Source organism: Somniosus microcephalus, chromosome 4 (genome assembly GCF_052327205.1).
Source record: "Somniosus microcephalus isolate GS21.2 chromosome 4, FLI_Smic_1.0, whole genome shotgun sequence".
NCBI classification, from domain to species: domain Eukaryota; kingdom Metazoa; phylum Chordata; class Chondrichthyes; order Squaliformes; family Somniosidae; genus Somniosus; species Somniosus microcephalus.
In genome coordinates this window covers 322,676,791-322,820,969 of record NC_140990.1, presented here as the reverse complement: position 1 = coordinate 322,820,969, position 144,179 = coordinate 322,676,791, and the positions used below count along the sequence as shown (strand labels likewise).

The 144,179-nt window shown below is 46.4% G+C and overlaps 1 protein-coding gene across 3 annotated transcripts; it reads left to right on the top strand.

The window, feature by feature from the left end:
- Window positions 1-23,773: 23,773 nt before the first annotated feature.
- slc49a4 (solute carrier family 49 member 4) lies at window positions 23,774-120,793 on the top strand. 3 transcript variants are annotated; one of them, XM_085986842.1, is made up of 9 exons: window positions 23,774-24,076; window positions 47,003-47,096; window positions 54,234-54,502; window positions 63,514-63,643; window positions 67,066-67,174; window positions 68,190-68,257; window positions 93,295-93,422; window positions 94,448-94,630; window positions 117,993-120,793. In XM_085986842.1, exons 1-9 carry the CDS (start codon window positions 23,812-23,814, stop codon window positions 118,106-118,108), a joined length of 1,362 nt encoding a protein of 453 aa, XP_085842968.1. In that variant the 5' UTR covers window positions 23,774-23,811; the 3' UTR covers window positions 118,109-120,793. The 3 variants fall into 3 exon arrangements, with proteins under 3 accessions (XP_085842968.1, XP_085842967.1, XP_085842969.1); XM_085986841.1 differs by lacking the exon at window positions 117,993-120,793 and adding an exon at window positions 104,283-104,978; XM_085986843.1 differs by lacking the exon at window positions 117,993-120,793 and adding an exon at window positions 96,759-96,907.
- The last annotated feature ends 23,386 nt before the right edge of the window (window positions 120,794-144,179 follow it).

Here is a 144,179-nt window from a genome sequence, read left to right as displayed (position 1 = left end):
GTGTTGATTAAACCATGTTAAGGAGTTAACCTGTGTCTGTCTCCATCTATGGTCACCTCAAGATACCACAGTCCGCCTCGCTAACTTGGCGTGGTTCTGAGCCGTCGGGAAGCCCACACTTCAGGGCTAAAAATAGGGATTAGGCCAAAAACTGCCTGTTAGCTACCTGTTAACAGGCAGTTAATTGGCACTAATCCCCTTCCCGCCTCGGGGAGGCGGCTCCCAGCACAGGTTGGATACCCGCCTCCTGGGACATCGGCACGGAGGCGAGTTGGGGGCAGGATGGGTTCCTGCCCCCCAATTCTGCAATTTTCCCACCACTCCCGCCTCCAAACCCGCCTCCACGGGGCTTGGAAATTCGAGCCCCTTGTGTTTAGGACTCATCAAACCTTTCAACTTTGCAGAAATCACCTGGCTGTTGGTTCGGAGGATCCAACAGCCAGTCTGTGAAATCTACAATGAGGATGTCGGGACTCCGGATCCACAGCGGCTGAAAGCTGTAGGCAGAAACAAAGGTAAGTGAACATTTTATGACACTTAACACTCACCTTACATACTTACCACTCCACACTTGCACCCATCACTCACCTCTACATCACACTTTCAGACCCCTCCGACCCCCGCAGACCTCCTTCTCGTCTCCTACACCCTGGCGGGGTTCTCTGAGGTCGGGAAGCCTGCACTTCGGAGCTAAAAATAGGGATAATCCTTTTTTCTGCCTGTTAACTACCTGTTTAATCCCTTTCCCGCCTCAAGGAGACAGGACCCGGGGTAGGACGGCTTCCCGCCTCCTGGCAAGAGGGCACGGAGGCGGGTTGGGGGTGGATTTGCCAGCCGCCCCCAAATTCTGCAACTTTACCGGCAGTCCCGCCTCCTCGGGGCTGACAAAATCCAGCCCTAAAGGTCTAAATCACACTGAAGGGGCTATAGTCCCTTAAAAAAAGCACACACACACTCACAGAGCTGGAGCGAAACAAAGAGGCTGAGAAAATTATTTTGAAAGCCTAAGCACTGCAATTTTCACCTGGAAGCTTCTTAAGGATCACACTGTTTAAACCCTTCATTTTCCACCAGCTCTATGGTTGTGCTGGTTTTGGCAAGACTTAACCTCCTCAGTGTGACTGGGACAACAACAACAACTTGTATTTTGTATAGCGCCTTTAACGTAGTAAAACGTCCCAAGGCGCTTCACAGGAGCGTTATCAAACAATACTTGACACCGAGCCGTATAATGAGATACTAGGGCAGGCTTGGTCAAAGTGATAGGTTTTAAGGAGCATCTTAAAGGAGGAAAGAGAGGTAGAGAGGTTTAGGAAACAAATCCAGAGCTTAGGGCCTTCGCAGCTGAAGGCACGGCCACCAATGGTTGAGCAATTACACAAGAAAAAGCAGCAGGAGTGGGCCATTTGGCCCCTTGAGTCTGCTCCGCAATTCAATAAGATCATGGCTGATCTTCTACCTCAACTCCACTTTCCTGCACTATCCCCATATCCCTTGATTCCCTTAATATCTAAAACTCTATCGATCTCTGCCTTGAATATACTCAATGACTGAGCCTCCACAGCCCTCTGAGGTAGAGAATTCCAAAGATTCACCACCCTCTGTGTGAAGAAATTTCTCCTCATCTCAGTCCGAAATGGTCAACCCCTTATTCTGAGACTGCGACCCCTGGTTCTAGATATTAAATCCGTGAATCTTAAGGTATGGTGTTCTTCAATAAATAGACGGAGACTGCAGATCAACAATCAACAGGTGTTTACTGGATGAGGGTAGTCTAAAAACTAACAGTACAGATGCCTGCTCAGGGCTTATATACAGGTGTGGTCACTGCCGGTACTACAGTATACAGGAGCTGTAAAAGTAGTTCTCTCTTAAAGGTACATACACTACAATTCCTCCCCTTTTAGATTAACAGTACCATAACATTCAAATAACAGTTAACACTTTTAACATGCACATTAACTGAAATAGTCCATTTATAGATTCAGTCTTTGGGGCGGCTTCCTGATCCTTTCTGGATAGCGCCTTTCCTGAGTGTCTTGTTCTTGGTGCGGAGGCGATTCTGGGCCCCTGTCGTCGGTTAGTTCATCAGTTTCCGATGCTACTGTTTCTGGGGTAGATGTCGGGTTCATCACCAGGTACGCGAGACATGGGGTTGACTCGTTCCTGTGACGCTAGGATCTGGTCGACATGGCGTCTTACAATGTTCTCTCCGACATCCACTGTGTATATTAGTGGCCCCTGCCGTGTGCATATCGTTCCGGGTTGCCATTTCTCTGTTCGGTAGTCGCGGGCCAAGGCTGGTTGTCCTACATTGAAGCTCCTTGTCGCCTTCTCATTGATGTGCTGGAATTGCTTATTCTCAACATTTCTTCGCACATTTGGTCTGAGCAAATTCAGACGAGATCTCAACCTTCGGTTAAAGAACATCATGGCCGGGGTCTGGTTGGTAACTGCATGTGTCGCATTTCTGTAGGCTAACAGGAAATTGTCCACCTTATGCTGCAGTGGAATGTCGTCACCGCACATGGCCCTTACTGCCTTTTTAAAGGTTTGTACGAACCTCTCAGCCAATCCATTTGTGGCTGGATGATACGGGGCGGATGTATAATGCCTTACCCCATTCCTTCTCATAAATTTCCGAAACTCTTCGGACACAAACTGTGGTCCGTTATCAGAGCAAATCTGCTCTGGCAAGCCGTTCCTGCAAATATGGTCCGTAGGACTGCAATCGTTTTCTCCGTAGTGGTGGAGGACATTTTGATCACCTCAGGCCATTTCGAGTGCGCATCCACTGCTATTAAGAACATTTAGTCCATGAATGGACCAGCAAAATCAATATGCACCCGTTGCCATGGAGAGGAGGGCCACTCCCATGGGTGTAGAGGGGCATGTGGTAGTGCATTTTGGACCTTCTGGCATCCTGAGCAACTCTTTGTTAGGTCCTCAATTTGTTGATCGATTCCCGGCCACCACACATAAGCCCTAGCAAGGCTTTTCATTTTCACCCCTCCCAGATGGCCTTCGTGAAGCTCATTGAGCACCCTCTCCCTTAACTTGGGTGGAATTACCACTCGGGATCCACACATCACTGTCCCCTGGCATACTGACAGCTGTTCTCTTCTGGATGAGAATGCTGGCAACAGTGAGTCGCCATGTGTTGGCCATCCCTTCACCATCAAATCATATACCCGAGACAGTGTCGGATCATTTCGGGTCTCCTTCTCTATATCCGCGTTAGTTACTGGCAAGCGTTCAATTATCGACAAATAAAATATTTTGACAGGTTCCACTGCTGGTGCTTCCTCCGCAGTAGTCAGTGGCAGGCGTGATAGCCCATCAGTGTTCCCATGCTGTTTCGTGCCCTTATACTCTATTTCATAGTGGTTCGCCCCTAGAAAAAGGGACCATCTTTGTAGCCGTTGCGCAGTCATCACCGGAACGCCCTTCTTTGGATTAAAGATGGAGACAAGTGGTTGGTGGTCAGTCAGCAAGGTGAACTTCTGCCCGTGCAGATAGTGGTTGAACTTTTTTACTCCCCATACTAGGCTGAGGGCCTCCCTGTCAATCTGGGCATAGTTGCGCTCGGCTGAGGTTAGTGACCAAGACGCAAAGGCTACTGGCATCTCCAACCCATCTGGGAATTTGAGCGACAGCACCGCTCCAATACCATAGGGTAATGCATTACACGCGAACCGAATTGGTCAAAATCAAATCAAATCAAATCAACTTTTATTGTCATTGTTAGTGCACAAGTGCAGTACAACGAAATGTAGGCTTGCGGCTCCCGAGAGTGTACATTTAGATTAAGACATTTAAACATTCAACATACATTTGGCTTGTAATACATTAACATAAACATAACCATAATAAAGTGCATTGGCAGATGTGCAGGCTTTAGAGTTTATCTGTGGAGTTCAGTAGGATGACAGCCCTGGGAAAGAAGCTGTAGTGCTGGGTTGAAATGGGCCAACACCTCTTTTGATGTGATCAATTCTTTGCACTTCTGAAAAGCTCATTTACATTCGTCATTCCACTTCCATGGTACCCCCGTTTGCAGTAGGGTGTTCAGTGGGTGTAATACTGTAGACAAATTTGGTAAGAACTTATGGTAGTAGTTCACCAGCCCGAGGAACGACCTCAGTTGTGACACATTTTCCGGTGCTGGAGCCTTGACTACTGCCTCAATCTTTTCAGGGGACTTATGTAACCCCTCTTCATCAATAACGTGGCCACAATACGAGATCTGCTTCTGGAAAAACTCGCATTTGTGGCGATTAGCTCGTAGCCCATATTCCTTCAATCTAGTGAGCACCTGCTCCAGGTTGGCGAGGTGATCACTGTCATTTTCGCCCGTGACCAGGATGTCGTCCAAATAACACTGGGTCCCTGGAATCCCTTGCAGGACTTGATCCATTGCCCTTTGCCAAATAGCCGGAGCCGATGCTACCCAGAACACCAGCCGGTTGTATTGGTAGAGACCTTTGTGAGTGTTGATCGTGAGGTATTGTTTTGAGGCTTCTTCTACCTCCATTTGCAGGTACGCCTGGACTAGATCAATCTTAGTGAAGTGTTTTCCTCCAGATAGCGAGGCGAAAATATCTTCAATCCGTGGAAGCGGATATTGTACCGTGTGAAGGACTGGGTTCACTGTCACCTTAAAGTCCCCACAGATGCGAACCTTCTTTGGTTCCCCAGGCGTATTACTCAACGACCTCTTCATTACAGGAACGATGGGTGTAGTCCACTCGCTCCAGTCCACTTTGGACAGTACTCCTGAACATTCCAAACCTTCCAGCTCTGCTTCGACGGCTGGGCGGATCGCATAAGGCACCGGTCTGGCCTTACAAAACTTTGGGCTTGCATTTTCCTCTATTTTAATCATCGCTGTTATGCCTTTTAGTGTTCCGAGTCCCTCCTGGAACACTTCTTTTGCGTCAGTTAGCATTTTTGACAGTCGTCCAGGTGTGACGTCGTCATCCTTTTTGGCCTCTACCGTCAGTGCCTGTATGGAATGCCAATCTAAATGTATCTTCCGGATCCATTCACGTCCTAGTAGTGGTGGTCCTCCATCTGGCAATACATATAGGTCCATTTTTGGTATTTCCTGGCCGTTGTATATCACGTTCACCCTTATTTTTCCTTTGGGGTAGACTTTTTGCCCCGTGTACGTCTTCAAGACAATCTCTGTAGCTCTCAAGGGTATATGTGAGAATAGCCGCTTGTAGTCCCTTCAGTTTATGACTGTTAAGGCTGATCCTGTGTCCAATTCCATTTTCACTTGGACTCCGTCTATCTTGAGCGTGACCCAGATAGTCTGGTGATCCTCCATTTTGATTACATTATGTAGTTTCAGACAACCCAGCTCCTTGCTTCCGGAGTCTGTATCACTTTTCTGTTCGTCTGAACTACTCTCCGTCACCTTATGTACCTTTTTGTACTTCTCCTGTGGAGATTTCTTGCTGCTGGTTTTCTTCCCCGACCTGTAGACTCTTGCTATGTGTCCTGCTTTTCCACATTGTCTGCACACTTGGTCCTTGAACCAACAATCCTTCTGGTCGTGTGTTGTTCTGCTGCAACGATAACACTTCCCTGCTCCATATGACATTTCATTGGTGCCATGTTCTTGCGGTCTCCATTGTATCTCTGCAGCGCCCCGTGCGGCTGCTTCGTGTGATACTGCCATGCTGAAAGCCTTGTCCAGCGTAAGATCCTTTTCTGATAGAAGCCGTTTCTGGGTTCCTTCACTTTGAAGCCCACACACAAACTTGTCCCTTAACGTATCTGCTAGTCCCATTCCAAACTGGCAGTGTTTCGATAGCTTGCGCAGTTCCGTTAAATACACAGCATTACTTTCGTCTTTATGCTGGTTCCTTTTGTGAAACTTAAATCTTTCTGCTATCAGCAGTGGTGTGGGGTTTAAGTGGTCCTGTAGGATTTCCACTATGCTTTCAAAATCCTTATCCACTGGCTTCTCTGGGGTTATTAGGTTTCGCAGTAAGCCATACGTTTTTGCACCCATGGAATTCAACAAAACCAGTGCTTTCCTGGCATCTGGCACTTCATTCGCCTTGCAGTACACCTCAATGCGTTCCACATATGTCGCCCAATCTTCGACTTCATTGTCGAACGCTGTGACACTGCCACTCTTCGGCATCCCTGGGTGTGGTTAGACTGGCTAAAATGGCGTCTCGCGCACTCTCCCTTCTTCTCCGCTGGCTCAAAATGGCGTCTCCCGCGCTTCCCTTTCTTCCCACGTTCGCCCTTCTTCTCCGCTGCGGCTTCAAAAATGGTGTCTCCCGCGCTCTCCCTTCTTCTCCGCGGTTCAAATGGCATCTCCCGCACTTCCCTTCTTCCCCCGCGGACGCTGCTCAGCCCTTGAGCCCTGGCTGCGCTCTGCGCGTTCTCCTGTGCGCCTCTCTCGTTGCCGCCGCCCGGTCCTGAACCCCGGCTGTGCTTTACCCTCTCTCTCTTTTTGTTTTCCATCGACGCCGCTCGGTCTTCAACCCCCGGCTGCGCCCTGTGCACTTTACCCTCTCTCTTACCCCGTCGACGCTGCTCGGCCTTTTCTGTGCCGTCGGTCAGCTCCAGCCGCCACTGTCCGGGAAGGGTCTGCGCTGTACCTGTTGCCAGCCTGTTGCTGGATCATCGTGGCTGGAGAACCAAGCCGAGCTCTCAACAGCCTCCCCTGCGATGTTCACTCTCTGCCGGATGACTGGGCGGTTGCTCGTGGTCGACGCCCGTGCTTCTGGCCTCAACTTTCTTCCACTGTCCTCCAGGAGCGAATCCTTGAGAGGAAATGCAGAGTTGCAGGTAGGTTCGAATCGACCTCGTCGCCACTATTAAATCCGTGAATCTTAAGGTATGGTGTTCTTCAATAAATAGATGGAGACTGCAGATCAACAATCAACAGGTGTTTACTGGATGAGGGTAGTCTAAAAACTAACAGTACAGATGCCTGCTCAGGGTTTATATACAGGTGTGGTCACTGCCGGTACTACAGTATACAGGAGCTGTAAAAGTAGTTCTCTCTTAAAGGTACATACACTACACTAGACTCCCTAGCCAGGGGAAACATCCTCCCTGCATCTACCCTGTCAAGTCTTGTAAGAATGTTGTATATTTCAATGAGATCACCTCTCATTCTTCTAAACTCTAGAGAATATAGGCCTAGTCTACTCAATCGGGGGTTCTCAAGAGGCCAGAATTGGAGGAGCGCAGATTTCTCGGAGGGTTGTAGGGCTGGAGGAGATTACAGAGGTGGGGCAGGGCGAGGTCATGAAGGGAATTTCAAAACAAGGATGTTAGTCTCCTTCTTGCCACACTTTTGAGGTTGTTAACATGTTTTCTGCAGTTTGTCAAATTTTAGATACTTCTATTGAGTTCTTTTCAACATCGTAGTCCATGCTTCAGTTTGCATCTCTTGCTTATGTGACAGCAACTGAGTCATGCAGAAAGTATCCTTATATTTTATGAACAATTTGACTAACTTCACTCATGAAGTCACCTTTGTCTCCTCCGCTGCCAGCAATGAGCATATGATCAGATGTGCGATGTGAAACTCCGTCACACTGCTGTGCCCATGGGTTATCAGGTCAGTCTTACTGCTTAAAGCAGAATTTGTATTGAACAGCTCCCATCAAGTCAGCTACGATCAGCTTGAGTCATATGAATTTTGGCTCATGATTTATGTTCCCCTTAGAGCACAGAAAGTCAAGGGGAGAGTTGATAGAGGTGTTCAAAATCCTGAAGGGTTTCAATAGTGTAAATAAAGAAAACCTGTTTCCAGCGGCAGAAGGGTCAGTAACCAGAGGACACAGATTTAAGGTGATTGGCAAACGAACCAGAGGCGACATGAGGAAATATTTTTTTGACGCAGCGAGTTGTTGTGATCTGGAATGCACTGCCTGAAAGGATGGTGGAAGCAGATTCAATAGTAACTTTCATAGAAGAATTGGATAACTACTTGAAGGGAAAATATTTACAGGGCTATGGGAAAGAGCAGGGGGTAGTAGGACTAGTTGGATAGCTCTACCAAGGAGCTGGCACAGGCACGCTGGGCCGAATGGCCCCCTTCTGTGCTGCACCATTCTATGATTCTATGAATTATGTATACGAGTCAATCTCTCGTCAAGGATACAGTAGGCATTTGTGAGAGACGTGGTTAGAAACAGTGAAGTGAGTGAATACTACTTTTGTTTGATTGATTCAGGAAATTTGAGCCATTCAAAATAAGTGGTTAGTCATTTTAAGCCGCAGTGGAGTCATTTTTTAAAAATTATCCGAGAAGTGGAACAGATTTATTTGTGGTACGGACACATTTGATGTGTGGTGCGATTTATTATTATGTACTGTTGCATGCCAAGAAGCAAACTTATATATTTATGTAGCGTGCTTTACATAAGAAAACACCATTGTGTGGCGGTACCACCGGTTGTCCCTTACATATAGATATATATACATAATTCCCTTTAACTTACCTAACTGTATGTACTTAACTTACTTATGTATGTATAACTTACCTGTTGGGGCCGTTGCCCCTTTAACTTACCTGTTGGGCCGTTGCCCCTTTAAGAGGCGACCTAACGCGCTGACGTCACGCATCACGTGACGCATGCGCGCCGGCCGCCGGCCCGACTAGGTCTTCCAAGACGGCCACCGGCACAGCCCGGCCTACCGCGACTTCGGCCGCATCGGCCTGCCGACGGGAGCGACGCGATCTTCCGCCCCCGTGGCAAGCACCGGCACAGCTCGGCCTCAACGGCCAGCCTCCGTACCGGGAGACGCGCTGACGCAACGATGCGGTCACGTGATGCCCCAAGCGCGGGCAAACGCGACGACACACATCACGTGACGCCCTAAGCGCGGGAAACGCGACCGAGCGTGATGACGTCGTCACGCTCCCCACAGGACTGCGAACTCAGTCTTCGTGGAGTCCCCGCTGGGACAAGACCTATACCACGGTGCTCCTACAGTCAGCCATCTTACCTGCCAACTTACCTGATGTAATTAGTCTGCTCCTGTAAATAAACAACTTGTTAATAGTTCGTCGAAGTCAAACTCTCTTATTTTAGTGGCGATCTACATGAACCGCTACATTGGTGACCCCGACGTGATTTGAACACGCAGCCTTCTGATTGAAGCCACGTGATGCGTGACGTTAGCGCGTTAGGTCGCCTCTTAAAGGGGCAACGGCCCAACAGGTAAGTTAAAGGGGCAACGGCCCCAACAGGTAAGTTATACATACATAAGTAAGTTAAGTACATACAGTTAGGTAAGTTAAAGGGAATTATGTATATATATCTTTTTGTAAGGGACAACCGGTGGTACCGCCACAATTGGACATTAAAACCATAGACAGCATAGGCTCAACAGGAAGGTGCAAGGGATGAGAAACTAAAGTTATGAGGAGACATTCAGCACTTTACACACTGTCCAAGCTATTCGACCATGGGAGGCAGTGCAGACAAGATCAGGGCTACACACTGTACTTAGAGGCCGTCCTTTCTCTTGCAGGCCAAGGTTGCGCACAACCGGCGCAACCGAACTGACACCGGCGGAGGCCGTCCTGACCTCAAAGAGCTCTCCGACCCCGACCAGCGTGTGGAGCGCATTATGGGAGGCCGGCTGATTGGCCCCATCGCCAGTGGAGATGCCGACCCTGTTCTGGGCACCAATGGTAAGGGCATCATCTTTTGGACCTCTCTCGTTCCACTTGCGCATCAGATCAGCATCCTTTGCCACTGTCCGACCAATGCGGTGAATGGCACCACTCATGCCTCCCTCGCTGCTGCCCTGTCCTCACTCTAAAGCTACTCTTGTGCCTTCCTGCTTTCAGATGGTGAATCGCCAGGTGAGGAGGCGGGCCCTCAAGCTGCCACTGTCAGCCCTTCGGAAGACGAGGAGGAGGAAGAGGAAGCCGGCCCATCAGTGCCACCCTCAGCCGCGCCAGCCCATGGCGATGTAGGGGACACGTCTTCCCTGGAGGGGAGCCGGGGGGAAGGGTCGGAGGAGAGTGAAGCTCCGGGGCCCAGCGGCCTGCAGCAACGCGGGAGGGGTGGGGAAGCTCGGCGGACTTCTCCTCAGAGGGTGAGTGCGGCCTCCAGTCCTGCGACGGTGAGCGCAGAGGAGGTGTGCCTCCTAGAGGAAATGGCCGTCCAGGCTGAGCGCAGGCACACTGAGCTCATGGCTGCAGTGGCAAGGATGCCTGACTCCATAGTGTCACTGGCAAGCAGTGTGCAGGAATTCGGGGCAGCACAGGCCAGGAGTCTGCAACAATTCAGTGCAGCACAGGCCAGGAGTCTGGAACTATTCAGTGCAGCACAGGCCAGGAGTCTGCAGGACATCGCGGCAGCACAGGCCAGGAGTCTGCAGGACTTCGCGGCAGCACAGTCGGCTTCTAGCCAAGTGCTCAGTCGTGCCGTCCATTCACTGGCTGGTGTCATGCGGACACAGACCAGGGCCACACGGGCACTAACTGCTGCCACCCTCGCTGGATCAGCCAGGCATCGCCAGGGCACTCGCCGCGCAGCAGCAGCCCAGCAGGCTGTCCTTCAGCTGTTTGCTGCGCATGCTGCAGTGCTGGCCCGTGTGAGTGCCAATGTGTCAGGCGACCAGCGAGCACCTGCGATCTGCCAGGTTGCCACCATTCCTGCAGCCGACACTGCCACTCCGCCATTGCAGCTGCCACGAGCTGCTGGACAGACTGCTGCCGCCCAGCCAGAGTTGGAGCAGTCAGCAGCCGGCCACTCCAAGGCCAGAGCTGGTGCAGGCCGACCCCCAAGGGCATCTGCCGTCTCGCCATCTGCCCCTCAGCAGCCTTCCCCCAGCCTTGCTGCAGCCACTGGGCTCCCATTGAGGAGGAGCAGCAGGGCGGGCAGGGGCCAGGCAAGGATGCGCAAGGCATCGCCCTCGCAGGGCAAAAATTAGAGGCATGCACAAATGCCTGGTGCTTGTTGTAAGGCCGACACTGGTGCAGTTGTTTTTGTGTAAGGCCGAGACTGGTGTCTTTATTTCTTTATGTAAGGCCGAGACTGGTGTCTTTATTTCTTTATGTAAGGCCGAGACTGGTGTCTTTCTTTCTTTTTGTAAGGCCGAGACTGGTAGTTTTGTGTTTTTGGAGGGGGCTTCTCCACATGAGCATGTAATGTGGGAAGGGCAGAGGTTTTCAATAAATTATTGTTGTTAAATTGCAGTGTGCATGTTTTTTTGATTAAGTCCTGGTTGCCCTGCTCGGCTGAGGGCTTGTGGAGCGGCTACATTCATCTGCTGACATTGGCACAAGCCAGTCCCTGAGAGGGGGCCTAGAACCGACGTTCAATAAGCCGGCGACGGGCGGCCCTTGCACTTTGTGCCTCCCTCCTGTGCTGGTCCTCCTCCTCCTCCTCCTCCTCCTCAGGTGGTCCTCCAGTCTGTGGTGGCAGTGGCTGAGTCCTGCGGATAGCCAGGTTGTGCAGCATGCAGCAAACGACCACGAAATGGGAGACTCGCTCCGGCGAATACTGTAGGGCTCCACCGGAACGATCCAGACAGCAGAACCGTTGCTTCAGGACGCCGATTGTTTGTTCGATGATGTTCCTGGTCGCTTGATGGCTCTCGTTGTATCTCTCTTCAGCAGGGGTGCTGGGCGCACGGAGCGGGGTCATCAGCCAGGTACACAAAGGATAGCCTTTGTCCCCGATAAGCCATCCGCGTGGGTGAGGCTGGGCCTGGAACATGTCTGCCACAGAAGTCTGTCGCAGGATGAAGGCATCGTGGCTGCTGCCTGGAAAGCGGGCATTGACAGCTAGGATGAGCTGCCTGTGGTCACACACCAGCTGGACGTTCAGCGAATGGTAGCCCCTCCGGTTGCGGTAATCCTCGGCATTCTCCAGAGGTGCCCGCAAAGCCACATGCGTGCAGTCAATGGCGCCCTGCACCATGGGGAAGCCCGCGAATGCTGCAAAGCCCATTGCACGCTGTTGCTGCTTGGCAAGGGCCATGGAGAAGGAGATGAACTGACGTCTCCTTTTGAAAAGGGCATTGGTCACCTGGCGGATGCAGCAATGCACGGCGAACTGGGAGATGTTGGCAATGTCCCCAGTAGCGGATTGGAAGGAGCCGGTGGCATAGAAGTTGAGAGCCACCGTCGCCTTCACTGCCACCGACAGAGATGTCCTGCTCCTCAGCTGTGGCTGCAGATCACCGCCAAGCAGCTGGCAGATCTCTGTGACCACGTCCCTTCTGAATCGCAGCCTCCGAACACACTGCTCCTCAGACATGTTGAGATAGGAGAACTGCTGGCGGTATACCCTGGGTGGGTAAGGCCTCCTTTGCCGACGCCTGTTGCCCCCTCTCCGTCTAGCCAGGGCTGCCGCTCTCTCACGGCGTCTGTGAGCCCTTTGGATGTAATTGAGAAAGCCTGCGTTGACACCCATTGCAGCCCCCATAATATGCTGGCAAACAATGAGATGTCAATGAAGGCAAAGACTAGTGGAAATCTGTGGCCTGAAGCCAGAAGTACCTGTCCGAGTGTTGGGTCAAAGCAGAAAGCTATCTACCTTGGTCTCTCTCCAAAGATCCGTTTCGCAAGAGGGAGTGCTGCGAAATGGCAGCCTTTTATATTGCAGGAAGAGTGCCCTTTAATTTGCACCCCCCGCGCCCCGCATCGGCTGAGCACCGTTCCACTTAACAGTCGCTAGGGCCGCCAGGCGCACAATGGGGCGTTGCCACTGAAGTTCCGGTTGGGGGCGCACAAAGGGCGTTGCACGAGGAAATGACGTCATGATCTGCGCGCGCAGCTGAGCGCGCGCAAAGACTTTGCGCCGCCGCTAAATCTCTAGTGAAGTTGGGGCGAGGCGCAGTACTCGCTGCGCCCGGGCGCTACCCGCCTAGCGCCCGACATCTACTCTTCCTAAGGCGCTAACGGCTGGCGCAACCAACTGAATTTCTAGGCCATTGAGTCCATAAATGGACCAGCAAAATCAATGTGTACCCGTTGCCATGGAGATGAGGGCCACTCCCATGGATGTAGCGGGGCCTGTGGTGGAGCGTTTTGGACCTTCTGGCATCCTGTGCATCTCTTGGTCATATCCTCGATTTCTTTATCGATTCCTGGCCACCACACAAACGCCCTGGCTAGGCTCTTCATTTTTACCCCTCCCAGATGACCCTCGTGAAGCTCATTGAGTACTCTATCTCTCAACTTGGGTGGAATTACCACTCGGGATCCACACATCAAGGTTCCCCGGCACACTGACAGCTGTTCCCTCCTTGGCGAGAATGCTGGCAACAGTGAGTCGCCATATGCTGGCCATCCCTTCACCGTCAAATCATAGACCCGAGAGAGTGTCGGGTCATTTCGGGTTTCCTTCTCAATACTTGCGTTTGTAACAGGCAAACATTCGACTATGGTCGCATGGAATATCTCCACCGGGTCCACTGCAGGTGCTTCTTCCACCATAGGCAACGGTAGGCGCGACAGCCCATCAGCGTTTCCATGTTGTTTCGTACCTTTGTACTCTATGTCATACTGATGTGCTCCTCGAAAAAGTGACCATCTTTGCAGCCGTTGCGCCGTCATCACCGGAACGCCCTTCTTTGGGTTAAAAATTGAGACCAGGGGTTGATGATCAGTCAGTAGGGTGAATTTCTGCCCGTGCAGATAGTGATTGAACTTCTTCACCCCCCACACCAGGCTGAGGGCCTCCCTGTCAATCTGGGCGTAGTTACGCTCAGCTGAGGTTAGCGAGCGCGATGCAAAGGCTATTGGCCTCTCTGAACCGTCACGGAATTTGTGTGACAGCACCGCTCCAATGCCGTAAGGTGACGCATCACATGCCAACCGAATCGGTAGTGTTGGGTTGTAGTGGGCCAATACTTCTTTTGAAGTGATTTGGCATTTACATTCCTGAAAGGCACGCTTACACTCATCACTCCATTTCCATGTTACACTAGTTTGAAGGAGGGCGTTCAGTGGGTGCAGAATTGTAGATAAATTCGGCAAGAACTTATGGTAGTAGTTCACCAACCCGAGGAACGACCTCAGTTGCGACACATTTTCTGGTGCTGGAGCCTTGACTACAGCCTCAATCTTGTCCGGCGACTTATGCAACCCTTCCTCATCAATCATGTGGCCATAATATGAGACTTGTCTCCTGAAGAACTCGCATTTGGGACGGTAGGCTCGTAGACCATATTCCTGCAATCTCGTGAGCACCTGTTCCAGGTTGGCAAGGTGTTCATTGTCATTTTCGCCCGTAACCAGGATGTCGTCCAAATAACACTGGGTCCCTGGGATCCCTTGCAGGACTTGTTCCATTGCCCTCTGCCACATAGCCGGGGCCGATGCTACCCCAAATACCAGTCGATTGTACTGGTAAAGGCCTTTGTGAGTGTTTATTGTGAGGTATTTCCTAGATGCTTCTTCCACCTCCATTTGTAGATACGCTTGAGCCAGGTCAATCTTTGTAAAACGTTTCTCTCCAGATAGTGAGGCGAAAATATCTTCTATCCGCGGAAGCGGATACTGTACTGTGTGCAGGACTGGGTTCACAGTCACCTTGAAGTCCCCACAGATGCGAACCTTCCTTGGCTCCCCAGGCGTGCTGCTCAATGCTTTCTTCATTGCAGGAACGATGGGTGTGGCCCACTCGCTCCAGTCCACCTTAGACAGCACCCCCGAATGCTCCAGACTCTCCAGTTCAGCTTCCACAGCTGGGCGTATCGCGTATGGCACCGGTCTGGCCTTGAAAAATTTTGGGGTTGCGTTATCCTCAATCTTTATGGTTGCCTTTACTCCTTTTAGAGTCCCAAGTCCTTGTTGGAACACCTCTTCCGCGTCAGATAGAATTTGTGACAGACGACCAGGTGCGATGTCGTCATCTTTTTTGTCAGTCACAGTTAGTGCCAGAATGGAATGCCAATCCAATTGTAGTCTTCGAATCCATTCACGTCCCAATAATGGTGGTCCTCCATCTCGTAGTATATACATGTATAGTTTCTGTGTTTCCTTTCCGTTATATTCAACGGGCACCCTTATTTTTCCTCTGGGGTAGACCTTTTGCCCCGTGTATGTCTTCAATACAATGGACGTGTCCTTTAAGGGTATGTGTGAGAATAGCCGCTCATAGTCTCGTCGATTCATGACAGTTAGGGCTGATCCTGTGTCCAATTCCATCTTCACTGGGGACCCTGCTATCATGAGGGTGACCCAAATGGTTCGGTGATCTTCTTTTGCGATCATGTTGTGTAACTTTAAACAACTTAGTAGCCTGCTCCCGGAGTCCTTATCACTCTCCTGATCTTCTGAACTACTATCTGTCAGTTTCTTTACTTTCCTGTACTGTTCCTTAGTAGTTCTTGTCATGTTGGTCTTCTTTCCCGACCTGCAGACTCTTGCTAGATGTCCCATTTTCCCGCATTGCCTGCATATTTTGTCTTTAAACCAGCAGTCCTTCTGCTCATGGGTTGTTCTGCCGCAGCGATAGCACTTTTCGGCTCCATACGCCATTTCGTTAGCGCTGTATTCTTGTGGTTTCTGTTGTATTTCCACAGCTCCCCGTGCTGCTGCTTCGTAGGATACTGCCACGCTGAAAGCCTGTTCTAGCGTCAGGTCCTTTTTTGAAAGTAGTCGTTTCTGGGTTCCTTCACTCTGGAGCCCGCAGACAAACTTATCCCGTAAGGTGTCTGCCAGCCCTGCTCCGAACTGGCAGTGCTTCGATAACTTGCGTAGTTCCGTAAGATAGTCAGCATTGCTCTCATCTTTCACAGAATCACAGAAACCCCACAGTGCAGATAGAGGCCATTTCGGCCCATCGAGCCTGCACCGACACATATCCCACCCGATCCCCGTAACCCCTACACCAACACATGTCCCACCCTATCCCTGTAACCCCACGTATTTAATCCCCCTAACACTAAGGGTCAATTTATCATAGCCAATCAACCTAACCCGCACATCTTTGGACTGTGGGAGGAAACCGGAGCACCCGGAGAAAACCCACGCAAACACGGGGAGAATGTGCAAACTCCACACAGACAGTCGCCCGAGGCCGGATTCGAACCCGGGTCTCTGGCACTGTGAGGCAACAGTGCTAACCACTATGCCACCGTGCTGCCCTTTGTGCTGGTTTCTTTTATGGAACTTGAATCTTTCTGCTATCAGCAGTGGTGTAGGGCTTAGATGTTCCTGTAAGATATGAACAATCTCCTCAAAACTTTTCTCCATTGGTTTAGCTGGGGTAATTAAATTCCGCAACAGGCCGTACGTACTCGCACCCATCAGATTTAATAATACCGACGCCCTCTTTCCATCAGCCACCTCATTTGCCTTGCAGTACACTTCAATTCTTTCCACATACGTGGTCCAGTCTTCTACCTCGTTGTCGAAAGCAGTGATACTGCCACTTTTGGCATCTTGGCCGATTTAAAATGGCGCCTCCCGCACTTTTGCTTCTTCCCCAGTGGAATAAAATGGCGCCTCCCGTGCTTTTGCTTCTTCCCCTTACTGCCACGCTGCTCCTAGCGTTCTACGGGGTAATGGCGGCGACCCGCAGCTTCGGCGCGTCTCGCTTTCCTTCCCCCCCGTTTAGTTTCTCTCCGCTGTCCTGTTCTCGAGCACCGACCGCGCCCTGTGCGCTCCACCCTCTCTCTCTTGTTTTCTTTTCCCGACGACGCTGCGCAGCCCGATTTGTAGAGCTGCTCGATCGAGCTTGAGCCCGCCGCAGTCCGGAAGGGTCAGCGCGCTACCTGCTACCAGCACGATTCGCTGGAACCACAGTCTCTCCCGCAATTCTCCAAACACCAATGGATTCTTTGGGCGGTTGCCCTCGGTCGACGCCCGTTGCTCAGACTACGACCTTCCAGGACCTTCCTTTCAGGCGAGATCCCCGTGAGATGATGCCACACTGCAGGTGAGTTTGAACTTACTCGTCGCCACTGTAAAGTCCGCGCCTCAATAATACACGGACTTCGGGAGAACAGGTTAACAGGTACTTTACTGAACAAGAGGCAGCTTGAAACTGAAACTACAGAAGCCTGCTAGGGCCTTTTATACAGGGGTGGTCACTGCCGGTACTGCAGTCTAAGACCAGTTATTCCCGTAAAGGGACATACACAACAGGACCAGCCACATAAATACTGTGGCAACAAGAACAGGTCAGAGGATGGGTATTCTGCGGAGAGTGTCTCACCTCCTGATTCCCCAAAGCCTTTCCACCATCCCACTTGCCAACAACACTCAAGAAGCTCGACGCCATCCTGCTTGATTGGCACCCCATTCACTACCTTAAATAGTCACTCCCTCCACCACCGCCGCACCATGGCTGCAGTGTGTACCATCTACAAGGTGCACTGCAGCAACTCGCCAAAGCTTCTTCGACAGCATCTCCCAAACCCGCGACCTCTTCCACCTAGAAGGACAAGGGCAGCAGGGAACACCATCCCCTCCAAGTCACACACCATTCTGACTTGGAAATATATCGCCATTCCTTCATCGTCGCTGCGTCAAAATCCTGGAACCCCCTCCCTAACAGCACTGTGGGAGTACCTTCACCACACGGACTGCAGCGGTTCAAGAAGATGGCTCACCACCACCTTCTCAAGGGCAATTAGGGATGGGCAATATAGGCTGGCCTTGCCAGCGTCTCCCACATCCCAGGAAAGAATTAAAAAAATTCAGAGGAAGTTACAGGACTATGGGGAGAAAACCATTCAACCTATCTTGATAATTCCATCCCCAGACAGATCCTAACACCAGCCCATCATAGTGTCCAACTGTTTCCTGATTGCAGGGTTTTTTAACTGCCCATACTTCTATCTGGAAGTTTATTCCACGTCCTGAGCACTCCTTGTGTAAAGAAGAAAGTTTCTGTTCAACGCAGCCGAGGTGAGAGAATGGTGAGAAAGGGGGCAAAGGTGTCTGCCGTGGCTCAGTGGGTCGCAGTCTCACCTTTGAGTCAGAAGGTTGTGGGTTCAAGTCCCACTTCAGACTTGAGCACAGTGCACTACTGAGGAAGCACGGCACTGTCGGAGGCGCCGTCTTTCGGATGAGACGTTAAACCGAGGCCCCGTCTGCTCTCTCAGGTGGACGTAAAAGATCCTGTGGCACTTTTCAAAGAAGGGCGGGGAGTTCTGCCCGGTGTCCTCAGCCAATATTTGTCCCTCAATCAACATCACTAAAAAAAAACAGATTATCTGGTCTTTATCACATTGACGCAAGTCACCCCAGCCACAACCTCTTCGCCCTGCTCCCGTCCGGTAAGATATACCGAAGCATACGGTCTCGTACCAACAGGTTTCGAAACAGCTTCTACCCCCAGGCCATAAGACTCATGAACGATTAATTTATTATTATTTATTGCTGTTGTTTTATTTATTATTACTGTCTTTCTATTAGTATTTCTATTAGTATTTTATCATTGTTATGTCATATTTATTCCAATGTTGGGAGGACTCATAAAAATCAACATTTCATTGTGCAGTACACACGTCTGCTGCATATATGACAAATAAAATTGAATTGAATTGAATTGAATTGAACCTTACCACCCTTTCAGGCAGTGTATTTCAGATCATAATCACTCGCTGCATAAAAAAGTTTTTCCTCATGTCACCTTTGGTTCTTTTGCCAATCACCTTAAATCTGTGTCCTCTGGTTCTCGAATCTTCTGCCAATGCGAACAGTTTCTCTCGATCTACTCTGTCCAGACCCCTCATGATTTTGAACACCTCCATCTCAACCTTCTCTGCTCTAAGGAGAACAACCCCATCCTCTCCAAACTATCCACATAACTGAAGTCTCTCATCCCTGGAATAATTCTTGTAAATCTTTTCTGCACCCTCTCTAAGGCCTTCACATCCTTCCTAAAGTGCGGTGCCCAGAATTGGGCACAATACCCCAGTTGAGGCCGAACCAGTGTTTTATAAAGGTTCATCATAACTTCTTGGCTTTTGTACTCAATGCCTCTATTTCTGAAGCCCAGGATCCCGTATGCTTTTTTAACCGCTTTCTCAACTTGCCCTGCCACCTTCAACAATTTGTGCCCACATACCCCCAGGTCTCTCTGTTCATGCACCCCCTTTAGTTTATATTGTCTCTCCTCGGTCTTCCTGCCAAAATGTATCAGTTCGCACTTTTCTGCATTAAATTTCATCTGCCACGTGTCTGCCCATTCCACCAGACTGCCTATGTCCTCTTGAAGTCTCTCACTATCCTCCTCACTGTTCACTATACTTCCAAGTTTTGTGTCATCGGCAAATTTTGAATTTAAGAACATAAGAACATAAGAAATAGGAGCAGGAGTAGGCCAATCGGCCCCTCGAGCCTGCTCCGCCATTTAATAAGATCATGGCTGATCTGATCCTAACCGCCAATCTACTATCACAGAACCATCTCCTGAATCTAACAGAATTAGACACACGAAATAGGAGCAGGATCAGGCTACACGGCCCCTGGGCCCGCCCCGCTACCCACAGGGCCATGTCCGATCCGAACCTAGACTCATGTCCAAATTCCTGCCCGCTCCCCGTAACCCTTAATTCCCTTTACTTCTAGGAAACTGTCTATTTCTGTTTTAAATTTATTTAATGATGTAGCTTCTACAGCTTTTTGGGGCAGCATATTCCATGGACCTACCACCCTCTGAGTGAAGTAGTTCCTCCTCATCTCAGTTTTGAAAGAGCAGCCCCTTATTCTAAGACTATGCCCCCTAGTTCTAGTTTCACCCATCATCGGGAACATCCTCCCCGCATCCACCCGATCCAACCCCTTCACAATCTTATATGTTTCAATAAGATCGCCTCTCATTCCTCTGAACTCCAATGAGTAGAGTCCCAATCTACTCAACCTCTCCTCATATGTCCATCCCCTCATCCCCGGGATTAACCGAGTGAACCTTCTTTGTACAGACTCGAGAGCAAGTATGTCTTTTCTTAAGTATGGACACCAAAACTGTATGCAGTATTCCAGGTGCGGTCTCACCAATACCTTGTACAACTGAAGCAATACCTCCCTATTTTTATATTCTATCCCCCTAGCAATGAAAGCCAACATTCCATTGGCCTTCTTAATCACTTGCTGCACCTGCATACTAACCTTTTGAGTTTAGTGCACCAGGACCCCCAGATCCCTTTGTACTTCAGTACTTTCCAATTTCTTGCCATTAAGATAATAGCTTGCTCTACGATTTTTCCTGCCAAAGTGCATAACCTCACACTTTCCAGTATTGTATTATGCCCTGTACACCTAAGTCTAAGTCATTAATATATATCAAGAAAAGCAGTAGTCCTCGTACCGACCCCTGAGGAACCCCACTATGTACCTTCCTCCAGTCCGATAAACAACCATTCACCACTACTCTCTGTTTCGTGTAATTTAGCCAATTTTGTATCCATGCTGTCACTGTCCCTTTTATTCCATGGGCTTCAATTTTGCTGGCAAGCCTATTATGTGGCGCTTTATCAAACGCCTTTTGGAAGTGTGACTGACAAAGGTAAACTAACCCTCCTTGACTTGTCTGCAGCCTTTGACCACTCCGTCCTCCTCCAATGCCTCTCCACCATCGTCCGGCTGGGTGGGACTGCACTCACCTGGTTCCATTCTAATCTATCTAATCGTAGCCAGAGCATCACCTACAATGGCACCTCTTCCCACTTCCATATCATTACCTCTGGTGTCCCCCAAGGATCTATCCTTGGCCCCCTCCTATTTCTCATCTACATGCTGCCCCTTGGCGACATCATCCGAAAACACAGCGTCAGTTTCCACATGTATGCTGACGACACCCAGCTCTACCTCACTACCTCTTCTCTCGACCCCTCCAGGGTCTCTAAATTGTCAGACTGCTTGTCCGACTTACAGTCCTGGATGAGCAGAAATTTTCTCCAATTAAATATTGAGAAGACCATTGTTTTCGCTCCCCACCACAACTGAACCACACTGTTCGCAGCCTTGGTGTTATATTTGACCCTGAAATGAGCTTCCGATCACATATCCGTGGCATAACTTAGAACGCCTATTTCCACCTCCGTAATATCGCCGGTCTCCGCCCTTGCCGTTTGAAGGTCGAGAGCTGGAGTGACAGTTTGAAAGTCGAGAGCTGGAGTGACAGTTTGAAGGAGCGAGAGCTGGAGTGACAGTTTGAAGGAGCGAGAGCTGGAGAGACAGTTTGAAGGAGCGAGAGCTGGAGAGACAGTTTGAAGGTCGAGAGCTGGAGAGACAGTTTGAAGGAGCGAGAGCTGGAGAGACAGTTTGAAGGTCGAGAGCTGGAGTGACAGTTTGAAGGTCGAGAGCTGGAGAGACAGTTTGAAGGTCGAGAGCTGGAGAGACAGTTTGAAGGTCGAGAGCTGGAGAGACAGTTTGAAGGTCGAGAGCTGGAGAGACAGTTTGAAGGTCGAGAGCTGGAGAGACAGTTTGAAGGTCGAGAGCTGGAGAGACAGTTTGAAGGTCGAGAGCTGGAGAGACAGTTTGAAGGTCGAGAGCTGGAGAGACAGTTTGAAGGATGAGAGCTGGAGAGACAGTTTGAAGGTCGAGAGCTGGAGAGACAGTTTGAAGTTCGAGAGCTGGAGCGGACAGTTTGAAGGTCGAGAGCTGGAGAGACAGTTTGAAGGTCGAGAGCTGGAGAGACAGTTTGAAGGTCGAGAGCTGGAGAGACAGTTTGCAGGTCGAGAGCTGGAGAGACAGTTTGAAGGTCGAGAGCTGGAGAGACAGTTTGAAGGTCGAGAGCTGGAGAGACAGTTTGAAGGTCGAGAGCTGGAGAGACAGTTTGAAGGTCGAGAGCTGGAGAGACAGTTTGAAAGTCGAGAGCAGGAGAGACAGTTTGAAGGTCGAGAGCTGGAGAGACAGTTTGAAGGTCGAGAGCTGGAGAGACAGTTTGAAGGTTGAGAGCTGGATTGACAGTTTGAAGGTCGAGAGCTGGAGAGACAGTTTGAAAGTCGAGAGCAGGAGAGACAGTTTGAAGGTCGAGAGCAGAAGTGACAGTTTGAAGGTCGAGAGCTGGAGAGACAGTTTGAAGGTCGAGAGCTGGATTGACAGTTTGAAGGTCGAGAGCTGGAGAGACAGTTTGAAAGTCGAGAGCTGGAGAGACAGTTTGAAGGTCGAGAGCAGAAGTGACAGTTTGAAGGTCGAGAGCTGGAGAGACAGTTTGAAGGATGAGAGCTGGAGAGGCAGTTTGAAGGTCGAGAGCTGGAGAGACAGTTTGAAGGTCGAGAGCTGGAGAGACAGTTTGAAGGTCGAGAGCTGGAGAGACAGTTTGAAGGTCGAGAGCTGGAGTGACAGTTTGAAGGATGAGAGCTGGAGCGGAACCCGGTTACCAGGACGCCAAGTTGGACAGCCAGGGGTAATGTGCAGGCCAGGTGTGTGGAAGAAACCGAGGGGAAACATTGAGAAAAACTGAGAGGAAACATCGAGAAAGACAGAGGAAACATCGAGAGAGAGAGAGGGGAAACATCGAGAGAGACCAAGATGGAAACATCGAGAAAGACTGAGGGGGCACTTTATTTATTTAATTTTATTATTTTATTAATTAATTAATAAAATTTATTTAATTATAAGTTGTGAGTTCCTCACGATGCTCTCCCAGTGCGGCCACCCTGTAACCAGAGATTATTCTAGAAGCCTGGGTAGAAATATCAATGTAATTACTGTAGAAATTACTTTTTTTTACATTATTGCTTGTTCATTTTATGTGCTGTCTTTTTATGTCTTTTATTTATTTTATGTCTGCTTTATTTATATTTAAAGTATGTATGCGTGTATATGTCGGTCTGTGATTTTTTGTGATGGCGCCGATGAAGATGGCTGCCGTCCTTGCGAGCTCCGTGCGTACCAGGCAGCTAAGTGTTCTTGCTGCTTGGTGCTCTCAGCTCGTCAAGAAAAAAACATTTCACTGACTAGATTACACTTCTTGTACTTAGTTATGTGACCAATAAAATTGTAATTGTAATTGCCTCAGCTCATCCGCTGCTGAAACCCTCATCCATGCCTTTGTTAGCTCTAGACTTGACTATTCCAACGCACTCCTGGCTGGCCTCCCACATTCCACCCTACGTAAACTTGAGGTCATCCAAAACTCGGCTGCCAGTCTCCTAACTCGCATCAAGTCCCGTTCACCCATCACCCCTGTGCTCGCTGACCTACATTGGCTCCTGGTTAAGCAACGCCTCGATTTCAAAATTCTCATCCTTGTTTTCAAATCTCTCCATGGCCTCGCCCCTCCCTATCTCTGTAATCTCTTTCAGCCCCACAACCCCCCCCCCCCCGAGATCTCTGCGCTCCTCTAATTCTGCCCTCTTGAGCACCCCTGATTATAATCGCTCGACCTTTGGTGGCCGTGCCTTCTGTTGCCTGGGCCCTAAGCTCTGGAATTCCCTGCCTAAACCTCTCCACCTCGCTACCTCTCTTTCCTCCTTTAAGACGCTCCTTAAAATCTACCTCTTTGACCAAGCTTTTGGTCACCTGCCCTAATTTCTCCATATGCGGCTCGGTGTCAATTTTTTTTGTCTTATAACACTCTTATGAAGCGCCTTGGGACGTTTTACTGCGTTAAAGGCGCTATATAAATATAGCTTGTTGGTGGAGAAGGTGGTTAACCAGCGCGCGTGCGTATCATTCAGGCGGAACGGGGCGGGGGCCGGAGAGTGCGCGCGAGTAACGCAGGCACGTCGGAGTGTGCGCGAGTGACGCAGACACGTCGGAGGGTGTGCGCGAGTGACGCAGGTACGTCGGCGTAGTTGGAGTCTCCAAGAGGCGGCGCATGCTCACACCTTATTTTCATTTGTGTGAGCGGCGAACCGGGGTAACGATCCGGCTGATCCGGCCTTGGGGTGGGGGAGATGTGGGGCGCCGCCGAGGAGGAGGAGCAGCCGTTGCTGGGCCCGGTGGCGGGCGGCCGTCTGTACCGGCGCCGCTGGCTGATCCTGGCCGTCTTCTCGCTGCTGGGCTTCGTACAGGGCCTGCTGTGGAACTCCTGGGGCCCCATCCAGAACTCGGCCAGGCAGGCCCTGGGCTTCAGCACGCTCGACATCACGCTGCTGGTGCTGTGGGGCCCCATCGGCTTCCTGCCCTGCTTCTTCTTCATGTGGCTGATGGACAAGAAAGGTGAGAGAGGGGGAGGGGAGGGAAAAGTGAGAGGTGATGGAGGAGGAGGCGGTGATGGAGGTGATGGTGGAGGAGGGGAGGTGATGGAGGAGGAGGAGGAGGAGGAGGAGGAGAGGTGATGGAGGAGGGGGTGGTGATGGAGGTGATGGTGGAGGAGGGGAGGTGATGGAGGAGGAGGCGGGAGAGAGGGAGAGGTGACTGTAGGGAGGTGACTGGAGGGAGGGGGTGAAGGAGTGCTGGCTGGAGGGAGAGGAGGGGGGTGGGCGGGGCGAGGGAGAGGGGGGTGGGCGGGGAGAGGCGGGTGGAGGGAGGGGGCGAGGGAGAGGTGGGTGGAGGGAATTGGGGGAATTCTCTCCGGTGTCCTAACCAATATTTATCCCTCAACTAGCATCGCTGAAAACATTATCTGGTCATTTATCCCATTGCTGTTTGTGGGAGCTTGCTGTGCACAAATCAACGGTTGCGTTTCCTACGTTACAGCAGTGACTGCACCCAAAAGTACCTCATTGGCTGTAAAGCTCTTTGGGAGGCCCTGAGGTGATGGAGGGCACTTTATAAATGCAAGGTCTTTTTTTATGAAGAGTTGTGGGGCAGTTGCAGGGATCGTAACTTGAAGTTTAATTCTGAAAATCAACCAAAAAGTCTTAAACCAATGCCCCTCAACATAAACTGACTGAAATAATGGGTTTTGATTTTAATAAGACAAGTAGGCTAAGGAAATTTAATAAAAATATATGTTTCTGTATAATACTCTGGATTGCAGGTGGGAACTCGAGATACTGCTCCTGCTGTTTTCAAACTAAAAGGTTTTATACAAGATGTTAATAATTGTGTTTTGATGTTGAGTTGGGGAAGAACGAAAGACTTGCATTTATATAGCGCCTTTCACGACCACCGGACGTCTCGAGACGCTTTACAGCCAATGAAGTACTTTTGGAGTGTGGTCACTTGTAATGTGGGATACGCAGCGGCCAATTTGTGCACAGCAAGCTCCCACAAACAACAATGACCAGATAATCTTTTTTTGTTATGTTGATTGAGGTATAAATATTGGGCCAGGACACCGGGGATAACTCCCCTGCTCTTCTTTGAAATCGTGCCCGTGGGATCTTTTACGTCCTGTGAGAGCAGACGGGGCCTCGGTTTAACGTCTCATCTGAAAGACAGCACCTCCGGCAGTGCAGCGCTCCCTCAGCACTGCACTTGGGAGTGTCAGAACCTTCTGACTCCGAGGCGAGTGTGCTATCCACTGAGCCACAGCTGACACACTGGAGAGAGAGAAAGAGAAAATCTGCAATTGTCATGCAGAAAGATGGGAGTGAGAGTGTTGAAAAGCAAGTTGTAGGCATTACCTGATCAAGTTTCGTGTCAAGTGGGAAGAGTTGTGAGATTTCTCGTGGCTGTCGTGCAGCTGATGTGTTTCAGTCAGTGCGAATTCTATATTTAGAATGAGTTTAACAGGTTTGCTAACACTTTCATAAAGATAAATATCTTCCACCCAACATAAACTTGAGCTGATCCAGAACTCGGCTACCTGTATCCTAACTCGCACCAAGTCCCGTTCACACATCCTTCCTGCACTTGATGACCTACAGCGCCTCGATTTTAAAATTCTCATCCTTGTTTTCAAATCCCGCCATGGCCTCGCCCCTCCCTATCTCTGTAACCTCCTCCAGCCCCACAACCCTCCGAGATCTCTGCGCTCCTCCAATTCTGGCCTCTTGCGCATCCCTGATTTTTATCACTCCACCATTTGCGGCCTTCAGCTGCCAAGGCCCTAAGCTCTGGAATTCCCTCCCTAAAACTCTCCGTCCCTTTACCTCTCTCCTCCTTTAAGACCCTCCTTAAAACCTACCTCTTTGACCAAGCTTTTCGTCATTTGTCTTAATATCTCTTTGTGGCTCGGTGTCAGATTTTGTTTGATAACACTCCTGTGAAGTGTCTTGGGATGTTTTAATTCATTAAGGGTGCTATATAAATACAACTTGTTGTTGTTGCTCCTTTTAAATACAGTAGAAAGTAGTGGTTCAGGCTCCTTGTCCCTTCTAATTAAAATGGATGCCAATCCTACCTTGCTGGTGGTTGGACTTTACACATGACTGATGGAGCAATCTGTACAAACAATGATCAGGAGCTCTTAATAATCGATTATATTTTGCTTCACCTACTACTGGATCTATGCAGTCATTGAGAACTGGTTTGTGGGAGGGGTGAGTGCTGTGTTGAATGGTTGATGGGAGATTCTGCCTGCTTAAATTATGTTAATAGAGACTCTGTCTCCTTTGATCTGGAGGTGAGCCATTTTAGAGTGGGATGTTGTTGACCAGCCTGCTATAAGTATATTGTAACACTTATAGCAGGCTGGTGTATGGTGGGGGTTGGTGTGTGGGAATAATTATTTGGTTGCAAAATGGCTTTCGTTGTTCAGTGATCTGTTCTGTACCTTGCTTTGACGACGCTTGCGTCTGCGCTCACTCGGAGGTCGAACTCCAAACCATTGTCAACACCTTCACCAAAGCGTACGAGAGCATGGGCCTTACACTAAACATCCATAAGACAAAGGTCCTCTACCAACTTGCCCCCGCCACACCGTACTGCCCCCCGATTATCAAAATCCACGACAAGGCCTTGGACAACGTGGACCACTTTCCACACCTCGGGAGCCTACTATCAACAAGGGCAGACGTCGACGACAAAGTCCAACACCGCCTTCAGTGTGCCAGTGCAGCCTTCGATCGCCTGAGGAAGAGAGTGTTTGAAGACCAGGACCTCAAACCCAGCACTAAGCTCATGGTCTACAGAGCAGCAGTGATACCCGTCCTGCTGTATGCCTCAGAGACATGGACCATGTACAGCAGGCACCTCAAAGCACCGGAGAGGTACCACCAACGCTGCCTCCGCAAAATCCTGCAAATCCATTGGCAGGATAGGCGCACCAACATCAGCGTTCTCGCTCAGGACAACATCCCCAGCATTGAAGCTTTGACCACGCTCAATCAGCTTCGATGGACAGGTCACATTGTCCGCATGCCCAATATGAGACTCCCAAAACAAGCGCTCTACTTGGAGCTCCGGCACGGCAAGAGAGCCCCAGGTGGGCAGAGGAAACGCTCCAAGGACACCTTCAAAGCCTCCTTGGAAAAAGTGTAACATTCCCACCGACACCTGGGAATCCCTGGCCCAAGACCGCACAAAGTGGAGGAGAAGCATCCGGGAAGGCACCGAACACCTCGAGTCTCTTCGCCGGGAGCAAGTAGAAGCCAAGCACAGGCAGCGGAAGGAGCACACATCAATCCAAGCACCCCACCCACCCGCCCCTTCAACCACCGTCTGCCCCACCTGTGACAGAGTCTGTAGGTCCCGCATTGGACTCATCAGTCACCTGCAAACTCATTTTTAATGTGGAAGCAAGTCATCCTCGGTTCCGAGGGACTGCCTAAGAAGAAGACGACCTTGCTTTTGAGTGTCAGCCGTGGCTCTGAGTTGCACAAAATAACAGCACCAGACATTTTATAACACTAACCTTCTGAGTCAGAAGCTTGTGGGTTCAAGTCCCACTCCTGAAATTTGAGCACAAAAATCTAGGCTGACTGTTGGAGGTGTCGTCTTTCAGATGAGACCTTAAACGGAGGCCCTGTCTGCCCCCTCTGGACATAAAACATCCCATGGCGCTATTTCAAAGAAGAGCAGGGGCGTTCTCCCCGGTGTCCTGGCCAATATTGATCCCTCAATCAATATCACTAAAACCAGATTATCTGACCATTATCACTTTGCTGTTTGAGGGAGCTTGCTGTGTCTCCTACATTACAACAGTGACTACACTTCAAAAAGTACTTCATTGACTGTAAAGCGCTTTGGGATGCCCGATGATCGTGAAAAGCGCTATATAAATGCAACTCTTCTATCAGTTTGTTTGTTTCCTGGGAATTGATCTAATTTAACAACAATTTACATTTATGTAGCGCCTTTTAACATAGTGAAACATCCCAAGGCGCTTCTCAAGGGGTACACAACTGGAATAAGGGTGATAAAGTTCTGACGAAGGGTCATCGACCTGAAACGTTAACTCTGTTTCTCTCTCCACGGATGCTGCCTGACCTGCTGAGTGTTTCCAGCATTTTCTGTTGTTATTTCTGATTTCCAGCATCTGCAGTTTTTTGCTATCGTGATAAAATGTAGTTGCTTGAATGGGGGTTTCTGTGGAAAGTGGAATTTAATATCTGATTGGTGCTATAGTTTATCAAATGAACCTCTTTGAACAAATCTATATAACATGGAACATAGCTGTGAATCCTGGCTTTGTACAGAATTTTAAGTGAACTCTCACCCACACCCCTTAAAAAAACTGTTTGTTATATTGGGTGTAAATTACTGCGCTAGGTCGGGCGAGCTTCATTTCTGAGTAGTATAAGTAACCTGTTTACTTACCCAGAAATATGTAAATGTGAGGCAACTTAAAAATAAAATGCATTGTGGGGGGTGAGACAAGAACTAGGATATAAATAAAGGTTATATTCATAAAGATTGCTGCACAGCGGTTCATTGGAAACTATGTGACTCAGTAGAACGTGTGTTCAGAAACCCCAAGGGCATCACTTGTTTGTAGTCACACGTTGGCATTTTAGGAAGCTTGCTTTCAGCTGACAGGTTGCTAAGTCTGTGGTTGTGCTGTGCTGTGGGTCTGAGCTGCTGAGCAGTTTGAAGCTGGTAAGACCCGTGTTATACTGCAGGATGTTCTTGTGAGTTGCGCTTCCGCCATCACCCGCTCAGCAACAACTTGCATTTATATAGCGCCTTTAACATAGTAAAGCGTCCCAAGGAGCTTCACAGGAGCGATTATCAAGCACAATTTGACACCAAATCACATACAGGAAACTCTCGATTTACCGGCACCTAAATAACCGGAAATCTCCGTTAACCGGCAAAATTCAGGAGTAGGTTGAGGTAAGTTTTACTTCATATTAGTGGCCGTTCCTGGATCTGTGGCCGTGTAACTGGGGTTCCTGCACTTGTTGCTAAGCAACAGGGACGCTTGGTCTGTGGCCGGGCTTCTTGCACCTGTTGCTAAGCAACAGGGAAGCCTGGATTTGTTGCTGTGCACGGAGCTCTCGTACCTTTTAAACTATACCTCTCTGTAATCCGGACTTTTTTATAAACCGGCACCACGCCAGTCCCGTCGGTGCCGGATAATAAAGAGTTTCCTGTAATTAGCATGTGCAGACCCCTTCTTGCCGGCGGGTAAGTTTGAAATCTTTTGAGAAGGTAGATGGGAGCATTTGTGCATTCAAAACAAACAGAAAAACAAAAACTTCTGTGTAAGTTTATAAAGTGACTAGGAGGTCCAATGGAGTTTTCAAGCCCGAGAACACAAACTTGCATTTATTTATATGGTGCCTTAAAATGGCTCCTCTCAAACATCTCAAAGTAGTTTACACACAAATGATTTGGAAGCACAGCTACTGTTACAATAGCAGCACACAGCAGCTGGGAGCCATCATTCACACAAGGTCTCCAAACAATAATGAGATGAATGATCTTTTAACTTCAAAAATATATTTACTGAAGGGATGTTGGCCAAGGTACGTGCCTCCCCATCTCTGTAACTTTCTCCAGCCCTCTGAGCTCCGATCTCTGCGCTCTTGTAATTCTGACCTCTTGCGCATCCCCAATTTGCATTGCTCCACCATTGGCCATGCTTTCAGCTACCTAGGCCCTAACATAGAAACATAGGAGTCCTGGAGTAGGCCATTCGGCCCCTCGAGCCTGCTCCGCCATTCAATGAGATCATGGCTGATCATCCAAATTCGGCACCCTGTCCCTGCTTTCTCCCCATATCCCTTGATCCCTAAGCTCTGGAATTCCTTCTCTAAACCTCTCCAACTCTCTAGTCTCTACCTCGCCGTCCTCCTTTTAAGATGCACCTTAAAACCTCCTCCTTTGACCAAGCTTTAAGTCACCTGCCCTAATATCTCCTCATGTGGCTCGGTGTCAAATTTTGTTTGCTAATCGCTCCAGTGAAGCGCCTTGGAACGTTTTACTATGTTGAAGGCGCTATATAAATGCAAGTTGTTGTTGAATAGTGCCATGAGATCTCTTGTATCCACCTGAACAGAAAGCTGAGTCTTCGGTGTAACCTCTTGGCTGAAGGGCTGCACTTCCAACGAGGCAACACTCGCTCAGCACTATACTAGACTATCTGCCTGGATGATGTACTCAACTCCTGGAGTGGAGCTTGAATGCACAACCTTCGGACTCCAAAGTAGGAGTCTGACCCACTGAATCAAGCTGAGACTTGGAAACCAGTTGAAGGAAGCGGGGTGGGGGGGAAGGGAGGGGAGGGTCTCTCTTGCCGCAACCAGTTCTCTGCAGCTGCTGGTCTCGGACCAGTAGTGCAACATAACAGCACTTTCTGGAGCTTGGCAACTATATCCATGCCCACACCATCACAAAAGTGACACAATTAACAGTGAAAATCTTAAGCAGAATAAACTCTTGAGCTTGGAAATGATTCTAGTGCTCACAAACTCTTATCAAATTCCTATCTCCGCTATTTTAATGGAGTAATTATCCTGTTTATTTTAAGTGGTTTGCCGTCTCTATTAAAATAAGAGAGGTTAATTTGATTTAAAAAAAACACCTTAGGTGTTCTTGCAGTAACTGCTCAGTGATTTCGAGGCTTCTGTCTTAAACCGAGGTCTCGTCTGCTCTCCTTAACATCTCATCCGAAAGATGACATCCCCAACAGTGCAGCACTCCCTCAGCACTGCACTGGAGTGTCAGCCTAGATTTTTGTGCTCAAGTCTCTGGAGTGGGACTTGAACCCACAACCTTCTGACTCGGAGGCGAGAGCGCTATCAACTGAACCACAGCTGACACAGCATATTCGGTTTTAATTCAACCACCAGACCACACACAAGAACTGGTTTGACTAATATCTTGTGTCCCATTTTAAAGTAATGCTAAATCTTAAAAGAAAATGTCTTCCCAATGAATGTTGTAACTTGAGCATGATGAATCTTCATCATGCTTGTTGAAAATAATTAGATGCCATTGATAAGGTGACTTTTAACTAACTAATAATATATGTGGGCAGTCACTTTGAGGTTTTGCATCAATGCCACTTCCTGACTCTCGAACAGGATGTGTACAATTTGTATACTTCAAATTTGTGTGTTGGCTTTTAAAAATAAAGAACTTTTTTTAACCAGACATTTTACCGTCTAGCTTTCACCTATCTCCTCCCACCCCCACCATATTCTTGGCCTCCTCTCTGAAATTTCAGATGCCACTCTGGAATGGCTGCCAGGAATTGCATGAGAGCACTTTGAGATGGCTCCCACTCTGCCCAACAAGGCAAATTTGGTCCATTGGGAGCTGGCTATATTTCCTGATAACTGACCATTCCCCAGGGCATACAAACATCAATAGATGGATAAGGTCTATGAAGGCCAGCAGCAACTTTACAGCTTTGGACCTGCACGAGCAGTTGTGAGCCCCTGCAGCCTGCCAATAGCCAATGAACTGAGGCTGCCTCTGTTGTGCGGCCCAAAAGCCTTCACAAACTCCACCGTATCCAAAAGTCTTACTTGCCCATCATCTTTTGCTGACCTCCATTGGATCCTAGTCACAATGCGTTGAATTTAGAATCCTTACCATCATCCCTCCAGTCCTTTATTCCAGTCCATGCGCTTCAGCCCTCCAACTCTGGTTTATGTACACCCCCTTCCCCTATCTGCGTAATGATCGGTAGCAGAACCTTCTTGTGTTTGGGCCCTAATCTTTGGAGCTGCTTCTCTGCTAGCTCTCTCTTTACACCCCTGTCCTGCTGCCCTGACTCAAAGCCTTCTCAAAACCATACTTTCGGTTATCTCTCCTAACTCTTCCATCACTGCTCAGTGCCAATTTTGTGTAAAGTGCCGTGGGACATTTTCTACATTAGAGGTGTAGTATAAATGCCAGTTCTTTGATGCAGCCTTGTGTGATGACAGTTTGTTACCCAGTTAATGGCTGTAATCAGTGGAAAAGTGAGTATGCTATTGCACATGATACATAAAGAAGTGGTTTTGAACCTGCACATTTTTATAAGCAATTTGCGACGTTTCAAATATCCGCAGTTGTTGCTGAAGCTTCCGAGGCCTTTGTGTCACGGTGTGCTGTATGCACGTTAATTTGGGGGTCCCATTACAGAAAGCCCATTAAAGCCATAGAGCGGGCAGACTCGCCACTCACCAGGATGATAAAGTATAATTATGAGGGGTGACTTGACATGCTGGGGCTATATTCACTAGAGCAAAAACTAAGAAGAGATTTAATGACGGTATTTTAAATTCTGAAGGGTTTTGATAGTAGAGTAGGAAATACAAAGGTTTTTTGATGGGATGGATAGGAATTTCCTACGGTTGAGAAGTGGTTTATTATTGGCCATCAATTTAAAATAAAGCACCTCTTTAACCTTCAAAGTACCACTTCCCCACTGCACTGGTATAATTTATTTTTCATGTTTCTTACACCAGTAATTCTTATGGCCTCTAACTTGTCTAATTTATACTCTGGATCAGCACCAATTTAGTGCTGTGGACCAGCAACAGCTGGTGCGACACGAGCGTATTTCATAAAGGTCCCGTGCACCTCCCAGGTTGTGTAACTTCATTGTACAATGTAGGGGCTTGGAACTGGGACTGGAATTTTTTTTTAACCATGACCGTATGAATGGCTTGATGGATTATTGAATGGGTTCCAGGGCCAGCGGGATACTTTCCCCCAAGTGCTGGAACCTTTCATGAGTTTTTACAGGTACCAGTGTACGCATAAGGTGCGACAGTGCACCTTTGTGCTGACCCTTCTGTTAAGCCACCTGATACCATACCTCTTCAGATTGTAATACAGAAGAGACAATGTCCTATACTTGAGTTGGGTAATTAAATAGACGGGGGAGGGGGGGAGCAAAAGCATGAAAGGGGTGTGTCTAATCACATATCCGGAACCTGTAAAGCATCCAGCTTAATTCAGGATTCTCACTGAATGGGTTGCTGATATGCAGCAATTGCCTTCAGCATGCGAGGCACATGAGGAACACCCACAATGGATACTAGTTGAGTCACCATCAGTGTCACGTGTGTCTCTTGAGTTGTCTTCCCGTGAAATTTTCAACTTCTGCAAATAACCAGTTAGCACTTTGAGGAGGATTTTATTATTTTTTTTAAAAAGGGCTTGAACAATTAGACAGTTCAGAGTAGAAGTCCAAGAAGTAGAAGCATGATACGGTTTTGAGCTGTATAGACCAAAAATGATGCAGATTTGATCACTGCTCTGTGCTGCCTCGGGGGGGGGGGGAGGAGGAGGAGGAGGGCGGCAAGAGTGGCTGGCGGTGGCAGTGAGGTTTTTATTTTTGGCCTCAGTAACACCAGCATTGGGGAAATTTGTCACGTTTGCCCTTTCTCACTGCTAAGCCATTTAGGACAGAAATGAGGAGGACTTTCTTCACCCAGAGAGTGGTGAACCTGTGGAATTCTCTACCACAGAAGGCAGTTGAGGCCAATTCATTAAATATATTCAAGAAGGAGTTGGATATATTTCTTAAGGCTAAAGGGATCAAGGGATATGGGGAGAAAGCAGGGACAGGGTACTGAATTTGGATGATCAGCCATGATCGCATTGAATGGCGGAGCAGGCTCGAGGGGCCGAATGGCCTACTCCTCCTATCTTCTGTGTTTCTATGTTTATCCAATGACCTCTGCTAGAAGTGCACATTCAATGCTACATCTGACTGTCTGGTTCAAACCCAAGGTTAGTGTAACGACTGGCATCGAAGGAAGAAAGAATATGCATTTAGAAAGCACCGTTTCACATCCTCAGGATGTCCCAGGGTGCTTTACAACCAGTCTTCTTGAACCGCTGCAGTCCTTGTGGTGATGGTGCTGCCACAATGCTAAGTAGGGAATTCTAGGATATTGACCCAGCGATGATGAAGGAATGCCAGTATATGTCCAAGTTTGATGGGGAACTTGGAGGTGATGGTGTTCCCATGATATTGCTGCTCATGGCTTAGTTTTGAAGTACTGTTGTTATGTGGCAGCCATTTGCTCATCAGAAGGTCCTAGGAAGTTTCAGGAAGGAGTGTTGTCCACAACACCAGGAAAATTCACGGATCCTCTTCAAGTAGTCTCTTGGGGAATTTTAATTCCATTTATGATCATGCAATAACACTTCAAAAATTCAACATTGTGCAGGACAAAGCAGCACCCTGCTTCCGGACTTGCTTTCCACCCCCTTTACCACTGGCGCTCTGTGGCTGCAGTATGCACTATCTGTGGAATGCACTGCAGCAACTCGGCTGTACTTCCACGTCCCGTGACCTGCACTGCTGAGATGGGCAAGAGCAGCAACGTCATGGGGATACCAAGGTGTACACCATGCTGACTTAGACATGTATCCCCATTCTTCCGTTATCACTTAGGTAGGGGATTCAAGGATTTTGTCTAACAACAACGTCGGAGGATCATCGCCACTGGGACCGCAGCGGTTCAAGAATGCCCATCACCTTCTCGGGGCAACTAAGGATGGGCAGTAAATCTGCCTTACCAATGTCGTCCATATCGTGAGAACATCATTTTTTAAACCAACACTTGAAAAGCAGCAGGCCCTTGGTTTTGCATCTCGTGAAAGACAGTAGATCTGATGATGTCGCAGTGCCTCCATACTGCACTTGCCGTGTTGGCCTAGATTAAGTGCTCAAGTTCTGGAGTGTGGCTTGCACCCACAACCTGACTTGGATGAGGGTGCTATAACTGAGGCAAGTTGCCACATGACTGTCTATGATATCACTTGAATCGCCATTGTTCTATCAACGGAAATCAGGTTCTGCCAGTAAAATTAGCGACCTTGTAAGGAAAGAAAGACCACTAGATGTCCCAAAGCCCTTTACAGCTAATAAGTACTTTTTGAAGTGTAGTCACTGTTGTAAGGTAGGAAATGCGGCAGCCAATTTGCACACAGCAAGCTCCCACAAGCAGTAATGTGATAAAGACACATTGTGATAAGATCTCGTGGTTGTTTGTGGGACCTTGCTGTGTGTAACTTGGCTGCCACATTTACCGACATACAGGAAACTTTGGTTTATCCGGAGGTGAACTGTCCGGAATGCTCGAGCCACCGGCTAAAATCAGGAGTCGTTTCGTTAGGTTTTTTTTCTTTTCGTTGCTTTTTTTTCACCAGTCAGGCTCTGCAAGGTCTCGCTGAAGCTGTTGCTAAGCTACAGAGACGCTTGCAAGGTACGGCCGACTGTTTAGAAGCACGGGGTTTGTTGCCAGATACGGAGCTCAAAATCTCCGTATGTTTCAACATTAGCGCTGGTTTGTCCGGCAGTTTTGATGGGACGGCAATAGCTCGGTCCTGTCGGTGCCGGATAGCACAAAGTTTCCTGTACCAGTGACTACACTTCATAAATACTTAATTGCCCATGAAACACTTTGGGACGTCCAAATCAGGTGGAAATTAAAGATCCCATAGGGGGCTAGTCAGCATCTGTAAAAAGAAAAGCTAGAGTGTCTAATCCTTTATTAGGTGCTTCAGGTGTGTACCCTTCTTTAGGATAAAAATTGATGAGGAGGAAGCACTTAAAAGTTTGGCAGTCTTCAAAATAGAAAAGTCACCAGATGGGGTGCAGCCTCGGATACTGAGGGAAGTAAGGGTGGAATTTGCAGAGGCTCTGGCCACAATCTTCCAATTCCCCTTAGATATGGGGGTGGTGCCAGAGGACTGGACGATTGCAAATAATACACCCCTGTTTGAAAAAGGGGAGAGATATAAACCCGGCAACTACAGGCTAGTCAGCCTAACGTCACGGTGGGGAAACTTTTAGGGACGAAAATGCGGAACAAAATTCATTGGCATTTGGATAAGTATGGACTAATAAATGAAAGTCGGCAGGGATTTGCTAAAGGTAAATCGTGTTTGACTAACTTGATCGAGTTCTTTGATGAAGTACCGGAGAGGATTGATGATGGTAGTGTGGTTAATGTTGTGTATATGAATTTTCAAAAGTGTTTGACAAAGTACCACATAATAGACTTGTTAGCCAAATTGAAGCCCATGGGATTGAAGATAGTGGCAGTGTGGATACAAAGTTGGCTAAGGGACAGAAAGCAGAGAGAAATGGGATCCAGGGTTTTATAAGTAGAGGCATAGGATATAAAAGCCAGGAAGTTATGCTAAACCTATATAAAACACGAGTTCGGCCCCAACTGGAGTATTGTGTCCAATTAAGGGCACCACACTTTAGGAAGGACGTGAATGCTTTGGAGAGGGTACAGAAGAGATTCCCTAGAATGTTTCCAGGGATGAGGGATTACAGTTAGGGGGATAGACTAGAGAAGCTGGGGTTGTTCTCCTTCGAGCAGTGAAGGCTGAGGAGATTTGATAGAGGTGTTTAAAACCATGAAGGATTTAGACAGAGTAAATAAGGAGAAACTGCAGGGATATGGGGAAAGAGCAGGGAGTGTGGAACGAACTGGATTTCTCTGTGAAAGAGCCGGCGCAGACTCAATGGGCCGAATGGCCTCCCTCTGTGCTGTACTATTCTATGATCCTATGACCAGATAATCTGTTTTAGTGATGTTGATTGAGGGATCAATATTGGCCAGGACAGCGGGGATAACCCCCCCTGCTCTTCTACAAAATAGTGCCACGGGAGCTTTTACGTCCACCTGAGAGCAGACAAGGCCTCTGAAAGACGGCACCTCTGACAGCGCAGCGCTCCCTCAGTACTGCACTGGGAGTGTCCGCCTAGATTTTTGTGCTCGAGTCTCTGGGACGTGAACCCATGACCTTCTGACTCTGAGGCGAGGGTGCTACCAACTGAGCCATGGCTCTCAGTGGAGTTTATACCAGTTCCATTTGTGGTTCTGTGGTTCTTAACAGGCTGCCTGACTAGTGTAGATTCCGATGCCAGCTGCAGATCTTTTATTACTGGGCCACAGTAGTAGCTGTGGGTTTTTATAGACCTCCAATACCAGTGTGTGCATCCTGCCTGTCCAGCTAATAATCTTGTAGTTTCCTAAGGGGTAGAAGTTTTGTGTCCCTTTAATTAATATCATTTCACATTCTTAATTTACTGGGATGAAAAAAAATTAATCTGCTGGAATCATAATACATCTGCTAGGAAAGGGACAGTGATGTAGTACTTTGGAGTTGCATAACTAAATGTGTTGAAGGGTGTAATCCAACCTGGATGGTAAAAATATCTCTCTGATACCAAGGTTTTAAATAAAACAAATGCTGGCATTGCACAGCAGGCTGACAAGCATCGGAACGAGCAAGTTAGATTGGCATTTCATATGTGAGCCTTTATCAAAACTGGCTGCTGAAATGCTAAACCGATCTTTCCTCTTCAGTATTGTCATTAGCTGCTTTAAAATGTTCTTTGAATTTTGATTCCCTACTGCCACCTTTCAGCATTTATGCTGTTCAATCCATTCTCCGTCGCTGAACATCAGATTCAAAGACCCAGTAATAAGTGTGTATTCCTGGCCGCTGGCCTGAGAATGTGGCCAGTGAAGTTTGACTGTGCAAGACCTGTACATCAGAGGCCAGTGACAGCGTGAAAGCAGCTAACGACTGCACTACTTTAATTGGCCGCTCAATATTCGGAGGAGAAGAAGGCGACAACTTTCATTTATGTAGCGCCTTTCACGACTACCAGACGTCCCAATGCGCTTTACAGCCAATGAAGTACTTTCTAAGTGTAGTCACTGTTGTAATGTAGGAAATGCGGCAGCCAGTTCGCGCACAGCAAGCTCCCACAAACTGCAATGTGATAATGACCAGATAATCTCTTTTAGTGATGTTCCCTGAGGGATTAAATATTGGCCAGGACACGGGGGATAACTTCCCTGCTCTTCTTCGAAATAGTGCCATGGGATCTTTTACATCCACCTGAGAGAGCAGACGGGGCCTCGGTGTAACGTCTCATCCGAAAGACGGCACCTCCGACAGTGCAGCGCTCCCTCAGCACTGTACTGGAGTGTCAGCCTAGATTTTTGTGCTCAAGTCTCTGGAGTGGGACTTGAACCCACAATGTTCTGACTCAGAAGGTTAGCGTTATAAAATGTCTGGTGCTGTTATTTTGCTCTGCTCAAAACTGGAATTTTGCTGGGTGGAGGTGGAGTTGAGGGTAGGCTCATAGCAAGAATTGGCAGAAGCAGGTGCTGCACCATTGGTATCGGAGCCTTCAGCCATCTTGCTCTAAGTGGGGTAGAACAACAGTGTGTCTTGTGTCTACAATTGGATTGGATGTTGGCTGAGGGATAACTATCGGCCAGGCCACCGGGGAGAACTCTCCTGTTCTCAAAATATTGCCTTCGGATCTTTTGCGTGTACCCGAGAGGGCAGACGGGGCCTCGGTTTAACGTCTCATTCGAAAGTCGGCTGTTCACAATTTACATTAACGATTTAGACTTTGGAATCAAAAATACAATTTCTAAATTTGCGGATGATACCAAATTGGGGGGGATAGTCAATACTGAGGAGGGCTGCAACAAATTACAGGAGGACATTAATAAACTTGCAAAATGGGCAAATAATTGGCAAATGAAGTTCAACACAGACAAACTGTGTAATGAGACAGGGTTAATTAGCAATCTCATTGTAAAGGATCCTCTGGGGCAGAGTGATCATAATATGATACAATTTCACCTATCTTTTGAGAGTGACTTGCCTTAGTCTGAAGCTAGAGTCTTAAACTTAAATAAAGCCAATTACATAGATATGAGGGGTGAGCTGGCTTAGGTAAATTGGAAAAATAGATTAAAAGGTATGGCAGTAGATAAGCAGTGGCTAGCATTTAAAGAAATCATTCATAATTTTCAACAAAAATACATTCCATTGAGAAACAAAAACTCCATGGGAAAAGTGATCCATCCGTGGCTAACTAAAGAAGTAAGGATAGCATTAGGTTGAAAGAAGAAGCTTATAATGTTGCGAAGAATAATAGTAAGCCTGAAGATTGGGAGAGTTTCAGAAACCAGCAAAGGTTGACCAAAAAATTGATAAGGGAAAAAATAGAATAGGAGAGAAAACTAGCAAGAAATATAAAAGCAGATTGTAAGAGTTTCTACAAGTATGTAAAAAGGAAAAGAGTAGCAAAAGTAAACATTGGTTGGTCCCTTAGAGGCTGAGACAGGAGAAATTATAATGGGGAATAAGGAAATGGCAGAAACGTTATACAAATATTTTGTATCTGTCTTCACAGTAGAAGACACAAAAAGCATACCAAAAATGGTGGGGAACCAAGGGTCTAATGAGGGTGAGGAACTTAACGTAACTCATATAAGTAGAGAAAAAGTACTAGAGAAACTAATGGGACTAAAAGCCGACAAATCCCCTGGACCTGACGGCCTACATTCTAGGGTTCTAAAAGAGGTGGCTGCAGAGATAGTGGATGCATTGGTTTTGATCTTCCAAAATTCCCTAGATTCTAGAATGGTCCCAGCGGATTGGAAGGTCGCAAATGTAACACCGCTATTCAAGAAAGGAGGGAGAGAAAAAACAGGGAACTACAGGCCATTTAGCCTGACATCAGTCATCGGGAAAGTGCTGGAATCCAATGGTAAGGAAGTGGTGTCAGGGCACTTAGAAAATCATAACGTGATTAGGCAGAGTCAACATGGTTTTATGAAAGGGAAATCGTGTTGACAAATTTATTAGAGTTTTTTGAGGATGTAACTAGCAGGGTAGATAAAGGGGAACCAGTGGATGTAGTATATTTGGATTTCCAAAAGGTATTCGATAAGGTGCAACATAAAAGGTTATTACACAAGATTAGGGCTCATGGGGTTGGGGGTAATATAGTAGCATGGATAGAGGATTGGTTAACGGACAGAAAACAGAGAGTAGGGATAAACAGATCTTTTTCAGGTTGTCAGGCCGCAAGGATCAGTGTTGGGGCCTCAGCTATTTACAATCTATATCAATGACCTAGATGAAGGGACCGAGTGTAATGTATCCAAGTTTGCTGATGATACAAAGCTAGGTGGGACAGTAAGCTGTGAGGAGAACACAAAGAGTTTGCAAAGGGATATAGATAGACTGAGTGAGTGGGCAGTAAGGTGGCAGATGGAGTATAATGTTGGGAAATGTCAGGTTATTCACTGGTAGGAAGAACAGAAAAACAGAATATTTTTAAATGGTGAGAAACTTTCAAATGTTGATGTTCAGAGAGATTTGGGTGTCCTCGTGCAAGAAACACAGAAAGCTAGCACGCAGGTACAGCAAGCAATAAGGAATGCAAATGGCATGTTGGCCTTTATTGCAAGGGGGTTGGAGTGTAAGAGTAAGGAAGTCTTGCTACAATTGTCTAGGGCCTTGGTGAGACCACACCCTGGAGTACTGTGCACAGTTTTGGTCTCCTTATCGAAGGAAGGATATACTTGCCGTGGAGGCGGTGCAATGAAGGTTCACTAGGTTGATTCCTGAGATGAGAGGGCTGTCCTATGATGAGAGATTGTGTAGAATGGGCCGATACTCTCTGGAGTTTAGAAGAATGAGAGGTGATCTCATTGAAACATGCAAGATTCTGAAGGGGAGTGACAGGGTAGATGCTGAGAGGTTGTTTCCCCTGGCTGGAGTGTCTGGAACTCGGGCATAATCTCAGGATAAGGGGTCGGCCATTTAAGACTGAGATGAGGAATTTCTTCACTTGTGGGGGGGGGGGGGTGATGAATCTTTGGAATTCTGTGCCCCAGAGGGCTGTGAATGCTGAGTCTTTTGAGTATATTCAAGGCTGAGATACAGATTTTTGGAATCAAGGGGAATGGAGCGATATGGAGATCAGGCGAGAAAGTGGAGTTGAAGTCGATGATCAGCCATTATCTTATTAAATGGCGGAGCAGGCTCGAGGGGTGGTATGGCCTACTCCTACTCCTACTTCTTATGTTCTTAAATATGAGGAATTACATTTTGGTAGGAAGAATAGGGAGGTCACATCACTTTGAGGGTGCGAGTCTCGGTGGGGTAGAGGAAGAAAGGGATCTTGGAATACAAATACACAAATTACTAAAAGTTGCGCCACAGGTTCGCAAGGCCATAAAAAAGGCAAACCAAGCACTAGGGTTTATTTCTAGAGGGATAGAATTGAAATAGAGGGAAGTTCTGCTAAACATGTATCGAACCTTGGTTAGATCACACTTGGAGTGCTGCGTGCAGTCCTGGTCGCCATATTATAAAAAGGATATAGAGGCACTGGAGAGGGTGCAGAGAAGATTTACAAGGATGATACCAGAAATGTGCGGGTATACATATCGGGAAAGGATGAACAGGCTGGGTCTCTTTCTCTCTTGGAAAAGAGAAGGCTGAGGGGTGACCTAATAGAGGTCTTTAAAATTATGAAAGGTTTCAATAGAGTGGATACAGAGAGAATGTTTCCACTTGTGGGGAAGAGCAAAACTAGAGGCCATCAATATAAGATAGTCACCAAGAAATCCAATAGAAAATTCAGAAGAAACTTCTTTACCCAGAGAGTGGTGAGAATGTGGAACTCGCTACCACAGGGAGTGGTTGAAGCGAACAGTATAGATGTGTTTAAGGGGAGGCTGGACAAACATCTGAGGGAAAAGGGAATAGAGGGTTATGCTGATAGAGTTAGATGAGGAAAGACGAGAGGAGGCTTGAGTGGAGCATAAACACCGGCATGGACTGGTTGGGCCGAATGGCCTGTTTCTGTGCCGTATATCTGATGTAATCCGATGTAATGTAATCTCTGACAGTGCAGCACTCCCTCAGTATAAGAACATAAATAGAACTTTCAAAACTTAATTTTTAATGGGCATTGGTTGGTGGGTGTTTTCTGGTTTTAATTTTTAGTCATTGAACATTGGGGATAATGTTTAAAAAAAGAAAATACACACTTACATTTTAGTTGTTTTCAGTAACTGAAACCTGCCAAAAATGCCTTTGTTTCTTGAAATTGATGCAGAGTGGATATCTCTCTTGTTTGCAGTAGGTCTGCACATGCACTGAAAAGGAAACGCTTCCTTCAAATGAACATGCTCGGTCTTTTTTTTTTCCAAAGGTCTACTTCTAATTGTGAAACCATATACTGTAACTGCCTGCCCCCTTCCTGTTTTATAACACTTGGCGATACACTAAAACCATGTGGGAGAATAAATGAAAACTGACTGGTTGCGAAATACACTAAGAGCCTCCTACCAATTGCTCCAGGCCTTGTGTGGATCTTGTGTTGAATTGTGTAACAACAAAATATTCGCATGACTCTCGCTGCACTCCCACAAGCCTCGTTTCGCAATATTTTTCTTCCTCTGCCAAAATTGTTTTAAATCAACAAGTTTAGTGATTATTAATCGATATTTTTACAATGTTGATTCACTAGCATGATAGGATTAAGAGGCTGTAACTACAATGTAGTGCAATGAGAGTCATGTGAATATTTTGTTGTTACACAATTCAACACAAGATACATGCAAGGCTTAAAGCAACTGGTATAACTACAAAATAACAACAGAAAGTGCTGGAAAAACTCAGCAGGCCAGGCAACATCCGTGGAGAGAAAATAGAGTCAACGTTTCGGGTCAAACCCTTTGTCAAGACTGAAAAAGCACAGGAAATGAAATAGATTAAAAGGCCAGGCTGGGAGAGAACAAAAGAGAAGTGAAGAGACATTAAGAGGTATTCAAAACGAGACGAGATGGTGATAGGACCAGTGGAGACAAAAGACGGCTCTAGATTAGGTGTGAAATGCGCTGGCGGATTGGGAGACAGCTGCCATGTGGGAGAGAAAAAAAAGGGGGGGGGGAAAGGGCCAAAACAAAGGTGTGGATAAAAAATAAGTAAAAATGAAATAGGGGCCGAGGTTATGATCTGAAATTGTTGAACTCGATATTGAGCCCGGAAGGCTGTACAGTGCCTAATCGGAAGATGAGGTGCTGTTCCTCGAGCTTACGCTGGGCTTCTGTGGAACAATGCAAGAGCCCGAGTACGGTGAGGTCCGAGTGGGAATGGGGCGGTGAATTAAAATGACAGGCGACCGGAAGCTCGGGGGTCATCCTTACAGACTGAACAGAGGTGTTCTGCAAAGCGGTCACCCAATCTGCGTTTGGTCTCCCCAATGTAGAGGCGACCACATCGTGAGATTGGGTGACCGCTTTGCGGAACACCTCCATTCAGTCCGTAAGGATGACCCCGAGCTTCCGGTCGCCTGTCATTTTAATTTACTGCCCCATTCCCACTCGGACCTCACCGCCCTTGGCCTCTTGCATTGTTCCACGGAAACCCAGCGTAAGCTCGAGGAACAGCACCTCATCTTCTGATTAGGCACTTTACAGCCTTCCGGACTCAATATCGAGTTCAACAATTTCAGATCATAACCTCGGCCTCTATTACATTTTTACTTATTTTTTATCCCCACCTTTGTTTTGGCCCTTTTCCCCCCCCCCCCCCCCTTTTTTTTTTCTCTCCCACATGGCAGCTGTCTCCCATTCTGCCAGCGCATTTCACACCTAATCTAGAGCCGTCTTTTGTCTCCACTAGTCCTATCACCATCTCGCCTCGTTTTGAATACCTCTTAACGTCTCTTCACTTCTCTTTTGTTCTCTCCCAGCCTGGCCTCTTAATCGATTTCATTTCCTGTGCTTTTTCAGTCTTGACAAAGGGTTTGACCCGAAACGTTGACTCTCTTTTTCTCTCCACAGATGTTGCCTGGCCTGCTGAGTTTTTCCAGCATTTTCTGTTGTTATTTTGGTATAACTACAATATACATGAAAAACTATGGCTGTATTTACAGAAGCAGAGATTTGATAGAAGAGTTTGAGAGGGGACTAGTGAAATACTGGTTGGTGAATCAGTGATGAAAGGCATTAATTTAGGATTAGTTCTAGAAGTGTAGGGAGGGAAGATTTTTTTTTTTAACCATACAATGCCTTGAGAATGAAAGAAAGACTTGCATTTATATAGTGCTTTTCACAACCTCAGGATGTCCCAAAGCTCTTTACAACCAATGAAGCACTTTTGAAGTGAAGCGTAGTCACTGTTGTAATGTAGAGAAACGTGGAAGTCAGTTTGCGCAGAGCAAGCTCCCACAAGCAGCAATGAGATAAATGACCAGATAATCCGTCTATGTTTTTTGGTTGAGGGATAAGCATTGGAGAACTCTCCAGGTCTTCAAAATAGTGCCATGGGATCTTTTGCGAGAGGACAGATGAGGCCTCGGTTTAACGCCACATTCAAAAGTCGGTATCTCCAACAGTGCAGCACTCTCTCAGTCTAAAATTTCAGCTCGAGTCTCTGGAGTGGGATTTGAACCTACAGTCTTCTGCCCTTGGAGGTGAGAGTGCTACCCACTGAGAATGTGGTGGGTGTAACGGTTTGATGCAACTGAGTAGCTTGCTACCACTTTGGAGAGCAATTATGAGTCGACCACATTGGTGTGAGACTGGAGTCCCCTTTAGCCCGGGCTGGATAAGAATGGCAGTTTTCCTTCCCTAAAGGACATTAGTAAAGCATTTGGATTTTTATGGCACTAGTCAGCTTTATGGTCACTTTAACTGATACCACTTTTTAAAAAAAATTTGGAATTAAAGAAAACAGAACTCAAATTCTTAAACTGCCACGGTGGGATTTGAACTTGCGTTCTCTGGATTATTAGTCCAGTAACATAACCACTACACTATTGTACCAGTAACAATCAGCTTGAGTTCTGATTTTCTATATCCTCCTCTAATATATTGTCACTTCTGTCATCTTCTAAAGACAAATAAATTTAAAAATAGTTCACTGCCATGACTTCACCCTCCACAATTGGACACTCCTTCATCCCCAAGTGGTCCAACTCTCACTTTAACAGTTTCTTTACTTTTTACAGGTTTATAAAAACCCTTACTATTTCCTGCGAATCCTTTCCCTTTTCTTTTAGCTCTTCTAGCCTCCCTTTACACCTTCCCACTACACTTTCTGTATTCAAGATTTTCTTTACTAACTTTATCATATGCCTCCTTTTTAAGTTTTATTCGCTTATCTACAGAACTCTCTTTTATGCACTAATATAATTGCAAAATACTGCGGATGCTGGAAATCTGAAATAACAACAGAAAATGCTGGAAATACTCAGCAGGCCAGGCAGCATCCGTGGAGAGAGAAACAGAGTTAACGTTTCAGGTCTGGGACCCTTCATCAGAACTGAAAAAGCTGGAGATGTAACAGATATTAAGCAGGTGCAGAGACAGGGGGGGGGTGTTAGGAGGGGAGGAAGAAATAGAAAGAACATCCTGTACTTTTGTAAGAGGCAGGAAAGATAAAATGTTGCAAATGGGAATTGCAAAAATCATACTGCATGAAAAATGGGGGCATTGAGTTCAACAATTTCAGATAATTATCCCTGCCCCCATTTTTCATGCAGTATGATTTTTGCAATTCCCATTTGCAACATTTTGTCTTTCCTGCCTCTTACAAAAGTACAGGATGTTCTTTCTACTCCTTCCTCCCCTCCTAACCCCCCCCCCCCACCCCCTGTCTCTGCACCTGCTTAATATCTGTTACATCTCCAGCTTTTTCTAGTTCTGATGAAGGGTCCCAGGCCCGAAACGTTAACTCTGTTTCTCTCTCCACGGATGCTGCCTGGCCTGCTGAGTATTTCCAGCATTTCCTGTTGTTATTTCTCTTTTATGCACGCCCTCTTTTAAAATAGATGTACTTTGTACTCTCTCCATTTCACTTTTGAAGATTCCCCACTGCTGACCCATCGACTTGTTTGCTAACTTTTCTGCCCAGTATATTTGGGTCTGATGCCGTGTTAATTCAATGAACTTTACCTCTTCATTATCCTTTTCTGTCCTTGATTTGACCATAACTATGTTGTGATTGCTATTTCCCAATAGCATCTCTCTTGCACCAATTGCATCATACTCCGCCATTGGTAATGCTTCAGTTTTGTTTCAAATGTTTTGTGCATTCACGCGCATAGTACACGATCCTAATTTTTTTAGAATGTTGCTCTTTATTCTTGTTTGTTTTATTTATTACCCTACCCTCATTGCCTTTGAGAAGGTGGTAGTGAGCCGCCGCCTTGAACCATTGTAGTCCGTGTGGATTATAGCTTTTTGTAGTGGTTTTGATACAACTGAGCGGCTTTCTAGGCCATTTCAGAGTCAACCACATTACTGTGGGTCTGGAGTCACACATAGGCCAGACTGGGGAAGGACGGCTAGTTTCCTTCCCCTAAAGGGCATTATTGAACCAGTTGGGTTTTTACAACAATCGTGGTCGCTATCACTGATACTAGCCTATTTTTCCAGATTTATTTAATTAACTGAATTTAAATTCCCCAGCTGCCGTGGTGGGATTTGAACTCAAACCTCCAGGCCTCTGGATTATTAGTCCAGTAATATGACCACTGTTATTCTGCACTGAAAATTCTAGGATTCTTATCTGCGCCAAGTACAGAAAGCATCTAGCGATTTCGTTAACTTCTACACAAAAAAAGAAAGATGGAAAATGTTGAACTTCCGCCCTTTTTTTCTTTTATGGAGCACTTTATTTATGTCTTGACCCTTCTGTGGTTCTATGAATAGATACAGTAGATGAAAATGCTTCTCAGTGCAACATGTGTGGGAAACTGGTCCTCTGCCACTATATACTGGGGAAGGTCATTTGCAAGCTGTGGTTCATGAGCTGCACGTGGCTCTTGACTATCCCCAGGGTTTGTTCTGTTTCTCTCCCAGGCCTTGGAAGTTACAAAGTTCGTGCAGTTTCCTCCTCACGCCCAACATGGTGGGGGTGGGGGGGGGAAGAAGAATTGATTCTTTTGTCTGGAAACCCCTTCCTCCCACCTCCACTAAGCAAGTGCTCTCCATTCTGTTATTTTTTTTGTAAAGTATTGTGTAGTGGGATTCAGTTTTATTTTTCATTGTGCTTTCTTCACAGGCCTGCGACTAACCGTGGTTCTCGCTGCCTTACTGATGATGACTGGCACTTTACTCAGGTGTATCCCCATCAATGACCAAACAATCAAAAGATGGTAAGTCTTTCTCTGGGTTGGGTGAATTGGCACTGAATGAGGTAGTATTGGCTATTTGTGTACTGAGAGACAATTCGTCAGTATGGTCTATTCTGTAATTGTCTTTATGGAAAATTTGTCCAACACTGTGTGAACATAGTAATCTGATGCTTTAAAATAGTCTCCGGGGATAATTCTGCAAACCCGCATTTCTAGCCGGGAGCGCAGCTCCAAGACAGGACCATTACATTGTAGCCCTGGTTCTGTACGCACAGCTCCCCGCAGCCAGTGCAGGGGTGCCGAATTACCCCTTCTATATCCTATCCCGATAGCTTTTCCTAAGTTGCCAGCTTAATGTGAGGGAAGAGTATGGGCTTCTAGAGCACTTTTAAACCTAGAATATTCTCGAAGGCAATGCAAGGATTTTAGTGCTAAAGAGAAGTCCCTGAAAGGTTACAGTGAGAATTGTATCAAAATATTGTAGCAGATTAGCACAACTACCTCGTGAACGTTGGGAGTGCTGTAAGTCCATTCAGATGCATGCTTTGGAGGATGCCTTAATCAGAGTTCACAACATTGAAGCAACACAGGTTGAGTGCAAAACCAACGGTTGTCTGTCTTTTTTTCTTTTAAAAGTGAAATTGTGTAATGCCATATAGAAAATACATAGAATTTTATAAAGATCGCGAGTCGACAGATCAGGTTCGTTCTGGGGTTTGGAGTCTCTTGGAATAAGAATTTGCCTTTATATTCTGATGTAGCTGAAATTTGACCCTTCAACAAATCCAGTCAAACTGGCAAATGTTTAGCTGAGCGCTGAGTGTTCATATTTAAAGTGAATGGATTTTGAAACCTTACTAAAGCTCCACATAGTCAAACAAGATTGATTAAAACTTGTATATTAAAAACCAAAGTCTCTATTTGCTTTTGTGCAACCTATTGAATCAAATACCACTTGATTTTTTTTTTATATAGAGAAAACCAATAATATCCCTTTTATCTGCACCAACTTGAGTGTAGACTGAAGTTTCTGTCAATGTTTAATCTGTTGGAATATTTATATAAAGAGAGCAAATCTGTGGTATAAAACAAAACTACATTCTATTCGACAGTTGTGTTCTTGGATATGACCAAAATCATTAAAGGTTTAAGTATTCAATGAATCCGTTTAAAGGATTGTGTAATCTTAAGAACAGACGTGATTGATTTTATGACTTGTCTAATGAGCCTAGCTTCTACTCTGTTTTAAGAGTTTTTATATTTAATTGAAGTTAACTGCCTTGCACTTCCTCCTGTAAGGACCGCTAGGGAGAATCAGGAAAATGCTGACTGCAGTGCACATGAAAGCAATGTTAAACATCTAAGGAACATTAGTACTGTGCTTAACATGTTAGAGGATTACTGCAATGTAAAGGAGAATCTTAACGGGGTTAAATGAGACAGCAGTAATGGCAGTCCCCTTGAGCATAGTGAAATTTTAAAATGAAGTTGGATTGGATGGTGGTGTGAGTTGGGGGGACACAGCAGGCAGCAGATGAATATATTCCAAAAGACCTCAAATATCAGATTGTGGCCTGGGCTTCCCTCTGGCGGCAAACCGATTTTGGGTCGGAGCTGTGGACCTGACCCATTTCCTGGTTCGGACCTAATTACAGATGCAGGGCTCCTGGTGGGATCTCCACATGGAGGGAGCCCGCCACTGCAGCAGGACACCCACTGGAACACTTTAAGAAGGAGGAGGCACAATTAAAGAGGGCAGAAATACCTCAAAAGATTTTAATTACAAGATCAAAAAAAGGCTCTAAGCTGCGGTCACTATTGAAGCAGATATGGGGGCAGAAGAGATGGCCAGGAATGGGCCCTCTCCCACCATCGGGGCCATCAGTGGTTTTACTGCTGCTGCCTCAGCATTTCCCGGCATCCCTCCTCTGGTGTTACCTGGTGTCGGCAATACTGCATCAGAAAAGTACGGAAATTGTCTAGTTTCCTTAGCCCCCCCATGCTGTCAATTCAATACAGCCAGACAGTCAAGGGTTGGGCTGGGGGAATGGGAAACCTGCCACCGGTTTTGGAGCCTAGATCCAGTGGGACTCCCTGCCCCATTTTCCATCCAATGACACTGCCGTGGCAAAGGAAAATCTTTTTCGAAGGGAAGAAAAAGCTTGGATTGTTTTTGTTCAAGGCATTCCAACTCTCTTGGAAAATAATGATCTCTGCTTGCGTTTAAATAACTCTTAATATGAAGAGGGTACTGGATTAGCTCCTTGAATCCAAGACAATGTGGCTTCTATTGGGGCAAATTGAAGATAGTAAAGAGCCCTTAGTCTCCTAAGAAGCCGTTCCGGGAAGCAGCCCTCCAATGGAGTAATCCAACAAGGAACAGGCACCATCAAAGACCTACCAATATTCTTCTTCTGCTGCTATTTTCTTCAATAAAATGGGGCAGAACTTTGAATAAAAAGTACACTCCCAAACTTTGATTTTCCCTTACTTTAAAACTCACTACATCAGGACTACAAATTCCTGAGGCTAGATTCTGAACCGTGGGTCTCTTTGCATAACCTGAGTTCAAAGAGTGTCTCTCACTCTCAACAAAAAGAAATAACTTGGCGCCTCACATGGTGGAAAAAATGGAAATGAGACACTTTCTATTGATCTTTTTCCCCCGTCGTTTACTTAAAACCAAAAGAGGATTCATTGGACATCATTTCAAAGATTGGAACTAAGGCATTCCTCCATCTGTAATAACAACAGAAAATGCTGGAAATACTCAGGCCAGGCAGCATCCGTGGAGAGAGAAACCGAGTTAACGTTTCAGGTCTGGGACCCTTCATCAGAACTGGAAAAAGCTGGAGATGTAACAGATGTTAAGCAGGTGCAGAGACGGAGGGGGGGGATGTTAGGAGGGGAGGAAGAAATAGAAAGAACATCCTGTACTTTTGTAAGAGGCAGGAAAGATAAAATGTTGCAAATGGGAGTGGCAAAAATCATACTGCATGAAAAATGGGGGCAGGGATAATTATCTGAAATTGTTGAACTCGATGTTGAGTCCGGCAGACTGTAAAGTGCCCAATCGAAAGATGAGGTGCTGTTCCTCGAGCTTACGCTGAGCTTCATTGGAACAATGCAATAGCCCGAGGACAGAGAGATCAGAGTGGGAGTGAAGCGGTGAATTAAAGTGACAGGCGACCGGAAGCTCAGGGTCACCCTCCCCTTCCAGGTGAAACAGCGATTTACTTGTACTTCTTGCAATTTAATATACTGTATTCGCTGCTCACGATGCGGTCTCCTCTCCATTGGGGAGACCAAACACAGATTGGGCGACCGCTTTGCGGAACACCTCCGTTCAGTCCGTACGGGTGACCCCGAGCTTCCGGTCGCCTGTCACTTTAATTCTCCGCTTCACTCCCACTCTGATCTCTCTGTCCTCGGGCTATTGCATTGTTCCAATGAAGCTCAACGTAAGCTCGAGGAACAGCACCTCATCTTTCGATTGGGCACTTTGCAGTCTGCCGGACTCAACATTGAGTTCAACAATTTCAGATAATTATCCCTGCCCCCATTTTTCATGCAGTATAATTTTTGCCATTCCCATTTGCAACATTTTATCTTTTCTGCCTCTTACAAAAGTACAGGATGTTCTTTCTATTTCTTCCTCCCCTCCTAACCCCCCCCCCCCCCCCCCCCCCCCCCCCCCCCCGTCTCTGCACCTGCTTAATATCTGTTACATCTCCAGCTTTTTCCAGTTCTGATGAAGGGTCCCAGACCTGAAACGTTAACTCTGTTTCTCTCTCCACGGATGCTGCCTGACCTGCTGAGTATTTCCAGCATTTTCTGTTGTTATTTCAGATTTCCAGCATCCGCAGTATTTTGCAATTATATTCCTCCATCTGTAGTCCAGGATGCTGTTAGTGGCTTACCGGCTAACCTTAATGGGACTTGGAAGGAAAGACCTGTTTCTGCAGGTCAGGGTTCTTCTTGCTTCGGCTGCAGATAACCCTGCAAGGTAGGGTCTTAACTGGCCATACAGCAGAATAAGTACCAGTATTTTGTCTGCTGTAACCTCCTCTAGCCCTACAGTACTCCGAGATCTCTGCGCTCCTCCAATTCTGGCCTCTTGTGCACCCCTGATTTTAATGGCTCCACCATTGGCGGCTGTGCCTTCAGCTGCCTGAGCCCTAAACTCTGGCATTCCCTCCATAAACCACTCCGCCTCTCCTCCCTAAAACCTACCTCTTTGACCAAACCTTTGCTCACCTGTCCAAATATCTCCTTATGTGGCTCGGTGTCAAATATTGTTTGATAAGGCTCCCGTGAAGCACCTTGGAACGTTTAATAAGGCACCATATCAATGCAAGTAGTAGTTGTTGCTAAGCCGGTTGCTTTTAGCTGGTGAAACACTACGTGTACTTGGGACTCCTGAAGTTTTAGCTGTTGCCAACCTGCACCTCTGCTCTCTCAACCTAGGCAAGAGGAGCCCTACCAATGTTTTCTAAGTAGTTTCGTAAGCACCATAATGGGTTTGTGCGCGCGTGTCAAGACCTGTCCAAACAAACAAGAGCCTACGGCATTACTGTACAAGTACTTATTTTAATTAACACCTGACTGTTGTTAGAGGAAATGATTTGCAGTGGCAAGTGATCTGTTATTGCACAAATGCACTTGGATGCCAGCGTTTTCACTGCCGCAGGGACATGGGCAGTAATTACACTACACCTGGTAAGTATGGAAATTCACAGGATATTTTGCCATAACAAATCACTTGCCCTACTTGTATTGCCAAATGATATCTGGACCCATCGTACCCCTCTAATCCTACTGGCAACTTTTGGCCCATAAACTAAAATTTCAAGTCTATAAAGGAATTACACCATTCTGCAAATTTCAGTTTCTATGATGCTTATTTTATTTTTGCATGTGCACATCTTGCACACTCTTCTCAAGGAATTCTACCAAGTTATTGATTGACGAAATTCTTTTTTTTTTGTTCACATTTCTGGTAAATCCTTAGCCAACATGTATAGTGTTATGTACATCACTTTCTGTGGAGGGGCTTTGTTGTGAAATGCTGGTAACCTACTCGAATGGTACCAGGGATGAGGGACTCAGTTATGTGGCGAGAATAGAGACGCTGGGATTGTTCCCCTTGGAGCAGATGATAAGGGGAGATTTAACAGAGGTGTTCATACTTATGAGGGGTTTTGATAAAGTAAGGAGAAACTGTTTCCACTGGCAGGAGGGTCAGTAACCAGAGGACACAGATTTAAGGTAATTGGCAAAAGAACCAGAGGGGAGATGGAGAATTTTTTTTTTAATGCAGTGAGCCGTTATGATCAGAAACGCACCGCCTGAAAGGATGGTGAACATAACATAAGAAGTAAGAGCAGGAGTAGGCCATACAGCCCCTTGAGCCTGCTCTGCCATTCAATAAGATCGTGGCTGATCATCGACCTCAACTCCACATTCCCGCCCGATCTACATATCTCTTGATTCCCCTCGAGTCAAAATCTATCTATCTCAGCCTTGAATATACTCAAAGATTCAGCATGCCCAGCCCTCTGGGGCACAGCATTCCAAAGATTCACAACCCTCTGAGTGAAGAAATTCCTCCTCATCTCAGTCTCCTACCCCTTATCCTGAGACTTTGCCCCCTAGTTCCAGACACTCCAGCCAGGGTAAACAACCTCTCAGCATCTACCCTGTCAATCCCCTTCAGAATCTTAAATGTTTCAATGAGATCACCTCTCATTCTTCTAAACTCCAGAGAGTATCGGCCCATTCTACACAATCTCTCCTCATAGGACAGCCCTCTCATCCCAGGAATCAATCTAGTGAACCTTCGCTGCACCGCCTCCAAGGCAAGTATATCCTTCCTTGGATAAGGAGACCAAAACTGTGCACAGTTCTCCAGGTGTGGTCTCACCAAGGCCCTGTACAATTGTAGCAAGACTTCCTTACTCTTATACTCCAACCCCCTTGCAATAAAGGCCAACATGCCATTTGCCTTCCTTATTGCTTGCTGTACCTGCATGCTAGCTTTCTGTGTTTCTTGCACGAGGACACCCAAATCTCTCTGAACACCAACATTTGAAAGTTTCTCACCATTTAAGTGTTCTATTTTTCTATTCTTCCTACCAAAGCTGAATCAGTAATAACTTTCAGAAGTTAATTGGCTAAGTACTTGAAAAGGAAAAAAATTGCAGGGCTATGGACAAAGAGCGGGGGAATCGGACTAATTGGATAGCTCTTTCAAAGAGCAGGCACGATGAGCTGAATGGTCTCCTCCTGTGTTCTATGATTCTAATCCTTGTGATGGTAGAGCCCATTTCAGATTAAAAATTGTTCTAGCACACAAAGGTTAGAATTTTGTCCCCTTTCAGGTACACTAATATGCCTTTGGTCAATGAATTTATTGACATGTTCTAGTTGCAATAACAGGCTCCTTCCTCTTTGTAAATGGGAGCTTGAAAAGAAATGTCAGTGGTACCTGGCGTTGAATGCATTCATCAGCAATGCCTTACTGTAGTGCACTATGTTCTGTAAGTTTTTTTTTAATCACTGCTGAAGTAATCTACTGATTTGTCAACGTGTTGTCATGGGGTTTAAAGCATTATTGAGTTGCCATTTTGCTCGGGCTGACAAAGCTGCGATTGTCCTGGCCAACCAAGGACGACTGTGAAGCCTTTTGAAAATATTCTTGGCACTGTGCAAGATGAAATGTTTCCAAAAAGGCTATTTCAACTATTTGGCTTGGTACCAATGGCAAAGGTAGTTTCAACAAATGGGCTTTCGTACTTTAATGCACCGTATCTTTATTGGACAGTTCTCCTTTACTATTGCAAACATTAAGCCCCTGCATTGGATACTAAACCTGTTGGATGAATAGCTGGTCCTGACTCGACTAGACTGAAGCATCTTCTGGCTTTGGTCTGAAAGTTGTTCATTGCTTCTGAAGAGCTGCTGTTTTCGACCTTCACTTCATAGCTGGCTTTATTCACTTGTACAGTCTTTGTTTTCATTTCATATTGCCTTTCATTTTTTATTGTGTTGAAATTCTGATACTTGAAAATGATTCTGAATAAGATTTCATTGGCGTTAATACGCACAGTAAATGTTGGCATCGATTCACTGTTGTAATTTTTGTTCTGTGCTTTTAAGGTTGATCCACGCTGGACAGCTGCTCAATGGATTAGCTGGCCCTGCCGTTGTGAATGCGCCTCCATTTCTCTCGACAACCTGGTTCCCTCCAGACCAGAGAGCTACAGCCACTGCCATTGCATCGCTGTTCAACTACTTTGGTGGGGCTTTTGCGTTTTTGGTCGGCCCTTTGGTAGTTCCGGCACCCAATGGCACCACGCCTCTGCTTACTGCCTCCAGCAATGACATTGACTCTATAAAGGACCGTATTCAAGCTCTGTTATACGCAGGTGAATAACGGGAAGAATAATTTGCTCTATTTCCTTGTTCTTAATCTTTACTGATGTTTGCCTCGATACCCGGAGGTGTATGCAGCACACCAGCTAGTATTCTCTCCTTCTGAGAAGACCTAGCCTCTACTCTGTGCTTTCCCATGCGGGCCTGGTTGAGATGGTGATGGTAACGTGAGGAATTGTAGAAGCCTTCAGTCTTGCGAGAAACCACCTAATAGGGGAACCTTTGTAGAGTTGTATCTATCTATCTATATATAAAAGCGGTTGATCTGTCCTTCCGTCTGTCTGTCTGTCCGGCTATACACACTCAAGTTATGGAGCGTACCTACACGTGCGTTACATCAAAAGAAAGCTTATCATTAGGGGACTCTCATAGGCGTATTTACTTTTTGGTCACACACACATTGTTCGGACAGTATACAAAAATCCTCAAAACTCCACTCATTAGCGGTTGACTAATCCTACCTCTCATTAGTACGATAGCAAAATACTGCGGATGTTGGAAATCCGAAATAACAACAGAAAATGCTGGAAAAACTCAGCAGGTCAGGTTGAGTGACATGCTGCTTCACCAATCGTACAGTTCAGTGACCTGATGGTTCACCAATCGGTGCGTCACGGGTGGGACCTAATCCTCCAGTCTCCCTAAACTTTGCCGCCATTTTTTTCATCCCCACAGTGACAACAGCAGCCAAACAAACCCCCACATTGCGACTCCGGGAGCGGCAGGTAAGTTTACACACAGCGGGTGGGTCATCGGCAGCGGCCGGCCGTCAACCGCGCGATCCGCGGGGGAGCTCAGCTGGGGTCCGTCTCGGCCCCAGAGCCCGACCGGGCCTGAAGCGCTAGGCCCCGCACCGTCGGTATCACAACGGCACCGGGCCTGACAGAGGGGACAGACAGGGGCAGGGAGACCGCGCGCCCCAAAATTGCCCTGGCAACGCCGGGCACCCCCTGCTAGTAAGAGAACAAACCGTCTAGAAAAGTTAAATCTGGAACACTACTTCGAGTTAAACCCTGACAATAAAACGAGCGGACAGGTTTGAACTTCTTGCTGTCAGGAAGTTGTTTATGCAGAGTGATCAAAGGAACCTTAGAATCGCTTACAAAACAGCTGTTGGAGGGGGGTAGGGGTGGGCTAAGTTTTTTTTTCTTCGCTGAATGGCCCCACCTCCTCCATACATATCTTGAGTCTCTCCCTCTCCTTACCACTCTTGGTATACAACATGTGCCTCCAGGATATAACATGTAAAGAAACCGAGCATAGTTAATGAATAAACTGAAACAGAGAGTTAGCATGCAGGTGCAGCAACAAATTAGGAAGGCAAATGGTATGTTAGCCTTTATTGCAAGAGCATTGGCGTATGAGTGTAAGGAGGTCTTGCTGCAATTACATAGAGCTTTGGGAGACCACACCTGGAGTCCTGTGCACAGTTTTGGTCTACTTACCTCAGGGAGGATATGCTTGCCTTTTGAGAGGATGCAACGAAGGTTCACTAGACTGATTCCTGGGCTGAGGGGATTGTCCTAAGAGGAGAGATTGAGTAGAATTGACCAATATTTTCTGGAGTTTTGAAGAATGAGAGGTGATCTCACTGAAACGTATAAAATTCTTTTGTTAAATTCAGTTCTGACGAAAGGTCATCGACCTGAAACTTTAACTCTGTTTCTCTCTCCACAGACGCTGCCCTGGCCTGCTGGGTATTTCCAGTACTTTCTGTTTTTATTTCTGATTTCCAGCATCCGCAGTATTTTGCTTTAGTAAAATTCTTAGAGGGCTTGACAGGGTAGATGCTGAGAGGTTGTTTCCCCTGGCTGGAGAGTCCAGAACTAGTGGTCCAAGTCTCAGGATAAGGGGTCGGCCATTTAGGACTGAGATGAGGAGGAATTTCTTCACTGAGGGTGGTGAATCTTTGGCATTCTCTACCCCAGAGGGCTGTGGAGGCTCAGTCATTGAGTATATTCAAGGCTGAGATCGATAGGTTTTTGGGCACTAAGGGATATGGGGAAAGTGGAGTTGAGGCCGAAGATCCGCCATGATCTTATTGAATGACGGAGCAGGCTCGAAGGGGCCGTATGACCTACTCCTGCTCCTAATTCTTATCTTCTTAGTTAGTGAATGCTTCTATTGCTTCTTGACTGCTATCTCTTTCCACCCCTTTCTGTTAGGCATTCTAGTATTTTGGAAATGATTGCCTCGTGATGTATATCATGCAAATGCCTTAAGTGGCTTCTCCAGACACCCGGGACTTTTGGCATGCCTAGGAATCTGTCTCGGATCAGGGCTTTGGATACAAATTAATAGCCTGTCTAATCGTTCCATGCAAGCTCTGTTTTATCACGGATTGCTCGTTGACAAGTTTATACACCTAACTGACAGACAGAACACGTTACTGGATCACAGGATATACCACTTGCTGGAGAAAGCTTCAGATCCTGTTCAATGTTGTTGATGTAAATTTGTCCACAAATAATGCGCACAGTTGCTGTGTACTCTCCCAAATAATTGGAATATAACACAGAACATTAAGTTGACAACAGTGATAATCCATAAATCTCGCTCCATCCATCCAGAGTTTATGTATGATTACTGTATCATGGAATTCTGCTGTCTTGTTTTGCAGTGGTCTCTTTTACCCACCTTTCATCCATATGACCTTGATACCCTTACCGAATATTAAAAAAAGCTGTCAATCTCCATCTTGAAAATTTCAATTGGCCCAGCATCCGCAGCCTTTTGGGGGGAGAGAATTCCACATTTCCACTACCCTTTGTGTGGAAAAAGTGCTTCCTGAATGACTTAGCTCTAATTTTAAGATTGTGCCCGCTTGTCCTGGGTTCCCCCACCAGAGGAAATAGCTTCTCTGTATACTCTATGGAATTCTTTTATAATTTTAAACACCTCAATTAGATCACGCCTGTTGACAGCAGAGGCAGTTTTGAGCCAACGCCATTATCCATTTACAGTATTGCATGCCCCAGATTAATGCCATTAATGGAGCTAGCTAGTGCCAATAACTTGACTCAAAGGCTACGGAATAATGGCCCTTTTTGGAGAAAAGCACTTCCTCCATTATGTATTCCTGCTGCAGTTTATTTCAATCACACCTCACTCACTGTTGTGTCTTTTGTGGCCCCGTGATGGGTTTTGTCAATCCATGCCCTGTGACCAAACTTTTTCTTTTTAAACCCTGTTTTTACTAAGGTCATTATCAGAACAGCTGCTCAGTAGCAATTTTGTACAACTTAAGCAGTTGGTATATGAATGTGCTGGCTTACCGGAAAGGATCTCGTGTTCAGCTCCGCAACCACGTTTTGTTTTTCTTTTGAACTGTTTGCGTTGCACGCTGATTGCATTGTGCTCGCTCAGATGTTAGAATGCTCTTTGTGTTGTCTACTGCAAAGTCGCAGTTCTACTAAACCTGCCACATTTTTGGAGCAAGATCCAGTCGTCCTTTCGCCGTACTTTTCCACAATGCCAAAAAAATTGCACTCCCACTGAAATCTTAATGGGGAAATTAAGCAGCTGATTAACGGGCAGCTCTTAAATGTCCACTTCTGTAGAGCGAATCGCAGCTGAAATGTCATTAATTTAAATTGAGTCCTTCTAATCAGCTAACAGAATTCTTGAAACGGTGCCGTTCTCTTTTTGAATATCTATCTTGCTTAAAAAGGAAAGTGTTGGAGACAACCGGGCCAGACTTGGTTGCCAAGACTAATCGCTCACGGTTGCTGAAACAATGAATGCTGCTGAAATGACATAATTGTTGTGGCACCCTGGGTTGGCTCTTTCAGCAGATTCCTCTCCATGTGTTCTCAACCTGCCTTCGTGCCCACGTTTGATGCTTTAGCTGATCAAATTAAATTGGGGAGGTGGTGGGGAAGCTTTTACAGTTGGTTCTAACTTTTATTTTCTTGTCTTCAAAGAGAAGGGCGTGCCATCAAGAGAACTTGAGCTGTTGGCTCTCTCTCTCTAAATTGGCAATCGTCAGCCAGCACCGTTCTGTACAGTAATCTTGAACTTAGCGCTGTTGATCTTAATTTGCAATCTTTTGTGATGCAGTCTCATCCATGTTTTAAAAAAAAAAATAGAGCTCTTAATTCTGGGAGTGGGGGGAATAGTAGGTGGAGGAGGAGATGAAAGTGGTTTGTGGAGAACGAATGTATGGCAGAGTAGGTACTCGAGAAAATATTTCCACAGGTGTATCCTGGCTGTGGGTGTAATGCAGTTTACCTTCATCTCGTGGACTGCAGCGGTCCTAGAAACATAGAAGATAGGAGCAGGAGTAGGCCATTCGGCCCCTCGAGCCTGCTCCGCCATTCAATGAGATCATGGCTGATCATCCAAATTCAGTACCCTGTCCCTGCCTTCTCCCCATATCCCTTGATCCCTTTCGCCTTAAGAAATATATCCAACTCCGTCTTGAATATATTTAATGAACTGGCCTCCACCGCCCTCTGTGGCAGAGAATTCCACAGGTTCACCACTCTCTGGGTGAAGAAATTCCTCCTCATTTCAGTCCTAAATGGCTTATCCCTTATCCTTAGACTATGACCCCTGGTTCTGGACTCCCCAGCCATCAGAAACATCCTTCCAGCATCTAGTCTGTCCAGGCCTGACAGAATTTTATAGGTTTCGATGAGATCCCCTCTCAATCTTCTAAACTCCAGTGAGTATAAGCCCAATCGACACAATCTCTCCTCATACGTCATTCCTGCCACCTTCTCGTGGGTAATTAGGGATGGACAATAAATGCTGGCCTTGCCAGCGGACGCCCACATCCCATGAACCAATTAAAAAAAAAAAAAATTTAAAAAAAAAAGTGTGACTGGCAGTGCTCCCTTTGCTCCAGGTGAGCTCGCTTTTAAATTGAAAAATCCACACATTTACGGAATTTTGAATCATAATGGTTACAGCATTGAAGAAGCCCATCGCGCCCATGCCGCTTCACTGCAGGAGCACTTCAGCTAGTCCCACTCCCCTGCCCTTTCCCCGTAGCCCTGCAAATTTATTTCCTTCAGATACTTATCCAACTCCCTTTTGAAAGCCGTGATTGAATTTGCCTTCACCACCCTTTCAGGCAGTACATTTCCAGATCTTAGCCACTCGCTGCGTAAAAAAAGTTTTTTCTTGCATCGCCTTTGGTTCTTTTGCCAATCACCTTGAATCTGTGTCCTCTGGTTCTCGACCCTTCTACCAATGGGAACAGTTTCTCTCTATCTACTCTGTCCAGACCCCTCATGATTTTGAACATCTCTATCAAATCTCCTCTCAACCTTCTCTGCTCCAAGGAGAACAACCCCAGCTTCTCCAGTCTATCCACGTAACTGAAGACCCTCATTCCTGGAATCATTCTCGTAACTCTTTTCTGCACCCTCTCTAAGGCCTTCACATCCTTCCTAAAGCGTGGTGCCCAGAATTGGACACAATACTCCAGTTGGGGCCGAAATAGTGTTTTATAAAGGTTCATCATAATTTCCACACTTGTACTCTATACCTCTATTTATGAAGCCCAGGATCCCGTAAGTCGTTTTAACTGCTTTCTCAACCTGCCCTGCCACCTTCAACCATTTGTGCACACATACCCCCAGGTGTCTCTGTTCGTGCATCCCTTTCAAAATTGTACCATTTAGTTTATACGTCCTCTCATTATTTTTACCAAAATGTATCACTTCACACTTTTCTACTTTAAATTTCACCACTCTCCTCACTGTTCACTATACTTCCAAGTTGTGTGCCATCTGCAAATTTTCAAATTGTGCCCTGTACACCCACGTCCAAGTCATTAATAAATATCAAGAAAAGCAGTGGTCCTAGAACCGACCCCTGGGGAACACCACTGTATACAGGAAACTTTGTGATATCCGGCACCGACGGGACCGTGCTGTTGCCGTCCCATCAAAACTGCCGGACAAACCAGCGCTAATGTTAAAACATACGGAAGCTTTTGAGCTCCGTATCTAGCAACAAACCCTGTTGCTTAGCAACGGCTTCTAAACAGTCGGCCGTACCTTGCAAGCGTCTCTGTAGCTAAGCAACAGCTTCAGCGAGACCTTGCAGAGCCTGACTAGTGGGGGGAAAAAAAGCAACGAAAAGAAAAAAAACTTACTGAACCGACTCCTGAATTTTGCCGGTGGCTCGAGCATTCCGGACAGTTAACCTCTGGATAAACCAAAGTTTCCTGTACCACCTTCCAGTCCGAAAAACAACCATTCACCACTACTCCCTGTTTCCTATCACTTAGTCAATTCCGTATCCATGCTGCCACTGTCCCTCTTATTCCATGAGCTTCAACTTTGCCGAACGCCTTTTGAAAATCCATGTATAGTACGTCAACTGCATTACCCTCATCAGCCCTCTCTGTTACCTCATCAAAGAACTCAATCAAGTTAGTTAAACACGATTTGCCTTTAACAAATCGGTGCTGGCTTTCCTTAATTAATCCACACTTGTCCAAGTGACTGTGACTTGCTCCCCTAACTCTCGAATTGCTTTTCCACTCTTCTTTCTCCCCCTCCCTGTACAACTGAGCCATCCGTGGTGCTTGGCTCTGGCTATACTGCTGAGAGGAACCATCGCCCTCACCAGTACTCCGAATCGAATACTGGTTGGAGAGCGAGATGCACTTTGGACTCTTGCACTACTTGCCTGGTCCTCCTCCTTCTGTCTAGTGGTCACCTATTCCCTTTCTGCCTGCACACTCTTTATCTGTGGGGTGACCACCTCCTGGAATGTGCTATCCACAAAGCTCTCAGCCTCACAGATGCAGTGCAGTGACGCCAGCTGCTGCTCAAGCTCCAAAACCCGGAGCTCGAGCTCCTCCAGCTGACGACACTTCCTGCACATATGGTTGTCCAGGAGACGGGAAGCGTCTTGGAGTCCCCACATGGCACAGGCTGTGCATTCCACGGGACTAAGCTGCCCTGCCATGCCTTTACTTAATAGACTATTAACTAGAAACACTTACCAGCTACTCACCAATCAGCTCCTTCCCAGGTGGTGACGTCACTTTAGCTGTTTTGTAGTTGTTGTTTTCGCTGGAGGTACTCCACCTCCTCGCTGCTCCAGTCTGCGCTCTCTGGGCCTCCCGCTCGATTTATACTCCGCCTCCAATCAATCACCTACCTGCTCCTGTGACGTCACTCCTTGTTTTTTGTTTTTTAAGTCTCCTCTCGGTTCCCTTAATGCCGCCACTCCCACTCAGCTCCATGCTGTGTTCTGGGCCTTCTCCTCTCCGCTCCCTTAATGCCGCCACTCCCATTCAGCTCCGTGCTGCGTTCTGGCCTTCTCTCCGCCCCCTTAATGCCACCACTCCCACTCTGCTCCGTGCTGTGTTCTGGGCCTTCTCTCCGCTCCCTTAATGCCACCACTCCCACTCGGCTCCGTGCTGTGTTCTGGGCCTTCTCCTCTCCGCTCCCTTAATGCCACCACTCCCACTCGGCTCCGTGCTGTGTTCTGGGCCTTCTCCTCTCCGCTCCCTTAATGCCACCACTCCCACTCCGCTCCGTGCTGTGTTCTGGGCCTTCTCTCCGCTCCCTTAATGCCACCACTCCCACTCCGCTCCGTGCTGTGTTCTGGGCCTTCTCCTCTCCGCTCCCTTAATGCCACCACTCCCACTCAGCTCCGTGCTGTGTTCTGGGCCTTCTCTCCGCTCCCTTAATGCCACCACTCCCACTCCGCTCCGTGCTGTGTTCTGGGCCTTCTCCTCTCCGCTCCCTTAATGCCACCACTCCCACTCAGCTCCGTGCTGTGTTCTGGCCTTCTCTCCGCTCCCTTAATGCCACCACTCCCACTCGGCTCCGTGCTGTATTCTGGGCCTTCTCTCCGCTCCCTTAATGCCACCACTCCCACTCGGCTCCGTGCTGTGTTCTGGGCCTTCTCCTCTCCGCTCCCTTAATGCCACCACTCCCACTCGGCTCTGTGCTGCGTTCTGGGCCTTCTCCTCTCCGCTCCCTTAATGCCACCACTCCCACTCGGCTCCGTGCTGTGTTCTGGGCCTTCTCCTCTCCGCTCCCTTAATGCCACCACTCCCACTCAGCTCCATGCTGTGTTCTGGGCCTTCTCCTCTCCGCTCCCTTAATGCCGCCACTCCCACTCAGCTCCGTGCTGTGTTCTGGGCCTTCTCCTCTCCGCTCCCTTAATGCCACCACTCCCACTCAGCTCTGTGCTGTGTTCTGGGCCTTCTCCTCTCCGCTCCCTTAATGCCACCACTCCCACTCAGCTCTGTGCTGTGTTCTGGGCCTTCTCCTCTCCGCTCCCTTAATGCCACCACTCCCACTCAGCTCCGTGCTGTGTTCTGGGCCTTCTCTCCGCTCCCTTAATGCCACCACTCCCGCTCAGCTCCGTGCTGTGTTCTGGGCCTTCTCCTCTCCGCTCCCTTAATGCCACCACTCCCACTCGGCTCCGTGCTGTGTTCTGGGCCTTCTCCTCTCCGCTCCCTTAATGCCACCACTCCCACTCAGCTCCATGCTGTGTTCTGGGCCTTCTCCTCTCCGCTCCCTTAATGCCACCACTCCCGCTCAGCTCCGTGCTGTGTTCTGGGCCTTCTCTCCGCTCCCTTAATGCCACCACTCCCGCTCAGCTCCGTGCTGTGTTCTGGGCCTTCTCCTCTCAGCTCCCTTAATGCCACCACTCCCACTCGGGTCCACACAGCCCGTTTAAGTGGCCACGTGACCCAAAAAAAATTACAGGGAACATTGGTGAGTGGATAAACCAACCTGTTTCAAGTGTCTGGGTCACCAAGTTGTAAATATAATGCGTAGCTACATGTTTATGCTACTTCCTTGGTCTAAGTACCAAGGATGCTTTATTTTTAACAAGGAAGAAAGAGGATACTTTCGAAGGCAGAGTGATGCTGACAGTGCAACGGTGTGGCCAGCATGCCGATGCTAAGACTCTTTGTCCGAATTGGGTTTGATCACCGAGTCTTATTCATTCCACAAGAATAGATTTCTCCAATCAGTGTCAATGTATTTCACGACACTGACTTTTTTTTTTCCTCTTCCAGAATTTGGCGTGACTGCTTTGCTGTTGGCCGCTGTGATAGCCTACTTCCCATCTCAACCTCCTCTTCCGCCCAGTATAGCTGCTGCAAGCCAGAGGCTCAACTACAGGAGCAGCTTCTGCAGACTTCTTGGGTAAGTTGGTCCTGTTGGGTAATTTACATTCAGGCAGCGCTGAGAATTCTGTGTACGAGACATCGTTAGACCTTGTTAAGATCTTGATGCTGAGCAGAGCTTTTGTAGCACCAGGTGATCTGTGATTGACAAGAGCCTTGTGCTATTTTTGAAATGTAGAGTATCTTCATCCACGAACCATTACTGATGGGTGAGGAAAAGCATTACTTCAGGTACCTAGGAACATTTTATAAATATCCCTTGATGCTATCAGATTAGATCAATTCTGAACTTGCTACTGTGACTACACTGTTAATCAGTCTTGAAGATCATGTAATTAAGTATTAAAATTGAACTCCCTCTGTGCACATTGGTTACTGAATCCAGAATCAGAGTTAAAGCTGGATATATGAGTTTCTTCGTAATTCCTTTTTATCAGGGGCTTTTGTTATTAATTCTCTCTCCATTTTAACTTTGTGATTTTATCCTGTACAGCACCATATCATCGTAAAAATATTTCCAAGGTTTATTGTTTTTTCCTTTTTTTGAATGATCTTTCAAGAAGAACTCAACTTGTGACTTGAACCTCCTCAATCTTAAGGTATTAGATATGGTATTGAAAGATGGTGAATAAGAACATAAGAAATTTGGGCAGGAGTAGGCCATCAGGCCCTTTTGAGCCTGCTCTGCCATTCAACAAGATCATGGCTGATCTTCGACCTCAACGCCGCCTTCCCACGCTATCCCCATATCCCATAAGAACAATGCAGAATGCAGTTATGGCAGTCAGAAAACCATCTTCACGTTCTTGCTGGTTTTACTCCCTTTGTGTCCTTGTGAGTGTAGATCTGCTTCAGGTATCTGAATGCACTGCCTGAAAGGGTGGTGGTGGCAGATTCAATCGTGGCTTTCAAAAGGGAATTGGATAAATACCTGAAGGAAAAACATTTGCAGGGCTACGGGGAAAGGGCGGTGGAGTGGGACTAGCTGAAGTGCTCTTGCAGAGAGCCGGCACGGGCTTGACGGGCCGAATGGTCTCCTCCTGTGCTGTAACCATTCTATGATTTGGTGAAGCCAGATCTAAAACCTCTGACCAGAGTAAGGCTTGATCCAGTTATTACAGCTCTTGTCTCTATAGGCGATTGTAGGTTCAGACCACACTTGAGGACTTAAGTACATAATTTAACCTGATACTTAAGTGCAGTACTTGTTCAAGTTTTATATTTGCATGTGAATTGAAATGGAAGCACATTAAGGGAGCCTTGTAAATAATGTCTTGTTTTATGTTCATTAAAGTACCTAATTGGAAGTTAACTGACCACTAGGAAGCTAAGCATAACAGTTTCCAACTTAAAATATTTTGACTGCATTGCTGACCCTCAGATGAGGTATAATCATAGAACAGCACAGAATAGTACAGCACAGAAGGCGACCATTCGGCCCATCGAGTCTGTGCCGGCTCTTTCCAAGAGCGATCCAGTTAGTCCCACTCCCCCGCTCTTTCCCCATATCCCTGCAATTTTTTCTCCTTCAAGTATTTATTCAATTCCCTATTGAAGACTACTATTGAATCTGCATCCACCACCCGATCAGGCAGTGCATTCCAAATCCTAACCACTCGTTGCGTAAAAAGGTTTTCCCTCGAGGTGTTCTTGTTTGCCTGTTCTGACGATTTAAATTGATGTTCAGGATTCCATGGCACTATTCGGGAAAAAGCTTAGGGTGTTCTGATATTTTGGTCAACATTCCTCCTCTACCATCCCAAAAAACAAACGGATTAACTGTCCTTTCATCCATTCATCTTTTTTATTCGTTTATGGGATGTGGGCGTCGCTGGCAAGGCCAGCATTTATTGTCCATCCCTAGATGCCCCTTGAGAAGGTGGTGGTGAGCCACCTTCTTGAACCGCTGCAGTCCGTGTGGTGAAGGTACTCCCACCGTGCTGTTAGGTAGGGAGTTCCAGGATTTTGACTCAGTTTGTGGGATTATACTGAGTGCAATATGGCCAGATAACAATTGGTGCGTTTCAGAGTAATTTATTGTATGTGAAATGTTGTACAATGTTTGCAAGATACGATGAGGCGCTAAATAAATGCAAGTCTTTCTTCAAAATTTTAGTTCTTTCCGATAACTTTATTTTGTGGATGCTCCTCTGTCATCCTCTGAAGGCCATAACTGATGCTGTGAAATGGTTCCACAGATGGTGGTAGCCATCTGGTACCTTACCCAATAGGCCATTCTTTGTGTGAGCCTCGAAACAACGAATGTTGGCAAGCGTTTCTCTTCTCCCCTAATAGGAGGGGACGTTGTAGCTAAACTCATTCTGCCCATATGTATGCACTTTCTAGCTTGGCTCACTGGATAATAATCATTAGTAGGAACCTTGGCTAACTCCCTACTTGGGTGTGCCCATCTGCCGCTGTGGTTCAGCTCATGCTAATGGAGCACAGGCTGGCAATCAAACCTAGAAGCTTCCTGTGTGGTCTTTATGGCTCAGTAATATACTGTGCCGCATGTTTACCCGTTAAGCCATTGGGTCTGTGACTCACTGAACTCGTATGTACACGTTATAATAAGGGATCCGTAAAGAACATTTGTCATAGCTGCTGGGTTGTTAACAGCTTGTGACAATACTCTGATTACGTTTTGTTTAGTAAGACTTCTAAAATAAGAACACGAGAACATAAGAGATAGGAGCATGAGTAGGCTCTTTGGCCCTTCAAGCCTGCTCTTCAGTTCAATAAGATCATGGCTGATCTTTTACCTTAATTCCACCTTCCCGCACTATCCCCATATCCCTTGATTCCCTTAATATTCAAAAATCGATTTATCTATCTTGAATATACAGGTTGAACCCCGGTAATCCGGCACCCGACGGTCCGGCACCTTCAGTGGTCCAGCACGAGGAAGGTCCTGCTGTCATATTCCCTCCCTGGGATGGGTCCGGCTCGGGTCAGGATCAGCGCCTGGACCGCGCAGCATCGCCGACGGCTCGGCGGAGCGATCGAGCCCGAGCAGCCCGTGGGCGGCGGCACAGGGAGGGCAGCAGCAGGAAGAAGAGGAGCAGGTGGTGGCGGTGTTTGTGGTGACTTTCGACACCTTCAGTGGTTCGGAATTTTCAATGGTCCGGCACCGGCCTGGTCCCGAGGGTGCCGGATTACCCGGGTCCAACCTGTACTCAACGACTGAGCCTCCACAGCCCTTTTGGGGTAGAGAATTCCAAAGATTCATAACCCTTTGAATGAAGAAATTTCTCCTCCTCTCAGTCCTAAATGGCCGACCCCTTATCCTGAGACTGTGACCCCTGGTTTGTCTTGTCATAATGAAGATACAACCTCAAGCAACTTCTTACAGTATGAGATAACTGTTGTATACAAGTTGGTTCAGTGCCACAGGCATGACCTGCAAGTAATGTTTTGAATATTTTTTTCTTGCCACCGTAGCAATTTCAGGTTTCTGATGATTGCGTTTGCCTTTGCCGTACCTCTGGGAATATTAGCGGGTTGGTCAGGAGTACTGGATGTAATTCTAACACCACTCAAAGTGAGCCAGGTAAGAAATTGGGATCGATCTTGCCTCTCCTTCGATCAAAAGTTCAGACACCATTCCTTAAAACAATTCTAATATGCCAGCTCCTCTACAGCATGCAGGTATGGCTCCTTGGCGCAACGTGCCCAGGTTACCTCAAAGAATTAGCCAGATGTAATTGCCCAGGTTGTTACTTCAGGATTATCTTCATTGTTCACAGAAATCACAGAAACCCCACAGTGCAGATAGAGGCCATTTCGGCCCATTAAGCCTGCACTGACACATATCCCACCCGATCCCTGTAACCCCACGTATTTAATCCCCCTAACACTAAGGGTCAATTTATCATAGCCAATCAACCTAACCCGCACATCTTTGGACTGTGGGAGGAAACCGGAGCACCCGGAGGAAACCCACGCAAACACGGGGAGAATGTGCAAATTGGGCATCTGTCTTTAAGGTTTTTCTGATCGAGCAAGCCTTCAGTTATAAGTGATGTGAAGGATATAATAAATAGATGGATGCTTCTTTAAAGAAAATCTTTGGTGCTGTGTACTGCAGCCTTATCGAGAACACTTATTGAGCAAAGGTTCCAAGTCGGTGGTCAGTCATCCTGGTTGGATCTCCCAGTGAGATTAAGAAGTAGTGACATGCTGCACACTCTTGGAATGGTGCATGGCCCAGAGATTCAAGAACGTCAAAAATAGGTTTTCATTCTATATTTCAGGTAAATACTTGAAGGGGGAAAAAAAATTGCAGGGCTTTGGGGAAAGAGCAGAGGAGTGGGACTAGTTGGATCGCTCTACCGAAGAGCCGGCACAGTCGCGATGGGCTGAATGGCCCCCTTCTGTGCTGTATTATTCTATAATTCCTTTGCAACAGGTGCCTTTTTCAACTAGAACACCACCTGTAACTGTAAGGTCCAACATTATTGTTCTACGGCAGCCCATTATAGAGAGATCTGAATAATATCTTGTTTTGAAAGAGGCAGTAGTAAGTAAACCACTTCATTGTGTTCTTTTAACTTTTCTCTTTTTAGGTTGATGCTGGCTGGATTGGGTTTTGGTCAGTAATCGGTGGCTGTGTTGTTGGAATAGTGATTGCAAGGTCAGTCCTATTTACATTTATCTACCCAAGAGACTTATAATAACGTATCCAAACATAGATTCTCTGTCAGGTTTCACTTTCAAACCATATAGTCACCTGTTTATGTGAGCGCAATATTTTCCAGGATGCTGTCCCTTTAAGAACGTGGTGTGGGGATAAATGCACTGCGTGGCTCAGAACATGCTCTCGGCCCAAGTTTGGAAGGACAAAATGTATCATTGTATTAATGTGTTTCACAGTTCACACGAGGGAGACAATTTAATGCACCACGGTGGAAGTATCTAGTACAGGAAACTTTGTGCTATCCGGCACCGACGGGACCGAGCTGTTGCCGTCCCATCAAAACTGCTGGACAAACCAGCGCTAATGTTGAAACATACGGAGATTTTGAGCTCCTTATCTGGCAACAAACCCTGTTGCTTTTCAACAGCTTCTAAACAGTCGGCCGTACCTTGCAAGCGTCTCTGTAGCTTAGCAACAGCTTCAGCGAGACCTTGCAGAGCCTGACTGGTGGGGAAAAAAAAAGCAACGAAAAGAAAAAAAACCTAACGAAACGGCTCCTGATTTTTGCCGGTGGCTCGAGCATGCCGGACAGTTAACCTCCCGGATAAACCAAAGTTTCCTGTACTGAGATGAGCAACAGCTGTATGGGCTGGATTTTGTCAATGGGGACGCGTTGGGGGCGGGACTGCTGGTTGTCGGGTTTCATGAGCACATAAGAAATAGGAGCAGGAATAGGTTTCAGTCCCGCCCCCAACGACGTCCGGCCAACCCACGCTATTTTCCCTTGATTGACCTTGTTAAGCCCACCCTGAGGGCTTAGCCGGCCAATTAAGGGAAAGCCGGTGACAGAGGACGTCAGCGTATGAGCAGAAATCAGATGGCTGCTGCATCATTCTGTCATCTCTGCCGTTGAGATGAGGCACCTCCGGATCCCCAAGGGTTGAAGCCTGCAGGAAGAAGCAAAGATAAGTAAGCTTTTACTAGCACCTTACACTCACCTCTCCACACTTGCACCCATCACTCACCTCCACAGCGGACTTTGCGATCCCTCCCTCTCTTACCCCCCCCTCCCGGCAGACCCACTGCTCGCCTCGCTGACCCTGGTGAGGTTCGCAGCCGTCGGGAAGCCCGCACTTGCAGGGGTAAAATGGGAGTAAGCCGCTTAACTGCCTGTTAACAGGCAGTTAATTGGCTGTAATCCCCTTCCCACCTCGGAGACAGGTTCCTGCGTGAGTCGGGGACCCGCCTCCCAGAAAGATGGCACGGAGACGGGTTGGGAGCGGGTTCAGTACCCGCTCCCAGTTTCTGCCATTTTCCCGGCAGTCCCGCCTCCCCAGGGCTGGGAAAATTCCCCCCTATGTTTCTCTAGGTTTTGTGTGCTCCATCTCTTTATGGCTCTGAGGCCACCAATGCCCTTTGATCTATTGCTAATCCAACAAGGAATGGAAGGATATAATTTTTCTAAACAAAATCCTCAGATTGGACTTTCAGATGAATGGGCTGCAGGGCTATAATCTTTTATCCCTATCCAGATCAATTTCCCTTTGAGACTCGAGATCTATTTGATGCAAGATGACTATCTCTTTTACAAGATGAAATGTGAAGACATGCTTCAGCTTTGGCATGGGAAACTCCAGTTTCCAGTTATCTTTTTTCAATTTTCGTCCCCTGGTTTGGCTCAAAACAACTGTCCCATCACATATGATCAATTATGTCCATTAGGCATAATTAAAGCTTGGTGCTCCATCACCGTGTACTGTATAATGGGCAGCCTTGAGGAAGAGTTCATAGAGTGCATTAGGGACGGGTTCCTTGAACAGTATGTTACTGAACCAACCAGGGGGCAGGCAATCTTAGATCTGGTCCTGTGTAATGAGACAGGATTAATAAAAAATGTCCTAGTAAAGGATCCCCTTGGAATGAGTGACCATAACATGGTTGAATTCCAAATTCAGTTGGAGGGCGAGAGAGTTGGATCTCAAACCAGCGTACTAAGCTTAAATAAAGGAGAATATGAAGGTATGAGAGCAGAGTTGACTAAAGTGGACTGGGAAAATAGATTAAGGTGTAAGATGGTACAGGAGCAGTGGTGTACATTCAAGGAGATATTTCACAACTTTCAAGAAAAATATATTCCACTGAGGAAAAAGGGGCATAAAAGAAAAGACAGCCATCCGTGGCTAAGTAAAGTAATAAAGGATAGTATCCGACTGAAAACAAGGGCATATAAAGTAGCCAAATCTAGTGGGAGGATAGAAGATTGGGAAGCATTTAAAAGCCAGCAAAGAATAACTAAAAGATTAATTAAGAAAGGGAAGATAGATTATGAAAGTAAACTAGCAAAAAATATAAAAACAGATAGCAAGAGTTTCTACAGTTATATAAAAAGAAAAAGGGTGGCTAAAGTGAATGTTGGTCCCTTAGAGGACGAGACCGGGAAATTAGTAGTGGGGAACATGGAGATGGCAGAAACGCTGAATAAATATTTTGTATCAGCCTTTACAGTAGAGGACACTCAAAATATCCCAACACTGGACAAACAAGGGGCTATAGGGGGGGGAGGAGCTAAACACGATTAAAATCACTAAGGAGATGGCACTCGGTAAGATAATGGGACTTAAGGCGGATAAGTCCCCTGGACCTGATGGCTTACATCCTAGGGTCTTGAGAGAAGTAGCGGTAGGGATTGCGGATGCATTGGTGGTAATTTTCCCACCAAAGGTCCCAGCAGATTGGAAAACTGCTAATGTAACGCCCTTATTTAAAAAGGGAGGTAGACAAAAGGCTGGAAACTATAGACCAGCTAGCCTAACAGCTTTGGTTGGTAAAATGTTGGAGTCCATTATTAAGGAAGCAGTAACAGGACATTTGGATAAGCATAATTTAATCGGACAGAGTCCGCATGGTTTTATGAAGGGGAAGTCATGTTTGACAAATTTGCTCGAATTCTTTGAGGACGTAACAAACAGGGTGGATAAAGGGGAACCAGTGGATGTGGTGTATTTGGACTTCCAAAAGGCATTTGACAAGGTGCCACACAAAAGATTACTGCACAAGATAAAAAATCACGGGATTGGGGGTAATATACTGGCATGGGTGGAAGATTGGCTATCTAACAGAAAACAGAGAGTTGGGATAAATGGTTCATTCTCGGGTTGGCAATCAGTAACTAGTGGTGTTCCGCAGGGGTCAGTGCTGGGACCCCAATCTTTGCAATCTATATTAACGATTTGGAGGAGGGGACCAAGTGCGACGTATCCAAGTTTGCCGACGATACAAAGATGGGAGGGAAAGCAGTGAGTGAGGAGGACATAAAAAACCTGCAAAAGGACATAGACAGGCTAAGTGAGTGGGCAGAAATTTGGCAGATGGAATATAATGTTGGAAAGCGTGAGGTTATGCACTTTGGCAGAAAAAATCGAAGAGCAAGTTATTATCTAAATGGAAAGAAACTGCAAAGTGCTACAGTACAAAGGGATCTGGGGGTCCTGGTACATGAAACACAGAAGGTTAGTATGCAGGTACAGCAGGTGATCAGGAAGGCCAATGGAATCTTGGCTTTTATTGCAAGGGGGATGGAGTATAAAAGCAGGGAAGTCTTGCTTCAGTTATACAGGGTACTGGTGAGGCCACACCTGGAATACTGCGTACAGTTTTGGTTTCCATGTTTAAGAAAAGATATACTTGCTCTCGAGGCAGTTCAGAGAAGGTTCGCTCGGTTGATTCCAGAGATGAAGGGGTTGACTTATGAGGAAAGGTTGAGTAGGTTGGGCCTCTACTCATTGGAGTTCAGAAGAATGAGAGGCGATCTTATCGAAACATAAGATTGTGAGGGGGCTTGATCGGGTGGATGCGGGGAGGATGTTTCCACTGATGGGTGAGACTAGAACTAGGGGGCATAATCTTAGAATATGGGGCTGCCGTTTCAAAACTGAGATGAGGAGAAACTTCTTCACTCCGAGGGAAGTAAATCTATGGAATTTGCTACCTCAGAGAGCTGTGGAAGCTGTGACATTAAATAAATTTAAAGCGGAGATAGACAATTTCCTAGCTGATAAGGGAATTAAGGGTTATGGGGAGAAGGCAGGGAAGTGGACGTGAGTCTAGGTTTGGATCAGCCATGATCCTATTGAATGGCGGAGCAGGCTCAAGGGGCCGTATGGCCTATTCCTGCTCCTACTTCTTATGTTCAGATGCAAGCCTTTATCCTCCACACAGAGAGACTTGCATTTATACTGCGTCTCTAAAACCCCAGGACATCCCAAAGCGCTTTACAGCCAGTGAAGTACTTTTTGAAGTGTAGTAATTGGTATAATGTAGGAAAACTACCCCAGTAGTACCTTTCTATTGTTGGTGACAATTGGGAGACCAGGCCCCACTTCTTCAGTCCCTCGCTCCCTTCCACCCCTCACCCCCCAAACACCATGGCCTCGATTTTCCCGAAGGTGCGGGGAATTGTCGGGTTCCGACCCGAATCTAAATGGGTCAGCTGGCTGCACGCAATTTTCGCTCAAGTGGCCAATTTATTTCCAGCGTGTGGGCACCCTTGCTAATTGTCCATTTCCAGTCAGAGCGCCCCACAGTATGATGTCATCATTCGTGGTGCTTTTAAAGTGTCCAGCAAGCTTCTCCACCTCTGCAGGCTTCCCAACCAGTCTTGCAGAATGGCAGAGGAGCCTGCACCAGCCGCTGCCAGCGGCAGAGGCCGAGCTGCCGCCAAATTCAACGAGACGTCACTGCAGACATTGGTGGATGGGGTAAGGGCCCACAGGGAGGTCCTCTACCCTAGCTCAGGGAGGAAGAGGCCTCCCAAAGAGACCAGGGCTGCCTGGATGGAGGTGGCTGCAGAGGTCAACTCTCTGGGAGGCACCTGGATGCAGTGCAGGAAGCGCTTCCATGACCTTCACCGTACAGGAAAAGTAAGTATGAAGTTTCCATCACCCTCAACCTGATCCCCATTGCCTTTCCCCAACAGCACTCGGCTTCAGCAATCTCTTCCTCCACATCCCACTTCACAGTCACATCCATGCACCCTTACCCATTCCCTATCTCTCTATGCTCACATTCACATAACTATTCCACCATGCAGCCCTCACACTGCCTCTCACTCTGATGCTTGGAACACAACTGACAACACACAAGGAGGGCCCTTGGTCTTGCAGCCTCACACCATCTTTGTCTCCTTCTAAGTATCTATGCTATGCAATCTGTACACTCACTCCTGCACTCTTACTCAAACTCCACTTGTCTCCCTCATTGCAGGAAAAGAGAGCTCACAATAGGAGAGAGCATGCGAGGACTGGAGGAGGACCACCCTCAGTCGTCCACCTGAGCCCCTGCGAGGAAGCTGTGATGGAGATTGCTGGGGCTGACGTGCCTGTGGAAGCTGGGGCAGGAGAGACAGGAGCAAGAGTGCAAGCTGGTGACGGAATAGTTCCCCATCTCTCTCATTGACATAGCATGAGTTGCTGATGTGGCTTCAGAATCATATCATTTGGACTTATGAGCATCTGCCAAATCCAATGTGCAAGTAGCCTTGGCATCACATCTCCAACTCTTTCCTTTACTCCCCCACAGGACCATCCGGAGCCCCCGTCGCCACTGCCAAGGAGGAAGAGGCTTTGCAGCCAGACTCCTCAGAGGAAGCTCCAACCTCTGAGGGCGCAGCATCAGCAGAAGTAAGCGCACCCAGCACCAGCGCAGACACTCACACCTCGGTGGGACCTTCGGGACATAGAGTAGTGTTGTCACCTGGTGTTTCACAGCTCACAAGTGAGCATCAGCAGAGTGTGGAGACAGGGACAGCAGTGGAGAGTCCTCGTCGGAGGGCGCGGGGCTCTGCCAGCTCAGCTCAGCTGCATGTCGACCCTATGCCTCTGGGTCCATCCGCAAGAGAGGAGGTGATGGATCTCCGTGCACAGATGCAGGAGTCTCTGGCAGGTTTTGTCTCCAGGGTCGCTGCGAGTGTGGAGCGAATGGAGGAGTCCATGTTGAGCATGAGCAGAGCCTTATTGGAGTCATTGGCACATGAAAGCATCACCACGGAGAGGAGGGCTGCGGCCGAGGAGAGGAGGGCTGCGGCCATGGAGGAGCTTAGTCGCCAGGGTATCGAAAACATGGTGAGTGCTCTGAATAGAATGGCATCTCTTGAGGAGTGATGGGCATCTATTGAGCACCGAAACCAGACCTTCATGGAAGTCCCTCTGAGCAGGACTTCCAGTGCTGAGACGGGTCCCCATGGCCCCCTGATGTGCAGCAAGGTGCTCTCCAGCCACTTGCAGGCGCTGAGGGGGAGCTGACCCATGAGAGGGAGGTTGTTGGCACACCTCAAGGAAGTGGGGGCTCCTCTCCACGCGCTCACACTTCCATGCCACTTCAGAGCCCCGCCGGAGTCCACACCCCAGTGAGATAGGAGTCTCAAGCCCTGCACAGCCGCAGGAGCAGCAGACTGCTGGCAAGCCCTCACAGGCTCGCCACCCCAGAGGACGCCCGCCAAAGGTGTCGAGACAGGCGCAGCAGGAAAGTGAGCAAGGGGCCTCCACATCTGCTGAAGCCACAGGGGTACCACTACGTAGGAGCACGCGTAAGAGAAAAATAAAGCACCACTAATCACAAGGGTAGTCACTTGGGTGAAAAGTCTTGTAAATAGTTTTAATGCCATCAGTTTCCTGTATATTAAAAATCTGGTGGCAACTGCTGCAGTTATGGCGTCTGTTATTTGGCGAGTGGGGATATCATATAGAGGCCTGAGGATAACTTGCAGATGTCAGCAAGCTGGTCAAATAGGTAGGAATGCGCAGGCATGGGCCACTGTCCATGGTCAATTAAGAAGCAGTGAGGCTGCAGTGTTTGATGTACCAGGCTACGCAAATCTGCCCAGGATGAGTGCGTTCCTTGCATTCCGCCCGGCAATGTTCTCGCGCACTGGTGCCGCTGGTTGACGGGCCTCTGCAGGATGCTCATTTCCGTTCTCCTCCTCCTTGTCGTCGTCGACCTGATCTATCGAGGCATCTGAAGCACATCTTCAGCAATCCAATGGCTTGCTCGATAATGTGGCTGGAGTTGCAGTGCTCCTCAGCTTCGTTGGCTGGTCTCCTCAACGGCGTCATTACTCGAGCGCAGGGGATATCCCTTGTCCCCAAGTAGCCATCCTTGAAGTTTGTTTGGCGGACTGAATAGACTGGCGCAGTATGAAGGAGTCATGGCAGCTGCCAGGGTACTTAGCACAAACTTGCAAAATCACCACCTTGTGGTCACACACCAGCTGAACGTTAAGGGAGTGGAAGCCCTTGCGGTTGACAAAAACTCCGGGCCACGTGTGCAGTCAATGACTCCCTGCACCCTTGGAAGTCTGCCAGCTGAGCTAATCCAAGCGCTCGTGCCCTCACACTTGTGCGATCCCTGGTGAAATGGATGTGTGCGCGAGGGCAAAGAAGGCATCGGTGACCTGTTTGATGCAAGTGTGTGCGGCTGCCTGGGAGATGCTGCTGCTGATCCTTGGAAGGAGCCTGAGGCATAAAAGTTGAATGCGGTGGTGACTTTGGCCACTGGTAAGGAGTGTCGACCTGGTGCTCTGGGCTCCAGGTCTTGCTGCAGCATTGCACAGATGTCAGTCACAACCTCTCACGAAAGTCGGAGCTGCCTCTGGCACTGCTGCTCAGTCATGTTGAGGTAGCTCGCCCTGTGTCTGTAGACCCTGTTTGGGGGGTATCTCCTGTGCTGACAGCCTTCCATGCGCTGGCCCCTTCTGGCCTGTGCTGCCTCAGGTGGCTGAGCCGCAGCCTGTCGCTCCTGCTGGTGCTGCTGTTGTTGCTGGTGCTGTTGCTGGTGCTGCTCCAGCCTCCTCTGCTGTTGGAGATCCTCTAATGCCAGGAAGGGAAGGAACAAAAGGCCTCCCATGCTTCTGGCAGATGCCTCCGTTGAGGAGGCGCTGAGTTAGGGTGGTGAGAGGGGCTTCCCAGGAGCTCACACTGGAGAAGTGTTTGAGGCTCCAACCTTCCACAGCTGTGCCTAAGCCTTCAACAAGTTGCCCCAAGCCTTCAGCAACAAGGTCCTGCAGCCTACAAATGCTGTCTGATTAAATCTCTTCAGTCCTGATTGACCTGCAGCTGAAAGCAAGCAAGCCAACTTTGTTCACGCCAGGTTTCATCAGCGGTGTTCCCACCAGGCGTGTTTTACGTGGGGAAAGGCTGAAAATTCCAAGGGACCCTGAAAATAGGATTAAACATGCCAATTATTGATCATTAGGCTCCCGCCGACCATTCCCGCCTGCTGCGGGCGGGACTGATTCGGGTCGCGCTGAAACACGGGGGCGAAAGTCGGGCAGGGGGGGGGTCGCGACCCCCTATTTCTGCGATTTTTCAGCCCCCGCCTGCCTGAAACCCCACCCGACGGCTCGGGGAAAATCGGGGCCCATGTGATTACATTGACCTATGTTCACGCACGTACTAGTAAGCCTCAGACTTGCAACATAGAATCATAGAAAGTTACAGCACGGAAGGAGGCCATTTCGGCCCATCGTGTCCGCGCCGGCCAACAAAGAGCTATCCAGCCTAATCCCACTTCCCAGCTCTTGGTCCGTAGCCCTGCAGGCTAGAGCATCCCAAGTGCACATCCAGGTACTTTTTAAATGTGGTTAGGGTTCCTGCCTCGATCACCCTTTCAGGCAGTGAGTTCCAGACCTACACAACCCTCTGGGTGAAGACATTTCCCCTCAAATCCCCTCTAAACCTTCCCCCAATTACTTTAAATCTGTGCCCCCTGGTTTTTGACCCCTCTGCTAAGGGAAATAAGTCCTTTATATCCACTTTATCTATGCCCCTCATAATTTTATACAACTCAATAAGGCCTCCCCTCAGCCTCCTCTGTTCCAAGGAAAACAAACCCAGCCTATCCAGTCTTTCCTCATAGCTAAGATTCTCTACTCCCGGCAACATCCTTGTAAATCTCCTCTGTACCCTCACATCTTTCCTGTACTGTGGTGACCAGAACTGCACGCAGTACTCTAGCTGAGGCCTAACTAGTGTTTTATACAGTTGAAGCATAACCCCCCCCCCCCCCCCCCCCCCACCCCTGCTCTTATATTCTATGCCATGGCTAATAAAGGCAAGCATTCCGTATGCCTTCTTAACCACCTTTATCTACTTGGCCTGCTACCTTCAGGGATCTGTGGACATGCACGCCAAGGTCCCTTTGTTCCTCTACACTACTCAGTGTCCTACCATTTAATGTGTATTCCCTTTCCTTGTTAGCCCTCCCCAAATGCATTACCTCACACTTCTCCGGATTGAATTCCATTTGCCACTGTTCTGCCCACCTGACCAATTTATTGATATCTTCCTGCAGTCCACAGCTTCCTTCTTCAGTATCAACCACACAGCCGATTTTTAGTATCATCTGCAAACTTCTCAATCATACCCCTTATATTCAAGTCAAGATCGTTGATATATACCACAAAAAGCAGAGGACCCAGTACTGAGCCCTGCGGAACCCCACTGGAAACAGCCTTCCAGTCACAAAAACACCCATCAACCATTACCCTCTGCTTCCTGTCTCCGAGCCAGTTTTGAATCCAACTTGACACTTTGCCCTGGATCCCATGGGCTTTTAACTTCGTGACCAGTCTGCCATGTGGAACCTTATCAAAAGCCTTGCTAAAGTCCATATACACTACATCAAACACACTACAGGAAACTTTGTGTTATCTGGAGGCTAAATGTCCGGCAAGCTCGAGCCACCAGCAAAAATCAGGAGCCGTTTTGTTCGTTTTTTTTTTCTTCTCGTGGCTTTTTTTTCCCCCAACAGTCAGGCTCTGCAAAGTCTCTGTAGCTTAGCAACAGCTTCAGAGAGACACTTCCAAGGTACGGGGCCAACTGTTTAGAAGCTGTTGCTAAGCAACAGTGTTTGTTGTCAGATACGGAGATGAAAAGCTCCGTATGCTTCAACATTAACGCTGGTGTGTCCAGCAGTTTTGAGGGAACGGCAACAGCTCGGTCCCGTCGGTGCCGGATAGCACAAAGTTTCCTGTACCCTCATCTACCCTCCTTGTTACCTCCTCAAAAAATTAAATCAAGCTTGTCAGACACGACCTTCCCTCAACAAATCCGTGCTGACTATCCTTAATTAATCCGTGTCTTTCTAAATGAAGATTTATCCTGCCCTTCAGAATTCTTTCCAATAATTTTCCCAGCACCAAGGTTAGGCTGACTGGCCTGTAATTACTCGGTCTATCCTTTTCTCCCTTTTTAAACAAGAGTACCACATTAGTGTTGTGTCTGTGTTGATAGCGACACTGAAGACAGGAGTTGGGTTCATAGGTGTTTACTAAACAAAGTCTGGAGGGGAACTAACGGATATAACACAATATACAGGCTTATATAGCCCGAGTGGCCATTACCGGCATTACAGCACACATGGGGCTCTTAAAGGCACATACACTACAATTCCTCCCCTTTTTAGCTAACCAGTACATAATATTTTAAGTAATTATTAATTACATGTTATAAGAAAAATAATATACACATTGCTGCAGTTAATTAATTATAAGTCAGTCTCTCTGGAGGCTTCCTGACTCGGTCCGGATAACGCCTCAGTGGTGTAGTAGTTTCTGGTGGTGTAGTAGGTTCTTTTGGCAAGGCTGATTCGGCTTGAATGCCAGTGTCGGGTTCATCGGGTTCCAGTATCACTGGATCGGAGGTAGATATGGGTATCTCTACTTCATCGTTAGGCGTATAGAGTTGTGTAGGTTGTCCCTTTTCGGATGACTCCATGATTTGGTCAGCATGGCGCCTTATTATGCTTTCTCCGATGTCCACGGTATACATCAGCGGTCCTAGTCGTGTGCAGATAGTTCCAGGCTGCCATTTCTCGGTACGGTAGTCCTGGGCCAAAACTTGTTGACCTATCTGGAAGGTTCTAGTTGGCCTTTCATTCATGCCTTGAAATTGCCGGTTCTCCACGTCCCTTCTGATGTTGGGCTTGATCAAATCCAGCCGGCATCTTAGGCTTCTATTGAAGAACATCATGGCGGGAGTTTGGTTGGTAACCATATGTGTTGCATTCCTGTATGCGAACAAGAAGTTATCCACCTTGTGTTGAAGTTTTATGTCTTCATTACCCATGGCCTTTATGGCCTTCTTGAAGGTCTGGACAAACCTTTCAGCCAATCCATTGGTGGCGGGATGGTATGGGGCGGACGTGTAGTGCTTAACCCCATTGTTTTTTAAGAACTTCCTGAATTCTTCGGACACAAATTGCGGTCCATTTATCAGAACAGATCTGTTCCGGCAGCCCATTCCTGGCAAATATGGTCCTTAATACGGTGATGGTTTTTTCCGTGGTGGTGGAGGACATCTTTATTACCTCCGGCCACTTGGAGTGTGCATCAACCGCGATTAAGAACATTGAGTCCATAAATGGACCAGCAAAGTCGATGTGTACCCTTTGCCAGGGAGATGAGGGCCACTCCCATGGATGTAGAGGGGCTTGGGGTGGAGCGTTTTGGACCTTCTGGCATCCTAGACAGCTCTTGGTCATTTCTTCTATGTCTCCATCGATACCTGGCCACCATACAAACGCTCTGGCTAGGTTCTTCATTTTCACTCCACCCAGATGCCCCTCGTGAAGCTCCTTTAGCACTTTATCCTGGAGTTTGGGTGGAATCACCACTCTGGATCCACACAGCAAGGTTCCTCGGCATACTGACAGCTGTTCTCCTCTTTGCGAGAATGCTGGCAACAGTGGTTCGCCATGTGCTGGCCATCCCTTCACCGTTAAATCGTAGACTCGTGAGAGAGTCAGGTCATTTCTCGTTTCTTTTTCAATGGCAGAATTTGTTACTGGTAGACATTCCACTATGGTTGAGTGGAACATCTCCACTGGGTCTACTGTAGGTGCCTCTTCTACCATTGGCAACGGTAGGCGTGATAAACAGTCAGCATTCCCATGCTGTTTTGATCCTTTGTATTCTATGTTGTATTGGTGTGCCCCTAGAAAAAGGGACCACCTCTGTAGCCTTTGTGCTGTCATAATGGGAACACCCTTTTTAGGGTTGAATATGGAGATGAGGGGTTGATGGTCAGTCAACAAGGTAAATTTTTGTCCGTGTAGGTAATGGTTGAATTTCTTCACTCCCCATACCAGGCTGAGTGCTTCCCTGTCGATTTGGGCATAGTTACGCTCAGCTGAGTTCAATGAGCATAACGCAAAAGCTATCAGCCGTTCCGAGCCATCAGGGAATTTATGCGATAATACTGCTCCAATGCCATAAGGGGATGCATCGCACGCCAGTCTGATTGGCAGTGATGGGTTGTAATGAGCCAAAACTTCTTTGGACGTGATTAAGTCTTTGCATTTATGGAAGGCACGTTTACAGTCTTCGCTCCATTTCCAAATTACTCCTGTTTGTAGCAGTTCATTAAGAGGGTGTAGAAGAGTTGATAAGTTCGGTAAAAATTTATGATAATTTATTAATCCCAGGAACGACCTTAATTGTGAAACATTTTCAGGTGCTGGGGCTTTTATGACTGCTTCCATTTTTTCAGGTGACTTATGCAACCCTTCCTTATTAATTATGTGGCCACAATATGATATTTGATTTTGGAAAAATTTGCACTTGGGGCGATTTGCTCGTAGGCCCCGTTCTCTCAGCCTAGTGAGCACCTGCTCCAAATTGGCAAGGTGCTCGTTGTCATTTTCTCCTGTTACAAGGATGTCGTCTAGGTAGCATGAGTCCCCGGAATCCCTTGGAGGACTTGCTCCATAGCTCTTTGCCAGATAGCTGGAGCGGATGCTACTCCGAAAACCAGTCGATTGTACTGGTACAGACCTTTGTGTGTATTTATCGTGAGATTTTTTAGAGGCCTCTTCAACCTCCATCTGTAGATATGCCTGTGCCAAGTCAATTTTGGTGAAACGTTTCCCTCCGGATAGTGAGGCGAAAATATCTTCTATCCTCGGAAGAGGATACTGTACTGTGTGAAGGACCGGGTTTACCGTCACCTTGAAGTCTCCACAGATGCGAATTTTTCTCTGTTCTTCAGATTTATCATTATTCAAGGCTTTCTTCATGACTGGAACGATGGGTGTTGCCCACTCGCTCCAATCTATTTTGGATAATACGCCTGCATTTTCCAAATTCTCCAGCTCTGCCTCGACTGCTGGACGAATTGCGTATGGCACCGGTCTTGCTTTAAAAAACTTGGGAATTGCTGCATCTTCCACTTTTATTGAGGCGGTGATGCCTTTCAAGGTTCCTAGTTTCTCTTGAAACACTTCTTTGGCGTTGGCCAAGATGTCTTTTAATTGTTCAGGTATGACGTCATCATCGTTTTTTTTCTTACTGGTCACCGTCAGTGCCTGAATGGAGTGCCAGTCTAAACGTATTTTCCTGATCCATTCACGTCCTAACAGCGGTGGGCCACCATCTTGTAGAATGTATAAATACAACTTTTGTATTTCCTTGCCGTTGTATACAACAGGCACCCTTATTTTTCCTTTGGGGTATAGAAACATAGAAACATAGAGATAGGAACAGGAGTAGGCCATTCGGCCCTTCGAGCCTGCTCCGCCATTCAATGAGATCATGGCTGATCTTCGTCTGAGATCTTAGCTGATCTTACCAGTTCAGTACCCCGTCCCCGCCTTTTCTCCGTAACCCTTAATCCCCTTAGCCTTCAGAAATATATCCAATTCTCTCTTGAAAATATTTATTGAATTAGCCTTCACAGCCCTCTGTGGCAGGGAATTCCACAGGCTCACCACTCTTTGAGTGAAGAAATTCTTCCTCATCTCTGTTTTAAATGATTTGCCCGCTATTTTTAGACTGTGGCCCCTGGTTCTGTGCTCCCCGGCCATTGGAAACATTCTCTCTGAATTCAGCCTGTCCAGGCCTGCCATAATTTTATATGTTTCGATGAGATCCCCTCTCAATCTTCTAAACTCCAGTGAGTACAAGCCCAAACTATTCAATCTCTCCTCGTAGGTCATTCCCGCCATTCCAGGTATCAGCCTGGTGAATCGCCGCTGCACTCTTTCCATGGCAAGAACATCCTTCCGCAGATGGGGCGACCAAAACTGTACACAATACTCCAGATGCGGTCTCACCAGCACCTTGTACAGCTGTAGTAAGGTATCCCTATTCCTATACTCGAACCCCCTTGATATGAAGGCCAACATACCATTTGCCTTCTTAATCGCCTGTTGCACCTGCATGCTCTCCTTCAGTGACTGGTGCACAAGAACACCCAGGTCCCTCTGCACTTCCCCATCTCCCAATCTATTGCCATTTAGATAATAATCTACCCTCCTGTTTTTACCCCCAAAGTGGATAACCTCGCATTTATCCACATTATAGTGCATCTGCCACGTATCCGCCCATTCCCCCAACCTGTCCAAATCGCACTGTAGCCTCCTGACATCCTCATCAGAGCCCACCCCTCCTCCTAGTTTAGTGTCGTCAGCGAATTTGGAAATATTGCATCCAATTCCCTGATCCAGATCATTTATATATATTGTGAACAGCTGGGGTCCCAGGACAGATCCTTGCGGCACCCCGCTGGTCACTGCCTGCCACTCCGAAAACGAGCCGTTTATTCCAACTCTCTGTTTTCTATCCGCCAGCCAGTTCTCTATCCACGTTAATACTTTGCCCCCAATCCCATGAGCCTTAATTTTGCATGATAATCTTTTGTGTGGAACCTTATCGAAGGCTTTCTGGAAGTCAAGGTACACCACATCCACTGGCTCTCCCCCATCTATTTTACCAGTTACTTCCTCAAAAAATTCCAGCAGATTAGTCAAACACGATTTACCCTTTGTAAATCCATGTTGACTCTGTCCGATCCTTTCCCCATTTGTCAAGTGCTCCGCTATTTTATCCTTAATAATGGACTCTAGCATTTTGCCCACAACCGATGTAAGGCTTACTGGTCTATAATTCCCTGCTTTCTCTCTACCCCCCTTTTTAAATATTGGGGTAACATTAGCTACCCTCCAATCCACGGGTACTGTTCCCGAGTCAATGGAGTTCCGGAAGATGATCCTTAGAGCATCTGCTATCTCCAGGGCCACCTCCTTAAGTACCCTAGGATGTAGTTTATCAGGCCCCGGGGATTTGTCGGCCTTCAGTCCCCTCAACTTACCCAACACCATATCCCTAGAGATACTAATTTCTGTCAGCTCCTCCCTCTCATTAGTCCCTATGTTTGCCGATATTCCTGGGAGGTTATTTGTGTCCTCCTTTGTGAATACAGAACCAAAGTATGAGTTTAATTGGTCTGCCATTTCCTTATTCTCCATTATATATTCTCCCGAATCGGACTGCAAGGGACCGACTTGGGATTTTACCAGTCTTTTCCTCCTGATATACCGATAAAAGCTTTTGCAGTCTGTCTTTATGTTTGCTGCAAGTTTACTTTCGTATTCTATTTTCCCCTTCCTGATTAATCCCTTTGTCCTCTTTTGCTGTATCTTGTACTGCCCCCAATCTTCCGGTCTGGTGCTTTTTTTTGCCAGTTGATATGCCCTTTTTTTTTGATTTTATGCTGTCCCTAATTTCCCTCGTTATCCACGGTTGAGCCACCTTTTTAGGTTTATTTTTATGCCAAACCGGTATAAACATGTTCTGGAATTCTTCCATTCTATCTTTGAATGCTTGCCATTGTCTATCCACTGTCAATCCCCCCAGAAACACCACCCAATCAATCTTACCCAATTCCCGTCTCATACCCTCGTAATTCCCTTTATTTAAGTTCTGGACCTTAGTCTCTGATTCAATTTCCTCACTCTCCATCTCGACTGAGAGCTCGATCATATTATGATCGCTCTGACCCAAGGGGCCTCGTACAAGAAGATTGTTGATAAGTCCCTTCTCATTGCACAATACCCAGTCTAAAATGGCCTGATCTCGAGTCGGCTCCTCGACATATTGGTCCAGATAACCGTCCCGAAAACATTCCAGGAATTCCTCCTCCTCAGAATTTTTACTAATTTGGGTAGTCCAATCAATATGTAAATTAAAGTCACCCATGATGACAGCTGTGCTCTTATCGCACGCTTCTCTAATTTCCCTTTTTATGCCTTCCCTCACCTCCATATTACTATTTGGAGGCCTATATATCACACCCACTAACGTTTTCCTCCCCTTGCTATTTCTCATTTCTACCCATACAGATTCCGTTTCATCCGAGTTAATATCCTTCCTTTCCATTGCATTAATCCCCTCCTTTACCAGCAATGCTACCCCACCTCCCCTACCTTTTTGCCGATCCTTCCTAAATATTGTATATCCCTGGATGTTAAGTTCCCAGCCTTGCCCACCCTGCAGCCACGTTTCTGTAATCCCAATCAAATCATACTTGTTTACCTCTATTTCCACAACTAATTCATCCACCTTGTTCCTAATGCTTCTAGCATTAAGATACAAAGCCTTCAGGCTTGCTTTTTTCACACTCTCATTATGAATTAGTTTGGCCCTTTGTGTTTCTCTCCTTTGCTTATTGCTTCTCACCTTTCTACCATCTATTTCTGACTTCATATGACTTCCCTCTTTTCCACTACCTAGGTTCCCATCCCCCTGCCAAATTAGTTTAAATCCTCCCGAACCGCCCTAGAAAATATTACCCCGAGGACATCGGCTCCCTCACAGTTCAGGTGTAGACCGTCCCCTTGGTACAGGTCACTCCTCCCCAAGAACTGGTTCCAATGCCTCAAGAATTTAAATCCCTCTCCCTTGCACCACTGCTCAAGCCACGTATTTAGCTTATCTATCTTACTCTCTCTAAACTTATTAGCTCGTGGCACTGGTAGCAATCCAGAGATTACTACCTTTGAGGTCCTACTTTTCAATTTAGCTCCTAACTCCCTAAATTCAGCTTGTAGGACCTCCTCCCTCTTTTTACCTACATCGTTGGTACCTACATGTACCACGACAACTGGCTGATCCCCCTCCCCCTTCAGAATGCTCTGCACCCGCTCCGAGACATCCTTGACCCTTGCACCAGGGAGGCAACATACCATCTTGGAGTCTCGGTCTCGGCCACAGAAACTCCTATCTATCCCCCTTACAATTGAATCCCCTATCACTATAGCCCTATCCCTCTTTTTCCCGCCCTTCTGTGCAGCAGAGCCAGTCATGGTGCCCTGAACCTGGCTGCTGGTGCCTTCCCCTGATAAGTCATCTCCCCCAACAGTACCCAAAACGGTAAACCTGTTTTGGAGGGAGATGACCGCAGGTGACTCCTGCACTACCTTCCTGCCTTTACCCTGCCTTTTGGTCACCCATTTACTGTCTGAGCTAGCCTTTACCTGCGGTGTGACCAACTCACTGAATGTGCTATCCACAACATCCTCAGCATCGCGTATGCTCCAGAGTGAGTCCATTCGCAGCTCCAGCGCCGCCATGCGGTCTGCTAGGAGCTGCAGCTGGACACACTTCCTGCACACATAGTTGTCAGGGACAGTGTCCCTGATTTCCCACATGGCACAGGAGAAGCATGACACGGGTCCGAGCTGCCCTTCCATGACTTAACCCTTACAATACCCTTTTATTTACTACGATTTAGCTTAATTATTGAATTCTACTTAGAATAAGTTTGTGAAAGTACTCACCAACCAGTCACCTACCTGTTTTCTGGTGTTGTATTTTCACTGCCGCCTCCTGTCCTGGAACCTTCTCCACCTAGGTTAGGCTCCTGAAATAAAATAAATTGAACCTACCTTTTCAACTTCCCCTAACCCCTAAAAGGTTAGAGGAGGTGGTGGAAGGGTGGGAGACACTACACTGTAGTGTTTCGGGTTTAGCAACAGCTCCACCTATATAAGAATTACTGGCCTCCTGCTCTCCCGACTGCACCAGCTGTGAAAGAAAAAGCCCGCGAAAGGTGAGCTTTTAAACTCACCAGTTACTGGCCTCCTGCTCTCCCGACTGCCCCAGCTGTGGTCTCGGGCCTCGCCTCTCTCCGGTTGTTATACCAGCTCTGAATCACTGCTCCCGACTGGTCTCGGGCCTCGCCTCTCTCCGGTTTTAATACCGGCTCTGAATCACTGCTCCCGACTGGTCTCGGGCCTCGCTGGTCGCCGGGTTTTCTCCCGAGCTCCTCCTCGCTGGTCCCGACTGGTCTCGGGCCTCGCCTCTCTCCGGTTTTTATACCGGCTCTGAATCACTGTTCCCGACTGGTCTCGGGCCTCGCTGGTCGCCGGGTTTTCTCCCGAGCTCCTCCTCGCTGGTCCCGACTGGTCTCGGGCCTCGCCTCTCTCCGGTTTTTATACCGGCTCTGAATCACTGTTCCCGACTGGTCTCGGGCCTCGCTGGTCGCCGGGTTTTCTCCCGAGCTCCTCCTCGCTGCTCCCGCTGGTCCCGACTGGTCTCGGGCCTCGCCTCTCTCCGGTTTTTATACCGGCTCTGAATCACTGTTCCCGACTGGTCTCGGGCCTCGCTGGTCGCCGGGTTTTCTCCCGAGCTCCTCCTCGCTGGTCCCGACTGGTCTCGGGCCTCGCCTCTCTCCGGTTTTTATACCGGCTCTGAATCACTGCTCCCGACTGGTCTCGGGCCTCGCTGGTCGCCGGGTTTTCTCCCGAGCTCCTCCTCGCTGCTCCCGCTGGTCCCGACTGGTCTCGGGCCTCGCCTCTCTCCGGTTTTTATACCGGCTCTGAATCACTGCTCCCGACTGGTCTCGGGCCTCGCTGGTCGCCGGGTTTTCTCCCGAGCTCCTCCTCGCTGCTCCCGCTGGTCCCGACTGGTCTCGGGCCTCGCCTCTCTCCGGTTTTTATACTGGCTCTGAATCACTGTTCCCGACTGGTCTCGGGCCTCGCTGGTCGCCGGGTTTTCTCCCGAGCTCCTCCTCGCTGCTCCCGCTGGTCCCGACTGGTCTCGGGCCTCGCCTCTCTCCGGTTTTTATACCGGCTCTGCCCCGTATATGTTTTCAAGATAATGGATGTGTCTTTTAAAGGTATATGCGGAAATAGCCTCTTGTAATCCCGTCGATTTATGACGGTCAGAGCTGATCCTGTATCTAGCTCCATTTTAACTGGGGACCCTGCTATCGTGAGGGTAACCCAAATGGTCTGGTAATCTTCTTTGGCAATTACATTATGTAATTTGAGACAGCTTAGTCTCTTGTTTCCGGAGTCGCTATCGCTCTTCTGGTCTTCGGAGCTACTGTCCGTCATCATTTGTACTTTTCTTTATTGATTTTTTTTTTTCCTATCTGTGGATTTATTTTGTCCAGATCGGCATACCCGTGCAATGTGTCCAATCTTTCCGCATTGCCTGCATGCTTTGTCCTTGAACCAGCAGTCCCTCTGGTCATGGGTGGCTCTTCCGCAGCGATAACATCTCTCGAAACCCTGTGTCATTTCATGGGTGCCGAAGTCCTGTGTCTTTTGTTGTATTTCTGCAGCTCTTGCGGCTGCTTCGTATGATACAGCCATACTGAAAGCCTTGTCCAGTGTTAAATCTTTTTCAGAAAGCAGCCTTTTCTGTGTTCCTTCACTTAGGAGACCGCAGACGAATTTGTCTCGAAGATAATCTGCTAGTCCTGCCCCGAATTGGCAGTGTTTTGATAGCTTTCTTAATTCGGTGAGGTAATCAGCGTTACTTTCATCCTTGTGTTGATTTCTCTTGAAGAATTTGAATCGTTCTGCTATCAGCAGCGGTGTTGGGTTTAAGTGCTCCTGTAGGGTATCAACAATTTCTTTAAAATCCTTGTCCTTTGGTTTGGCTGGAGTGATTAAATTTCGTAACAGCCCGTATGTCTTTGCGCCCATTAGATTTAGCAGTAGTGAAGCTTTTTTTTCATCTATTCCATTTGCAGTGCAATATACCTCCACTCTTTCCACATATGTGGTCCAATCCTCTATCTCGCTATCAAAAGCATCAATATTGCCAGACTTAAGCATCTTAGAAAAGATATGGCGCTTTCCCGCCGCTGCTGCTGCTGATGACAACGCTGTTTCCCGCGGTTTCCGTTCTTTTTTTATTTATTTATTTACAGTTGGAAACTCGTTCCCGCCGGACTTTCTCTCTAGGTTTGAACGCCGACCTGTTTGCAGCGTCGGCCGTCTCCCGAGTGCTCCCTCCCCGTCTGTTACTGCTTGCCTCCGCTTTCGCTGCTTGGCCCAGTTGTAGAACCAGCCGCTGGAGCCCCAGCCTGACGCCCAGGAAGGATTAGCGCAGTACCTGCCACCAGCTTGGCCAGCTGGTGAAACCACAGCTTTTTTCACTTTCTTGATTCTTCTGGATGCCAGAGGAATCGATGTCCTTGAGGTGCTGCCGAATTGCAGGTAAGTCCGTTTCCACTTCGTCGCCACTGTGTCTGTGTGTTGATAGAGACACTGAAGACAGGAGTTGGGTTCATAGGTGTTTACTAAACAAAGTCTGGAGGGGAACTAACGGATATAACACAATATACAAGCTTATATCACCCGAGTGGCCATTACCGGCATTACAGCACACATGGGGCTCTTAAAGGCACATACACTACAATTAGCAGTCCTCTGGCACCACACCTGAAGCCAGAGAGGATTGAAAAATGGTCAGGGCCTCTGCAATTTCCTCTTTTGCTTCGCTTAACAGCCTGGGATACATTTCATCCGGGCCTGGGGAGTTACCACTTTTAAAGCTGCTAAACCCCTTAATACTTCCTCTCTCACTGTTTTTTCATCTAATATTTCACACTCCTCCGCCCGATGTCTGCTTCGTCCCTCTCCTTTGTGAAAACGGACGCAAAGTATTCATTATGAACCCTACCGAAGTCTCCCACCTCCACACACACCGATCTGGAACCTGGCTGGTCTCCCATTTGCTGGCTTAATGTGTGCTGCTGGATTACCCAAGGAAAGGGGAGCAACCTGAACAGGATTTCTGTCCTCCACAAAACCCCTCCAGTGAAGTCGGAAGGGCTTGTTAAAATCAAGAAGCTAAGATTCTATTTTCATGGCTTCAGTAGGTGTCTTTGTATTAATTTTCTATTTGAAGGGGGAATCATTATTAATTGTATTTTCAAGTGTTTATATTTGAATTACATTGCACTGATGGGAGAAGCGCATTGATGCATTTCATGGCATGGCTGTAATTCTCGGCAGTTTTCTACTAGAATATTAATGTGAAAATTACCACTGAAATATTTTTATTTGTTCACACCTAGACAGCGCACATTAATTTTCATTTATGTCCTCTGGTCCTAGTTCCCTGGCTTACTTTGAACTAATAATCAGGGTGTATTTTATCTATAACATTTTAATATTTTGATGAGGTCTTTTTCTTTCCTGATTCTGAAACTCCAGTTTCTCTGATCTTTCTCATGACTTATCCTCTTTGCACTTGGGATCAATCTTGTTGCTCTTCTCTGCAGCCTTGCCAATACATTTATTTTGTGTGGTGACTAAAATTGAACACCGTGCTTGTTGGCCTGACCAGTATGTTGTGAAGTATTAGCATAACTGCTATTGATTTGTCTTCTACTGTCCGTTTAGTTTTCCTGTTCTCTCCAAGATCCTTGAATATGTTGTTGCCATCCACCTCTATCCTCGCCTCTCCTAAAATTCTCTCTTTGAATCCCTGCATTCAGGCTTCTGTCCTGACGAGAGCATCAAGGGCAGCACGGTGGCATAGTGGTTAGCACTGTTGCCTCACAGCACCAGGGACCCGGGTTCGAATCCGGCCTCGGGCGACTGTCTGTGTGGAGTTTGCACATTCTCCCCGTGTTTGCGTGGGTTTTCTCCGGGTGCTCCGGTTTCCTCCCACAGTCCAAAGATGTGCGGGTTAGGTTGATTGGCTATGATAAATTGACCCTTAGTGTTAGGGGGATTAAATACGTGGGGTTACGGGGATAGGGTGGGATATGTGTTGGTGTAGGGGTTACGGGGATCGGGTGGGACATGTGTCGGTGCAGGCTCGATGGGCCGAAATGGCCTCTATCTGCACTGTGGGGTTTCTGTGATTTCTGTGATCTGTGAAGTCCGCCTTGGTCAAAGCACATTTACTACGATACGCTGCCCTTCCTCAACCTATCTGCACCGTTTCACACCATCAGCAACTTGCCGTCTACATCCAACTCACGGAAATTCCCTCCCTAAACCTTGTTCCCCTTGCTACTTCCCTCCCCACCTATAAAAGCCTCATCAAAACCAGTCTTCTCAAGCCTGCTTTCGGTCAACTTTCGTAATTCTGTTGCCACGTGGTTCGTTCTCTCCTATATGGAGCTCTTTGGGATGTTTTATTACATTAAAACTGCTGTACATATACATGTAGTAGAAATATATTCTAATTCTGTTACTATCATAGAATGGCACAGCACAGAAAAAGACCATTCAGCTCATCATGTCTGCGCCAGTATTTTTCTCCATTTGGGCCACCAAATCTCCCACCTTTCTGCGTGCTCCCCATACCCGTTTCCCATGGGACTTCAGTTGACACTTGTGTGTAATATAAATTGGTTGTTGATGTCCAACCTGTGATGTCCGAAGCAAAGCAGACTGAGGTTTGCTCCTCCAGGGAATCGCACTCTGCTTCGTTCCAGTGTCAGGTTGGCCCGGATACCAGATCCACGTTGCATTGACTACAACTGAAGAATTGGTGCTGACATTATAGTTGTGATGTAAATGCACACAAATATTCTTTTCTTTCAACTCCCTATCTAATTCAATGATTCCAAAAGGGAATTGGATATACATTTAGAAAGGGATAAAATTTGCAGGGCTATTGGGGCAAGAGCAGGGAGAGTGGGACTAATTGGATAACGCTTTCAAAGAGCTGGTACGATGGGCCGAATGGCCTTTTTAAAAAAAAAAAAAAAAAAAAAAATTGTTCCTGGGGTTGGGGCGTCGCTGGCAAGGCCAGCATTTATTGCCCATCACTAGTTGGCCTTGAGAAGGTGGTGGCAAGCCGCCGCCTTGAACCACTGCAGTCCGCTTGGTGAAGGTACTCCCACGTTGCTGTTAAGGAGGGAGTTCCAGGATTTTGACCCAGCGACTTTGAAGGAACACCGATATATTTCCAAGTCAGGATGGTGTGTGACTTGCAGATGGTGGTGTTCCCATGCCGCTGCTGCCCTGGTCCTTCTAGGTGGTAGAGGTCGCGGGTTTGGGAGGTGCTGTCGAAGTAGCCTTGGCAAGTTGCTGCAGTGCATCTTGTAGATGGTACACACTGCAGCCACAGTGTGCCGGTGGTGGAGGGAGTGAATGTTTAAGGTGGTGGATGGGGTGCCAATCAAGCGGGCTGCTTTGTCCTGGATGGTGTTGAGCTTCTTGAGTGTTGTTGGAGCTGCACTCATCCAGGCAAGTGGAGAGTATTTCATCACACTCCTGACTTGTGCCTAATAGATGGTGGAAAGGCTTTGGGGAGTCAGGAGGTGAGAAACTCTCCACAGAATACCTAGCCTCTGACCTGCTCTTGTTGTCACAGTATTTATGTGGCTGGTTCAGTTCAGTTTCTGGTCAATGGTAACCCCTAGGATGTTGATGGTGGGGGATTCGGCGATGTCAAGGGGCAGTGGTTAGACGCTCTTTTTTGGAGATGGTCATTGCCTGGCACACGTGTGGCGCGGATGTTACTTGCCACTTATCAGTCCAAGCCTGAACGTTGTCCAGATCTTGCTGCATGCGGGCATGGACTACTTCATTTTCTGAGGAGTTGTAAATGGAACTGAACACTGCAATCATCAGCGAACATCCCCACTTCTGACCTTATGATGGAGGGAAGGTCATTGATGAAGCAGCTGAAGATGGTTGGACCTAGGACACTGCCCTGAGGAACTCCTGCAGCGATGTCCTGGGGCTGAGATGATTGGCCTCCAAAAACCACAACCATCTTCCTTTGTGCTAGGTATGACTCCAGCCAGTAGAACATTTTTCCCCTGATTCCCATTGACTTCAATTTTACTAGGGCTCCTTGATGCCACACTCCATCAAATGCAGTCACTCTCGCCTCACCTCCGGAATTCAGCTCTTTTGTCCATGTTTGGACCAAGGCTGTAATGAGGTCTGGAGCCGAGTGGTCCTGGTGAAACCCAAACTGGGCATCGGTGAGCAGGTTATTGGTGAGTAAGTGCCGCTTGGAAGGTGTTGTCGACAGTGCTATCAAGCAGCACTTGCTCACCAATAACCTACTCACTTGTTGGTGCTGTCGCCTCTGAATAAGAGGTTGTGGGTTGTCCCTAAAACAGATCTCGATACGTAATCTGACTTCAGCTCAGTACTGAGGGTGTTCTGAATTGTTAAAGGTGCCGTCTTTCGAATGAGTCGTTAAACCGATGCCTGCTAGCTTCCATGACCCTATTCACAGAAGAGGAGGGAGTTATTCCGCGTCCTGGCCAGCATTCCCCTCTCAACCAACAGCGAAGAAAAGACTTGCATTTATATAGCGCCTTTCACAACCACCGGACGTCCCAAAGCCCTTTACAACCAATGAAGTACTTTTTGAAGTGTAGCCGCTGTTGTAATATAGGAAATCGGCAGCCAATTTGCACACAGCAAGCTCCCACAAACAACAATGTGATAATGACCAGCTAATCTGTTTTAGTGATGTTGATTGAGGGATAAATATTGGCCAGGACACTGAGGATAAATCCCCATCTCTTCGAAATAGTGCCATGGGATCTTTTACGTCCACCTGAGAGGGCAGACGGGTCCTCGGTTTAACGTCTCATCCGAAAGACGGCACCTCCGACAATGCGGCGCTCCCTCAGGTCTGCACTGGAGTGTCAGCCGAGATTTTTGTGCTCAAGTCTCTGGCATGGGACTTGAACCCACAACCTTCTGACTCAGAGGCGAGAGTGCTACCAACTGCACCAAAAACATATCTGATCATTCATTTGTTGTTTTAGCCCTAGCTGTGTGCGGATTGGTTACCATGTTCGCTTAAATAACAGTGATTGCACTTCAAAAGCAATCCATTAACTATGGATTGAGGACATAATGAAGCACTATATAAATACAAGTTCTTTATTGCACAGGAGTGTTGCTTTTTAGCATTTCCCTTGTGCAGAGTTTGATTCAGTAATCCGAGAGAAGCTTATCTTTTCTGTTTGTTATTGCAGGTTTGCAGACTTCTTCAGAGGAATGTTGAAACTCATCCTGCTGTTGCTGTTCTCCGGAGCCACACTGTCATCTGCATGGTTTGCCCTCACCTGCTTCAACAGTGTCACTCACCTGCCTGTAACACCAGGTACTTAATGCATAATGGATCAGATGAATCCCATTTCAAGTTTCTTCAGAGACCAAGCTTCCTTTTACTGACGGGTGTAAGCTGTGCTTTACATTTCGAGATTTAAAACCTGCACAATTTAAACTAAAGGGGTTTGGGTTTGTGTTTGTTCTGACATTGTATTCAAATCTGATTTAAGTGTGTTAATTTGACTGCGCAACTTTCAGTATGCAGAGTGCATCGATCATGCCTTCAGTTTGTTGATCAACGCTTCCCTTGTCAGGCCACAGATCCATCACCCTGGGAACCCCCCCCCCCCCATTTTATTTTACACTGCTTCGACGTGGTAGTGGAATGTAGGCGCTACTGTTTTCCATTTTTGAATACAGCTTTGTGCACCATCTTTGTCTTGTGAAAGCCTTCATTACTGACTTGAATATATAACAATCTGATGCCTAAAAACAAAAACAGGATAGCAGGCATTCAACACTCAGCAGACAAGACGGCATCTGTGGGGAAGCAAAAGTCAATCAGTCCAAGTTACACGTCTTAAAACCCATCCTCAGGATTGGAAGATATTCTAGATGAACAGCATTTGGAAAGGAACAGAACAAGGGATGGGGGGAAAGGGAGAGGGAAAAGAAAACATACGCACACTGTAGTTGAGGTCTGCAGCGACTAAAGTCAATATTAAAGCTCTCTCGTTTTCTCTTTCATTTTTCTCTTTCCCTATCTCTTTCCTCTCCCTTCTTTCTCTGTCTTCTTTCTGTCTCTCTCCTTTCTCTGTCTCTCTCGACTTTCTCTCATTTTCTGTCTCCCTCTCTCCCTTCTTCCTCTACCTCTCTCCTCTTCCCCTCCCAACCTCCTTGGCTTGCAGCACAGCTCTTCATGGGGGAATAGGGGTGGAAGAGAAATGATGACATGCCACTCCTTGCTAACTAACCTACATGTCTGCCTCAGTGTTCAGTGACTGCATGTTCATGTCACTCTAGTGTAAACGGAGCTGTTTCATGATTTTTTTTAACTGGTTTTATTTGATATTGCAGCAACTTTATATACATCGTGCATATTAATTGGAGTATTCATAATCAGCAGTGTTCCCTTCTTCTTTGAACTTTTTGTGGAGACTGTGTACCCAGTGCCAGAGGGGATAACCTGTGGATTTGTGACCTTCCTAAGCAACATCTTCATGGGATTATTATTAATGTTCCTGGCATTTTATCACGCAGGTAATTTTAAATGTTTTCTTTTGAAGGATAATTTGTTTTCACGTGTATTGGTGCTTCCTAGACTTTAAAGTGTGCTCTATTAAATCTGAGTAAACGTGCATTATGAATTTTTTGTGTCTCACCTAAGGTTCTACCTCTGCATTAAAAGTATTATGGATAGAAGATAGGAGCAGGAGTAGGCCATTTGGCCCCTCGAGCCTGCTCCTCCATTCAATGCGATCATGGCTGATCATCCAAATTCAGTACCCTGTCCCTGCGTTCTCCCCATATCCCTTGATCCCCTTAGCCTTAAGAAATATATCACAGAAACCCCACAGTGCAGATAGAGGCCATTTCGGCCCATCGAGCCTACACCGACACATATCCCACCCTATCCCCGTAACCCCACGTATTTAATCCCCCTAACACTAAGGGTCAATTTATCATAGCCAATCAACCTAACCCGCACATCTTTGGACTGTGGGAGGAAACCGGAGCACCCGGAGGAAACCCACGCAAACACGGGGAGAATGTGCAAACTCCACACAGACAGTCACCCGAGGCCGGATTCGAACCCGGGTCTCTGGCGCTGTGAGGCAACAGTGCTAACCACTATATCTAACTCCTTCTTGAATATATTTAATGAATTGGCCTCAACTGTCTTCTGTGGTAGAGAATTCCACAGGTTCACCACTCTCTGGGTGAAGAAATTCCTCCTCATCTCGGTCCTAAATGGTTTACCCCTTATCCTTAGACTGTGACCCCTGGTTCTGGACTCCCCTGCCATCGAGAACAGCCTTCCTGTATCTAGCCTGTCTAGTCCTGTTAGAATTTTATAAGTTTCAATGAGATCCCCTCTCATTCTTCTAAACTCTAGTGAATATAAGCCTAATCGACCCAATCTCTCTCCATACGTTATTCCTGCCATCCCAGGTATCAGTCTGGTGAATCTTCGCTGCACTCCCTCCATGGCAAGAACATGCTTCCTCAGATAAGGCGACCAAAACTGCACACAATACTCAAGGTGTGGTCTCACCAAGGCCCTGTACAACTGCAGCACGACATCCTTGCTCCTGTACTCGAATCCTCTCGCTATGAAGGCCAGCATACCATTTGCTGCCTTAACCGCCTGCTGCACCTGCATGCTTACCTTCAGCGACTGGTGCACAAGGACACCCAGGTCTCGTTGCACTTCCCCTTTTCCCAATCTATTGCCGTTCAGATAATAATCTGCCTTCCTGTTTTTGCTACAAAGTGGATAACCTCGCATTTATTGACATTATACTGCATCTGCCCAATTGCCCAACCTGTTCAAATCATACTGGAGTTTCTTTGCATCCTCCTCACAGCACACACGCCCACTCAGCTTTGTGTCATCTGCAAACTTGGAGATATTACATCTAGTTCCCTCGTCTAGATCATTAATATATATTGTGAATAACTGGGGTCCTAGCACCGATCCCTGCGGTATCCCACTAGTCACTGCCTTCCACTCGGAAAAAGACCCGTTTATTCCAACTCTTTGCTTCCTGTCTGCCAACCAGTTTTCTATCCAAGTCAGTACCTTACCCCCAATCCCATGTGCTTTAACTTTGCAGGCTAATCTCTTATGCGGGACCTTATCGAAAGCCTTCTGAAAGTCCAAATACACCACATCCACTGGTTCTCCCTTATCTATTCTACCAGTTACATCCTCAAAAAATTCCAGTAGATTAGTCAAGCATGATTTACCTTTTGTAAATCCATGTTGACTTTGTCCAATCCTGTCACTGTTTTCCAAGTGCTCTGCTATTACATCTTTTATAATGGACTCTAGCATTTTCCCCACTACCGATGTCAGGCTTACCGGTCTATAATTCCCCGTTTTATCTCTACCACTTTTTTTAAATAGTGGGGTTACATTAGCTACCCTCCAATCCATGGGAACTGTTCGAGTCTATGGAATTTTGGAAGATGACCAGCAATGCATCTACTATTTCTAGGGCCACTTCCTTAAGTACCCTAGGATGTAGATTATCAGGATGCAAGGAGTTTAGTCTTGCATGGCGAATAGGTTATTTGTATCACAAGATTTCACATTAAGCATCTGTGCAAGTGGCATGCTGTGATATTTTTGATTTGCTATTAAATTCATAAAGTTAAATTGCAGTGTACATTGAAGAAACCTTAAATGCCGACCCAGTTCCTTAGCAGGAAAGTAGTGGACTGAAACCTCAGTATACAACAGCAACTTGCATCTTTAACGTAGCAAAACATCCCAAGGTGCTTCACTGGAGCGTTACAAGACAAACATTTGACACCGAGCCACATGAGGAGAAATTAGGGCAAAAAGCTTGGTCAAAGAGGTAGGTTTTAAGGAGTGTCTTAAAGGAGGAAAGAGGCGGAGAGGTTTAGGGAGGGAATTCCAGAGCTAAGGGCCTTGGCAGCCGTGCCTTCAGCTGCCTATGGTGGAGCGATTATAATCAGGGATGCTCAAGAGGCCAGAATTAGAGGAGCGCAGATATTTCTGCGGGGGTGGGTGGAGGGGGGAGCGTGCGGTGGTGGAGGAGATTAGCGATAGGGAGGGAGCGAGGCCATGGAGGGATTTGAAAGCCAGGATGAAAATTTTAAAATCGAGGCGTTGCTTAACTGGGAACCAATGTAGGTCAGCAAGCACATGGGTGATGGGTGAAATGGACTTGGTGTGAGTTAGGACATGGGCAGCCGAGTTTTGGATGACCTCAAGTTTACCTAGGGTAGAACGTGGGAGGCCAGCCAGGAGTGCATTGGAATAGTCAAGTCCAGAGGTAATAAAGGCATGGATGAGGTTATTTGGTTACATAAGAAATTGCAAATAAAAGGAATGGCCTACTTCTCCTATTTCTTACTTTCGGCAATGCAGTAGGCTGGCTTCATGAGCCACCTTCTTCCGTTCGAAAGTAGATTATGGGGTGACAGCTGTGTGACCACAGCCTGTATCAGAGGCCAGTGCAGCGTACAGTCACTTGTGCCATCAATGAGACATGCTTCCGTTGTGGGTGAACAGTAGAGGTGCATTCTGTACACTTCTTTACAGCTGTCAAACCCCAGCTGTTTACCATTGGCATATGAAACAACTAGAAAGATTCCACGAAAGATGAGCGCAATCTCAAAAAGTTATGTCGCAAAAGCCAGTGACATTAAAGTCATGGTTGTACAGGCCAGGCTCAATGGGCCCGATACCAGGTTACCAATGAGCAGCTGCCCAATGCCATGTTTGGCTGCAGGCTGATGATTGGGAAAAGGACAGAAGTGGGTCAGAGGAAATGTTTCGAGCATAACCTGAAGTGAAGACTTAAGGGGGATGACTTTCATCTAGAAACCTGAGAACCTTTAGCTAAAGATGGCACAGACTGGAAATAGCCCAAGAAGTTTTGCATTTCACATGCTGAAGACCACACCTGGAGCTTTGGGCACCATACCTTAAGAAGGATATATTGGCCTGGGCGGGAGTGCAGCGTAGATTTACTAGAATAATACCTGAACTCCAAGGGTTAAATTACGAGGAGAGATTACACAAATTAGGGTTGTATTCCCTGGAATTTAGACGATTAAGGGGTGATTTAATCGAAGTTTTCAAGATATAAAGGGGAACTGATAGGGTAGTTAGAGTGAAACTATTTCCGCTGGTTGGGAAATGTAGGACATGGGGGGCATAGCCTAAAAATTAGAGCCAGGCTTTTCAGGAGTGAAGTTAGGAAACACTTCTACACACAAAGGGTGGTAGAAGTTTGGAACTCTCTTTCGCAAACAGCAATTTATACTAGGTCAGTTGCTAATTTTAAATCTGAGATTGATAGATTTTTGTTAACCAAAGGTATTAAGGAATATGAGGCAAGGGCAGGTATATGGAGTTAGGTCACAGATCAGCCATGATCTCGTTGAATGGTGGGACAGGCTCGAGGGGCTGAATGGCCTGTTCCTAGGTTCCTAACAGAGTATTAACAGTAAATGAAAATGGCATTGCCGAAAAGTCAACGAGGAAGAGTTGTAATGTTGGGGAATGCAACAGGCAGCTTGTGCACAGCAAGGCCCCACAAACAGCAATGAGATCAATGCCTAGATACCCTGTCTTTGATGGTGTTGGATGAGTGATGACGATTGACCAGTGGGAGAACTTCTCTTGTTTTTCTTCAAATAGTGCCGTGGGACCTTTTACGTTCACCTAAGAGGGCAGGGGGGTACCTTGGTTCAACATCTCATCCAAAAGATGGCACCTCTGACAGTGCCACGCGCTCTCTCAGTATTACACTGGGGAGACTGCCCAGATTGTGTACTCGGGTTTCTGCGGAATGGGACTTGAATCCACGATCTTCACACTTGGAGGCCAGAGTGCTGCCACTGAGCCACGGCTGACATTTCAATTACTTGCTGTCTCATCCACAAATCCTAATTGGGTTTTATGCTTTTGATTGTGCCGGTCCCTGATTCCAACTGTGATTTGTACTCTACCTCTCTTGATTACATAGGAATTGCTAGATGAAAAAAGACTAAGGTCCATCTAGTTTGCTTTCTACCATCCTGGTAGTTGCATGATGCAACGATAATGGAGTTGAGGGTGAGTTTGGAATCAAGTTTGTCGATGCCGCTCAGAAATGTAATCCAATGAGCAGCATTAGTCGACCACCCTGCCTCGCCTGTGCCTGATTCCACAGATGTCTGTGAGACGTAAAAGCACTGGAACGGTACCTCCAAGCTTTTTGATTCCACATTGAGAGATTGGCTGAACTTTCATTGCTCGAAAGGGACTTTGAGCTGAGGGCTGTGCTTCCTTGTTTGTTGCAAGTAGACAAAAGCTGCGGCTAAACTCTGTCCTGCCTTAAGCCAGCGCCCACGTGGAAAGCTAATGACGAAACTTCAGAGGACCGCCTGGGAGTGCGCCGCCGATGTGAACTTTGCTGCTTGTGTGCAGAGTTGGCCAATATTTGCTGAATTAAAGCGGTTGGTGTGCAAGGCTATTAGAAATTTAATTGGCCATTAGTACCCCGTTACATTCCTCCAACTCTTTCTAGAGTTGGAGCAACCACTGGAGTCTGACTTCTGTACTGATTACAACCATCTACAGGAAACTTTCTGGTATCCGGCATGGACGGGACCGACGTGGTGCCGGTTCATCAACAATTCCGGATAACCGAACGCTATAGTAAAAGATACAGAGCTCAGAGCTCCGTATGAAGCAACAAACCCCAACAGCTTCAAAACAATGGGCACAAGTTGCAAGCGTCTCTGTAGCTTAGCAATAGCTTCAGCTACACCCTTGCACAGCAACAAATGGAGTAATATAAGTTATCTGAACCGACTCCTGAATTTTGCCGGTGGATAGAGCGTTCCGGTTATTTAGGGGCCGGTTAATCGAAAGTTTCCTGTATATTTACATAGAAACATAGAAGATAGGAGCAGGAGTCGGCCATTCAGCCCCTCGAGCCTGTTCCACCATTCAATGAGATCATGGCTGATCATCCAAATTCAGTACCCTGTCCCTGCCTTCTCCCCATATCCCTTGATCCCTTTAAGCCTTAAGAAATATATCTAACTCCTTCAATATATTTAATGAATTGGCCTTCTGTGGTAGAGAATTCCACAGGTTCACCACTCTGGGTGAAGAAATTCCTCCTCATCTCAGTCCTAAATGGCTTACCCCTTATCCTTAGACTGTGACCCCTGGTTCTGGACTCCCCCGCCATCGGGAACATCCTTCCTGCATCCAGTCTGTCTAGTCCTGTTAGAATTTTATAAGTTTCAATGAGATCCCCTCTCATTCTTCTAAACTCTAGCGAATATAAGCCCAATCGACCCAATCTCTCCTCATACGTCATTCCTGCCATCCCAGGTATCAGTCTGGTGAATCTTCACTGCACTCCCTCCATGGCAAGAACATCCTTCCTCAGATAAGGCGACCAAAACTGCACACAATACTTAAGGTGTGGTCTCACCAAGGCCCTGTACAACTGCAGCAAGACATCCTTGCTCCTGTACTCGAATCCTCTCGCTACGAAGGCCAACATACCATTTGCCTTCTTAACCGCCTGCTGCACCTGCATGCTTACCTTCAGCGACTGGTGCACAAGGACACCCAGGTCTCGTTGCACTTCCCCTTTTCCCAATCTATTGGTGTTTGCATATATTTGCGCATGCTTGTTGCTTAACTCCCTCAAAAGACTATAACGATGCTTATTTAGGAAATATATAAACATATATTAGACGTGTATAAACATATTTTAATGACAGTTGTCAGAAGGGCAGGAATGGCAGTGAACATTCCCGGTTACAGGTTTTTCAGACAAGATAGAGAGGGGGATAAAAAAGGAAAGGGGTTTGCAATATTGGTTAAAGAAACAATGACAGGAGGGATGATGTGTTCTAAGGATCATCAAATGAGGCCATATAGGTTGAACTGAAGAACAAAGAAGGGGCAATGAATCACACTGCTGGGCGTGTACTATAGACCCCCAAATCGTCCGAGGGAGTTAGACGTGCAAATATGCAGGCAGATTTCTGAGAAGTGCAGAAACAATAGGGCAGTAATAGAAGGGAATTTCAACTACCCTAACATCAACTGGGATTGAATCATTGTACAAGGTATAGAGGGCACAGAATTCTTCAAATGCATTCAAGAGAACATTTTTAGCCAGTACGTAGCAAGCCCAACAAGAGGGAGGTGGTTCTGGACCTAGTTTTAGGGAATGAAGCTGGGCAGGTGGAAGGGGTATCAGTGGGGGAGCATTTTGGTGCAAGTGATCATAATTCAGTTAGATTTAGCGTAGTTATGGAAAAGGACAAAGATAGATCAGGAGTAAAAGTTCTCAATTGAGGAAAGGCCAATTTTACTAAGCTGCAATGTGATTTAGCATAAGTGGACTGGAAACAGCTACTTGAAGGTAAATCAGTGTCCGAGCAGTGGGAGGCATTCAAGGAGGAGATAGAGGGTTCAGAGCAAATACGTTCCCATAAAGAAAAAGGGTGGCTCTCCCAAATCTAGAACCCCTGGATGTCAAGGGGCATACAGGGTAGGATGAGGCAAAAAAGGGAAGCTTATGTCAAATATTGAGAGCTAAATACTGCAGGAAGCCTAAAGGAGTATAGAAAGTGCAGAGGTGAAATTAAAAAGGAAATTAGGAAAACAAAGGGAGGACATGAAAAAATATTGGCAAGTAAAATCAAGGAAAACCCAAAGATGTTTTATAAATACATAAAGAGCAAGATGATAACTAAAGAAAGAGTGGGGCCCATTAGAGACCAAAAAGGAAGCTTGTATGTGGAGGCGTATGGTTCTTAATGACTTTGCGTCTGTCTTCACAAAGGGAGGGACGATGCAGACATTGTAGTTGAGGAGTGTGAAATATTAGATGAGATAAACCTAGTGAGAGAGGAAGTATTAAGGGGCTTAGCATCTTTGAAAGTAAATAAATCGCCAGGCCTGGATGAAATGGATTCCAGGCTGTTAAGAGAAGCAAGGGCGGCTCTGACCATCATTTTCCAATCCTCTCTGGCTACAGGTGCCGGAGGACTGCTAATGTTGTACCATAGTTTAAAAAGGGAGAAAGGGATAGACAGTAATTACAGGCCAGTCAGCCTAACCTTGGTGGTGGCAAAATTGTTGGAAAAAATTCTGAGGGACAGTATTAATCGTCATTTAGAAAGGCACAGATTAATCGAGGACAGTCAGCATGGATTTGTTAAAGGAAGGTTGTGTCTGACTAACTTGATTGAATTTTTTGAGGAAGTAACAAGGAGGGTTGATGAGGATAGTGCGTTTGATGTAGTCTACACGGATTTTAGCAAGGCTTTTGACAAGGTCCCACATGGTAGACTGGTCAGAAAAGTAAAAGCCCATGGGTTCCAAAGGAATGTGGCAAGTTGGATCCAAAATTGTCTCACTGGCAGGAAGCAAAGGGGAATGGCCAACGGATGTTTTTGTGACTGGAAGGCTGTTTCCAGTGGGGTTCACAGGGCTCAGTACTAGGTCCCCTGCTTTTTGTGGTATACATCACTGATTTAGACTTCAATGTAGGGGGCATGATTAAGAAGTTTGCAGATGATACAAAACTTGGCCGTGTGGTCGATAGTGAGGAAGAAAGCTGTAGAGTGCAGGAAGCTATCAATGAACTGGTCAGGTAGGCAGAAAAGTGGCAAATGGAATTCAATCCGGAGAAGTGTGAGGTAATGCATTTGGGGAGGGCTAACAAGGCAAGGGAATAGACAATAAATGGTAGGATACTGAGAAATGTAGAGGAACAGAGAGACCTTGGACTGCATGTCCACAGATCCCTGAAGGTAGCAGGACAGGTAGATAAGGTGGTTAAGAAGGCATATGGGATACTTTTCTTTATTAGCCGAGGCATAGCGTACAAGAACAAGGAGGTTATGCCTGAACTATATAAAACACTAGTTAGGCCTCAACTAGAGTACTGCGTACAGTTCTGGTCACCACATCACAGGAAAGATGTGATTACACTAGAGAGAGTACAGAAAAGATTTTCGAGGACGTTGCAGGACTGGAGAATTTTAGCGATGAGGAAAGATTGGATAGGCTGGAGTTGTTTTCTTTGCAACAGAGGAGGTTGAGGGGAGACTTAATTGAGGTGTATAAAATTTATGAGGGGCCGAGATAGAGTGGCTAGGGAGGACATATTTCCCTTAGAGAGGTCAATAACCAGGGGGCATAGATTTAAAGTAATTGGTAGTTGAGGAGAACCTTTTTCACCTAGAGGGTGGTGGAGGTTTGGAACTCGCTGCCTGAAAGGGTGGTAGAGGCAGAAAATCTCAGCACATTTAAAAAGTACTTGGATATGCACTTGAAGTGCTGTAACCTACAGGGCTACGGACCAAGTGCTGGAAAGTAGGATTATAGCTCTTTTTCAGATGGCGCAGACACGATGGGTCGAATGGCGGCCTCCTGTGCTGTAAATTTCTATGATTGTGGTTCTGTTGGTAGCACCCTCACCTCTGAGTCAGAAGGTTGTGGGTTCATAGTCCCACTCCAGAGACTTGAGCAAAATATATCTAGGCTGTCACTCCAATGCAGTACTGGAGAGTGCTGCACTGTTGGAGGTGCCGCCTTTCAGATGAGACGTTAAACCGCGGCCCCATCTGCTCTCTAAGGTGGACGTAAAAGAACCCTTGGCACTATTTCGAAGAAGAGCAGGGCAGTTATCCCCGGTGTCCTGGCCAATATTTATTCCTCAATCAACATCACTAAAACAGGTGATCTGGTCATTATCACATTGCTGTTGTGGGAGCTTGCTGTGCGCAAATTGGCTGCCACGTTTCCTACATTGCAACAGTGGCTACACTTCAAAAGTACTTCATTAATTGTAAAGCGCTTTGGGACATCCTGAGGTCATGAAATGCGCTATATAAATGCAAGTCTTCGTTCTTTAAAGATCATCGACCTGAAAAGTTAACTCTGTTTCTCACTCGATAGGTGCTGCCTGACCCACTGAGTGTTTTCCAACATTTTCTATTTTTATTATATTAATATATGTGCTTGGATATGACAGGTTTGGTGCAAAGGGGATGGGTAGGGTGTGAAAGGCTTTTTAGGCTTCAGTAAGACTTTTATTCTTGTGAAACTTTATTTCCACACTCAATAGGTTGCTGGCTGTACTGATAGCTTTTTGATTTGATTCTATTCCCATTTTAAATATATCTTTAGGGCCCCGTGCTGAATACGCAGAGAGGGCTCTCTGGTTGCCTGAGCTTCATTTGACGCTGAAACGGTCTTTTCCTTCCTTGTGGAAAGGATCTACAGGAAACTCTTTGGTATCCGGCACCGACGGGACCGGCGTGTTGCCGGTTGATCAAAAATTCTGGATGACGAAGAGGGTTATCTACTGAGGCTATTTTTAACAAAGAAAAATTAAAAAATCAAGAAATGCGCAGTATACAGTAATTGGGTACTCGCCTACAGAATGTTGTGTTAAGTGGATGGTGGAAGATGCGTGATTAAGTACAGTACTGCCAGTTGAGGGTAATGCAATGCAGTGACTACCAGCAGCGTGGGAGACACACAGTACCCCTGTAAAATGACGGATCAGAAGAGACTACCGGCAGCGCGGGAGAGTCAGACTCCTGTTATTGAGGTGTTCGGACTTCCGACAGCGCCAAGAAGCCGAGTAGTGGCAGTTTGGAGAACTACCCCCACTGACTAACTCGGCCACCGCGGGAGACTCGGACTCGGCAACATTGCCGGTTATTGAGGTGTTGTTTTCGGGGTGAGAATTTTGCAGGTTAATAGAGAATTCCGGATATTTCGGTTTCCCCGCTGCCCACCTGTCCCAAAGACAAAACGAGTGACCAAATGGTTATACGATAGCAAAATACTGCGGATGCTGGAAATCCGAAATAACAACAGAAAACGCCGGAAAAACTCAGCAGGCCAGGCAACATCCATGGAGAGAGAAACGTCGACTCTGTTTCTCTCTCCACGGATGTTGCCTGGCCTGCTGAGTTTTTCCGGCGTTTTCTATTATAACCAAATGGTGACTCTGCATCACTATGGAACACTAGCTGACGGTGCTCCCCATGTCTTCACAAATCCCAGCATTCAGACTGGAGTGGAAGTGACATTTCCAGATGAGTCTTAGCAGTTGCATTATTTAAAAAATGCATTGTTCGTTTGACTGGCTCGATGAACAGAAAGACATGGATAGGAAGGCATCAAACATTTTTTTTTTAATCCATTTTAATTAGACAGCGCAAGGTGAGTGCCCATTCTGAAGGGATGCTGCTGCCATTGTGAACAACTCCCTGTATGCATCAAAAATAGCTGTAGAGGTGAAAAGCTGCTTTTTACTACTTTATTTTTAATATAAATTTCCACCAATTTCAGTGTTGCTCTGATGTGTGGTTTTGGCATTGCACTGGCACTAAGCTTGTGAATATTAAGACCTGGAAGTGACTCCCTCTTGCAGGACTCCTCACTCTGGTGTCAGGTAGGGTCCCTGACTCCGGAGTCAGGTTAGTATTTGCGTCAGGCCTGGATATGGAATAGTTGAAAGCTCTCTATCTCTTGTTGTGTCTCCTCTCTGATCAGATTTTAAGCTGCTATTTTTCTTCCATGTGGAAATGTCCTTTCCCCCCCGCCCCCCTCTCATTGATAAAATGAAGAATGGTCATATAATGCAGGACTCCATAAATGTTAAAATTGTAGAAAAAATGTAAATAAAGGAGGAAGCGGAAATATGGTGACGCTGTGCTTGCATTTTAACATCCGCCGATTGTGGGGAATACTGAGGAAGTTGAAGAATTTCACAGTTTTGAGATCCTGGGAAGAGAATGAGTTTGAGTAGGTGGTGGTGAGATCAGTCTTTTATGTTTTAATGTTTTTAAAAAAAAAAAGTGCTCCCAGCCAGTATTCCCTCTAATTTTTTTTCCGTGCACGGTCCTCTTAAATTTGCTGCGTGGTATCTTCCAGGGGCAGTAGCTTGTGAACGGCCTGCGCAGGACCTCCCGATTGATGAGCGCCCGCGCACCTTGGGGGAATGTTGCTCCCAGCCTAATCTTGGGCAGTCCCTCGGAACCGAGGATGACTTGCTTCCACATTAAAAATGAGTTCAATGCGGGACCTACAGTCTTTGTCACAGGTGGGGCAGACGGTGGTTGAAGGGCGGGTGGGTGGGGTGCTTGGGTTGACGTGCGCTCCTTGCGCTGCCTGCGCTTGGCTTCTGCTTGCTCCTAGCGAAGAGACTCGAGGTGTTCGGCGCCTTCCCGGATGCTTCGCCTCCACTTTGTGCGGTCTTGGGCCAGGGATTCCCAGGTGTCGGTGGGGATGTTACACTTTTTCAAGGAGGCTTTTAGGGTGTCCTTGAAGCATTTCCTCTGCCCACCTGGGGCTCTCTTGCCGTGCCGGAGCTCCAAGTAGAGCGCTTGTTTTGGGAGCCTCATATCGGGCATGCGGACGATGTGGCCCATCCATCGCAGCTGATCGAGCGTGGTCAAAGCTTCGATGCTGGGGATGTTGGCCTGAGCAAGAACACTGACGTTGGTGCGCCTATCCTGCCAATGGATTTGCAGGATCTTGTGGAGGCAGCGTTGGTGGTACCTCTCCAGTGCTTTGAGGTGCCTGCTGTACACGGTCCATGTCTCTGAGGCATACAGCAGGGCGGGTATCACTGCTGCTCTGTAGACCATGAGCTTGGTGCCAGGCTTGAGGTCCTGGTCTTCAAACACACTCTTCCTCAGGCGACCAAAGGCTGCACTGGCACACTTAAGGCGGTGTTGGACTTCGTCGTCGACGTCTGCCCTTGTTGACAATAGGCTCCCGAGGGCAAGGCAGACAAGGGCAGACGTCCCAGCCTAATAGACACTGGACCGATGGAGATCAAGCAGGGTTTGCACTGTGTCACGTGCATTTATTTTTAAGAGGAAGTTGACGTTTACTGAGATCAACCAAGTGTTTCCTAATGAATTAATTTCAATTCTTGATTCAAAATATCCGCATGCTATAATCAGTCTTCCCGCTGAGATGCGCGCTCGCGTGGCCACGCAGTAATCTGAAAGGCCCCGCGCAGGCCGCTCACCAGCTTTTACACTGTAAATGCCGCGCACGCGCAGAAATTTAAAGGAACCGCGCATTAAAAGAAACAGGCCGCGCAGAACAAAGCGCGGCTCACAGGGAACATTGGCTGCAATGTTATCAGCAAACCTTAAATCACTTTCTCTCCTTGGGTAAACAAACGATTGTATTTGTATATCTGACTTGAACTGGGTGATTAGCGTAGGTGGTGTAAACTTGAAAGTCTACATTGCAGCTACCGTTGTTCAGTATCTGCAAGATTCAGAAGTGGAACAGTGCCATGTATCAGGGTGACACAAGCCATTTCAACTCCTTGTTGACTCGGGAGATAGCCAGAATCTTAAGAACTAAACCGGATTTGTTTCTGGGCATGTCCGTGCAAATGAAGTTCACTGTACAAAGGTACTGCACATTGGCAATTAAAATAGGAGGCATAAATACTCACAGGATACAACTTGCCAGAGCGGAGGTTAAGAGACCTGGGTGTGTTGATTCACATGTCACTTTCAATTTCCATATGTGATGGTAAAAAAACAAACAGGAAGCTGGATTATATTGCCACGTTGGTTCAGTTGCAAACCCCAGAAATCATAGCATCAGAGAAATTTACAGCACAGAAGGAGGCCATTCAGCCCATCTTGTCCGTGACGGCCGACAAAGAGCTATCCACCCTAATCCCTCTTTCCAGCACTTGGTCCGTAGCCTTGTAGGTTACGGCACTTCAAGTGCATATCCAAGTACTTTTTAAATGTGATGCCTCTACGACCCTTTCAGGCAGTGAGTTCCAGGCCCCCCACCACCCTCTGGGTGAAAACATTTCTCCTCAACTCCCCTCTAAACCTCCGACCAATTACTTTAACTCTCTGCCCCCTGGTTATTGACCCCTCTGCTAAGGGAAAGAGGTCCTTCCTATCCACTCTATCTAGGCCCCTCATAATTTTATACACCTCAATTAGGTTTCCCCTCAGCCGCCTCTGTTGCAAAAAAAAAAACAACCCCAGCCCTTCCAACCTTTCCTCATAGCTAAAATTCCCCAGTCCAGGTAACATCCTCGTAAATCTCCTCTGTACCCCCTCTAGTGCAATCACATCCTTCCTGTAATGTAGTGACCTGAACTGTACACAGTATTCTAGCTTTGGCCTAACTAGTCTTTTATACAGTTCAAGCATAACCTCCCTGCTCTTATATTCTGTGCCTCGGCTAATAAAGGCAAGTATCCCGTATGCCTTCTTAACCACCTTATCACAGAATCACAGAATCTACAGTGCAGATAGAGGCCATTTCGGCCCATTGAGCCTGCACCGACACATATCCCACCCTACCCCCGTAACCCCACGTATTTAATCCCCTAACACTAAGGGTCAATTTATCATAGCCAAATCAACCTAACCTGCACATCTTTGGACTGTGGGAGGAAACCGGAGCACCCGGAGGAAACCCACGCAAACACGGGGAGAATGTGCAAACTCCACACAGACAGTCGCCCGAGGCCGGATTTGAACCCGGGTCCCTGGCGCTGTGAGGCAACAGTGCTAACCACTATGCCACCGTGCCCCCGTTATCTACCTGTCCTGCGAAGAGAAATTTCTTCACTCAGAGGGTGGTGAACCTGTGGAATTCTCTACCACAAGGCTGTGGAGGCCAAGTCACTGAATATATTTAAGAAGGAGATAGAAAGATTTCTAGATGCAAAAGGCGTCAAGGGGTATGGGGAGAGAGTGGGAATATGGTATTGAGACAGAGGATCAGCCATGATATTGAATGGCGGAGCCGGCTCGAAGGGCAGAATGGCCTACTCCTGCTCCTATTTTTTTCTATGTTTCTATGCTACCTTCAGGGATCTCTGGACATGCATTCCAAGGTGCCTCTGTCGTGCTGAAGATGTACAATGCTCCGGTCAGAACACACTTGGTTACCACAACATAAGGTGGCTGTCCAATCCCCAAAGGCAGTACAGGGTATAGCAACAGAGCTGAACATTAGCATTCAACAGATGGACTATGAGGAATGATTGTGAGGGCACTTCAGCTTTGAAAAGAGACATCTGAGGAGACCCTTGTGGCATAGATGATATTTAACTAGGAACAGAAAATAAAACATGACTTTAGATGCCGCAGCAGTGCCAGAAAGCACAAATCTGGGAATTGGGGCTAGAGAGGGGAACAACAGTTGGAATAGGTTGGCAAGGAGAGTATGACGGACTCAATTAAGAAATGGTTAGATTATTGGAGGACTCCATTACGAAACCGCTAGATTACAGGAAGGCAAAGGGTTGGTATTCTGGTATGAGATTAAATGGGCTGAAGGGCCTCCTCCATCTGGCGCACAGTGATAAGTTTATGTCTCTGAATGCCTAATCTGGTGAATTCTTAATCTGGGAATGGTGGGAGGTGTTGAGTAGATGCTTGGGGCTTTACCACCAGCAAAGCTGGCACCCCAGAGATCTCCATGGCTCATGAAGTACTTTTGATGTTACGTTGGCAATTGCAGTAGCCGAGATGCACAGAGTAAGCTCCCACAAATAGCAGATGAGATAAACCACCAGTTAACTTGTTTTCTTGGTGTTGGTTGAGAGGAATGTTGGCCAGGATACTAGAAGAGCTCCCTGCTTCTGAGATCTTTGACATCCCCCTGAACAGACAGACTTGGCCTCTGTTTAAGGTCTTCTCTGAAAGAAAGAAGAAAGAAAGACTTGCATTTATATAACGCCTTTAATGACCACCGGACGTCCCAAAGCGCTTTACAGCCAATGAAGTATTTCTGAAGTGTAGTCACTGTTGTAATGTAAGAAGGGTGTACGGTGAGCACACGCCTCCTCACAGCAGATGACCGGAGCAAGTTGCTTGCCTTGCCATCTAGGACTGATGCACAATATGGGAAGATTGCAGCATATATACATATACTTATCCAGGAGTGAACCTAATCACACTTCCAGTAATGCTATATTACTGTGCTGCATCCTCCAGCATCTGGAATTGCATAATATATTGCTTCAGAGTTCACTTGAGACAAAGTGAGAGACTTCTACAATTCCATATGGTTTTCTTTACATCCTGTCGTTTATTTGCAAAGTTATGACCTCTAGCCCTCTAGTGATTTTCGAGCTCCAGTATATTGACTTGGAGATCAAGACAAGAGGACATTTGTTACAAAATGTACTGACTGAATCCTGAATAGCTTCATGCCTCCGGGCCTGAGCATTTTTCAGTACCAAGCATGTACAACTAAAACTTGATTAGTTAAAATTGTGTAAGAATTGGAAGCTGACACAGGTTCTGTGGGAGATGCTCTTTTTTTTTTGAGGTTGGTTAGTTGGTGCAGAATGGAGGAAATTTTCCTCTGTAGTTGTTTGTGCTACACCTGTTCTGAAAGTAGGTGGCACACTATAATGCACTTTAATATAACAATCTTAATTGAATGGCGGAGCAGGCTCGAGGGGCCGTATGGCCGACGACGACTCCTATTTCTCATGTTCTAATACATTTTGACATTTTGAAGGAGCCTTGGTGCCCTTGCTTAGTTTATCCTGGAAGAAGATTGGCAAACATTTAGCACTGACGAGGGTTAAGCAAACAGCCTTGGAGCGTCAAGGCGCCGCCCCAGGGTAGTGGTGGAGGTTAGATATTCCTCGACTCCGCTGCACTGGTGAGAGGCCGGATGTCTTTCCTTTGGGTCTTTAAATTAGCTTAACGGGTAATTTAAATATAGGTGGGTCTTTCCTATTGCTAGCTGCTTCCGCGGTGACATCGACCAAGACTAAGAAGCAAGTTGCCCACTGGTAGCATTGCTAAATGTGGGTAGATAAAGAAAGAAGGGAAATTTCAGGATGTAGAGCAATTTTTGTACTCTCTTATGCCGTTTCATCTTGGCTGATAACATATCTGAAAAGGCTTGAAGGTGCCTCACCGCCAGCAGAAAATCTGAGGTAGATTCATTGTGTTGTTGAACGATGTCTCATTTATATACAACTAAAATGAGGCACAGGTAATTTAAACAATAGCAAAATACTGCGGATGCTGGAAATCTGAAATAACAACAGAAAACACTGGGGAAAAACTCAGCAGGCCAGGCAGCATCTGTGGAGAGAGAGAGACAGAGTTAACGTTTCAGGTCGAAGACCTTTCGTCTGACGAAGGGTCCCAGACCTGAAACGTTAATTCTGTTTCTCTCTCCGTGGATGCTGCCTGGCCTGCTGAGTTTTTCCAGCGTTTTCTGTTGTTGTTGTTACAGGTAATTTAAATATAGGTGGGTTTTCTCTTAGCGTTCTAACACAGGCACGAACCTTTGGAAAACTTATCTCTTAAATGCCGTCCGTAACAGTCTATCGAGGATTGATCAACACCTGACCTTGCAAGAAATTAATTGGTCAGTAAACATTCCCTCCTCCCCACTGCTGGCCAATTGGAAAATGACTTTAGGTAGGCAGTTGCTGATAGTATTTACGTGATTTTCATAGTGTTGAGTGGTACCAATACACTGCCCCAACGATGGAAACCTGTCTTTGATAGTCTCCGACAATGCACCAGCACGCTGCAGTGAAAGAAAACGGCATAAACTTAAATGTGTTTATGCTAAAATATAAATTAAGCTTTTATTTATCAAGGATCTTGTGAAGCGTTTCAAAGGAGCTAACCCATCAAGAATGTTGTTAGCGGTATAGTGATTCTACAAATTACCATTTTTCGAAGGAAAACTGCTGTTCTTGTGCTTCTATCTTGGGACAGTGCAATTGTAGGGAGCATAACACAAAGAATTCGACCCAACACAATCGTCGCTAAGCAAAAGGAAAAATATCTGACATATTGGGCAGAAACAACAAAAACCCAAAACAAACTCGATTGCTACTTGGCCCTAAACAGACAATACAACATAGCTGATTACCTGACCATGGTAAAGGATAACAAACTGAGAAGAACCTTGACAAGGTACAGACTCAGCGAACATAGCCTAGCGATCGAAAAAGGCAGACCAGGCTGCCAAGAGAAGACAGGATATGCTCTCACTGCAGTCAGGGAGTAGTGGAGACAGAGATGCACTTCCTCACAGCCTGCGGAAAATATCAGGGCATCAGGGAGAATTTCTACCAAAAATTCTCACAAATATGCCCTGATTTCAGAAATCTGAATGACAACCAAAAACTCCCATTCCTACTGGGAGAGGAGAGAAGCTGTGTAACACTGGCGGCACACTATGTTACAGCTTGCCATGAACAGAGGGACAACCAGTAAACCAAGAAAAGAATATATATAAACAATGCGAATGTATATTTATACACTCAGGGATATACCTGTTTATACACTGTATGAATAGAACTGCGTTTATGTGCTCAACCATAAATGTATTTTGATGCTTTGGCAACATAAGATGTAACCTATCATGCCAATAAAGCGATTTGAATTGAATTGACTACATTTTCATGCTTTTTACTGCTTGACCCTGGTTACCAGGTGGCATTTGTGACTGGAAGGCTGTTTCCAGTGGGGTTCCGCGGGGCTCAGTACTAGGTCCCTTGCTTTTTGTGGTATATATCAATGATCGTGACTTGAATATAGGGGTTATGATTAAGAAGTTTGCAGATGATACTAAAATCGGCTGTGTGGTTGATACTGAAGAAGGAAGCTGGAGACTGCAGGAAGATATCAATAAATTGGTCGGGTGGGCAGAACAGTGGCAAATGGAATTCAATCCGGAGAAGTGTGAAGTATTGCATTTGGGGAGGGCTAACAAGGAAAGGGAATACACATTAAATGGTAGGACACTGAGTAGTGTAGAGGAACAAAGGGACCTTGGAGTGCATGTCCACAGATCCCTGAATGTAGCAGGCTAAGTAGATAAGGTGGTTAAGAAGGCATACGGAATGCTTGCCTTTATTAGCCGTGGCATAGAATACAAGAGCAGGGGGGTTATGCTTCAACTGTATAAAACACTAGTTAGACCTCAGCTAGAGTACTGCGTGCAGTTCTGGTCACCACATTACAGGAAAGATGTGATTGTACTAGAGAGGGTACAGAGGAGATTTACAAGGATGTTGCCGGGAGTAGAGAATCTTAGCTATGAGGAAAGACTGGATAGGCTGGGTCTGTTTTCCTTGGAACAGAGGAGGCTGAGGGGAGACCTTATTGAGGTGTATAAAATGATGAGGGGTCTAGATAAAGTGGATAGAAAGGGCCTATTTCCCTTAGCAGAAGGGTCAAAAACCAGGGGGCACAGATTTAAAGTAATTGGTGGAAGGTTTAGAGGGGATTTGAGGGGAAATGTCTTCACCCAGAGGGTTGTGGGGGTCTGGAACTCACTGCCTGAAAGGGTGGTAGAGGCAGGAACCCTAACCACATTTAAAAAGTACTTGGATGTGCACTTGGGATGCTCTAACCTGCAGGGCTACGGACCAAGAGCTGGGAAGTGGGATTAGGCTGGATAGTTCTTTGTTGGCTGGCGCGGACACGATAGGCCGAAATGGCCACCTTCCGTGCTGTAACTTTCTATGATTTGTACACAAGGACCGACTCAGTTGGTTCACCATTGAATCTCATTAATTCTCCTCACCGTGGAGGGGTATGGAGGCTGGTGGGACTAACCATTTGTGCCTCAAACCATTGCCTGGACGTCCGGTGAGCAGTAATTAGTCGTAGAGCATAAATAAGCAGACAGCCCCTTTTAACCTTGTGAATGTGTTGTAAGCATAGGTTGTTCTGATTGACATGTGTGGTCTTGAAAACTAGCTCGTAGCTTTGGGTACGTAAAAGGGGCTGGCGTGCATTTGAATCTCTTTGACCCAGATTTGCTGTCTTGAAGATTAATGATTTATTGGTGTATTAGCATGCCACATGACATGAGACTGTGCACCTGTTAATCTACACACTGCCGCCTGTATAAAGATCTGGCATGTTACGACATGCAGAGTGTCTAAGCTCATGCCTGCCGTGATCAAATGATGCATATTGAACCATGTCGAAAAATATATATTTCCAGCTGCCTAGGCCCTAACCTCTGAAAATCCCTCTCTAAACCTCTCTACTTCTTTTAAGATGCCCCTTCAAACCTACCTCTTTAACCATGCATTTGATCACCTGTCCTAATATCTCCTTATGTGGCTCGGTGTCATTTTGTTTGATAATCGCACCTGTGGAAAAACCTTGGGACGATTTACTATATTAACGGCGCTATATAAATGCAGGTGGTGGTTCTAATTCCAGAAAATCTGTATTGGGCAATGCTCCAAGGCATGCATGCATGAGATCCTATAAATTCTAGAACTCCCATTAATTTTTGATTCGCCCTAAACTGCTTTTGCAAATCTGTCTTTATAATGCATTGGAGTAGCTGTGGATAATTCAGTTTGTTTTGCTATGTGGTATGACCCACCAGATTGATTTGCATGCCGTCTACCTGTGCCTTGACTTTTTTTTTCCCCCTCCCGCTTCCAAACTTCAGATTGAAACTTCAAAGTGCAGACTCATGAATTATGGATTTCCCAAGGCAGCATTGAAACTTTTCTGTCTGATCATTTAGGCATGAAGGAAGTGATTAGCATGCACTAGTAATGCTCACTCAGGTCATGTCCAAGTCTGAATAAATTGAGATTCCTGCGCTGAATGTGTGGCAGAGATAAAGCATTAAAGTAAACAGACCTCCAGATTTCAAAAGCTAGAATGAAAGGACGTGTTAATGGTGCGTTATTGAAGGTGGCTAAATGGAAGGAGTGGGCAAGCAATTTTTTTTTTTTTTTTTTACTTGCATATAGGCCAGATTTTGCTGGAAAAAGCAACAGCGCCTGAACGACACATTAACACTTATTAATGCTTTATTAAGCAGCTTTGTAGTGAGGAATTGTGAATCGACGTAAGTTGCTGGCCATACCTCTTCTAGTAAGTTGCTGGCCGATTTGCGCCTCTCCGCCGTTGGGAGTCAGATAAAAACGCCATCCCGCTCTTAACCTCCCTGTGATTTTTCACCAGGTTGCTGCATTTGCCCATTAAACTCACCACAAAGTAATCAACAGCATAAGTACCCTTAACGACATGCTTTTTTCCAGTTCTGATGAAAGGTCTTCGACCTGAAACGTGGACTCTGTTTCTCTCTCCACGGATGCTGCCCTGGCCTGCTGAGTTTTTCCAGCATTTTCTGTTGTTATTGCTAATTGTTAATGACTGCCAATCAATCTCTCCAGCCCAGAAAATGAATAATTATAAGTGGGGAGTCTCACTCCTTCAAGTTGTGAATTGTTTCAGGAGATTTTAAAAATGTCAAATTTTAAATGTTTGCATTTTTTTTTCTTTTTCCTTTCTGTCTCTTTTTTATATCTCTTAATCCAATCTTTCTTTCCCTCTCTCTTTTTATTTCTCTTTCTGTACCTGATTTGTTATTGAATTTACCTACTCTAATTCACCCTCCTTCTCAGTCCTTCCTCTGTTTATTTCTCCATCCTTAAATCTCATTGGCTAAGGAGATGCACTGTTTGTCCCGTTGTTCACCAAGGTCCCAGACGCCCTGTTGCCCTCGCTCTGCTGTTACCAGCTCATACTTCCAGCAACTTTGTTGGCATAAAATGCAGGAACAAGTCTAACGGGGCGCACCACAAGATGCCCTGCACCAGCAAAATCTGGAGTAGATCTTGATCAGGATCCTCTGACCTTGCCTTGGCTGGGAATAGTGGTGGTAGTGAGGAAACCCATATCCATGGCTATATGCGTCTTCAGGCTGGACCATTGAACCACACGTGTGCTGGATAGAGGCTGACGTGGAGGTATCTCATTGAAACTTATAAAATTCTAACAGGACTAGACAGACTATAGATGCAGGAAGGATGTTCCCAATGGCCGGGGAGTCCAGAACCAGGGGTCACAGTCTAAGGATAAGGGGTAAGCCATTTAGGACAGAAATGAGGAGGAATTTCTTCACCCAGAGAGTGGTGAACCTGTGGAATTCTCTGCCACATAAGGCAGTTGAGGCAAATTCATTAAATATATTCAAGAAGGAGTTAGATATATTTCTTAAGGCTCAAGGGATATGGGGAGAAAGCAGGGACAGGGTACTGAGTTTGGATGATCAGCCATGATCTCATTAAATGGCAGAGCAGGCTCGAGGGGCCGAATGGCCTACTCCTGCTCCTATCTTCTATGTTTTTAGGGTGGGGGGGGGGGTGCGGTGTGGATGAAAAAGGAAACCTCTTCTATTTCTGTCTGAGGTTCAGTGCGCCCTTTGCAGTTAACAATTAGTTTAAATGCTGAGTATCAAAGTCCTTTTGCAAATCACGCTCTAGGTAAATTGGACAATTCCTCTTGTCTCTGTTTCTCTGAATAAATGCATTTGTCATGACTTGTGTGCTGAAACTACTATAATTACGAAACAAGTGTTCCAGGGCAAGCTTCATTAGGGTTTTAATCAGAGAGCAGGCGGTTATCAGAGAGGGTTCTAGGTGATGTTTTGACTAGTGTTCTCAACCTGATTTGAACCTAATCCTTCATGCAGCCCAGTTCTGAACTTTCATGCCTTCAGTATATAAAACGTCTGGTCTAAAGATTACATCGGATATACAGCGCAGAGACCGGCCATTCGGCCCAGCCAGTCCATGCCGGTGTTTATGCTCCACCCGAGCCTCCTCCAGCATAACCCTCTATTCCCTTCTCCCTCATACACTCATCTAGCCTCCCCTTAAATGCATCTATACTATCCACCTCAACCACTCCCTTGAAGCGAATAGTAATAGATCTCAGCGGCTCAGTAGGTTTTGGTATTCGTGGTTGCTTTTCTCCTCGTGCGCCTTCGCAACCTCTAGCTGAATACGCGACCCTACAAATCCCTACTCCTGAGCAAATTGGCGGACAGGTGAACTTTTGGACAAGAGTGGCAATCAAACAGTTGAATGGTTAAGACAAGCTGCACTGTAGTTAGGATGGTATGTGAAATAAAAGGAAAAATGAGAAACCTTTACAAATAAAAGGAAGAACGCATCTTTGACACTGATACTGATTGGCTCTTCTCCCAAGAATATTGAGCTTTTATGCCCTTAAGGTCCATGACTGAGCTGGATATGGATGGCTTCTTGGTTGTGACACTAACTTATTCTAGACAGTTTGCAAGTATTTTAACATTTCGTTCTGGTGCGATGTTGTAATAACTCTTTCTATATGCATGTTATAGAATCAGTAAAATTCTACAGCACCGGAGGCTGTTCAGCCCATCGTGTCTGTATTTACTTTCTGAAAGAGCTATCGCTTCGTCCCTTTCCCCCTACCCTTTTAGTCTTTTTCAAATATTTATCTATTTCCATTTTAAAAAGCTATTCTGGATTCTGCTTCAACCACTGTTTCTGTTAAGGCATTCCAAGTCCCAACAACCCTCTGCGTTAAAAAATTCTAATCTCTCCCTTTATTCCTTTGATGATAAAGCTTTCACAAAACCGTAATAGACTACACAGTAATAAAACCAGAAAATGCTGGAAATACTCAGCAGGTAAGGCAGCATCAGTGAAGAGAGAAACCAAGTTAACTTTTCAGGCCAGTGACCTTTCGTCACCTATACTATAGATTATACAGTGTTAGCTTTCCTCTGTTTTCTCGTGTAGTTGGTGGCTTTATGTTTTGGCATATTTCCAAAAGTGTCAGTGGTGCTACCTGTGGTAGCTCACCCAAATGGCCATCATCAAAGCTTGGACAGTGAGCGTTAAGGGACTTGTGTCCATGGAACTCGTCCTGCTCTCGCCATCCTTTCCTAGAAATGGCCACCTTCTCGTGACTGAAGAGCAGGAGTCCCGGCCAAAATTAGCCAGGTGTATAAGCACGTCCACTTTTCAAGGAGCTGGGCGGTGTTCCTTAACGTCACTAACCTTGTTCTCTGCTTGCTTTTCAGATGTTTCCTGGCTGAATTGGTGCCTGACTGCATCATGTCTGTTCAGCCTTCTCCTTATTCTGCTGTTCAAGGAATCCTATGATAGACTCTACCTCGATGTCTTAGTCTCTGTCTGACGTTGCATAGACAGAGGGAATGGACGGATTTTGAAAAGACTGAAAACTCCTTGTGGAATAGGAATGCACACTTGCTTGGAATTGCACTTTTTTTTTTAAAAAGGGAACGGAGTACTCTCAGACCTGTGGCTTTTTTCCACTAGTTTTTTTTTTTCAAACTCACTATGTTCAGAAATTAATATTGTAAAATTGGAGATGTGCGTGAAACAAAATAAGCCGAGTATGCAGTCGATGCAGACGTACGAAAGATTGTGATGCGGTTTAAAAGGTGTGTACCGAGTCCAGGCAGGGGAAGTCCAGGTGGCAACCGCAGCTGAATAATCACCCGCTCGCTCGCTCTCCTTGTGGCAAATGCCGCTCTTGAGGCTGAACAGGCTAACGGTGAAGGGTTGTGATCTGATAAGATTGAGTGAGGAGATTTGGTGGTGAAATACTTACTGGTGATATCAAGTGCGTCATTCCTGCTTCGGTTTAAGGGGCACCGCGGCGGCAACTTGCCAAAGCAGGTTCAAGTTTGATCTATAGTATTGTCTTGACCTGCCAATTTATAGGCAGGTGGTTACTGCAAATTGCACTACACTGGAACTGGCAATGGCAGATGTTAGTAATGGACTGAATACAAAGTAACGGTTGCTCTTGGAAATGGGTTCGGATATTGTATGCTGCTTACACTGATAATTATCTCCCGAGAGATTTCAGTATCTAGCCGGTCTTCGCTGGTGCGTCTCGCCCAACCTAATGTGGATCTTTTATTTTCAGTCAGTTGCGCTTTCGTTTTTTTTTTCTGGCACAGTCTGGTGTAGTTGTCACTGACGAGTAATCACGAGCAACTGATGTCCTTAAACTATTCTGATGGAAAGAATTGCTTAAACACAAGGGCATCCCAGGTGCACTGATACCAAGGGACACGTTAATACACAGACTGACGGCCTAATCTTATTCAGTCACATCACCTTTTATAGAGATTCACTTGCAAAAGGATTGCGTGTTTACAGTCATTGTCAGGATTCACTGTTTGTAACAAAATTTAGCAAACTGGTCCATAAACATCCACGCATTACTTATTTCACATCCCTACCAGCTTGGAGTACTGATACTAAATCTAGGATTCTGCAGCTATTTTTCTACACAGCCAGGTTTTACAGTCTTGTAATAGCGTCCTAATAATTGTGTTCGTACTACCACAACCACCCCCCTCCCCCATAACAAGTGTTTATATAGCGCGTTTAACATAGTAAAACGTCCCACGGTGCTTCACCATTATATCATTATAAGGTATAAGGAGTATCTCCTATCTGTGGCAATAGGGTAGAAGCAAAATTACTTGAGAATCACTGTTCCTATTAAGCAGCACTCTGGAGGTCCCGCACAGGTCGCTTGCCGGCTTTACAATGGAGAAACCACAAAGGCGCAGAAATTTGTATGGGATTTGCGAACCCAAAAAAAAAGAGTGGTGAACATTGAGAATGTTTTCTAAAGTTTCTGTTAAAGCTCGGAATGACCTGGAGAATCCAGTTATTTCCTATCAAAGTTAGTCCAACAAGACACGCCAGCCTGGAACTGCAAATCGACACTGGGCGGAGGTTCTTGAGAGTGCGTCAGCTTTGTGTTTGTTTATAGAATTAGGAGGTGTTCTGATCAAGGTTTAGAATGTGTATTGCAAACCAGTGGCGAGTCCTTAAGAAATAATGTCAGGTGCTGCTACCTTGAGTGTAAGATGAGAAAGCTAAAATGTATTCTTAAAAGGATTCTATACCTGTATGTTGGTTATCCGGTGTGAAACTGGGAGACCAGCCTGGGGAATGTGAACCTTTAACAATGAGCACTACTGCAGACTGAGACGATGCCGTTCCTCACTTCATTTGTTGAACGCTACAGTGGGTTGGCAAGTTTTAATGAAAGGGAAGCGCCTACTTTTGTTTTTGCATCTTTTTTTGAAAAAGCACTCGTTCTTTTCCGTGCTGTCTTATTTTCAGATGTCACGTGCCCTCTTCCCCAACTCCTCACGAAAGCAGTTTTCTTCCACCCGCACCAAGGCTGTGGAGTGAGGAGAAGCTTTAAACGGCAGTGCTTTGCCATTAAATCATACGTAGGTAATTCGGAGTGAGCCAGAGAAACCTAGTGGTAGCTGCAACACTCTTTCGACCTGTGTGGAATGCATATCCCCATAGCCGCCAATCCCTACTGTGCTAACGGGATGTGCAGTTGGGGACTCATCTGAATTGTAAAGTGTGTAAAATTTTGTAAGTATGAAATTCTAGCCTTTCCTAATCAAACGTTACAAAGAATTTACAAACATTGATCAGTTGTAGACTTTGCCTTTGTTTCCCCCCCCCCCCCCCCCCATTATATGATGGATGTTCTATTTTGTAATTGGTATCCTAAATTACAATTTTAACCGGTTTTTAAAGTCTTGTATCCTGAAATTGAAGGTGTATTAAATATTCTTCTAACATTTGCTATTTAGAGCAGCTGTGGACTAGGTTTATTTCCCACATCTAAGTTGTAATATTTGTAAAATAACTTGTAGATGAGTGGTTTTTAAACCATTGCACAAGGTCCTGTATATTTCACTGAACTTGAGAAATTGCAGTATACATTTTGTGTATATGTGTTCTGGATAAATCATCATTAATGTTTTCAAATTGTGACAATGTAAATAAAGTGTCTGGAAACTGGAAGAAACTTGTGGACATTGTGGAAGCTGTAGTTAATGACTCCGAGTTAGCATTTAGTCGGCAGAGTTGCAGGCTATGCTACTTCCTTCTCGCCAGTCCCCAGCCAAGGGCATGGTTCCGCAACAACAGCACCTTCTATTTATATAGCGCCTTTAACGTAATAAAACGTCCCAAGGCCCTTCTCAGAAGCGTTATCAAATAAAGCAGAATTTGACACCTAGCCATATAAGATGTTAGGTCAGATGACCAAAAGCTTGGTCGAAGAGGTAGGTTTTAAGGAGCGCCTTAAAGGAGGAGAGAGAGGCGGAGAGGTTTAGGGAGGGTATTCCAGAGCTTAGGGCCCAGGCAGCTGAAGGCACGGCCGCCAATGGTGGAGCGATTAAAATTGGGAATGTTCAAAAGGCCAGAAGAGAGCGTGGAGACCTAGGGGAATTATAGGGCTGGAGGAGATTAGAGATAAGGAGGGGCGAGGCCATGGAGGGATTTGAAAACGAGGATGAGAATTTTTAAATCGAGGCGTTGCTTAACTGGGAGCCAATGTAGTTTCAGCGCATAACCCCCTTGTCATTGGCCTCTTCAAGTAGGTAGGTGTACCTAAACGCATCTTAGGGGGGTGGCGCTCCCTCTAGACTTCCATTCAAGAAATCCAGTGCACAAATTGCAGTTCCCAGCCTGTTGTACCACTCTCTTTTTGTGTTTACACTCTTCCTTATCACTGACATTGCCTCAAGTGCACAGGAAGCAGGTAGGTGAAATATTATCTTTGTTCAGGTCTTATGACGTGAGCAGCATAAGGATCAGGTCGTTTGGGGTGTTTAATTAAATCATAAACCAGAGAAAGGATCATTAGAGATCGTGCCTCGTGCCAATGCAGTCAATATTTTGTTGCATGAATGACTCATCGCTGTACTTGATTTCCAAACTTGCATCCAACTAATCTATATTTTTTTATATATGTATATTACTTGCAAGAGTATAATAAAGTGTGCGGTTATAAGCAGAATCCCAAAGTTGGTACAGGGTAAAGTAATGAGAGGGAGCCAGCGAGCAGCCAGTGTTTTGGGGAGATGGTAATATTGATATAGGAGTGTCAATAAGCCTCATTTTTTTGGTTGTAAATCTTAATTTCAAGTTTTCTTCACTGGTGAAGCAGAAAGCTTCTTCAACCAGTGAGTGGTTAGTATGTGGAACTTGCTACCGCATGGAGTGGTACAGTTGACTAGCATAATCGATGCCTTTTATGGGGAGGCTAGTTAAGTACATGAGGGAGAAAGGAATAGAAGGACATGCTGATAGGGTGAGATGAAGTAAATAAGAGAGAGAGGGGGCTCGTGTGGAGCATAGACACCAGCACAGACCGGTTGGGCTGAATGGCCTGTTTCTGTGCAGTGTAAACTATGTAAAAGGTAGATTACGCTGTTAACACCTCAAAGTTTTTGAAGAAGGTCTGGAGCCAGGAACAGTGGCCCAGAAATTCGGGTCAGAGGCTTCCCGCGGGTGCAAGCCTCTGACCTGCACTTACCTAGCGCGCTGGCTGTTGTGCTGTGGGCCCGTGTGGGATTCCGACCCTGGGCCTCCTCCAACTGCCGGCGCGCAGTGCTTGTGTATCCCAGGGGCGCAGTTAGTTCGAAGCGTTCCCTGGGAGCACGTGGGCCATGGGGAGCCAATCGGAGCAGGGAATGCCCATTCATAAGTTTGACGAGAAGACCTGTCAAAACTTATAAATACTACAGGCCCCAAAACATCACTAAATCTTCAAATAAATTTTAAAATCACATTTTTTAAATAAACTATAAATTACATGAAATAACTATTTTAAAACAATAATTTAAATTTTTGAAAAAAATAATTTTATTTTCTAACTGGGCTAAAAATAAACTTAGCTTGCTTTAAAGTATTTAAAAATAATAAACCTGTGGGGGGAAAAAGTTTTAATTTTAATTAATTCACCACTTACCTTGTAAAAAGCAGGCCTTACACCTGCTTTTTAAATGTGTAACTTCTGCAGACTTACCCTCCTGGGAAAACCTGCAAAAAAAACCTAAGTTCGATGCGCACGCGCAGCCTCTCCGGTGCACGCGTTCGAACTCTGAACCCCTTCTTTCAGGGGAACGGAAGTGCCGGTTTCCCGCGCATGCGCAGTGCATGCACGAAACCGGCACTTCCATTGGGCCTACGGGTGAGTACCCCGTGCGTACTCACCCTTGGAGACCCGAATTTCTGGGCCATTAACTCATCTGGTCTCTCCACAGGTGCTGAATAACCGGCTGTGTGTTTCCAGCATTTTCTGGTTTTTGTTTTCAAAGTTTGAGGTACCAGTCTCTGCACTTGTTACCACCCAGTTCCTGTTCAGTGCCGAAAGGGTTAATGTTTGTGCTAAAATTGAAGTTGAAATCGCCTCAACAGCATATTGGATTTCCTTAAATGAAGCTAGAAACAAACTGCCAGGCGAGCAGTTTGCCATTTCTGATGCAATAAATGCAAAGGTTTCTGTTCCGGGGAGTAGCTGTGTACTATCTGGCTGAGTGAAAATCTCAAATCTCAGTAAGGTAACTGCTTCCTCTTTATATTTGATAGAGGTGTTCGAAATCATGAAGGGTTTTGATAGAGTAAATAAGGAGAAACTGTTTCCACTGGCAGATGGGTCAGGAACCAGAGGACACAGATTTAACGTCATTGGCAACAGAACCGGGGGGGTGGGGGCAGGGAGATAGGCATTTTTTTTTTACACCGAGTTATGATTTGAAATGCACTGCCTCAGAGGGCGGTGTAAGCAGATTCAAAAGGCAATTGGATAAATACTTGAAAGGGAAAAATTTGCAGGGATATGGGGCAAGAGCCGGGGAGTAGGACTAATTGGATAGCTCTACCAAAGAGCTGGCAATGGCACGATGGGCCGAATTGCCTCCTCATGTACTGAATCATTCAATGATTCTTTGTGAGATCAGCTACCATTTTTCTCTGATAGATCAGGCAAACCAAGTATTAATCATGAGTTTTACCCTAGTGATTGGCATCGTGGTTTCTGGTTACATGTCATTTTAATTTTAATTTAATCTAGCCGAGAAATCGGTGCAAACTTACATCATTCATTAGCATTCTAATCTTTCAGTCCTCTCACCGCTTGGCTGAGCACTAAATTAGCTGAACCCGTACCCAATTTCAGTTCGTCTCTTTGACTGGCTGCACAACACTCCAAAATCCCGGAGGTCTCCTTTAACCTTAGTGAGGCATCGGTAGCAATTAGAAATTCACAGGCTGCCTTCTTTGGAATCTCAATCTTAATTGCAAAGCGGTCGGAGTGCAAGAGTGAGGAATTCTTGCTGCAATTGTACAGGGCCCTGGTGGACCACACCTGGAGTACTGTGTACAGTTTTGGTCTCCGTACCTAAGGAAGAATATACTTGCCTTAAAGAGCGTGCAACGAAGATTCACCAGTCTCATTCCTGGAATGTGAGGGTTGTCCTATGAGGAGAGATTATGTAGAATGGGTCTATACTCTGGAGTTCAGAAGAATGAGAGGTGATTTCATTGAAACGTAAGATTCTAAGAGGCCTTGACTACATTGGCTCTCAGTTAAGCAGCGCATCGATTTCAAAATTCTCATCCTTGTTTTCAAATCCCTCCATGGCCTTGCCCCTTCCTAGCTCTGTAATCTCCTTCAGCCCCACAACCCCCCTGAGATATTTGCGCTCCTTTAATTCTGCCCTCTTGAGCCTGATTATAATCGCTCAACCTTTGGTGGCCGTGCCTTCTGTTGCCTGGGCCCTAAGCTCTGGAATTCCCTCCCTAAACCTCTCTGCCTCTCTACCCCTCTTTCCTCCTTTAAGACACTCCTTAAAACCTGCCTCTTTGACCAAGCTCTTGGTCACCTGCCCTAATTTATCCTTGCGTGGATCAGTGTCAAACTTGTCTTAAAATACTCCTGTGCAGCACCTTGGGTCATTTTACTACATTAATGGCGCTATATATGTAAAGTCCGCGCCTCAATAATACACGGACTTCGGGAGAATAGTTTAACAGGTATTTTACTGAACAGAGGGTACTCTTTTGGTGCTGAACAGAGGGAAACGTCAGACTGAAGTACAGAAGCCTGCTAGGGCCTTTTATACAAGGGTGGTCACTGCTGGTACTGCAGTATAAAATCAGTTCTTCCCTTAAAGGTACATACACAACAATTCCTCCCCTTTTAGATAAACAGTACATAACATTCATTTAACAACTAAATAATAACTAATTACAATTTTCTCGGTACTATATACATCAACTGAAATAATCATTTATAAGTTCAGTCTTTGAGGAGGCTTCCTGATCGTGACTGCATAGCGCCTTTCTCGAGTATCCTGTTCTTGCGGTGGAGTCGATTCTGGCTCATTGTCATTGGTTGGTTCGTCAGCTTCCAATACCACTACTTCTGAGGTAGACGCAATCTGTACTTCGGGCTCATTACCAGGTGCACATGCTCGTGGTATAGGTTTGGCTTGTTCCTGTGACTCTAGAATCTGGTCAGCATAGCGTCTCACGATGCTCTCTCCAACGTCCACTGTGTACATTAGTGGTCCCTGCTGTGTGCATATCGTTCCTGGCTGCCATTTCTCTGTTCGGTAGTCACGGGCCAAGACAGGTTGCCCTATCTTGAAGCTCCTGGTTGGCGCCTCGTTGATGTGCTGGAATTGCTTATCCTCAACATCTCGTCTTATGTTTGGTTTGAGCAAATCCAGGCGACATCTTAGCCTTCGGTTGAAGAACATTATGGCTGGAGCTTGGTTGGTGACTGCATATGTCGCATTCCGGTAAGCAAACAAGAAATTATCTACCTTGTGTTGTAGTGGTATGTCGTCGTTATACATCGCCTTTATTGCCTTTTTAAAGGTCTGAACACACCTTTCAGCCAATCCATTTGTGGCTGGATGATATGGGGCAGATGTGTAATGTTTCACCCCATTATTCCTCAGAAACCTCCGGAAATCCTCGGACACAAACTGTGGCCCATTGTCGGAGCAAATCTGTTCTGGCAAACCATTCCTGGCGAAGATGGTCCGTAGGACTGCAATAGTTTTCTCCGTGGTGGTGGAGGACATTTTGATGACCTCTGGCCATTTCGAATGGGCGTCCACGGCGATTAGAAACATTGAGTTCATAAATGGACCAGCAAAATCAACGTGTACCCGTTGCCATGGAGATGAGGGCCACTCCCATGGGTGTAGAGGGGCCTGTGGTGGTGCATTTTGGACTTTCTGGCATCCTGAGCAGCTCTTGGTCAGGTCCTTGATTTGTTTATTGATTCCTGGCCACACCACATAAGCCCTGGCTAGGCTTTTCATTTTTACCCCTCCCAGATGACCTTCATGAAGCTCATTGAGCACTCTGTCTCTCAACTTGGGTGGAATTACCACTCGGGATCCACACATCAAGGTCCCCCGGCACACTGACAGCTGTTCTCTCCTTGGCGAGAATGCTGGCAACAGTGAGTCGCCATATGCTGGCCATCCCTTCACCGTCAAATCATAGACCCGAGAGAGTGTCGGGTCATTTCGGGTTTCCTTCTCTATACTTGAGTTTGTAACAGGCAGACATTCGACTATGGTCGCATGGAATATCTCAACAGGGTCCACTGCAGGTGCTTCCTCTACCGTAGGCGCGACAGCCCATCAGCGTTTCCATGCTGCTTCGTACCCTTGTATTCTATACCGTACTGATGTGCCCCTAGAAAAAGTGACCATCTTTGCAGCCGTTGCGCTGTCATCACCGGAACGCCCTTCTTTGGGTTAAAAATGGAGACCAGGGGCTGATGATCAGTCAGTAGGGTGAATTTCTGCCCGTGCAGATAGTGATTGAACTTCTTTCCCCCACCCACACCCCCCCCCCAAAACACCAGGCTGAGGGCCTCCCTGTCGATCTGGGCGTAATTACGCTCGGCTGAGGTTAATGAGCGCGACGCAAAGGCTGTTGGCCTCTCTGAACCGTCAAGGAATTTGTGTGACAGCACCACTCCAATGCCGTAGGGTGACGCATCACATGCCAACCGAATCGGTAGTGTTGGGTTGTAGTGGGCCAATACTTCTTTTGAAGTGATTAAGCATTTACATTCCTGAAAGGCACGCTTACACTCATCACTCCATTTCCATGTTGCTCCAGTTTGCAGCAGGGCGTTCAGTGGGTGCAGAATTGTAGATAAATTCGGCAAGAACTTATGGTAGTAGTTCACCAGCCCGAGAAACGACCTCAGTTGTGACACATTTTCCGGTGCTGGAGCCTTGACTACAGCCTCAATCTTGTCTGGCGACTTACGCAACCCTTCCTCATCAATCATGTGGCCACAATACGAGATTTGTCTCCTGAAGAACTCGCATTTGGGGCGGTTGGCTCGTAGCTCATATTCCTGCAATCTAGTGAGCACCTGCTCCAGGTTGGCAAGGTGTTCACTGTCATTTTCACCCGTCACCAGGATGTCATCCAAATAACACTGGGTCCCTGGGATCCCTTGCAGGACTTGTTCCATTGCCCTCTGCCAAATAGCCGGGGCTGATGCTACCCCGAATACCAGTCGATTGTACTGGTAAAGGCCTTTGTGAGTGTTTATCGTGAGGTATTTCCTAGATGCTTCTTCCACCTCCATTTGTAGATACGCTTGGGCCAGATCAATCTTTGTAAAACGTTTCCCTCCAGATAGTGAGGCGAAAATATCTTCTATCCGTGGAAGTGGATATTGTACTGTGTGCAGGACTGGGTTCGCAGTCACCTTGAAGTCCCCACAGATGCGAACCTTCTTCAGCTCCCCAGGCGTGCTGCTCAATGATTTCTTCATTACAGGAACGATGGGTGTGGCCCACTCGCTCCAGTCCACCTTGGACAGCACACCCGAACGCTCCAGACTCTCCAGTTCTGCTTCAACGGCTGGGCGGATCGCGTACGGCACCGGTCTGGCCTTAAAAAATGGTGGGTTTGCGTTATCTTCGATTTTTATCGTTGCCTTTACTCCTTTTACATTCCCAAGTCCTTGTTGGAACATCTCTTTCGCGTCAGTTAGAATTTGTGACAGACGTCCAGGTGCGACGTCATCATCCTTTTTGTCAGTCACAGTTAGCGCCTGAATGGAATTTGCTGATGTTACAAAGCTAGGTGGCAGTGTCAGTTGTGAAGAGGATCTGAAGAGGCTTCAAGGGGATCTCGACAGGCTCAGTGAGTGGGCGAAAACATGGCAGATGGAATATAATGTGGATAAATGTGAAGTTATCCACTTTGGCAGAAAGGCAGAGTATTTCCAAAATGGTGAAAGATTGGAGAATGCAAATGCTTAAAGGGACCTAGGTGTCCTTGTACATGAGTCACTGAAAGTGAATGTGCAGGTGCAGCAAGCCATTAAGAAGGCAAATGGAATGTTGGCCTTCATTAGAAGAGGATTTGAGTACAGCAGCAAAGAAGTCTTACTCCAATTATACAGGGCCTTGGTGAGACCACACCTGGAGTACTGTGTACAATATTGGTCTCCTTACCAAAGGAAGGATATACTTGCCATAGAGGGAGTGCAATGAAGGTTCAAGACATTGATTCCTGGGATGGCGGGACTGTCGTATGAGAAGAGATTGAGTAAACTAGGCCTGTATTCTTTTGAATTCAGAAGAATGAGAGGGGATCTCATTGAAGCATACAAAATTATTACAGGGCTTGATGGAGTGGATGCTGGGAGAACGTTTCCCTTGGCTGGGGAGTCTAGAACCAGGGGCCACAGCCTCAGGATAAAGGGGAGGCCATTCAGGACTGAGATGAGAAGAAATTTCTTCACAGAGGGTGGTGAATCTTTGGAATTCTCTACCCCAGAGGGCTGTGGAGGCTCAGTCATTGAGTATATTCAAAACAGAAGTCGATAGATTTCTGACTAGTAAGGGCATCAAGGTATATGGCGATAGGGCTGGTGAATGAAGTTGAGGCAGAAGATCAGCCATGAACTCATTGAATGGCGGAGCAGGCTCGAAGAGCCAAATGGCCTACTCCTGCTCCTATTTCTTATGTTTATTGCAAGGGGGTTGGAGTATAAAAGCAGGGAAGTCCTGCTACAACTGTACAGGGTATTGGTGAGACCACACCTTGGGTACTGCGTACAGTTTTGGTCTTATTTAAGGAAGGATATACTTGCATTGGAGGCAGTTCAGAGACGATTCACTCGGTTGATTCCTGAGATGAGCGGGTTGACTTATGAAGAAAGGTTGAGCAGGTTGGGCCTATACTCATTGGAATTTAGAATGAGAGGTGATCTTATTGAAACATATAAGATACTGAGGGGGCTCGACAAGGTAGATGCAGAGAGGATGTTTCCCCTCGTGGGAAAATCTAGAACTCGGGGAATAGTTTCAGAATAAAGGGTCGCCTTTTTAGAACTGAGATGAGGAGGAATTTCTTCTCAGAGGGTCGTCAATCTGTGGAATTCTCTGCCCCAGAGAGCCGTGGAGGCTGGGTCATTAAATACATTTAAGGTGGAGATAGACAGATTTTTGCAAGATAAGGGAGTGAAGGGTTATGGGGAGCGGGCAGGGAAGTGGCTTTGAGCCCAAGATCAGTCATGATCTCGATGAATGGCGGAGCAGGCTCGAGGCGCCAAGTGGCCTATTCCTGCTCCTATTTCTTATGTTTATCTGCAGATTTTTTTAAGCTGAATTCAAAATTGTTAAACTGGGATTTGATCTCGGGTTATTGGGATCATTAGTCCAGGCCTCTGGATTACTAGTCCGGTAACATAAGCAGTATACTACCGTGCCCCCCACCTCCACTCCTTGCCTCGTGCTTCAAAACCTTGCAGTGCCTCCGAAATTGGTCTGTCTGAGAGTAGAGCAGCCATTATAATACACTGCAGTTCACGACTGTACAATATGAAACAAAGCCAAGTTCAGCACCACGGGTGTTGTATTATTGCACCTCATGCTTTCTCTGCCAGGAGGGGAGCGCTGCACATCCTTGCTTACATGCATGCAAAGAGCTGTGCTCTCATAGTTGTTTTATTGTAACGTTGCAGGAGAGATTTATGGGAGCATGTGCTTTCACCAAGGATGCGGTGATATAGTGGTGTGGTAATGGACTAGCAGCGCAAAGGTTGAGAGTTCAAACCCCACCATGGCAAGCTGTGAAATTGATTTTCAATAAATCTGATAATATGTGAGGTGGCACCAGAGGTGCGGAAAAGCCTGGATTATTATTGAAAACCCAACTGTTTCCCTATTGTCCTTTGGAGCCACCCCTACCCAGACTGGCCAACATGTAACTCCAGTCCCACACTATATCATAGAATGGTTACAGCACAGAAGGAGGCCATTCAGCCCATCGAGCTCGTGCACGCTCTCTGCAAGAACGCTCAGCTATTCTCACTCCCCGCCCTTTCCCCGTAGCCCTGCAAATTTTTTTCCTTCGGGTACGTATCCAATTCCCTTTTGAAAGCTGTGATCGAGTCTGCCTCCACCACCCTTTCAGGCAGTGCATTCCAGATCCTAACCACTCGCTGCGTAAAAACTTTGTTCCTCATGTCGCCTTTGGTTCTTCTGCCAATCACCTTAAATCTGTGTCCTCTGGTTCTCGACCCTTCCACCAATGGGAACAGTTTCTCTCTATCTACTCTGTCTAGACTCCTCATGGCTGATCAAATCTTCTCTCAACCTTCTCTGCTCTAAGGAGAACAGCCCAACCCCAGCATCTCCAGTCTATTCACGTAACTGAACTCCCTCATCCCTGGAAACATTCATGTAAATAAATGCGGCCTTGCCAGCATAAGAAATAGGAGCAGGAGTCGGCCATTTGGCCCTTCGAGCCTGCTCCGCCATTCAATAAGATCATGGCTAATCTTCTACCTCAACTCCACCTTCCTGCGCTATCCCCATATCCCTTGATTTCCTTAGTGTCCAAAAATCTATCGATCTCTGTCTTGAATATACTCAACGGCTGAGCCTCCACAGCCCTCTGGGGGTAGAGAATTCCAAACATTCACAACCCTTTGAAGAAATTTTTCCTCATCTCAGTCCTAAATGGCCGACCCCTCATTCTGAGACTCTGACCCCTTGTCATTTCCCAGTCTCGCCATTCAAAAAATATTCTGCTTTTTTGTTTTTCCTACTAAAGTGGATAATTTCACATTTCTCCACATTGTATTCCATTTGCCATGTTCCTGCCCATTTAGTCAACCTGTCTATATCTCTCTGCAGCCTCTGTGCGTCCTCCTCACGGCTTACTTTCCCACCTAACTTTGTATCATCAGCAAACTTGGATACGCTATACTTAGTCCCTTCATCTAAGTCATTAATATAGATTGTAAATAGCTGAACCCAAGCACTGATCCTTGCGGTACCTCGCTAGTTACAGCCTGCCAACCTGAAAACTCCTGTTTATTCCTACTCTCTCTTTCTGTCCGTTAACCAATCCTCAATCCATGCTAATATATTTCCCCCAATCCCATGAGTCCTAATTTTGTGTAATGGCCTCTTGTGTGGCACCCTATCGAATGCTTTTTGAAAATCCAAATACACTACATCTACTGCTTCCCCCTTATCCATCCTACTAGTTACATCTTCAAAAAACTCTTAACAGATTTGTCAAACACGATTTCCCTTTCATAAAATCATGTTGGCTTGGCCTAATCATATTACGATTTTCTAAGTGCACTGTTACCATGTCCCTAATAATAGATTCTAGCATTTTGCCTACTACTGGTGTCAGGCTAACTGGCCCAATAGTTCCGTTTTTTCTCTTCCTCTTTTCTTAAATAGCGGGGTTATGTTTGCTACCTTCCAATCTTTGGGGACTGTTCTAAAATCTAGGGAATTCTGGAAAATTAATATCAGTGCATCCACTATCTCTGCAGCTACCTCTTTTAAAACCCTAGGATGCAGGTCGTCAGGTCCAGGGGATTTGTTGCCATTTAGTCCCATTAATTTCTCCAGTACTATGTCTTTACTTATACTGATTTCTTTAAGTTTCTCATTTTCTCTAGACCCTTGGTTCCCCATTATTTCCGGAATGCTTTTTGTGTCTTCTACCGTGCAGACAGATACAAAGTATTTGTTTAATGTCTCTGCCATTTCCTTATTGGCCATTATAATTTCTCCTGCCTCTAATCGGCCCATGTTTGCTTTTCTAATCTCTTCCTATTTACCTACCTATAGAAATGTTTACAATCTGTTTTTATGTCTCCTGCTAATTTATTCTCATATAGAAAGACACTGATTAATCAAGAATAGTCAGCACGGATTTGTTAAGGGAAGGTCGTGTCTGACAAACTTGATTGAATTTTTTGAGGAGGTAACAAGGAGGGTAGATGAGGGTAGTGCATTTGATGTAGTGTATATGGACCTTAGCAAGGCTTTTGATAAGGTTCCACATGGCAGACTGGTCACGAAGTTAAAAGCCCACGGGATCCAAGGCAAAGTGTCAAGTTGGATTCAAAACTGGCTCGGAGACGGGAAGCAGAGGGAAATGGTTGATGGGTGTTTTTGTGACTGGAAGGCTGTTTCCAGTGGAGTTCCGCGGGGCTCAGTACTAGGTCCCTTGCTTTTTGTGGTATATATCAATGATCTTGACTTGAATATAGGGGGTATGATTAAGAAGTTTGCAGATGATACTAAAATCGGTTGTGTGGTTGATACTGAAGAAGGAAGCTGTAGACTGCAGGAAGATGTCAATAAATTGGTCAGGTGAGCAGAACAGTGGCAAATGGAATTCAATCCGGAGAAGTGTGAGGTAATGCATTTGGGGAGGGCTAATAAGGAAAGGGAATACACATTAAATGGTAGGACACTGAGTAGTGTAGAGGAACAAAGGGACCTTGGAGTGCATGTCCACAGATCCCTGAAGGTAGCAGGCCAAGTAGATAAGGTATTTATGAAGGCATTCGGAATGCTTGCCTTTATTAGCTGTGGCATAGAATACAAGAGCAGGGGGGTTATGCTTCAACTGTATAAAACACTAGTTAGGCCTCAGCTAGAGTACTGTGTGCAGTTCTGGGCACCACAGAACAGGAAAGATGTGATTGCACTGGAGAGGGTACAGAGGAGATTTACAAGGATGTTGCTGGGAGTAGAGAATCTTAGCTATGAGGAAAGACTGGATAGGCTGGATCTGTTTTCCTTGGAACAGAGGAGGCTGAGGGGAGACCTTATTGAGGTGTATAAAATGATGAGGGGCATAGATAAAGTGGATAGAAAGGACCTATTTCCCTTAGCAGAGGGGTCAAAAACCAGGGGGCACAGATTTAAAGTAATTGGGGGAAGGTTTAGAGGGGATTTGGGGGGAAATTTCTTCACCCAGAGGGTTGTGGGGGTCTGGAACTCACTGCCTGAAAGGGTGGTAGAAGCAGAAACCCTAACCACATTTAAAAAGTACTTGATGTGCACTTGGGATGCTCTAACCTGCAGGGCTACGGACCAAGAGCTGGGAAGTGGGATTAGGGTGGATAGCTCTTTGTTGGCCGGCGCGGACACGATAGGCCGAAATGGCCTCCTTCCGTGCTGTAACTTTCTATGATTCTATATACTTTTTTCTCTTTCCTGATCAATTTCTTGGTCCTCTTTTGCTGAATTCTAAAATCCTCCCAATGCTCAGGCTTACTACTCTTTTAGGCAACATTATAAGCCTCTTCCTTTGATCTAATACTATTTTTAACTTCTCTTGTTAGCCACGGTTGGGCCACTTTTCCTGTGAGTTTTATGCACCTTAAAGGAATGTATATTTGTTGTAAATTATGTTTTAATTCTTTAAATGCTAGCCATTGCTTGTCTACAGTCATACCTTTAATGTAGTTTCTCAATCCACCTTGGCCAACTTGCCCCTCATACCTGCGTAGTTTGCTCTGTTTAGATTTAAGACCCTAGTTTCGGACTTAACTAAATCACTTTCAAACTCAGTATAAAATTCTATCATATTATGGTCACCCTTCCCGAAAGGCCCCTTTACTACATTTTTTATTGCACAATACTAGATCTAAAATAGCCTTTTCCCTAGTTGGTTCCTCAACATACTGATCCAGAAAACTATCTTGTATACATTCCATGAACTCGTCCTCCACACTATTACTGCAAATTTGGTTTGCCCAGTCTATATGTAGGTTAAAGTCCCCCATGATTACTGTATTACCCTTGTTACATGCGCTTCTAATTTCCTGATTTATACTCTGCCCTACATTACAACTACTGTTTGGGGACCTATAAACAACTCCCACCAATGTTTTCTGCCCCTTGCTGTTTCTTAGCTCCACCCAAACTGATTCTACTTCTTGATTTTCCGAGCCAAGATCCTGTCTCTCTACTGTCTTTATCCCATCATTTATTATTGGGGCTAACCCTCTTCCTTTTCAATTTTGCCTATCTCTTCTAAAAGTTAAGTATCCTGGAATATTTAGTTCCCAACCTTGGTCACTTTGCAACCAAGTTTCCGTAATGGCTATCCGAGCAAATCTATTGAATTAATAGCGCAGATATAAATGATCTATTTTGTTGTGAATGCATGCTGCCAAATGATTTGGGGGGAGGGGATCGTGCATTGCTGGGCTTTAGTACATTTGAATCCGAATAGGACCTCACTTTGTTAATGCTGCCACGTTTATATCAATGGTCACTCAAAATCACTTGGCATCAATGTGAGATTAGCTGTATAACTACAGCCCAGGCTTTCTAGCTTGCTGTCCACACAATGTGTAAGGAACCTACAAGACTGGGAAAGAATCTGCAATCCTGGCTGGTCCCATCGTGTAATACCCTTCATCCTTGATTGAAGTTTAATCTTTTAGGGTTCCTCCTTTATCTTTTTATACACAGGCTCAAATTGAAGTTTTAAGTGTTACTTTCATTTCAAACGTTATTTAGGATTGCTAAGCTACTGTACCCTTAAAACTGCTCCCAAACATGGGGCACCCAGCTTCTTACTAAAACAGCATTCATTCCAAAAAGTAATCTCCAGCCGCAGAGACTAGTTGCTTAGTAATTAGCACCTCTATCTATCCAACATTATCTATCAGCACAATTCACACTCTAGCAGATACCTGAAGAAATCCTGTTATTTCTTTAATTTTAAAGATCACCTGCGGTGTATCCATTAGCTTTTTGACAGTCTTCCTTAACCTTTCCTTAATTCCTCCTTTGCTGGCAGAGCTTTGTCACCAATGCCCTGCTCCCTCTCTAAACCTCTCCACCCTCTCTACTTCTCTCTCCACCCTCTCTACTTCTCTCTCCACCCTCTCTACTTCTCTCTCCACCCGCTCTACCTCTCTCTCCTCCTTTAAAAACCTTCTCAAAACCTCAGCCTTCAGTTGTCTCTTCTATACTCTCACCTTCAGTTTGCTGTTGCACTCCTCTTGCGAGTTCACTGTAAAGGACCTTGGGGTGTTTTGTACGTTAAAGGTCCTGTGTAAATGCAATGTTGTCCTCATCGTCTCTCAATTGTGTCATCCGTGGCTCTCTCGCCTCTTGAGTCAGAAGGTTGTGGGTTCAAATCCCACTCCAGAAACTTGAGCACAAAAATCCAGGCTGACGCGCTCAGTGCAGTACTGAGGGAGTGCGGCACTGGTCTGTGGTGCCGTCTCTCAGTTGAGACGTTAAAACGAGGCCCCCCACCTACCCTCTCAGGTGGGATTAAAAGATCCCCACGGCACTATTTCGAAGAAGCGCAGGGGAGTTATCCCCGGTGTCCTGACCAATATTTATCCCTCAACCAACATCACCAAAACAGATTATCTGGTCATTATCACATTGCTGTTTGTGGGAGCTTGGCTGTGCACAAATTGGCTGTTGCGTTTCCTACATTACAACAGTAACTACACTTCAAAACTACTTAATTGGCTTTGGAGAGCTTTGGGACGCTATGCAGTCATGATGGGCGCTATATAAATGCAAGTCTTTATTTTTAATTGCTTGCTTAGAAGTTGAAATAAAATGTGTCATCGTAATGTAGGAGTCTACGTACTCCTAACAAAATATACTGAACTCGGAGAGGTTCAACAGAAAAGGTTTAATTGTTGAGGCCACATGTTGAACACAAAAATGGCGTCAGAGACTACACCAAGTCCGACTGTCTTGCATCAGTCCACAGCTTAGACTGCCCCTCCCCCGCTCTGGGCTTAACTATGTTGCAGATCGAGTTTCTTAAAGGTGTGATCCTTCTTAAAGGCATGACGCCTGATTTATAGTCTACGGACCGAAAAGCGGATTGTGTCCTTTCTGTGACCGGTACGCCACAGTAAACCCAAAAAACATCTACTCATTCGTTTTTGTTTCTCTGAAGTGCTGGGAGACCCAGAGCGTTCCCAAGCCAACCCCTGCTCCTTCTGTACAGGCATACTTGCATAATGAGTGGGTGTTAAAAAAGAACATGGAAGCACTGGAGGAAATGCAAAACAGATTTACAATGATGGTACCAGAACTGAGAGATTGCAGCTATCGGGAAAGATTGAACAGGTTGCGGCTTTTTTCTTTAGCAAAGAGAAGACTTGGAGGTGACCTGATAGAGGTCTTTAAACTTATGAATGGGTTGACAGGGTAGATGTGGAGAGAATCCAAAACTAGGGGCCATAAATACAAGATGGTTACTAATGAATCCAATAGGGAAATGAGGAGAAATTTCTTCACTCAAGAGAGTGGTTAGAATGTGAAACTTGCTACTACAGGAAGTGGTTGAGGCAAATAGTTCAGATGCTTTCAAAAGGAAACTAGACGAGTACATGAGAGAAAAGGGAATAGAAAGATATGCTGAGTAGATAGAATGGGAGGAGACTCGTGTGGAGTTTAAAGACCAGCACAGACTGGTTGGGCGAATGGCCTGTTTTTGTGCTGTATGTTCTATATAATTCTATCTAAATTTAGACTTGGAGACTGAATTAGTTGGTTTAATCACAGAATCACAGAAACCCCACAGTGCAGATAGAGGCCATTTCAGCCCATCGAGCCTGCACCGACACATATCCCATCCGATCCCCGTAACCCCTACACCAACACATATCCCACCCTATCCCTGTAACCCCACGTATTTAATCCCCCTAACACTAAGGGTCAATTTATCATAGCCAATCAACCTAACTCGCACATCTTTGGACTGTGGGAGGAAACCGGAGCACCCGGAGAAAACCCACGCAAACACGGGGAGAATGTGCAAACTCCACACAGACAGTCGCCCGATGCTGGATTCGAACCCGGGTCCCTGGCGCTGTGAGGCAACAGTGCTAACCACTATGCCACCGTGCTGCCCTGCACGGTGGCATAGTGGTTAGCACTGTTGCCTCACTGTTTAGTTTAAATCCTTTCTGTGTTTTTCCACAAATTTGGGGTAGGAATCAGATTCTTGAAGCAGAAATTTCAGATGATGAAACAGTTATTCTTTTTACTGATTCAAAAGGTTGAACTGTATGGAAGTGTAAAAACTTTCTCCCACCTCCAGTAATGTAACAGCCAAGATAAGTGAGTCAAACCTTTGGCACTCTGTCCATGAAATGACATCCTGAATTAATGCTTTACGAGTGACTTAAGCTATTGGGAAAATTGTGGTGAAGACAGGAAATCACATGTGGTTTGTGTCATTAAGTATCAGATGAGGTTCATGGAAGAGTGCTCCATGTGATGTAATCCTGTAGAAATGTGCAGAAACCAGCCAATTGAGTCTTCTGGTTTATAACAACAACTTGCATTTATATAATTTTTTTCATAGAATGGTTACAGCACGGAAGAAGGCCACTCGGCCCGTCGAGCCTGTGCCAGCTCTCTGCAAGAGCACTTCAGCTAGTCCCACTCCCCCGCCCTTTCCCCTTAGCCCTGCAAATTTATTTCCTTCAAATACTTGCCCGACTCCCTTTTTGAAAGCCGTGATTGAATCTGCCTCCACCACCCTCTCAGGCAGTGCATTCCAGATCCTAACCACTCGCTGCGTAAAAAAGTTTTTTCTTGCGTCGCCTTTGGTTCTTTTGCCAATCACCTTAAATCTGTGTCCTCTAATTCTCGACCCTTCTGCCAATGGGAACAGTTTCTCTCTCTCTACTCTGTCCAGACCCCTCATGATTTTGAACACCTCTCTCAAATCTCCCCTCAATCTTCTCTGCTCCAAGGAGAACAACCTCAGCTTCTCCAGTCTATCGATGTAACTGAAGACCCTCATTCCTGGAATCATTCTCGTAACTCTTTTCTGCACCCGCTCTAAGGCCTTCACATCCTTCCTAAAGTGTGGTACCCAGAATTGGACACAGTACTCCAGTTGGGGCCGAACCAGTGTTTTATACAGGCTCATCATAATATCCACACTTTTGTACTCTATACCTCTATTCATGAAGCCCAGGATCCTGTAAACCGTTTTAACTGCTTTCTCAACTAGCCCTGCCAGCTTCAACGATTTGTGCACACATACCCCCAGGTCTCTCTGTTCGTGCACCCCCTTCAGGATTGTACCATTTAGTTTACGTATCCTCTCCTCATTCTTTCTACCAAAATGTATCACTTCACACTTTTCTGCGTTAAATTTCATCTGCCACGTGTCCGACCATTTCACCAGCCTGTTTGTCTTCCTGAAGTGTACCACTCTCCTCCTCACTGTTCACTATACTTCCAAGTTGTGTGCCATCTGCACATTTTGAAATTGTGCCCTGTACTCCCACGTCCAAGTCATTGATATATATCAAGAAAAGCAGTGGTCCTAGAACCGACCCCTGGGGAACCCCACTGTATACCTTCCTCCGGTTCGAAAAACAACCGTTCACCACTACTTTCTGTTTCCTATCACTTAGCCAATTCCGTATCCATGCCGCCACTGTCCACCTTATTCCATGGGCTTCAACTTTGCTGGCAAGCCTATTATGTGGCACTTTGTCAAACGCCATTTGGAAATACAGGTACACTACGTCAACTGCATTACCCTCATCAACCCCCTCTGTTACCTTATCAAAGAACTCAACCAAGTTAGTTAAACATGATTTGACTTTAACAAAGGCTTTCCTTAATTAATCCACACTTGTCCAAGTGACTGTTAATTTTGTCCCTGATTACTGTTTCTAAAAGCTTCCCCACTACCGAGGTCAAACTGACTGGCCTATAGTCGATGGGTTTAACTTTACATCCTTTTTTTGAACAATGGTGTAACATTTGCAATTCTCCAGTCCTTTGGCACCATTCCCATATCAAAATAGGATTGGAATATTATGGCCAGTACCTCCACGATCTCCTCCCTCAATTCCCTCAGCATCCTAGGATGCATCCCATCCGCTCCTGGTGATTTATCTACTTTAATTACAGCCAGCCTTTCTAATACCTCTTTGTCAATTTTTATCCTATCAAATATCTCCACTACCTCCTCCATTACTATGTCTATGGCAGCACCCTCTTGGTGAAGACAGATGCAAAGTACTCATTTAGTACCTCAGCCATACCTTCTGCTTCCATGCATAGGTCTCCTTTTTGGTCCCTAATCGGCCCCACCCCTCCTCTTACTACCCTTTTACTATTTATATGCCTAAAGAAGACTTTTGGATTACCTTTTATGTTGGCACCCATTTTATTCTCATACCCTCTCTTTGCCCTTCTTATTTTCTTTTTCACTTCTCCTCTGACCTTTCTACATATAGCCTGATTCTCAGATGTATTTGCAACCTGTCATCTGTCATATGCGCTCTTTTTCTACTTCATCATATTCTCTATCTGTTTGGTCATCCAGGGAGCCCGGACTTTAGTTGCCCTGCCTTTCCCCTAGTGGGACCTTAACTGTACCTGAACTATTTCCTCTTTAAAGGCAGACCATTGTTCCATTACCGTTATGCCTGCCAATCTTTGATTCCAGTTTACCCGGGCCAGATCCGTCCTCATCCCACTGCATTTGGCCTTCTCCCAGTTAAACATTTTTACTCTACATTGCTCCCTGTCCTTTTCCATAGCTAATCTAAACCTTATGATACTAATTTGCTCCTCCATATCCTTCCCACTATTGGGTGGTCTATAGAATACACCTAGTACTTTAATGGCACCTCTATTATTTCTTAACTCTAGCCATATAGATTCTGTCCTTGACCCCTACAGGACATCCTCCCTCTCCAGCACTGTAACATTCTCCTTGTCCGATACTGCCACACCACCTCCCATCTTCTCTTCCCTATCTTTCCTGAACACTTTATAACCAGGAATATTTAATACCCAATCCTGACCTTTTTTGAGCCAGGTCTCAGTTATTGCCACAACATCATATTCCCATGTGGCTATTTGTGCCTGCAGCTCACTTACCTTGTTTACTACGCTCCGTGCGTTCACATACATACACTGTAAACCCATGTTAGACCATCTTGTATTCTCTTAGTTTGACCCCCCCCCCCCCAATACCTTACTATTTCTTACGTTAGTGCTCTCTGCCTCTCCCAATCCTTTGAGCACTTTACCCTTTCTAATGTTACATCCTGGTGCCCATCTCCCTGCCAAATTAGTTTAAACCCTCCCATTCATTCACGGGATGTGGACGTCGCTGGCAAGTGCCAGCATTTATTGCCCATCCCTAATTGCCCTTGAGAAGGTGGTGGTGAACCACCTTCTTGAACCGCTGCAGTCTGTGTGGTGAAGGTACACCCACAGTGCTGTTAGGTAGGGAGTTCCAGGATTTTGACCCAACGATGATGAATGAACAGCCGATATATTTCCAAGTCAGGATGGTGTGTAACTTGGAGGGGAATGTGAGGCGGTGGTGTTCCCATGCGCCTGCTGCCCTTGTCCTTCTAGGTGATGGAGGTCGCCGGTTTGGGAGGTGCTGTCGAAGAAAAATATAGCGCCTTTAACATAGTAAAAATGTCTCGGAGCGTTTCCAGGCAAAATTTGACACCGAGTCACATAAGGAGATATCAGGACCGGGATAGAAGTACGTTTTAAGGAGTGTCTTAAAGGAGGAGAGAGAGGGGAAGAGATTTAGGGAGGGAATTCCAGAGCTTAGGGCCTAGGCAGCTGAAGGCATAGCTGTCAATGGTGGAGCTAAGGAAATCAGGGATGCACAAGAGGCCAGAATTGAAGGTGTGGCGAGATCTCGGACGGTTGTAGGGCTGAAGGAGGTTACAGAGATTGGGAGGGGCGATGCCATGGAGTGATTTGAACAGAAGGATGATCATTTTAAATTTGAAGATTTGCTGGACTGGGAGTTAATGTAGTCATGCTATCCCAATCCATTCAGTAGAGAGCAATGGAGAGGGAGTGCAGCAAAGGTTCACCAGACTGATTCCTGGGATGGCAGGACTGTCGTATGAGGAGAGATTAGGTCGACTAGGCCTGTATTCACAAGAGTTTAGAAGAATGAGAGGGGATCTCATTGAAACTTTTAAAATTCTGACAGGGCTAGACAGACTGGATGCAAGGAGGATGTTTCCCCTGGCTGGGAGGGTCTAGAACGAGGTGTCACAGTCTCAGGATACGGGGTAGGACATTTAGGACCGAGATGAGGAGAAATGTCTTCACTCAGAGGGTGGTGAACCTGTGGAATTCTCTACCACAGAAGGCTGTGGAGGCCAAGTCACTGAATATATTTAAGAAGGAGATAGATAGATTTCTAGACACAAAAGGCGTCAAGGGGTATGGGGAAGAGAGCGCGGGTATGGGGAAGAGAGCGCGAATATGGTATTGAGCTAGAGGATCAGCCATGATCATATTGAATGGCGGAGCAGGCTCGAAGGGCCGAATGGCCGACTCCTGCTCCTGTTTTTCTATGTTCCTATGTTTCAGTAGCATCCACTTTTAAGGTATATGCCCCATCTGCATTGAGCCTTACATAGGGGCAGCTTACAATCAGTTGAACCTTTTCTAAAAAATCTGTTGAAAGATCATTGCATTAAACCGAGCTGAGTATATTTGTGGCAGATGAAATTCAATACAGGACTAAACAGATGTTAGTTAAGACGCATTGGAAGAAGGAAAGGGACGCCATATTACACTGTGGAAATAACTAGACATGGTGGAATGGGATCTGGAGTCATAGTACATTCAGCACTTAACATGTCACATCCATGTGAAGCAGCAATCAAACAAACAGAATGCTGAATTGCTGAATTATATGGCCAGGTCATTTTGAGTGTATGTCAAACCATGTCACGCTGATATTGTACAGTGTCTTGCTCAGACCTTATCTTGAGTACTGTGTTCAGTGCTGGTCGCCAAGACAACGGGAAAACATTTAAACTGGGGACAGAGTAGAAAAGCGTCATAACGCGCGTGAGTTGGTGTCAATGGAATAAATTGCACATAGAAAAGATTAATTCCACTGCACACTCGCCTCTGAGTCAGAAGGTTGTGGATTCATAGTCCCCACTCCAGCGACTTGAGCACATAAAGCTAGGCTGACACTCCCAGTGCAGTGCTGAGGGAGTGCCGCACTGTCGGAGGTGCCGTCTTTCGGATGAGATGTTAAACCGAGGCCCCGTCTGCTCTCTCTCGGGCGGACGTAAAAGATCCATGGCACTATTTTGAAGAAGAGCAGGGGAGTTCTCCCCAGTGGGCGTCCTTGCCAATATTCATCCCTCAACCAACATCTCACTAAACAGATGATCTGGTCATTATCACATTGTTGTTTGTGGGAGCTTGCTGTGTGCAAATTGGCTGCTGCGTTTCTTACATTACAACAATGACTACACTTCAAGAGTACTTCATTGGCTGTAAAGAGCTTTGGGATGGCCTGAGGCTGTGAAAGGCGCTATAGAAATGCAAGTTCTGTCTTTTCAGTTTAATATGTGCCAGAATACGAGAACCAGAGGGCATAGATTGAAACTGGCAAAAGGAATGTTTAGGATTGATGTTAGGCAGCACTTTACACAAAGAACGATCAATATTTGAAATGGGCATCCAGGTAAAGTCATTTTTTTTTTGGATGGATAAGGTAACATGGACCAGGCTTAAAAATCATAGAGGTCTCTTGATGTGAATCACAAATTGAAAGAAGAAAGAAAGAACTTGCATTTATATAGGGCCTTTCACAACCTCAGGACATTCCAAAGTTAGTGCTCTAAGGGTGAATAATGTGTTTTAGTGATGTTGGTTGAGGGGTCAACATGGGCCAGGACATGGACAAGAACTCCCTGCTCTTCTTTGAAACGGTGGCCATGGGATCTTTTACATCCACCTGAGAGGTGCAGACGTGGCCTCGGTTTAACGTCTCATCTGAAAGACGGCACCTCTGACAGTGCAGCACTCCCTCAGCTGGAAGTGTCAGCCTAGATTATTGTGCCCTAGTCTCTGGAGTGGGACTATGAACCCACAACATTCTGACTCTTGGGCAAGAGTGCTGCCCACTGAGCCAAGGCTGCAAATTTGCTGCTTGTCCAGGCATTGGGAATCTCTATAGTTTGACAGAAGGCAAACTATAATCCAACACTTGGTAGAACCTAGCTCGAATGTATCTAATAACTGAAGCTAGAATAAATCTGAGTTTATCCCAGTCCCCTATCTGAAGATAAATATTACACGACAACAAGAAACTGTTATTCTGTTATTGCTGGTAAAGTATGACCAAAAACAGTGTGCTTCTGCCTCCTAATATGAACATCATTTATATAGCGTCTTTAACATAGTAAAACGTCCCAAAGCGCTTCCCAGGAGTGAAATCAGACAAAAATTGACACCGAACCAAAGAAGGAGACAATAGAACAGGTCAGCAAACGCTTGGTCAAAGAGGTAGGTTTTAAACGGCGTCTTAAAGGTGGAGAGGTTTAGGGAGAGAATTCCAGAGACTAGGGCCCAGGCGGCTGAAGACACAGCCGCCAATGGTGCACAAGAAGCCAATGTTGAATGAACGCAGAGTTCTCGGAGGGTTAGAAGGCTGGAAATGAAGGTCTCGCATTGGACTCATCAGTCATAGAAACATAGAAACATAGAAGATAGGAGCAGGAGTAGGCCATTCGGCCCCTCGAGCCTGCTCTGACATTCAATGCGATCCTGGTTGATCATCCAAATTCAGTACCTGTCATTGCTTTCTCCCCATATCCCTTGATCCCCATAGCCTTAAGAAATATATCTAACTCCTTGAATATATTTAATTAATTGGCCTCCACTGCCTTCTGTGGTAGAGAATTCCACAGGTTCACCACTCTCTGGGTGAAGAAATTCCTCCTCATCTCAGTCCTAAATGGCTTACCCCTTATCCTTAGACTGTGACCCCTGGTTCTGGGCTCCCCCGCCATCGGGAACAGCCTTCCTGCATCTAGTCTGTCCAGTCCTGTTAGAATTTTATATGTTTCAATGAGATCCCCTCTCATTCTTCTAAACTCTAGCGAATATAAGCCTAATTGAACCAATCTCTCTTCATACGTCATTCCTGCCATCCCAGGTATCAGCCTGGTGAATCTTCGCTGCACTCCCTCCATGGCAAGAACATCCTTCCTCAGATAAGGCGACGAAAACTGCACACAATACTCAAGGTGTGGTCTCACCAAGGTC

Bases quoted from the DNA above. Each gene is read 5' to 3' on its own strand.
- slc49a4 (XM_085986841.1), top strand. From the start codon at position 23,812: ATGTGGGGCGCCGCCGAGGAGGAGGAGCAGCCGTTGCTGGGCCCGGTG. The intron at 54,503-63,513 runs GTGAATAACGGG...TTCCTCTTCCAG, and splicing joins TCAAGCTCTGTTATACGCAG to AATTTGGCGTGACTGCTTTG. The intron at 63,644-67,065 runs GTAAGTTGGTCC...TTGCCACCGTAG, and splicing joins AGCTTCTGCAGACTTCTTGG to CAATTTCAGGTTTCTGATGA.